Source organism: Andrographis paniculata, unplaced genomic scaffold (genome assembly GCF_009805555.1).
Source record: "Andrographis paniculata isolate CXL003 unplaced genomic scaffold, ASM980555v1 Contig62END, whole genome shotgun sequence".
Classification (NCBI taxonomy): Eukaryota; Viridiplantae; Streptophyta; class Magnoliopsida; order Lamiales; family Acanthaceae; genus Andrographis; species Andrographis paniculata.
Genome location: NW_026137598.1, coordinates 7,491,886 through 7,611,075, shown reverse-complemented (window position 1 = coordinate 7,611,075; position 119,190 = coordinate 7,491,886). Strand labels below are relative to the sequence as shown.

At 33.9% G+C, this 119,190-nt stretch overlaps 19 protein-coding genes and 4 non-coding genes across 31 annotated transcripts; 16 read left to right on the top strand and 7 right to left on the bottom strand.

The window, feature by feature from the left end:
• Positions 1-2,498: 2,498 nt before the first annotated feature.
• LOC127260945 (phragmoplastin DRP1C) lies at positions 2,499-9,684 on the top strand. Its single transcript, XM_051289021.1, has 16 exons — positions 2,499-2,726; positions 2,824-2,887; positions 3,267-3,371; positions 4,376-4,477; positions 5,250-5,300; positions 5,424-5,485; positions 6,119-6,209; positions 6,357-6,421; positions 6,536-6,730; positions 6,840-6,959; positions 7,050-7,120; positions 7,409-7,634; positions 8,126-8,176; positions 8,329-8,575; positions 8,671-8,810; positions 8,944-9,684. The coding sequence occupies exons 1-16, from the start codon at positions 2,598-2,600 to the stop codon at positions 9,070-9,072; spliced, it is 1,848 nt and encodes a 615-aa protein (XP_051144978.1). The 5' UTR covers positions 2,499-2,597; the 3' UTR covers positions 9,073-9,684.
• Positions 9,556-12,246, bottom strand: LOC127260944 (adagio protein 3). The gene is made up of 2 exons (XM_051289020.1): positions 11,912-12,246; positions 9,556-11,399 (listed from the first exon to the last, which is right to left on the bottom strand). The coding sequence occupies exons 1-2, from the start codon at positions 12,175-12,177 to the stop codon at positions 9,794-9,796; spliced, it is 1,872 nt and encodes a 623-aa protein (XP_051144977.1). The 5' UTR covers positions 12,178-12,246; the 3' UTR covers positions 9,556-9,793.
• A 3,028-nt stretch (positions 12,247-15,274) lies between these two features.
• Positions 15,275-17,391, top strand: LOC127260926 (two-component response regulator ORR24-like). 3 transcript variants are annotated; one of them, XR_007840828.1, is made up of 5 exons: positions 15,275-15,580; positions 15,930-16,082; positions 16,154-16,414; positions 16,531-16,606; positions 17,374-17,391. XR_007840828.1 is itself a non-coding variant. In XM_051288989.1 (3 exons), exons 1-3 carry the CDS (start codon positions 15,433-15,435, stop codon positions 16,279-16,281), a joined length of 429 nt encoding a protein of 142 aa, XP_051144946.1. In that variant the 5' UTR covers positions 15,275-15,432; the 3' UTR covers positions 16,282-16,524. The 3 variants fall into 3 exon arrangements, 1 of the variants encoding a protein (XP_051144946.1); XR_007840827.1 differs by lacking the exon at positions 17,374-17,391 and having other exon boundaries at positions 16,531-17,256; XM_051288989.1 differs by lacking the exons at positions 16,531-16,606; positions 17,374-17,391 and having other exon boundaries at positions 16,154-16,524.
• Positions 17,392-20,783: 3,392 nt separating this feature from the next.
• LOC127260925 (CRAL-TRIO domain-containing protein YKL091C-like) lies at positions 20,784-23,498 on the top strand. The gene is made up of 6 exons (XM_051288988.1): positions 20,784-21,061; positions 21,150-21,411; positions 21,874-21,910; positions 22,116-22,233; positions 22,336-22,446; positions 23,098-23,498. Exons 1-6 carry the CDS (start codon positions 20,948-20,950, stop codon positions 23,266-23,268), a joined length of 813 nt encoding a protein of 270 aa, XP_051144945.1. The 5' UTR covers positions 20,784-20,947; the 3' UTR covers positions 23,269-23,498.
• A 606-nt stretch (positions 23,499-24,104) lies between these two features.
• On the top strand, positions 24,105-26,314 carry LOC127261424 (uncharacterized). Its single transcript, XM_051289786.1, has 7 exons — positions 24,105-24,792; positions 25,097-25,183; positions 25,260-25,304; positions 25,403-25,498; positions 25,582-25,683; positions 25,825-25,979; positions 26,068-26,314. Exons 1-7 carry the CDS (start codon positions 24,199-24,201, stop codon positions 26,147-26,149), a joined length of 1,161 nt encoding a protein of 386 aa, XP_051145743.1. The 5' UTR covers positions 24,105-24,198; the 3' UTR covers positions 26,150-26,314.
• Positions 26,315-26,392: 78 nt separating this feature from the next.
• LOC127261423 (MACPF domain-containing protein At1g14780) lies at positions 26,393-30,159 on the bottom strand. Its single transcript, XM_051289784.1, has 6 exons — positions 29,716-30,159; positions 29,367-29,608; positions 28,275-28,560; positions 27,950-28,133; positions 27,606-27,840; positions 26,393-27,129 (listed from the first exon to the last, which is right to left on the bottom strand). Exons 1-6 carry the CDS (start codon positions 29,950-29,952, stop codon positions 26,493-26,495), a joined length of 1,821 nt encoding a protein of 606 aa, XP_051145741.1. The 5' UTR covers positions 29,953-30,159; the 3' UTR covers positions 26,393-26,492.
• A 3,001-nt stretch (positions 30,160-33,160) lies between these two features.
• On the bottom strand, positions 33,161-36,891 carry LOC127261422 (alpha,alpha-trehalose-phosphate synthase [UDP-forming] 6). The gene is made up of 3 exons (XM_051289783.1): positions 34,141-36,891; positions 33,775-34,048; positions 33,161-33,692 (listed from the first exon to the last, which is right to left on the bottom strand). Exons 1-3 carry the CDS (start codon positions 36,144-36,146, stop codon positions 33,405-33,407), a joined length of 2,568 nt encoding a protein of 855 aa, XP_051145740.1. The 5' UTR covers positions 36,147-36,891; the 3' UTR covers positions 33,161-33,404.
• A 5,612-nt stretch (positions 36,892-42,503) lies between these two features.
• LOC127261435 (small nucleolar RNA Z159/U59) lies at positions 42,504-42,593 on the top strand. Its single transcript, XR_007840919.1, has one exon. It is a non-coding gene; the product is annotated as a small nucleolar RNA Z159/U59 (small nucleolar RNA).
• Positions 42,594-42,671: 78 nt separating this feature from the next.
• Positions 42,672-42,758, top strand: LOC127261436 (small nucleolar RNA Z159/U59). The gene has a single exon (XR_007840920.1). It is a non-coding gene; the product is annotated as a small nucleolar RNA Z159/U59 (small nucleolar RNA).
• Positions 42,759-43,001: 243 nt separating this feature from the next.
• On the top strand, positions 43,002-43,091 carry LOC127261440 (small nucleolar RNA SNOR75). The gene has a single exon (XR_007840924.1). It is a non-coding gene; the product is annotated as a small nucleolar RNA SNOR75 (small nucleolar RNA).
• A 339-nt stretch (positions 43,092-43,430) lies between these two features.
• Positions 43,431-43,519, top strand: LOC127261434 (small nucleolar RNA Z159/U59). Its single transcript, XR_007840918.1, has one exon. It is a non-coding gene; the product is annotated as a small nucleolar RNA Z159/U59 (small nucleolar RNA).
• A 3,909-nt stretch (positions 43,520-47,428) lies between these two features.
• Positions 47,429-49,064, top strand: LOC127261109 (vacuolar iron transporter 1-like). The gene is made up of 4 exons (XM_051289308.1): positions 47,429-47,852; positions 48,155-48,240; positions 48,351-48,465; positions 48,571-49,064. The coding sequence occupies exons 1-4, from the start codon at positions 47,632-47,634 to the stop codon at positions 48,866-48,868; spliced, it is 720 nt and encodes a 239-aa protein (XP_051145265.1). The 5' UTR covers positions 47,429-47,631; the 3' UTR covers positions 48,869-49,064.
• A 1,024-nt stretch (positions 49,065-50,088) lies between these two features.
• On the top strand, positions 50,089-53,634 carry LOC127260994 (PHD finger protein At2g01810-like). The gene is made up of 3 exons (XM_051289104.1): positions 50,089-51,173; positions 51,456-51,699; positions 51,846-53,634. Exons 1-3 carry the CDS (start codon positions 50,867-50,869, stop codon positions 53,011-53,013), a joined length of 1,719 nt encoding a protein of 572 aa, XP_051145061.1. The 5' UTR covers positions 50,089-50,866; the 3' UTR covers positions 53,014-53,634.
• Positions 53,635-54,330: 696 nt separating this feature from the next.
• On the top strand, positions 54,331-58,069 carry LOC127260995 (protein RGF1 INDUCIBLE TRANSCRIPTION FACTOR 1-like). Of its 3 annotated transcripts, XM_051289109.1 has the most exons (5): positions 54,331-54,404; positions 54,563-54,693; positions 55,167-55,448; positions 56,164-56,349; positions 56,421-58,069. In XM_051289109.1, the coding sequence occupies exons 3-5, from the start codon at positions 55,191-55,193 to the stop codon at positions 56,622-56,624; spliced, it is 648 nt and encodes a 215-aa protein (XP_051145066.1). In that variant the 5' UTR covers positions 54,331-54,404; positions 54,563-54,693; positions 55,167-55,190; the 3' UTR covers positions 56,625-58,069. The 3 variants fall into 3 exon arrangements, with proteins under 3 accessions (XP_051145066.1, XP_051145065.1, XP_051145062.1); XM_051289108.1 differs by lacking the exons at positions 54,331-54,404; positions 54,563-54,693 and adding an exon at positions 54,777-55,025 and having other exon boundaries at positions 56,191-56,349; XM_051289105.1 differs by lacking the exons at positions 54,331-54,404; positions 54,563-54,693 and adding an exon at positions 54,777-55,025.
• A 165-nt stretch (positions 58,070-58,234) lies between these two features.
• LOC127260993 (protein POLLEN DEFECTIVE IN GUIDANCE 1) lies at positions 58,235-63,320 on the bottom strand. Its single transcript, XM_051289103.1, has 11 exons — positions 62,673-63,320; positions 61,938-62,089; positions 61,683-61,786; positions 61,263-61,351; positions 61,076-61,149; positions 60,171-60,321; positions 59,888-60,055; positions 59,390-59,487; positions 59,160-59,282; positions 58,978-59,046; positions 58,235-58,814 (listed from the first exon to the last, which is right to left on the bottom strand). Exons 1-11 carry the CDS (start codon positions 63,235-63,237, stop codon positions 58,614-58,616), a joined length of 1,794 nt encoding a protein of 597 aa, XP_051145060.1. The 5' UTR covers positions 63,238-63,320; the 3' UTR covers positions 58,235-58,613.
• An 811-nt stretch (positions 63,321-64,131) lies between these two features.
• Positions 64,132-65,487, top strand: LOC127260475 (putative clathrin assembly protein At2g25430). Its single transcript, XM_051288207.1, has one exon. It carries the CDS (start codon positions 64,249-64,251, stop codon positions 65,485-65,487), a length of 1,239 nt encoding a protein of 412 aa, XP_051144164.1. The 5' UTR covers positions 64,132-64,248.
• A 35-nt stretch (positions 65,488-65,522) lies between these two features.
• LOC127260643 (THO complex subunit 2) lies at positions 65,523-83,067 on the bottom strand. Of its 2 annotated transcripts, none has more exons than XM_051288480.1 (34): positions 82,700-83,067; positions 82,327-82,452; positions 81,118-81,159; positions 80,396-80,455; positions 80,239-80,301; positions 80,060-80,140; positions 79,484-79,555; positions 79,363-79,410; positions 79,162-79,230; positions 78,754-78,887; positions 77,924-77,999; positions 77,397-77,590; positions 77,002-77,082; positions 76,649-76,835; positions 76,319-76,561; positions 76,163-76,243; positions 75,964-76,083; positions 75,822-75,881; positions 75,189-75,316; positions 72,665-72,761; positions 72,457-72,585; positions 71,496-71,599; positions 70,995-71,175; positions 70,710-70,894; positions 69,991-70,597; positions 69,761-69,865; positions 68,837-68,992; positions 68,677-68,757; positions 68,133-68,352; positions 67,938-68,023; positions 67,421-67,544; positions 66,405-67,345; positions 66,039-66,325; positions 65,523-65,896 (listed from the first exon to the last, which is right to left on the bottom strand). In XM_051288480.1, the coding sequence occupies exons 1-34, from the start codon at positions 82,832-82,834 to the stop codon at positions 65,827-65,829; spliced, it is 5,373 nt and encodes a 1,790-aa protein (XP_051144437.1). In that variant the 5' UTR covers positions 82,835-83,067; the 3' UTR covers positions 65,523-65,826. The 2 variants fall into 2 exon arrangements, with proteins under 2 accessions (XP_051144437.1, XP_051144438.1); XM_051288481.1 differs by having other exon boundaries at positions 67,445-67,544.
• Positions 83,068-89,145: 6,078 nt separating this feature from the next.
• Positions 89,146-92,722, top strand: LOC127260927 (receptor protein kinase TMK1-like). The gene is made up of 2 exons (XM_051288990.1): positions 89,146-91,764; positions 91,911-92,722. Exons 1-2 carry the CDS (start codon positions 89,496-89,498, stop codon positions 92,426-92,428), a joined length of 2,787 nt encoding a protein of 928 aa, XP_051144947.1. The 5' UTR covers positions 89,146-89,495; the 3' UTR covers positions 92,429-92,722.
• Positions 92,723-95,916: 3,194 nt separating this feature from the next.
• Positions 95,917-98,958, top strand: LOC127260929 (anthranilate synthase beta subunit 2, chloroplastic-like). Its single transcript, XM_051288992.1, has 7 exons — positions 95,917-96,260; positions 96,361-96,431; positions 97,116-97,153; positions 97,237-97,347; positions 97,861-97,960; positions 98,250-98,385; positions 98,570-98,958. The coding sequence occupies exons 1-7, from the start codon at positions 95,976-95,978 to the stop codon at positions 98,687-98,689; spliced, it is 861 nt and encodes a 286-aa protein (XP_051144949.1). The 5' UTR covers positions 95,917-95,975; the 3' UTR covers positions 98,690-98,958.
• Positions 98,959-99,989: 1,031 nt separating this feature from the next.
• Positions 99,990-102,916, bottom strand: LOC127260928 (probable xyloglucan endotransglucosylase/hydrolase protein 28). Its single transcript, XM_051288991.1, has 4 exons — positions 102,487-102,916; positions 102,218-102,318; positions 101,548-101,756; positions 99,990-100,772 (listed from the first exon to the last, which is right to left on the bottom strand). Exons 1-4 carry the CDS (start codon positions 102,674-102,676, stop codon positions 100,286-100,288), a joined length of 987 nt encoding a protein of 328 aa, XP_051144948.1. The 5' UTR covers positions 102,677-102,916; the 3' UTR covers positions 99,990-100,285.
• A 3,684-nt stretch (positions 102,917-106,600) lies between these two features.
• LOC127260941 (mediator of RNA polymerase II transcription subunit 27) lies at positions 106,601-109,888 on the top strand. Of its 3 annotated transcripts, none has more exons than XM_051289014.1 (8): positions 106,601-106,919; positions 107,524-107,689; positions 107,869-108,313; positions 108,452-108,511; positions 108,628-108,696; positions 108,774-108,817; positions 108,909-109,077; positions 109,746-109,888. In XM_051289014.1, the coding sequence occupies exons 1-7, from the start codon at positions 106,664-106,666 to the stop codon at positions 109,075-109,077; spliced, it is 1,209 nt and encodes a 402-aa protein (XP_051144971.1). In that variant the 5' UTR covers positions 106,601-106,663; the 3' UTR covers positions 109,746-109,888. The 3 variants fall into 3 exon arrangements, with proteins under 3 accessions (XP_051144971.1, XP_051144972.1, XP_051144970.1); XM_051289015.1 differs by lacking the exon at positions 109,746-109,888 and adding an exon at positions 109,547-109,694; XM_051289013.1 differs by lacking the exon at positions 109,746-109,888 and having other exon boundaries at positions 108,909-109,246.
• On the top strand, positions 108,930-110,728 carry LOC127260942 (probable transmembrane ascorbate ferrireductase 3). The gene is made up of 4 exons (XM_051289016.1): positions 108,930-109,077; positions 109,746-109,890; positions 109,979-110,027; positions 110,141-110,728. Exons 1-4 carry the CDS (start codon positions 109,034-109,036, stop codon positions 110,599-110,601), a joined length of 699 nt encoding a protein of 232 aa, XP_051144973.1. The 5' UTR covers positions 108,930-109,033; the 3' UTR covers positions 110,602-110,728.
• Positions 110,729-110,770: 42 nt separating this feature from the next.
• Positions 110,771-112,049, bottom strand: LOC127260943 (zinc finger protein 4-like). Of its 2 annotated transcripts, none has more exons than XM_051289017.1 (2): positions 111,926-112,049; positions 110,771-111,576 (listed from the first exon to the last, which is right to left on the bottom strand). In XM_051289017.1, exon 2 carries the CDS (start codon positions 111,573-111,575, stop codon positions 110,889-110,891), a length of 687 nt encoding a protein of 228 aa, XP_051144974.1. In that variant the 5' UTR covers position 111,576; positions 111,926-112,049; the 3' UTR covers positions 110,771-110,888. The 2 variants fall into 2 exon arrangements, with proteins under 2 accessions (XP_051144974.1, XP_051144975.1); XM_051289018.1 differs by having other exon boundaries at positions 111,748-112,042.
• Positions 112,050-119,190: the final 7,141 nt, after the last annotated feature.

Below are 119,190 nucleotides of genomic sequence, written 5' to 3'. Positions count from 1 at the left end.
AAAACGGTGTTAATGTGAATTTTTATTTAATAATATTTTAATATAATATTTTAAAAATAAAAAAATATTTTTATTGAAAATTATAAAATATGTATAGAACTAATTTTTATCTAAAATATTAAAAGAATAAAGCCAATATAACTAAAAGGTGTTAAATTTATTTTTAATTTTATAGTTTTAAATAAAATTATAGATTTTTGTTTTTCTGTTTTTTTAGTCGAACTTTTTATATTATTAGAAAAATATCATATCAAATTTTTGCTTTTTTCTAAAAAAATATATATATTATAAAATTCTTTTTTATATAAATTTAAAATTTTATTATTACCACGTTCAAAATCTAAATTTATATTTTAAAATAATACACTTTTTATTAATTTTAGTGTTTTTAGTGGATTAAGTTAAAAGGTGTTTATGTAAAATGACAAATTTCACCTAAAATATTAACTTTAAAAGATAAATATAATTTATTTATAGATTATAAAATTATATTATAAGATCATGTTAAATAATATCTTTATCTAAAAATTTTAGATTAAAATCCAGTGAACACTTTTTTTCTAAAATCTTTTTTTGAGTTTTGGATTGTTGAAATTTTTCACGAATGGACAGTGAAAATAATGATGCTTGCGTCCGGTCGGGGTTCGAAACTAGCTGCAGGACTAGAAGAGAATGCAAATTTTCTTTTTTGTTTTGATTTTAGACTGACATTAATGGATATTGCTATTTAAGTAAAATTGATGATCCAAAAGGTGCAAATTTGAGTAGGATTTGCAATGAAAACTACCAAAATAAAATAAAATACCATTGAACATATCACTTGTTAAAAAAAATAAAATAATTTATTAATTGTATATTTTTTATATATATATATATATTTAAAAAAAAATTCACGTTTTCTTTTTAGTTTTAAATTTCTATTCACATAGTATATAAATTTTTATCTTAAATGTTTAATTCAATTTCAAATAATTTTTAATTATTATTATTATTATTATTATGGTTGTTGTTTGTTAGAATTTTTTATTTTTTTAAAAAATATATGTATATTGAAAAAAAAGTTAAAATAATTATCATAAATTCCTTTTCTATTTCTTTGTTATTCTGATTTCAGATCTAATAGTTTGTCATTACTTATATAAATTTACAAGAGATTAATCTTATCTTATATTTTGTAAAATTAGAATTTTATACTAATTTAAAAATGTACACTCAAATAATCTATACAAATAATTTACATTGTAAAATTTCTAATCTATACATATATTTTACATTTTAAAAATTTCTATAGAATTTTATACTATTAGAAACTTAGGTATGAAATAATCTCTCTATATATATAATCTACATCCTAGAAGTTTTTAGGATTTTTTTTTTTATACTAACTTAGAAACTTACATATGAAATATTCTATCTATATATATTATACATCCTAAAAAGTTTCTAGAAATATTTTTATACTAATTACATAACTTATTAGAAGATTATTTCTAAAAATATTTAAAAGAATTTTAAAATTGAGGAAGAAACTATGTAAAGACTAATTATTTCTACTACACATAGAAGACTAATTGAGTGATTGCTTCGGCTATTTCAAGGGCTTTGCTAAAGCTTCAATTGATGAGGTAACCTGTAAATTGTGAATGAAATTTTCTCAGCGATAGATAGATGGTATTAATTTAGAAATTTATATTCTAATGGGACAGTCTATTTGTTCATGTTACAAAGGCAACTCTTCGAGAACAACAGACAGGTCAATGGCTACCACTTCCACTTCAAGAAATCGAGTCCAAATGTCGACGACAAGGAGGTATCAACGTCCATATATGCCACGTCGTCATTCTGTCCGTAATGGTAATTAAACTTACTGTCTTTATTTAACACACACTATATAATACTTCTTTGTAATTAATTTGTCCAGTGGATGTAGTTTGTGATAGAGATGTTGATACCAGTGTCACTCGAATTCGTGCAAATAAAGAAGAAGAACAAGGCCACCATCGACCACCACCACCAGCAGCCGGGACAAGATGGTGCAACCACCAGTCTGGGTGGTGCTACAGGTGATGGCGGCGGCGCCTGTGGAGGAGGATAGCTCCACAAAAATCTAATTGTGACAAAATGGTGTTTTATTTTTTATTGGAAATGTTATAGGATGATAATAAGAAAATAAAAATTCAAATTTAGCTCTTTATGTGAATATGTCATACAACAAATCATAGCAAATAATTTTGAATTTCCTTTTATTTCAACATTCTAGTTATTCAAGCATAAGAAACTCACAAATGGTGCAAGAAACAGGCTCCTTTTATTGATTAATTTATATATCTTTTAAAATTATTATAATACTCGTGTATTATTATATTAAATTAAATTAAATTTATCAAAAATATTAACATATGTATAATTGATAAGCTTGAATTGGTTTATAGCTTTCATGCTAAGCGACAAATTGTGGAAGGGAAGTTCGTTTCAATGCGACTGATTGACACGTCGCCACCAATTCCAAATCCCTCGTCGTTCTTCCTCGCATTCGTTTCTCTATTGCTGACCTTCAATCCAATTTTGTTTTATTTTTTATATTTTTTTTGCACGAAATGGCGACAATGCAGAGCTTGATCGGTTTGGTGAATAGAATCCAGAGGGCGTGCACTGTGTTAGGCGACCATGGCGGCCAAGGATCCCTCTGGGAAGCTCTTCCCAGCGTCGCCGTCGTCGGTGGTCAGGTATTCTGCATTTCCGATTATTTTTAATGTATTTTTACTCGTTTGCATACGTCTAATTTGCTTTGGGAAATAATTTGAACGTGCAAAATTTTCGTAGAGTTCCGGCAAATCATCTGTGCTGGAGAGCGTAGTTGGGAGAGATTTTCTGCCTCGTGGATCCGGTAAGGTTGTCTTCATTTATTGTCTTTTTATATTATTTGGCTATTGTTTGATTTTGTTTCCTGTAATCATACTTATGATTAATTTCATTTCTGTAAGCAGCACTTCCTAGACTCGCATGCAGTAATTGCTGTTGTTGAGTTGTATTGTTGAATGATTATTGATAGGCGAAGTGTATTTTGAGTAGAAGATTAAGGAAGCAATTTTGAAATTGCTGTATAGGCTGCATCATCTTTTATGATATGTTCACGAACTAATGAGTCCTTTTTTGAACCTACATTCAGCTGTTAGTATTGAGAAATATATGTTTATCAAGCATGTGCTCATATAGTGTTCACGAAGGACTGCAATGAATTTTTTTTGACATTTTTTGCCTTTTAGGGATTGTGACACGACGGCCATTGGTGTTGCAACTCCATAAAATAGATGGAGGCACAGAGTACGCAGAATTTCTGCATGCACCGAAGAAGAGATTCACAGACTTTGGTACGTTAAGATTGTATTTAGCCACTGAATTACAATGTGTCAGAGGACAACAATTATATTCTCCATCACTTTCCTCATGAAATGTGTAAAGAACTGAGCCAAAGGGAGGGATTTCTCATAAAGCAAATGTTACTTACAAATATCAAAATATTTATATAGCCAAGCAAATTAACTTTAGGAAGCTGCTGAAGGCGCTGTATATTGGCTTATTTTAACTTTAAGTTTTTTGAACGGTGGAAAGTGGGGAAGTGATGAAGCAGTTCATAGCAGAAATGATCAAATCTAAATAAAGTTTTATACTTCACATTGATTTGGTGTTGGATGATATATTGACCACTAAGTTGGATTTCTAAAACTTCCCCATCAAAGTAACATCTAAGGAGCTGAAACATAATTGAGATGGATCATTCAATGTCTATATCATTTTTAATAAAGTGGTAATTTTTCTAACTGATTGAGTTGATATTGTTCATTATAAAAAAATTGAACTTCACATTTCTCATAGAAGACCTTAAATTCCATCAAAATGCTATTTCATTAATTTGGCAGTAAATGGGGTGAGATATCTATAACTTATGTATTAATCAGTCATTTAGTGAAGGTTTTTGAGGCAAGTGGTGCAGGGGTTTGTCTAGTTCTATAATCTCTTTAAACTTTAAAGTTTAAACAGTTTTGTTCTTAAATGTCAGTGAAGGAGGTTCCTTTTGATACTTGTTTAGTTACAGGTCCTAATTGATCATATTTTCTTCTCACTTTACAACTCTCATTGTAGGGCAAACTTTCTTCTATACTTACTTTCTGTTATATTGAAAGAACTCTAAGGTAGAACTAGCTGAACCTGAGAATGTTCTTGTTCTTTATAGTTATTTTCCCCCCAACTGTGTTCAAATTATACTCTGAATATTTTATGATATTTTAGACTGCATGCATATTCAAGTCTTTCTACTTTGCACACACAATTCATAGGCACTTATCATTATTATTATTTTTTTTTAAATTTGCAGCTTCTGTACAACAAGAAATAGCCGATGAGACAGATCGCATAACAGGGAAGACTAAACAAATATCTAATGTTCCGATCCACTTAAGCATTTATTCTCCAAATGGTTTGTGGCTAGTTTTCTTTTCAATCCTACGATAAGTTGTCTCTTTTGTAGTGATAAGCATTATTATTGTTATGTTATATATTTATATGGTGACCAACAAAACATAACTATGAATTTCATAAAACTTATTTTGGAAAGCCAATGGATATGTAGTCATAAGTATTGCAGATGTCATTTTGCTCTTAGCATATTCTTTTAACAGCAAATGGTAATTTCATTGCATTACTTATGCACTTGATTAAAGAAAAATATATTCTGGTGAATGCCACTGTCTGAAGTATTATTAATAGTTGCAAAGAAAATGTGTAATGCATTTAAGTTTGTGAGTTGTAGATCTCAGTTTTGTCTTAGTTTAAGAGAGCCATGAGTTTGACAAATATTGATTCAGTTCCCTGTTGACAAATATTTATTCAGTTACAAAGAAAATGTGTAAAACATTTATGTTGATGAGTTGTAGATCTCATTTTGGCTTAGTTTAAGAGAGCCATTAGTTTGACAAATATTGATTCAGTTCTTTGTTCTAATTGTGTTCGGCCTTCTAGTTGGTACTCAAGTTTTGCAGGATCACTGATTAGTGATTAGAAATAGTTTTACTTCCAATATTTATTTTTTGATGTGGAATTCTTTGTGCACTCTTTCATATCCAACCACGTTCTTGAATCATGATATTGCTCAGTTATTTAGATATATGATTACCTTTTTTGTTGCCTCACGTGGACACCTCCTTGTACCAACCTTTTGATTGACTTTCTAGTTGCTTGATTTATTTCAGTTGTAGACTTAACACTCATTGATCTTCCTGGGTTGACGAAAGTAGCTGTAGGTAAGTGCTAAACTCTTACCCACACAAAGACATGAAAAGTGGACAAAATAATAGTTTCTGTAATTTTTTCTTGTTTGTCTCCTGATTGACTGATCATATGCTTATGTATTTGTAATGCTCCAGAGGGACAACCAGAGAGCATTGTGCATGATATTGAAATGATGGTCCGGTCTTATGTTGAAAAGGTAGAAAGCGTTGCTTTATTTTAACATAAAATATGTTGGAGCTTGTCTTCAGGTTTGCTTGGACATTCTTGATATGACTAAACATTTTTTTTTTCAATGGAAAACTGTGAGAACTGTAATCAAATTCTAGTGCATGTAGTTATTTTCTTTCTTTCCTTTTTTGGTTGCTGGGATAATATGCCAAAGGGCCATATGTTTGTTATAACTTTTAATGAAATGAAGATTTACCGTAGACTGCAGGCTGTTGAAAGTGCCAAATTTTGTTGCACTTTAAACAGTACCATATGTTTATCTGTTTTCTATTAAGAGGGGATATTCTCAAGTGATGAGAGAACACAGAGATTCCTTTAAAGATCAGACAAGAATTCTCAGACTCTGAGATTTTACTTGAGGTCATTCCTACTTGAAAGTTCCTATATATTGTAGTCGGCCTTTGTATAATTGCAGGGGAACATATTTGAAGAAAAAATGTTGTTGTTCTTATCAGTGACATGATTAGAATGTGTAGGACTCGTACAGCAAGTTTTTAAAGAAATTTCTACCATCTGTTCCATCATCTGTGCAATCAGTTAAGAGTCCAAAATGATCTTTTACTTTGCCTCTTCCCCACCTACTCTGAATGTTGCATTGCAGCCAAATTGCATTATTTTGGCTATCTCTCCTGCCAATCAAGATATAGCAACTTCGGATGCAATAAAATTGGCCAGAGAAGTTGATCCCACAGGTACTCTGCTTAGTTGTGACTGGTTTCTTCTCTGAATTTTTAGTTTTATGTGTGTCTGTGTATCTGTTATTATGATCCTTAAGATTCAATCAAGTGGAGAAAACTAAAATTATATTTGATTTTCTCTTGCTCCTTTCTGAAATTTAGGTGAACGAACTTTTGGAGTGTTGACGAAACTAGATCTGATGGATAAAGGAACCAATGCACTTGATGTATGCATTCTTTTCATCACTTTTAGGGATGCAGTTAAACACAAGGTGTTGAAATAACTATGCAATATGCCATCTTGCTAGAACTGATTAACTTCTATGCCATGCTCTGATAAGGTACTCGAAGGTAGATCATACAGGCTTGTATATCCATGGGTAGGAATAGTGAACCGTTCACAAGCTGACATCAACAAGAATGTCGACATGCTTGCTGCTCGCCAGAAGGAGCGGGAATACTTTGAAACAAGCCCCGAGTATGGGCATCTAGCTCATAAAATGGGTGCAGAGTATCTTGCCAAACTTTTGTCTGAGGTATATGAACCCAAGATTATACTCCAGTAAATTTCCTTCAAAGTCATTTCTTTAATCTGATCTATTCTAATCAAGGGGTTTATGACTGTCTTTCTTCGGCATGCACTAGCATTTGGAGAGGGTTATTAGGCAGCGCATTCCCAGCATTATTGCCTTCATAAACAAGGCAATTGATGAATTAAATGCAGAGTTGGACCGTATTGGCCGGCCTATTGGTGAAGATGGAGGGGTAATTACATTAACTGGACACAAGTTATATTAGTCTACAAGAGTTAGTAAATTTGATCATTTGCAAACTGAGTTATTTAACTATATACAGGCACAACTGTTAACGATCTTGGAAATGTGTCGTGCATTTGATCGTATCTTTAAGGAACATCTGGATGGAGGGTAATACCAATTTGTTCTCTCTAGACTATGTTTCTCATATGCTTGTAAGTTCACTGTGTTGAAACTTGATCTTCCAAAAGTTCAGAGAGAAAACTAAGCTGTAAATAGGTTGTGAAAATTGATAGGATGATGATCATTCTGCCTCTTTTACTCCAGCCCAGTCAATGCTTGGATTATCGATTCTGATAGACTAATGTGATGGGCTTTTCACTGGAACCCTTTCTTTGATGTGACATAGCTATAATCCCCTGTAGAGATATGCTATAAACCGATCAGTTAATCTTGCAGGAGGCCAGGTGGAGATAGAATTTACGGTGTCTTTGATCATCAACTACCAGCTGCCCTCAGGAAGCTTCCTTTTGATCGTCATCTCTCTCAGAGTAATGTTAAAAAGGTTATCTCAGAAGCAGATGGGTATCAGCCTCACTTGATTGCTCCTGAACAAGGATACAGAAGACTAATAGATGGATCACTCGGCTATTTCAAGGGCCCTGCCGATGCTTCAGTTGATGCGGTAACCTCATTAGCACCCTTGGTTAAAATTTTTATAATACATCTGAGACTGACCAATATATACTATTAAAAAGAAACTTACTTGATCAAAACAAGCAACTTTTGAAGCATAACTCTCTCTAAAAATTGCAAATGAAATCCTCTTGCCATTTCATGCCCATATTAACCAAATTGTATCAAAACCAGTTTCCTTCCAAGAAATTAACTAGTAAGACCAACTGTTATATTTCTATTACAGTTATTCTGGACAACGGGTTTTTGTGTGCATGATGTGCTGTAAAGATGTGCGTTGAACTTAATTCTGCAATAGTTTTTCGACGCACGGATCTTGTTTTGTAAATTGCAATAGTTACATGGGAACATAACTCAGGTTTGCAGTTGAAATGGATAGAGAGAATCAGAGAATACACATAATGGGCAAAGCTTAAGCTAGTATCTTGATTTCCTTTTTCCATGTTCATATTTCAAGTTTAATTGTCATCTTCTTTGTAGGTACACTTCATTCTCAAAGAACTTGTGAGAAAATCCATTTCAGAAACTGAGGTAACAAAGTCAACAACTGACATTACATCCTGAATTTTATACAAATCATCGTTGCTCACAAGAATTTTGATTTCGTGTCTAATGTCAAAGTCTCAATTTTGAGTAACAAACAAGTTGCTATCTTCTTACATCATATGCATATGGCTTTGTAGGAATTGAAACGCTTCCCTGCACTCCAGTCTGAGATTGCTACAGCAGCAAATGATGCATTGGAGAGATTTCGCGATGAAAGCCGCAGAACAGTCTCCCGCCTGGTGGAAATGGAATCCTCTTACCTAACTGTAGAGTTCTTCAGGAAACTCAATGCAGAGCCAGAGAAAACTCCAAAAGAATCCAGCAAGGAAAGTGCAGACCGCCCAAATGCAGATCGCTACACGGATCTCCACCTAAGGAGAATCGGTTAGCAACACTGACTGGCTTAATCTCAGCAATTTTCTTAAGAAAATTCAATATCAATATACATCGGCTCCAATTCATATAGTGGATGATAACAGGATCAAATGTATCTGCATACGTTCATATGGTCTCCGACACAATGAAGAACACTATCCCAAAGGCTGTAGTTCACTGCCAAGTTCGAGAGGCCAAGCGAGCACTCTTGAATCATTTCTATGCTGAATTGGGAAGGAGGGAGGTAACCATTTTTGTCTCTACCATGTTGTTATATATAAACCAGCAAGAAACACCAATCTTACATTATTCAATTTCTGTTAGCTAAATAATTGTCATGAATTAGTAATACCGGCACATGTAAACTCAATTTGCAGAGGGAACAACTTGGCAAAATGCTGGATGAAGATCCAGGACTAATGGCGAAGAGGGATGCGCTCGCCAAGAGGCTCCAACTATACAAGTCAGCGCGCGACGAGATTGACTCAGTCGGATTGAAGTATTGAACAGCACATTCTTGACAAACTCCTTATTCATGGTACACATCTCTCGTAATTAATTCCTTGAGTGAGCTCTCAGCAGCCTGTAGCAGCTCTATATACATATATACATTCTTTCATTCGCTTAAAAATTTGATTTCCTTTAACCGTAGCATAGGTAGGTTGACCATATTCACTACATATTCATGGGGTGGGTTTGAATCTTATCAGAACACACAAAATACGTTTATATAGCACATTCTATATACAGAATTGTGAATACATAATTTCAACTAATATTGCATAAGCTGTATTAATTGAAATAATATATTTTCTGCTTGTATTTATTTTGTGTTAGACCGGGCAATTCAACATGCTATATAACCTATCCCAATATAATACCATATGTAGATAAGATTCTGTCAAAGCTTATCATTCTTGTTGCTGGCTCTCAAGAAACAGCCATGCACATAAAAAGAATGCATCTGGTATTAATTACACAGCAAGCAATAATTCCAAATCCCCAAGTTAGCATTACAAATCCATACATAACAACATACACAACAAAATGTAATAAATGCGACACGAAAGAAAAGGCTAATAACATGCCTACAAAACTAAGGGTCACAACCCGCCACACGTAAATACATCACATACATATACAGATATCCATCCTACTTACCCGTACCGTACAGAACAACAAAAATAAAAGGCGCTCAAAGACAGACACACCTCCATCCCGGTCCGGTCATGGATCGGAATCCTGCCTACTTGCCAAACACAGTTCATGCAATTCATTCAGAACCCATTCTTCTCCTGTATGTCCTCCCAGAACCAACACACGTGTTCCTCCCACAATGCACGTGCTATGCCCCCAAGCGAACTTCGGCGGCTGCCCCGGGACATTCAGTGTCCTCCACGACGGCTTCTCTTCGCCAGGGTCCAAAAGAAACAGCTGCGAAGGGGAGTGCAGCCCGGCTATCGACCCGCCAAAGACTATGATCCTCCCGCACGGCATTGTCACAGCTACATGGTCGAGTCTCGGTGGCGGAACCACCGCATTCTGACCGCCCATCCCGGTCAAGGCTCCACACTCGAGCTGCCTCCATTGCGGCTGCTCGTTTTCAAGATCAATAGTGTAAGCCTCCCCTGACCGCAGCTGCAGGTGCCCGGTTTTAGCGAGCCCGCCAAACATGAGTATCTTTGTCCGGCCATATACAGAGAGGGAGTGGCCCAGTCGGGACGGAGGAGTCCACGACGTTGGAATCTCTTTCCACATGGGATTCTCCATGTTCAGATCGAGTAAATACATGTCGCTGAGGAGCACCCCTGCGTCGGTGCATCCGCCCGAGACAACCAGCTTCGATCCCTCGAGGGTACAAGAACTGTGCCACGATCGAGGCAGTGGGGGAGCACCACCCGAGACTTCTTTCCACGTCGGCTGCTTGGCATCCAAGTCGAGGACAAAGACATCGTTCAACAACCCTTGCCTGCCGCACCCGCCAAAGACAACTAACCAAGAACCGTTCAAGCACGACAATGTGTGGCCCCACCGGCCGGGGGGTGAAGATCCAACGCTGACTCGACGCCACTCTGGATTCGCTGCATCGAGGTTGAGTACAAATGTGTCGTCCATCGGCTGCATATTGACCCCTTCTCCTCCAAACAGGACCAGACGGTTCCCAGCAGCGCAGGCACTGAAGTTGCACCTCGAAGGCTCCACTGCGCCTCCGACTGTCAGTTTCTTCCAACAGATTGCTTCTAAAGTGGTGAGTTCCCGAGCCAGACGTCCCCATCCCAACTTCTTAGTCATCAACTCCAGGGCGCCAGTTACATCTCGACCCCAAGCATTTTGACACACCATTTTCCTCACATGCTCGTTCTTCGTCAATTGGCGGATCCTTCTGCAGACGGACCCGACGGATGCAACATCCCGTGGAGCTAACCGGGATAGAATGTTTTGAGCAATGACTTCATCAGACAGCTGAAGAAGTCCACATACTTGTTGGAATTGAGTTTGTGTTAAGTGCCTGCTCACCGCATAGAATTCAACCGACTTGTCACTTTGGGGGCGACAAGTTTCTTTGAAAACTGGATAGGACACGTTATTTAGGTCTAGTTTTGCTTCGGAGAATATTTGGATACCTATAACATGTGTGACCATTCCATCATCACCGTGCAGCGGTGTGAGCCTTAGTCGGTTCACTAATGGCGTTCCATCTTTCCTGAAATTGAGAAGCTCCCCTTGAAACTGAATGCCTTCCTCAAGACATCTTCTGATCTCAGAAACAACTACGGGATCTACCAATGGATGCCGTCTCTTCGCTCGTGGATCTCTGAATTGCAGGAACCGACTGATGAATAATTCAATGCACACATGTCATTGTAGATTCTTTGGATTTTTGAAATATAAGAAATTTCTTAGAATTATGTAAAATATCCAAATCCTAATGAAGATTTAAAACCAATTGCGAGTCCTACAACATAGCAGCATGTCATTTCAATTTTTAACAATGATATCAACTAAATGGTGTAACCATTACAGCAAAACAAGACGTTGAACTACTAAACGTTCCAATCGCAAGCAGCTCTACTTGCTTATTCCGTAAGGATAATAAAACGAAAATTAAAACAAAAGCAAAGACGAGGAAGCTACGGTTTCAATTTTTACTGAAGAAGAATAATATCAATAACGGTGTTCAACCACTTTCAAATTTAGCTAACCATTACCACCCACGCCGCCTTTAACTATATGCATAAATCCGCAAAATATCCCCGCGACCAAACGAAGTCCAAAAACGACGACTCCGGAAACATGTTTGCAAAAATCATAAAGCAGCAGTGTAAAAAAGGGAAATCAATTTACCAGTTCCGACCGAGGACTTCGTCCGCGCGAAATCCAGTAGAGTATTCAAACACGGTGTTGACATATATCACCGGAAAATCCGGCTCCATCGCATCGGAAACGACGATCGCCGTCGGCACAGCCGCTGGCGAGTAGAACAACCGGTCAGGCGCCAGCGTAGGCACTTCCGTTTCGCCGTCCTCCTCCATATCGTCCACTTCACCGCCGCACTTCAGCCTCTTCCGAAACAGATATTCCTCCTCTCCTTCGATCTCTTCCATCCCCATCTCTCTCCCCTGTCTTTCCTCTCTCTACAAATCCTTCTCTCACACATATATATCTCTCACACAATACAGTTTGGTGTTTAAAGTGTGACGAAGATATCCTCCATGTGGGTTACCAAATAAGACGGTGCCCAACGCTTAATTACGAAAATACCCTTAGGGCTTGTCACATAGCAATAATACTATTATACATTTTCTTCTAAAATAAAAATATCACGCTTTGCTGTAGCAATTAGTTCATATTATCATATCTGGTCAACCAATTTTGATTCTAATTACAAGATAATATTTTATTTATTAAATAAGCATAATCAAAGTTGTCCATTATTCGTCACTTGAGCCGTCCAATCTTAATTAAATATATAATAATATAACCTATTGTGGGCCCATGCCCAAACTAAAAGATATTTATTGAAGTGGGGAAACATAGGATTGGGTGGGGTGGGTGGTTGGTTGGTTGTCTAATTTATATCCAATATAATCCATTAGCAAAATTAAAAATGAATTAAATCCAAGATTACTTTAATTATATCACGTACAAAATTAAATCTATTAATTACTGTTTTTACCTAAATATTAAGAGTTGCAATAAATCAATCTAGAGTAGTATACTTATGAAATTTTTAGTTTTAATTGCAATTAGGATAATTGAGAAAATAAATATATAAAATACTAATAAGAATAATACACTATGGCGAAAAATGGCGTGGGGGTAATTATAGTGAAGAAAGAGGGGCAATTTAGGAAGAAAAGAGCGATATTTCTGAAAGGAAAATATCTGATGAGAAGAATATGCCACAGTGGATCTGCCACGTCACCCTCTTCTTTTATGGTACTACAGTCTAGCACTTGCTTTAGATATTTTTTTTTCCGGCAAGATATTTCTCCACCTTTTTTAAAAGATTTGTTTTCTATATTTTTATTAATGTTTGTGAGATATTCCTCTATGTATTCAATTATTTTATTTGTATTTTTTTTTATGTTATACGTTGTCAACAAACTATGGCTGTGTTTTATTTATTTCATTTTTCATTTCTCTGTCAAGTAAATTAATATTTTAATTTTTTTTAATAAATTATCATATTAAAATTATTATTAATATAAATTATATAAAATCCAAATAAAAATAAAAAAGAACCCATCTTGTAATATATCTTTTCATTTCCCATGGCCTGCATTATCGGTTCGAAAGATATTTATTGTATTTTTTTTTTCTCACCAAATATTTTATTTTATATTTGAATTTTATCTTAAATATATAAAAAAAATTTTGCAAAAATATCTAAGTAATTATTATTTTAATATTTAATTCAAATAATTGTGAGATAAATATAAATAGTTTTAATAGTAATTTCGAGATATGCAAAAAAATGCATCAACTTGAATGGGAGTTGTTTTTTATTTTTTTTCTTCTTCTTCAATTTTTCATGACAATTTTAATTTCATCTAAAAATATACTATTTCTTTTCTATCTCAAAATGATATAATACAAAACAATAAGTTTGTTCGATTATATATATATATATTTTATGATATAATTCTCCATAAATATTATTAAAAAATATATAATATATACATACTTTAATATGATATATACTTTTTTCATTCGACAAATTTAATCCAACATATTTGTATTTTTATAAAAAAATAAGACTAAATTTATCGGAAGTAGAAAATATATTTTCTTCATTTGTAAAAAATTAATAAAATAACACAAAATATTACTCTATTCCTCAAAAAAATAACTTATGTGGATCCGATACGAAAATTAAATATATATATATATATCTTCACTAAAAAAGTTGAAAAAAAAAAAAAAAAAGAACGAAGGAACGAAAGCATATGAAATAATGTAAAATTTGGCAAGTATTAATAGGTATTGAAATGACAATTTAGTAGTTGTAATTGTCACAACCATCTTAAAAATCCCAACTATCCTTCGTAGCATCACACAAAGTAGTTTAGTTATTCAATCGTTCACCAAATATATGTTTTTTTTTTTCCTATTAAAAAAATATACTTCTTCCGTCTCATAACAAAGTATCTATTTTTTTATTTGTCTCTCCCATAACAAAGTATTTATTTCATTTTTTTAGTAACTGTACTATTTACGTAACATTATAAATACCCTTACAACTTACAATATATTACATAAATGCGATTACCTTTATATTACACATTCTAATAAGGTTATTTTAGTCATTTTTACTTTATTCCTACTATATCTTAATATAATACTAATATTTCTAAAACTACGTGCGAAAAGCAAATGAATACTTAGTTCGAAACGAAGGAAGTACAATTTATATTTATAATAAATATACACATTTTTTTTTATTTATATAGATTTAAAAATTTAATTTTTTATATATATGTCAGTCAATATTTATATATTCAATCTATTCAGAATTTTATTTAATATTATCATTCATAAAATATTTTTACTTTATCTCATAGTTAACCAATATAATACTGTATTCATTAAAAATTGTATCTATAGAAAAAAAAAATTTAAATTAACAAATAGAGATAATATAATAAAATAAGTAGTATTTTCATAAATAAATATTAAATGAAAATTAGTCACTAATATTTACCCACTCAATTTAAAATTTTCTTGAAATATTTCAATATGAAATTAAGTTTCCACCCCCCCACATATTACTAACGTAAAATTTTATATTTAAAAAAAAAATATATATATATATATATGTATTTAAAAACAGTACGGGTGCATTACAAATCCATCGAGTGTAGTGAATCATGGATTAAATAAATAACAAAAATACTCGATTATAAACATTTTACTCATAGTACCAAACAGTAATCCAGAGCGTTCATAGGTGGGGGCTGCAACTTGAACGGTGAGGATTGAGCTGATTTTGGGATCCAGGGCCAGGACCTCAGAAAAAGGATATAGAAAAGCCGAAATATACGCAAACAATCGTGTAAAGTTCGAGCATTTACATGCAGCTTAAATTCAGATTTTACGATTTTGCAAATTAACCCAAAATTTTCGATTCTTAAATTCAGATTTCACGATTTTGCAAATTAACCCAAAATTTTCGATTCTATTCAATTCAATCCCTCGCGCCCTTACTCATTCTACCGCACTCTAATCGGTGCGCCGCTCCTTTCGCTTTATTTACCGCTCGTTGCCCGCTTCGATCTCTCGCTCAAAACCGCCGATTTCGCTCGAACTATTCGATTCCTGCCGGAAGGACCCTTGCTGGTTTTCGGCTGCGGGAAAATAGAGTTATGGGGGCTTCGAAGGAGTGCGCGAGCGGCGGCGGGGAGGCAGCCGTGCTGGAGCAGTTCCCGGTGGAACTGAGGGTTTTGTTGGTCGATGATGACATCACCTGCCTGCGTATTTTGGAGCAGATGCTTCGGAGGTGCAAGTACGAGGGTTAGTTTGTCATTCTGGACTCCTTTGAGTTTGATTTCGCTGTTGAACTGTTTAATTTTAACTTGTGTTGCTGTTGCGTTGTAATAATGCCCTGCTTCATGATTCTTTTTGATTGTTGCAAAGATGATTCTTACTGGTGTCAATTGAGTATCAAAATCCTTGGCACAGTAGGGCAGAAATTGCTGTGAGGGTTTATGTGTAGAAAATAGAACAAAGTATCTTGTATGGTATTTTTGGGATTATTGTTGGTGTTTCTTTGAATTTTTGACATTTCTCAGAAGCATTTTGTTTCCCGTTCATTAATTGGTGACTTCCCTTTGTTAATTTCAAACTTTGGGTGACATTGCAGTCACAAGCTGCTCTGAAGCTACGGTTGCTTTGAACTTATTACGTGAAAAGAAGGGCTACTTTGACATAGTCTTGACTGATGTCCACATGCCTGATATGGATGGCTTCGAACTTCTTGAGCTTGTCAGATCGGAAATGGACCTTCCGGTCATCAGTGAGTGTTGCATCCTTATATCCTTAACATAGCTCTGCGTAAGCTAAAAATATCGCATTCATCGTATGCAGTGATATCAGCTGATGGGAGGTCACACATCGTCAAGCAAGGAATTAACAATGGCGCATGTGACTACCTGATCAAGCCTATAACGGTCGAGCAATTGGAAACCATTTGGCAGCATGTCATTCAAAAATAAGTGGAACAAGATGGAAGACAGTGATCATATAGGTAACATGGTGAACCATGATCATCCGAGACTCCAGTGTTGAAGATGATGTAGATTTAGAAAATGTGACCTTGCCATGGCTAAGAAGCCCCTGTGTGGTTTGGTCAGTCAAGCTTCTGTAAATCAACTTGGGATTAACAGTATAGTTATTCTCACATTACTCATATATTTATAAGACTTTTGAACATGCTTATGGATAATTTAATTCGATCTTTCCAGAGGCTATGCCGAAGGGGATTCTTGAACTGATGAATGTTCCCATTTATCAAGAGAGAATGTTGCCAGTCATATACAGGTGCTGAATTCTTCTCTCGACTTTTCCTATTTCAGCTTTATGCCCGAGTCAATTTCTCAGCGACAAATATTACTGTTTTAGAAGTTCCTACTGTATCTACAACAGTTAAGTGAGGTAGCTCAACAATCAGTTGGCCTTACTATTTTATGCTGCCCAGATGAGCAGTACTTAAAATTAGCATTGCTTAGGAGCTTTGATGTTGAAATCACTGGAAACTTCCTTGCAAAATCCTCTGTGGACTATGGTTTCCTTATGTGCCAAATTTTTGTCCCGACTGGAAACTTAGTAACACCCAAAATGGATAAGAGAACTTGATTACAAGGATCTCTTCAAGGATCTAAGTAATTTTGTTGGCAAAAAGGTTTTTGGTTGAAGTTATTTGTATGGCTGTGAAAAAGGGTATTCATATTGAAGATTAAAAGAGAGGACGATGAGATACTCATAGTATTCTTCTAGAGTGTAAACACATCACAAAGTTTGCAGCCTTGTAATTGTAAGTTGAAGGGAGATTACATATGCATTTGGTGGGGGAATTATTTGCAATTAATTGACTTGGTGTGTCTTAATATGGAGTTTATGTTTATGTATGGGAGTGTATTGATTTATGTAATAATATGCATCTTCATGGATATGCTTGGATTGGAACCCTATTAGTAGATGCTGAACTGGGTGGATAATTTGATTGTCTACTATGTTCGTGATTTTTGTGCCTGCTTCAGTCTGTTATGCATAAGTCGGATCGAATACAAGTCTAAACTGTTGCATAGTTTCTGTTATTTGCTGGTGTGTTCTTCAACATACACAATGGATTTGGGACGAGATTACCTAACAGTACTTGTCTACAACAAGAAAGGTTAAATTGGAACATAGGCAAGGCGAAATTGTATCCCCAGAATGATGTAACAAAACGAAGCAGGTGGTGAATATGGATCTGCCAGAAAATGCAAACACAGGCATCCATTCCATGACTGTTATTTCCAACAAGGTAACTAACTTCCTGTTTATAAGTCAAGCAAGCATTCCCCTTGTTTGAATTCACAATAATTTTGCATATCTATTTTTTCGTATTTAGTCTTGGATTGTTGATGACTTGTTTGACACCTGTGTGGAATGTTTTATGTTGGTAGACGACAATCACTGAGTTTTACTCTAACCTGTGATTGGGCAAAATTCCTTTTAGTTAGGTCATAAGTAAAAGTAAGCCATTGTGTGCCCAGAGGAAACGATTAGTAAATGCCACCTCAGTCACACTGTAGACTTAGAACACAAAACATATTTCTGTTGGATGGCCGGTGGTGTAGGAATTAGATTTGTGATCGTGAAGTTATGGGTTCAAAACCCCCTACGTCTCAGGTCACTTGCCACACATGGTTCGCCTAGTGTAACTTTTTTGTTGGGTCTGATTTGTAGGGTATTAGGTTCGGCCGAGGGTTTAACCAGTGCGCACTTTCAAGTAGTGGCTGCAGATTTCTATGTAAAAAAAATAAAATTAGACTTCTAAGGGTGTTTTTTTATTTATTACTCCCTCCGTCTCACATACCGTGTCTCCGTCCTACATACCGTGTCTGTTGCTGTATTTTAGGAGTAGATAATTAAGAATGTATTAGTGAAAATAATTATCCTATAATATAAATAATTATAAATTAAGATTAAGATAACTAATTAGTTTAATTAAAATTAAAAAGTTTAAAATGAGATTAAAGTGCGTAATCATTTTTCAGAAAGTGACATGGGATGTGGGTCGGACAGACAGAAACGATATAGTATGTGAGAGGGAGGGAGTAGTATTTTTTTGTCATTTTCTAATAATTGATTCCAAATTTTCTAAAAAAAAAAAAGAGAAAAAGTTATTTTTTTTCTCTTTTAGAACATCATATAAAAATTAATTTTAATAAAAAATTCAAATATTTAAACTCAGTCCATACCTACAAAAAAAACACTCCGAGTCATTTATTGTAGGGTGGAGGTCTTGGCCATGAATATGGGTGCTTAACATTGTCCATCAAGAAAATATTGTTTCATATTATTTCAATAAAATTTGGTATCATAAATTACATGATGACAACTGTATTGGAAAAGTAAAGGACTCCTTGTAATTATATATATATATATATATTATTTCAAGGATTTCTGTATTTTGAATGAGACAAAGAAAGCATTGAGCTATAGTTTGTCGGTTTGATATCTAGTCTAGGGGTGTAAACGTGTAAGGATTGTAGTACGTCTTACATCATAAGGGTTGCACCTAAAGAATACTCCTTATTTTTATATAAAATAATAAGATATTTTATTAATATTCTTTGTGTTTAATAAGAAAATATGTCTTAAATAGCAAAATATATTTTTGGAATGTTTAAGATCCACTATGATAATGAGAAAGATTTCTGCCTGCAGAGGAACCCTTAGGTTCTCGGGGCATTGGATTCTAACAAGCCACCCCGGAGAGAAATAAAATGAATATGTTGATTTACATTTTATATATGCAAAAAAACATACATTAATATTACACACAATATATATATACAATATATATTATGTATGATAAAGGTATGTGTTATTTTTTAATAATAATAAGTGAATTGTATACAAGTATATCACGTGCTAAAATCAACTGTTGTGTGTTGTATGAGATTATAACATATATTGTATTTGCATTATATTACCATATATAATTTATTATCTGTAATAATATTGTGTGCTGACTGTAGTTATATTGTGTGATGTTGATACTATAAAATATATTTTTTGTTCATGTGTTGTATTTATACTATAAGTAATAATAATAATAAAAAAAGTCAGTTCTATCTTAATTTTATTTTAGATAATTTTAAAATGCATAGTTTGTATTTTTTGGAAAAAAAAAATATTTTTTTAAAAATTAATATATTATTATTTATACAATTCTCTGTACTTAATTTTAAAAAATATATTTTCATATTATTTAAGCAAACAAAACCCAAAGTATTTTTGTAGATATGACATTTGAAATGTCAAATGCACAAAAGCTTTTATTGCATTGCACCTCTTATTATAAATATGAAAATATATAGTTTGTCCTCTTTATATTTTTTTTTTAAAAAAAAACTAATATATAATACGTATATATTCTCTCTGTTCGTACAAAAATATATCTATTTTTTGTGTGATTAGTAATATAATATATTAATAAAAATATTTTTGTATTTTTTTCTTTTGTACTATGTTTTTGATATAATAATTTATATTATAATATCAATACCTAAAAAGTAAATATAATCTTAGAGCTAGACAAAAATAGTATTATTTTTATATTATATATACAATTTTTTATATTTTATATAAAAAAAATTCAAAATAGTTCACAAAATAAACAATAAGTTGCTTGAATTGAGAATATCAATATATATTATTTTTATTTTAGCTAATTTTTTTTTAGAATATTAAAAATTTGTTTGATTTTGATTGAGATTGAAATAATATATTCTATCCATCCCATGAATATAATCTTAATTAAGTTGAACTCTATATTTAAGAAATATTAATATTATATTGGTAGTGAATAAAAAATATGGATAAAAAACTTTTTTGTTGTAATAAAAATAAAAAAGTGTGAACAGTTTTACGGTGATATGATTATTTATGAAAATAAGACTATTCTTTTGGGATAGATAAAAATGATAAATAAGATTATTATATTGAGACGAAGAGTATAATTTTTAATTTTAACTAAAAAACTTTAGAATATTAAGAATTTGTTTGATTTTGATTGAGATTTTTTTTTTTTTTTTTTATATTTTTAATTTTAATTTTAAATAATATTTTAATACAATATTTAAAAAAGAAATTAATACTTTCTCCGAATCCATAGCCGCGAGCGGTCAATCTAAGTCAGCATTATATCCGCTCAAGGGTTTCAGCAGTGCACAGCCGCCTATTTATTGTAAGAACGTGCCGATGCTATGCTAGTTGTCGTAATTATCCATGAGTACTAATATTAATTACTACTAATAAATAGATAGGGACTGGTCACGGTCGTACCACCCGCCATGGCTCTGCTCGGATCGGAAGAGTAGAGTCCACAGAAAATCGTTGACTCCATCCAATCTCATATCTCGATCCAACGGTGGAGAAGCACTGCCTTTTTCCACTGGAAAATGAGTTCGTCAAGAAGGGCAGCAGGCTGACGGGCAGAGTTGGGTTCCGGTCCAATTCTTCCGCTTTTAAAATAACCTACGCCACATGTTCATGTCCAATTGCTTGCTCTTTGTCGTTACAGTAAAATAGATTCTATGCAATTCTATTGTATACTACAACCACTCTCCTCCATTCCTCTTCTCTCTCTCTCTCTCTCTTGAATCTCCCATGATTTTGGGTTCCAAATCGAACCATTTCCCAGATCAGAAAATGGACAGAAATCAAGAATTGGCAGTAGCCCGGATGAGGGATTCAGTTGAGAAGCTTGGTTTTTCGACAGAGGTAAAATGTTTCTCACTCTGAAAAAGATAATTTGCAGATGGGTTTGAGCCATTTAATGGAATTGGGAATTGGGTCTTTTTTTCTGCAGGGATATGGAGATTTTACTCTGATGAGATTCTTGATCGCAAGATCAATGGATTCGGACAAGGCTGTAAAGATGTTTGTGCAGTGGCGGAAATGGAGGGCTGATTTTGTGCCACTTGGCTACATCCCTGACGCTGAAGTTGCAGATGAACTCAGTGCAGGGAAAATCTTCTTACAGCCCCCTCTAAGAACAGGAATTCCACACCCTTTGCTCATCGTCAAAGCCTCCAAGCATTTCCCTTCCAAGGATCAGCTTCAATTCAAAAGTATGTTCTTGAATTATTAATAAATAATAACATTATTAAATTAATTTATTGTGCAGTTTCTGTGATTGTAACTTGTGGGTCAACTCCTTTTTCATTAAAATATGCAAAGATTGGATTAGATTGATTATTAATTAGATTTCTTGCTATGTCTGGAAATATCAGAACTTGCCGATACAGAGCATGTGGACAACTTTTGTTGTTAGATAGTTATTTTTAGTGAACTCTCCTGTCCTACTTACTTTGGGGGATAAATTTACTTTTGTGTTCTCATATTTGTTTTTTATTTTGATTTTTTTAACAAGAGGGGTTTAATTTTATTGATAAGGAAGTTGGTTTAGATAAAAGTTTTAGAAGTCACATAGTTTCCAAAAATTAGGAAATGATAAAAAAATAAAGGATTTAATTTGATTTTTTAAAAAATCAAAGCTATAGATGAAGTAAGATATATTTGTTGTGGTGCAGAATTCGTCGTGCATTTGCTGGACAAGACCATTGCAAGGTATGTTTTCTTTATTGCCCGAAGTTCCGGCTGTTTCTACATAAACGGGCGAGCTTCCTTTTACTTTATTTTGTTGCATCGTTGATATCAATCATGATAAGATAATTTGTAAGATTTATGGATCTTGGAATCCATTTACTCTTCAAATTTTCGATTATTTGTGTGTGAGATGAGTAAAGATTCTTCCTTCCTTATTTGAGATCAGTGCTGTTAGAGACAAAGAATTGGGAAATGAGAAGTTGATTGGCATTCTTGATCTGGACAAGATTTGCTATAGTAACATTGATGCTCGGGGCTTGATCACCGGCTTCCAGTTCTTGCAAGTAAATCTCTCGATTCTGGGATTTTTGTCATGGATCGATATCCGTGTGTCATGTCCTTCTATTACATTTCTCGGTGTCCTGATCTTGTTCTCCTTTGTGTAGGCATATTACCCGGAACGTTTATATAAATTGTACCTGTTGCACATGCCCGGATTCTTTGTGCGTGTTTGGAGACTCATTTCGCGGTTTCTTGAGAAAGCTACATTGGAGAAGGTAAAAATAATGTCATCTAAATTTCTACTCTTGAGGAGGCCAAATAGATGTAACATGAAAAAGGAAGGTTATGGTGCTAATTGAGCCAATACTGATTTGCTCCAATCTGCATGGGAGAAGTTGGCGGACAACATATTTTTCAAATAATATAGCAAACAATACAAATTGTGTTGTATTATTTGAAAAGTATGGGCTCCGATTAGATAGAGATTTTTTGAAAGATTTGAAATTTTGAAATTTTGAAAAAAGTTGGTACTATTTTAATGTTTTGTGAAAGAAAAAATATATATGATGGAAGGATTTTTCAAAAATAAATAGCACCAAATGATGTTTGTTCATATTTATAAGGCGTGCTGGGTGAACATATATTTTAAGGTAATCAATAGTAACTAAAGTTCAAGGACAATCCCATTTATCACCGATTGATTTTAAGTTTGAGTTACATATTTCTTTTTGACATGGTATCAGAATCACGATACTCGTACAGTTGTATTGGGTATTGATATGCATTTTGATAATACATCTAAGAGTTTTTAGTTTTCGATTAAGACTATGGTGCAATAACCGAATAGAGGTAGAGTTTCATCTTTATTACATCGAAAACCCATAATTTTACGGATCCATTGTTGTTGGACAATGCCATTGTTTTAGGTAATGATTGTGACCAACGAAGAAGAAAGAAAGGAGTTTGTTCGCAGTGTCGGGGAAGAATTTTTGCCGGAAGAATACGGCGGACGAGCTAAGCTAACACTAATGCAAGACGTGGTGCTAACACCACCACCACCACCATCATCATCATCATCATCGGAGGAGGAGGAATGATTGATCTGATGGATGGCTAACTTGGGAAACACAGACACACATATTGGTGTATTTGTATCTCTCTATCTGTACGTAATGTTAGAGGAAAATAAAGGTAAGGAAGGGTGGCAATTCTTCTTGTTTAAGGATATATGTAAAAGGTAGAAGTGATCATACGTAACAATATGGTCACAAACTGTACGTCCAACACACTTTAATCCGAGGATGCAATAAAATTGAAGTCATCGCCATTCTTTTTGTATATTTTAATTCTAATGTAAAAGTTTGGGCTACGATTTCTCTATTTTATTTCTTTAAGCATATTGAAGTCATTTTATCAAAAAAAATTATAAAAAATTAATACTTCATTCGTCCCAAAAGATTTGTTTTGTTTTTTCATTTTCTTTCGTCTCAAAACAATTGTCTTGTTTTCTTATTTAGTAGTTGTAGTTTTCACCTTATAACAAAATTATTCGTACTTTTTCATACTATCCCTAATTATTACTCTAAAGTACTATTTAAATATTTTAAAAAAACAAGGCATTTTAGCCATTTATATTCTACTTTATATCTTGCCAACTCTCAATTAGACACATTTTTTTTAAGAACGGATGGAGTAAAATTTAAGGGTCCGTACACAGATTGGGTTTGAGGTCCACACCTGGCCTAAAATTAATTAATTGAATAATCAAAAATAAAATATAAGTATATATTTTTTTGTCGCTTCGATTATTGAAGGGGTTTAATTGTGAATAGCAGGCTTGAATCTCACTAGGTTTAAATTCCATCTTAATTAATTAAAAGCCAAATCAAATTTTAATTTGAATTGTTTATTAACTACCATGTGTGTGTGAAAAAATCAAACTATATTCTCCTCATTTTACCACTTTATGCTCTGAACCCTACTAAGAAGCCGCCATCGAATACCGGCCGCCGCCGCCGCCGCCAAAAATGAAGCTGCCGACGGTCTCCCTCCACCAACGCCTCCACACTCCCTTCCTCCCGACGGCGAACGCCCTCGCCGTCTCTCTTCCCCGTTCAGCTCGTCTCAATAATGGCCGCCCCTTCGCCGTCCGCATGTCACTCAAGGAAGACGGACCCTCGCTCGCCGTCGTCGGAGTCACCGGCGCCGTTGGCCAGGAATTCCTCTCCGTAATCTCCGATCGCGACTTCCCCTACCGATCTCTGAAGCTTCTCGCCTCAAAACGCTCCGCTGGAAAAACGCTCACTTACGAAGGCCGGGATTACATAATCGAAGAATTGACGGAAAACAGCTTCGACGGTGTCGACATTGCGCTCTTCAGCGCCGGCGGGAGCATAAGCAAGAAGCTCGGCCCTATCGCCGTCGCCAAAGGTACGATTGTGGTGGACAACAGCTCGGCGTTCAGAATGCACGAGGGGATTCCGCTCGTCATTCCGGAAGTGAATCCAGAAGCCATGGAAGGAATCAAGCTCAAGAGCGGTAAAGGAGCCCTAATTGCAAATCCAAATTGCTCCACGATAATCTGCCTCATGGCTGCCACTCCCCTGCATCGCCATGCTAAGGTATCTATCTATCCATTTTTATTGCAAAAATCAAAATTTAAGACGAATTTCTAATTTCGGTAACTATTGCTTATTAGCTTTGAAATCACAGTAGTAAAAAAAAAAAGGATACCTTTTTTCATATCCTTATGTTGCAATTCGCAAAGATATGTTCTTGATAAAGAAGAGAACACAAAGAATGGAGAAATTAAAGAAAATTGGGCAAGTTCAATGACAATATCATGGAGCAAGCCTGCAAGGAAGGGATTGAACTGAGTATAATTAGAACTATCTTCTGTGAATATCTGCTAATCTTGTTCCACAGGTGACACGGATGGTCGTCAGTACATACCAGGCGGCTAGTGGTGCCGGTGCAGCAGCAATGGCGGAGCTTGAACAGCAGACTCGCGAGGTCTTAATTTAACTTTTCATGTATAATAATGAACCCCCCTGTAATGGATGAATTTGAATGATTTGTTATTTAACAGGTGTTGGAAGGTAAAGAGCCGACTTGTGACATTTTTAAGCAGCAGGTCTGTTGAATCTCTCTCATCTTCCTGTTTGTTGTTCATCTCTATCAAATTCCAAACCTTTAGTGTGTTAACGATTTGGGTTTTTTTCACTATTGTAGTATGCCTTTAACTTGTTCTCGCACAATGCACCGGTGCTTTCAAATGGATACAACGAAGAAGAGATGAAGCTAGTTAAAGAGACAAGAAAGATATGGGTAAATCTTCTCTTTGATTCGTAAAAAGATTATCTTACTTTGGCAGCCTACATTATCGAACATCTCCAATGTTAAAAATGCAGAGTAATAACAACGTTAAAGTTACTGCAACTTGCATAAGGGTGCCGGTCATGCGCGCTCATGCTGAGAGTGTAAACCTTCAATTCGAGACACCTTTGGATGAGGTACACTTTTTACTCAAAACAATTTTCTTGTTTTTACATGCAAGATTATTGTAAAAAATGCCATTTTGTACTGGGAAAGAGAGATTGTAGTAAATCGGGGAAATAGAAAATATGCTTTACTTGTATGTTACTTTATGTTAGGACACTGCTAGGGAGATTCTCAGCAAGGCTCCGGGTGTGGTAGTCATTGATGACCGCACGGCCAACCACTTCCCAACTCCGTTGGAAGTTTCTAATAAAGATGACGTTGCAGTTGGGAGAATACGTCAAGATGTTTCCCTGGAAGGGAAATACGGGTAAGAATCATTTAACATTCTAATCGGTTAAATTTTGCCTTTGTACACTTCGTCGTTGTTAAGTGATGTGCAAAACCATATGGAATAGGTTGGATATATTTGTTTGTGGTGATCAAATTCGCAAAGGTGCTGCTCTTAACGCCGTTCAGATTGCCGAGCTGTTGCTATAGGCTCAAACTTCTTTTATGTTCAGGCATTTCGAGTAAAAAAAAAACGACGGTATGATGAGTTCTTTCCAGCAATCGATAGATTTTAGCCATAGAGATTGAAACTCATGGTGTTTTGTAACTTGGTGCAATGCAATTTTGATGGATAATCTATTTGTCTTGGTGTTACTCATTCTGTTTTAGTCGATTTTCCCTTCTGATTATATTTGTAACGGCTTTTTTCTAAAGCAAATACATTTAACTCTGTCTTTTTTAAAAGAATCAAGATATGTGACCTTTTTATATACTTGTTGTACATGATGTGTTTCATTACAAATGATCAACCTTCATATGATATCAAATCAAATCAAGAACACAGATTCAACAAAGAGAACTTAACCCTAACACAAATCTTCCCCTTCTCCAAATCCAGCTTTGCCCCAGTAACTATCCAATGCCCGGGGCTATCCGACGGCCCCCGACACATCTGCGCCGTGTCGACAAACTTCACCATCTTCTGCGCCTGCACCGGCACAGGTGGCCCCGTCGGGTACACCCCCGAGTCTACGATCACCTGTGCCGGCTGCTTCTCCTTCTCTGCATTGATCCCGGTAAACGACGTGCTGATCGACGAGAAGAATCCCGACTTCATCGAGTGATTCTCCGTCGCGCACTGCATCCAGTTCGACTGCACGATGCAGCAGCCGGATGCCCGGGAATAGGACAGCCTGAGATGCAGCACGGTCCGGGAGTCGAGCTTCTTGACGTGGAGCTGGGCCCCCGTGACAATGCAGGCCGTCGTGTCTGTTTGTCCCGGGTCGACCCAGTTGGGGTCGTACTTGACGGGGGATGTGCAGACGTGGGAGAATTTCTTCCATTGTATGGGGAGGAGGTAGCGGTGGCTGTCGGGAATTTGCTCCGATCCCCGCCACGTCGGCGTCGGGTGGAGCCGGTCTTGGAGGAGGACCGGAGGGTTCACAAGGTGCTGGAGATGTATGGCTAGCCTGGTTAAGAAAGAAGACACAAAAAATTATATGTTAGTTGGAACTTTTATGTTTTGTGGAAATTTTAGAGTTAGCTTGTTTTATTAATGATAGAATCGAGTCCTATAAATAATAAAATTTAACCTAAACTATCATCTAAATATATCTAAAATATTTTAACACCATTTCATAGTATCAGCAAGCTTCAAACTCGGGGTTTGTTCTAGAACAATTTCAATTTTCTAAGAAAGAGAGAAAATAGAACACCTCAAAATCGGACAACTTTTGTTAGAAAATATGTATTAAGAAAGGATACGGGTTCCATTCTTAAACAAATTGGTCACAGGAAAGAAATTGCCTTTCAACCTTATATCCAAAAGAATTTCACATTTTTCCAACGTGGGACAAATATTCATTAACATGGCTCTATATTTATAGAAATTTAGAATTGTTTATTAACTAACTAATTAACATAAGGATTAGTTATTAGTATGTACCTGTTGCATTTGATGCCTTCAAGGTAGAGCCTGATTCCGGTGACGGGAGTGTTGGCTGTGGTTACCTGAGTTGGATTGACGTAGAGCTTAGGGCCCATGAGGCTGAACTGAAGGGCTGGCGTATGAAGGGCTTTGGTTCTTGTGGGCCCCAGCGGGAGGTCGTTGTGGATGGGCGCCCAAATCTTGTGGGCTTGGAAGTCCAGAAAGTATTGCAGGTCGCCTATGGGAGGCTTATCTGTTGTCGTTAGTGTTGCAATAATCATTAATCAATTAATTAATCAAATTAATGTATTGTAATGATAATACATGATGGAGTATACAATTATACACATACATATACGTACATCTGAGGTAGAGATTGATGGCGTGGGACAAGAAGCCTCTGCCGGGGACTCCCTTGAGAAGAGATGTAATGGGAATGAAGTTGAAGTGAATGGCGTCGGGCTTCGACGGCACCGTCAGCAGCCATTCGCAGTGGCTGCTCACTGATGAATCCCCACCCCTCTTGGAACATATCACACTTATGCCCTAAAAATAATTACACATATTCAATTTAATAATGTCCAAAAGAGAAGCAACTATGTTAAGAAAGGGACGCAGAACTATTAATACTCAATACGGACACCGTGACTCTGATACCATGTTAATTAATAAAAAATAAAGACGTACGTCTTTGGCAGTGACGGTGGGATAGTTGCTGAGAAGACTTGGGTGTGGATCGAACACATTGAAGGCCTCTGGCACTTTGTTCTTACAATTATGATTATTATGGGGTGATGATGATGCTGGTGAGAATGTGCAGGCCCCATTGAAGAGCTGGTCTCCGAGGTTGTCCAAATGGTTCTTCAGCTCTGAGGCCTCCATCGTCGACGACTTCTCCTGCTTCACCAGGACCACATCCTGCCCGCCTACGCTTAGCCCCACTATTATGTGTGTCCCATACTTTTCGATAAATCTGCACTAATTATTTATTTATTTAATGATGTTATTAATTAATTTATTGCTTTTAAAATACTAGAATGTAAAAAATAAACGTAGTATTCGAAATGATTTTAAATTGTGCAGTAGTAATCAAAGTTGCTACCCGATCAGTTCTATCAAATCAATCATGCATATATGTCTGCATTTTCATAGTTGACTTTATATTCTTCTTTTTAGATTTATTGAGACTAAAACTAGCAGTAGCATGCTCTATATATCGTTGGTGTTATTTTTTTGATTATTTAAGTGCTGTATTAATAATAATAATAATAATAATAATAATAATAATAATAATCGTGCACTCATTATCAATCCTCCCGTGTTTCAAAGTTTGAACATTTCAAATAGTTATGCATAATAATTATTTTTTTTACATATATAATGCCTAGAATATGACACACGAAAAATTCCCCGTAGACTTGGTCACATGCGCTATAGTTGTACTTTGTGGGTCAACAATAATACCCTTACCCTTACACACTAATAACATACATTCATGAATTGAATGACTAACTGACTGACAAAATACCAAAATTACATCCAAAAGTCAGCCAACAACCACTTGAAAATAATACTCACCTCTTCTTCTTCCTAATCAATTACCTCAAGAACCCTAATTTTTTCATCAGTCTTTATTTATTATTATATTTTTATCTAATTTAATTAATCAAAATTTTCAGTAAGAAGTATTTTCATTATTGAATTGAATATTTGTTTCTTTTTTTAAAAAAATCAAAATGACGATTAATTAAGATAATTAGGGTGTGTGTCCGTACGTACCTTGCTAGGGCAGAAGGATCCCAGGTGGAAGGAACGGCGCGGCGGACGTCGTCGGCGAGGACGAGCGGGTAGCGATCGATGCGGAGGTTGAACAGTATGATAAAGTAGCCGTCGAGGCCCAAATGGCGGACGTCCGCCGCGTCGGCGGCCCACGACCCGCTCTGGAACCCGAACATGGAGTTGAAAACTCCCGACGGGATCTTCCCCGGCACCGACGACTTCTGGTTGAAGAATTCCGACATCTGATACCATATATATAATTAATTAATCGAACATGCACCGATCGAAATGCAGATTTGAGATCATATATTAATTAATTAAGTCGAGCACGAATTGAACAGCTGCATACCTGATTGAAGTCGAGGATGTCGGACTGGTACCGCATCCGCTCGCCTTTATCGCACCTGATATCGACGGGGACGCCGGCGAACGTTCCGAAGCCGGGAATTGTGAGGCTCCGGCCGCCGGAATCGTTAAGGAGGATGAGGCGATCGTCGCCTTTGCAGTATTTCAGGCGATAATCGGAGGTTAGGTCAAAGCCTTTGCCCAAACTGGACAGAGCCTTCTGCACAATTGCATCGCTCATCGTCAATGGCTTCTTTCTGCACTTTCCGATCAAGATTGAAAATCTGTCTGCTCTCTCTCTCTCAATATATATATATATATATGTTTTTACGTGGATGGGTTGAAAATGGGATTGCTGTGCGTACAGAGGTGAGTTTGAATTTGGAAGAGGAGAAATTTCATGATCTTTGATTCATTCGTTCCTTCATTCATTCTGGTTCTGGTTTTCTTGTTCAATTTATAGACATTTGTGCTGAGGTGTTGGAGCTTGACGTCAGGTAATCTGAGCCGTTCGTTGATGGCGAGTCAACGGTGTGGATTAATTCTGGTTCTGGAGGCCCTGGAGCTTGTAGTAATAAGCTATTGTAATAAGTTTGACCACTCATCTGTGGGATTTGCGTGTGGGATTTTGGGTAAACCTTCTCATCTTCACACTCGGACAAGTTATAGAATATTGTTGGGAGTTTCGCTGTTGCAGAGTCCGGGAGCACTGCTCCACAGTGCCATTGCCAGATTTGGTTCGAGAAATGTTTTGGGCATAAGGGTATTTTGGGTAATTCAGGTCATATAAATAAGTCCATGTTCAAAGTATGGAAATAATATTGCTAATTTCATTTTGTAGAAAATAAATAATCATTGTAATTAAGGGGCTATAAATTAGGTAAGAATTGCTATATGTTGGTAACTTAATTATATGGTCAAATATTGTAATTTGGTCAATGTTCTTGTGATTTGGTATGAAGTATAATTGGTGCGGTAACTTCCCTAACGAGGAGTAAATGATTAATTAATTAATTGATTGATTGATTCCCTATATTTTGGCTAATATTCAATTTATAGATAGGATAGTTATTTAAAATTATAATATATACATATGAAGAATTAAAACGATTGATAAGATAAATATATATTATTTATTAATGTTAACAAAAAAGAAATTATATTTCCTAAGGTGGGATTAATTGTGTGTACCTATGTGTGTGTGTTTTCTTTTTTAACGTTTTTTTTTATTTATTGTATTATTATTTTTAGGTAAAACATAAATTACAAACAAAATTTGAAGAAAAAAGATAGTATCGTATACAGTAAATTATTATAGAATAACTAAAATCAAGCTCGAAATTCAAACCCTCAAAATTTTCTAAATATTTTCAAAATTTTTGAACATGCATATACTGATAATCTCAATATTTAATTCATTCATAAATAAAAAATATACATTCAACTTCTTTTCTATTTTTATAAGATTAATTTATATTAACTATATATAAATGCATATATTTGTATTTATTATAATTTTTTGTCTGAATAATGATAATAATACTGAATATAAATTCACATATAAGTTTGTATTATAATCAACGGAATCAACTTTTACATTTTGGGGGGCAAAGTTGTCTTTTCAATTATACAATTTTATTTTTATGGTTCGATTGTAGTTTTAATATATTTTGAATTGTAAGTCATCAGTCTTTTTTTTTTTTTTTTAATTAATAATTCTTTTTTTTTTTTTTGAATTAATAATTCTTTTTTTTCATGTGTATGCATGTAAAAAAAAAAAATTGTAAGAATCTACTTCTGGATTCACTTCCACCCTTTCAATTCTACTTTTAACTTCTTCAATACCCTTTTGAGGCAATAATAGGATGATGAAAAAAAAAAAAAAAATTGTTACATGATATTTAAGATGAAAATTTATATTTTTTATACAATATCATTATAATGAAAATTATTATTATTATAACTATAAATTAAATTAATAAAATGGGGATCTACAGCGTCGGTCACTAATTATAATATAAATATATAAAAATATATTTATATTATTCATAAAAAATATTAAATTAATATTTATTTTTATTATTTAAAGATTAATTATTTATTCAAATTATTATATTAAGATTTATTTATATTATATTAAATAATTAATTTAAATTCAAAGTTTTTTATTGTTTAGAATCCAAAACCCGAAACAAACAGGATTATATGCACATGGATATATAACTATTTAAATTGGGTTGCCTATATGAATCAAATATGTATAATATATGATCAATTTAGTTTATTCTATTTATTTATTTTTTAAATTTTTTTTTTGATAACGTGGAACATGTAGCCATTATTCAACGAGGGCACGCGTCAGAAGTTTGAATACATGACCTCATGATCACGAATTCATTTTCATACCACAAACCTATTCATTACGAGACTATATTATTTGTACTTTTTGTAATATGTGTGTTTTTCTTTAGGTATTATAATATAATTATATAATTGTATAATAATAATAATAGTAATAATAATAGTAGGTATGTATATACGTGTGTGTGTGTGTGTGAATTGCATGAAGGATTTGTTGAAATATTAAAAGAATTCTTGAGTCATGTTCAACAAGTCATTCATTTCATTTATTTATAATTGGAATTATTAGGCCATATTCTGAAATTGACAGCAACAAATATATTATAAATATTTATTCAAAGTAATATTATTTTCATCAATCGAATGTACTCTTATGGATTTAATGCAAGACCGGAATATATCCATCGCATTAGGCGAATCATGTGTGACGGTTGGACTTGAAAACGTCGGATTTTATAAGTTAGTTTTAGGTTTAATCTTGAAAATTGATTGAATTTGACTAAATTAATTTGGCTCAATTTCAAGCTAAGTAGCAACGTAATTCATAGATATCATATTAAGGGGTTACGCACAAAATATGAACGCTCTAACCATATCAGAGTTATAGATATTTGATTAATTGATGACATGAGATAATTGATAATTCCGTTTATTATAGATTCGAGAATTTGAAAAAGATTATAATTATAATATAATATAAATAATTATAAATTAATATAATATAATTATAATTTATAAATTATAAAAATTAAAAATATGATTAAAATGAATAATATTTACAATGGATTGCAAGGCTGAAGAAATAATTTTTAACGATTTGAGTTGACTGGATCGGGCAAGACACGACCTGACCAGACCACACAACTCGGATCTGTTGGGTCAACGTGAATGATTATTCATTATTATGAATTCCTCCACTCCAATAAACCATAATAAAAATAATATAGAAAATACAATAAAAACAAATTCTTAATAATAATATATAATTTTAGATATATTTATCGTAGAAAAAAATAAAATATTTTTAAACTAGTTACTTCATAATTTAATTAGACCGTTAATATTCAAAATAAAAATATGCAATAGTCTTTAGACTCCGAAGTCTAGAAGGGTGTCTATATATGCAGAGACACATACACTAAACCGATAATGAAAACACTATATATACAAAGGACAGACAAAACAAACATGCAATACCATCCCACAATACTCCAACAACAAAAACCAGAAAAACAGACAATCCACAGCATTCCTCGATCGGTCTATCATTTACAATTTTCTACGGTCTCATCATATGATCATCAAAGACGAGAAATGATTCTTTCGTTTTCTCTATCGAGGCGCCATTTGCTCGGCGACAGAGGCCAGTCCCTGCATCAGCCGAACAATTTCGACAGTGTCGTCAAGATAGTATTTAGCCTTACTGGGTTTCCGTCCGACGGTGCAAGCAAATACTTCGGCATGTGGCGGGATGGATGGACCCGCCATCGAGCTGGAGATGACCTCGAACATATCTTCGTCGGATCTGTCGTCTCCGATGCAGAGGATGAAATCCGGAGACATTCCTTTCTCTTGCATTGATGACAGCAGGTGTTTGGCTACAAGACCCTTACTTACACCCTACATAGCAAAGAATGAGTTTCATTACCCGAAAACGATAAAAACATTACAACATGGAATGCAACACAATCCCTTCGCATACCTGCGGCTTAACTTCGACACAATTCTGGCCACTTTTCACGGTGACAGGTTCATTTGCGAGTACACTCTCCAAGTGATCGAGAAGCTCCTTAGCTTGACAAGATCCGAAGTCGGGATCAGCATCCTCATAGCACCAACCCATTGCGGTTTCCTTAAATTCGATCACTGATCCGTCGGTTGTTTCTGTGTACAGCTGCATTACCGGCTCGGCAATTTGCTTCCAGTTGCATTCGGCTACTGGTACGCGTGTTTCCCACTCCTCGTCTCCCTTCATCCTTAAATGCCCAATTAACGAAGTAAGCTAAACGATTACTACAGAGTATAAAATCAGTAACAATGGAAATGGAAACAACAGTCGATAGATTACCTCACAAAGCAACCGTGCTCGGCCGCAATTCCAAGATTCTCGCAAGATGAAAACCAGTCGTCTAGCTTGTCGCGTCCTCTAGCGCTCACGATGAAAACCATGTTATTCTTGTCTTGACATAGATTGTTAAGGATATCGATGGTTTTCATGCTCGGTTTCTTGTCCAGGGAATTCTGAGGCATTAAAGTCCCGTCATAGTCGAGAAGAATAGCCCGGGTCGTAGTCCTTTTGTACGCCGAAACTATATGCTCCATTGCCAGTTTTCTGAAATTAGGATCAAGTGCGACGACTCGAAAGCTTAAGCCAAACCCGATACCCCAACATCTCCGTCGGGAGTGGTCCTTACAAGTTCTCTCCAGATCATGTAAGAAACTCCGAGCCCAATATCCAACGTCGTGTGTGCTTACATATTTGTAGTGTTTTTCATGCCTCAATTGCTTCTCTGCCTCCGGCATTACAAGAGCCAAGTCCATAGCCTCCGCTACTACGTCGATATTCCACGGATTAACTCGTATGGCGCCACTTAGAGATGGCGAGCACCCGATAAACTCCGATACAACCAACATACTCTTCTTTGGGGACGACAGTTCCAACCCCAACACTTTATCCAACGTCTCGTTGCCCTGCCGACTAATAATGTACTCATACGGTATAAGATTCATCCCATCCCTAACAGCAGTGACCAAACAACACTCAGCAACAACGTAATAAGCAACTCGCTCGTAAAATTTCAGCGGCTGATCAATCAAGATGACGGGATCGTAGCCCGGCTCTCCAAATGCCTCGTTTATCCGCTTCACTGTCGCGTACGTCTCCTCCCTAACTTCTTGCACATCTTTCCCCTTCCCCCTCGCCGGATTCGCTATCTGCACTAAAACAACCTTCCCTTTCTTCTCCGGGTGCTGCATTAAAAGTTGCTCCATTGCTAATAACTTCAAACTAATGCCCTTAAATATATCCATGTCGTCTACCCCGAGCAACATTGTCTTCCCCTGCGCCGAAAACTGCTTGATGAGCTCTGATACCTTCGCCTCTGTCTCGGGCAGGCGCAAAACCGATTGAAGCTGACCCATATGAATACCGACCGGGAGGATTTTGATGCTGACCGTGCGCCCGTAATATTCGAGGCCTATGTAACCCCTCTTCGACTCATACGACACGCCCAGCATTCGACTGCAACAGGAGAGGAAATGTCGCGCATAATCGAAGGTATGGAATCCAATCAAATCGGCGTTAAGCAGAGCCCGCAGAAGCTCTTCTCTAATAGGCAATGTCTTGTAAATCTCAGACGACGGAAATGGGCTGTGCAGAAAGAACCCGAGCTTTACTCTGTTAAACCTCTTCCTCAAGAAGGTGGGCAGCACCATTAAATGGTAATCATGGATCCACACGAAATCGTCCTCGGGGTTAATCACTTCCATGATCCTGTCGGCGAAAATCTTGTTCACTGATACGTAGGCCTGCCACAGCGACCGATTGAACCTCCCGCCGAGATCCGGCGACAACGGCAGCATGTAGTGGAACAATGGCCATAGCTGCTGCTTGCAGAAGCCATGGTAGTACCTCGTGAACAAATCCGGAGGCAGAAATGTCGGGACGCACTTGAATGTCTCCAGGAGTATCTGGGAAACCTCGTCCTGGTCGTTCGGGTGAATGTCGTCCTTCAGACAGCCGACATAGATGAACTCGAGATCCTCGTCTCCCAGCCCGTCTTTCAGCTGGATTGGGAGCGAATTCTCCTCCCAGGTGAAAGTCCAGCCTCTGCTGCCGTCTGTTCTCCGGTGAACCCTTATCGGAAGCTGGTTTGTCACGATGATTATCCTGTCCTTCTGAGACGACGAGGATGGATCAGAAGCCACGCTCTCCGAGGTATCGTCGTCTATGTCGGACATTATGCCGGCGACCGTCATAATCCTCGGGATCCGCCGGCTCATCCGGCTAAACGACGGCGACGGAGCTTCGCCGGAAGCTAGCTCCAGCAGATTTGAATACGATCTAGACACCATTTCGAAATCCCCAAATTCAACAACCTCAAACCCTAATCTCTTCCACCGCTACAAAACTCCCCCCAAAAGAACCCTAGAAAAACGAATCGAACAATCGCCGGAACCCACGCGATTTACGAACTTCCTCCTCTTCACAAATATTTTCCCCAAAAAACCACAAAAAGCAGGAAAGCTTAACCTACCTAGAACCCTCGCGATTTGACTTGAAAATCGAAGCAGAAGGAGATAGAGCTGATTTCAGATCACAAAACCGAAGCACCGCCAATCCTAACCCGTCCGTCCGTTCGTCTGGTCTCGAGAACAAGGAAACCGACAGGTACAGGATAAAATACCTCAATCGGATGAAGATAACGCCGCGAGCCCACACTGAGACGTTGACAGCAAAAAGGAAATAATAGCGCAGGGGACAAATAATTGATGGTGGGATTTCAACACACGGTTGAGTCAAATTCACCACTACAATTCGACGCTTCCAATTCCCAAATTTGGGGGCAAATAGAAAACCCTAATTTCTGTAGGTAAGGAAGAAACACACACACCGACCGCTGCTAAATAATACCCCTCTCTCTGCTTCTCTTCTGCTGCTGCTGCTGCTGCTTCTTCTTCTTCTTATCTTTTATTGCAAGTGGGGATAGATACAAAAAGCTTACTACACACATTGATGAGTACAGAATACTGTCCCTGATGTGAGCTAAATCTATATAATATTTACACACACACAGAAACTAGAGAAAGCTATATCTGTATAATAGGGTTTATTATTAATTTTAATGGGCGTGGAGAGTTGGCCATGGCCACCTATACTGTGGAGTTTCTTATGGATAACTGTACAGATAACATAAAATAATTACAAGGAATAGCTGGCAATTGTGGTCCCTTTCCACTCCATGGCAGCTCTCAGGCTCGGTTCGGCTCCTCCATTGTTGCATTTACTAACATTACAGCTAAGATTCTCTTTCAGGGGTCAAAGGGAAAAAGGCAGACCAAATTTTGGGAAATTTGCTAATCTTATTTTATTATTATGGTCTACAAACACTTTCAAATTTGCAATTTTGAACTTGACCGGAATATATAGCTATTTTATGTGTTTCTTCAGATGAATTCGTTGTTTAATGGAGTGTACAGTACCTTTTTTTTTTTTTTTTTTTTTTTTTTTTTTTTGAAGAAAATGGATTTATGAGTGACATTTTAATGTAATATTGAAATTTGATTTTACAGGTAATATTTTTAATGTAGAAAATACATAGGTGATTTTAATTAATGTAATCTTCTTACGTATATATTTTTTAATATTAAATAGTGAAAAATAATTAGTGTGTTCACTCTATGATTTTATTTTATTTTTTATTTCAGATACATAAGCCAAATATTGATAATGTAAAAATATTATTTTATAATATTGAAATATTTATTTTATTTTTATAGATATAGTATACACTATACATTTTCTGTCCCAAAAATAATAATTTATAATATTAAAATATTAATTTAATTTTAAAAATATTGATATTATATTATTGATTGGTAAAAAATATAAGTGTAAAAAAATTATTTTTGTGAATGTATCGGCATAAAAAATAGTGCAAATTGTGTAATAATAATAAAAAATATATAAATATTTTAATGGTGATATATTTATTAGTAAAAATAAGACTAATATATTTGAAACTGATAATTGTAAATAAAGCTATTCTATTAAAATGGAAGGAATATATAGTGCATTTTGTTATATAACAAAAATTTTGTAAATATAGATACATTCGACATTAGAATACAAATAAATATACCTCCTTTAAACTGTAACATCCCCAATATATATTGCAAATAAAGTTCAAAAACTGATTATTAATAATACTCCCTCCGGCCAAAATATTTTGGGCTTATTACCGTAAATGAAGAAAGAAATTTAAGTAAAGTATAATTACTATATAATTAAGAAGTGTATTAGTAAAAATAATTATAAATTAAAATTAAAATAAATAAATAGTTTAATTAAAATTAAGAAAATTATAAAATTTAAAATATGATTAAAATGCATAATAATATTTTCAAAAATAGAAATAACAAGTTATGTGAGACGAATAAATTATATGAGACGAAAGAAGTAGTATACTAGTTGTACTACATATAATATATAATAGTGTAATAAATAAACATTATACTCTTGAAAGTATTTATAGGGTTTGTTTCTACAACAAAAAAATTTAAAATATAATTTTTTAAACTCTTGAAAGTATTTATAGGGTTGTCTCTACAACAAAAAAAAATTTAAAATATAATTTAAAAAAAATTAAAATATTACACGTATTAATTATTTTTATGTTATCTAAACAATTTTTTTATATTTCGTATAAAAAATATTAAATCAAAATACAAAACAAAGCACAGTATATATACTATGGGTGTGTCTCTCTGGGGGTTTTGATTTTGAATTGAGATTTAAATAGTAAAAATTTTGAATTTTAATAATTATATGATGTCTATAAATATGTGTTGATGTAATGTTTTAAATATAAAATTAATTTTAAATATAATTTAAAAAATTAAAAATAAGTATTTAATTTAATATTTTTTAAAAAAATTAATGAACAATAAAAATTGACAAAAATCCCCGAGACAAACACACTTAGTGTTTGTTTGGGGATTTGGATTTTTTTAATTGGGATTTGAATAGTAAAAATTTTGAATTTGAATAGTTGTATGATGTAATATAAACAAGTGTTGATATGATGTTTTGAATGTAAAATTGATTTTTAGTATAATATAAAAAATGAAAAAAAGTATTTGATTTGATATTTTTGGAAAAAAAAATAGAATTAATAGTATAAATCTAATCCAATTCCCCATACAAACACACCGTAATATAAAAAAAGTATCTAAACTCAACTCAAGTAAATTAAGTATGTTTCTTTGATAAGTTTGAAAAAATTTTAATTTGAATTTTATATTAAAATAATGTATTATAAGATTTTCTATAAGAAAGAAAATATATATATATTTTTAAAAACACAAAGTAAAAATAGTAAAAACTTGGGTTTAGCGACTAACGAAACAAACCCTAAACCTTTATGCGGTGTGTTTTAGCCTTTAGGAGATTTTGACTATTTAACTAAATCTTCTTACAATAAAAGAAATTAATTAATTATTATTTATTATTGAATTATATTAAAATTTAAATTAATATTTAGATTATTATAAAAATATATATTTTTATCACATTAAGTAAATATTAAAATTCAAAAATTCACCATTTATAATTCATAACCCAAATAAACAATTCCTTTGTGTGTGTTCATTTCAAATTTAAATTTGGTTTTGAGGATTGATTGAAATATTCCTTTCATCCATTAAAAATTTAAAATTAAAATATTTGAATCCGACACGATAATTAAGAAAAATGAATATTTTATTGAAAATGTGATAGATAGTTAGGGGGATTTTTAGAAATTTAGTTAAAAAGTAAAGTAAATGAAGATAAAAAATGTAATAAAGTTAGTAGTTATTATTGTAAATAAGTATTGAATGAAATGTAATAATTAAATGTTGATCGGTTGATTTTGCCAAAATAAATAATTAAATAAATTTAATGAACAGACTAAAAAAATTGAGAATAAATTTGGCGGATAGTAAATAATTTAAGCTCTAATAAATTTTTATGTAACATTTATTTGATTTGACCTTATTTTTTTTTTTAAAAAATAATAATAATAATATTTAAATCGTAGGAAATCTGAAATCAAATTCTGGCCTACATGTAACATATTAGATTTTTAGATATGTTTCTTGGAACATGAACACAAGTTGAGAGTGTGAGCACCTTTCTTTATCACTTAGTCAACATATGTATCTATATGTATTAGTCTGTTTGACATCAAGAACTTTGAAATAGTTCCCTATACAGAAATAAATAAATAAATAAATAAGAATCATGTTGGGTTCATTACTTATAACTTATGAGAGCTTCGGGGATTTTTCTTAAAACATAAAATATTAATACTTTGTTCATCAAAATTTATGTATATTTGATCGAATATAAATTTTAAAAATAATAAAAATATAATATTTTCTTTCATAATAAAAAAGAAAATTTAAAAAAAAAAAGTGATATATCTTTACTATAAAAACATAGTTAAATATTTGTATCACAAAAAAAATAAAATACATAAATTTGAGAAAAAAAGTAAATACTTACTTTGATATAATTTTTTTCAAAATTTATATAGATTAATAGGATCTACGTATTAATAATATCATAATTAATAAAATATAGAGTAAATAAGAAAGAGGAGAAAATAATTGGGGCAAATGATACTAATAAATAAATAAATATATATGCTAAAAATATGAGAGTGGATAGTGTTGGTCAACGCAACGGTATAGGTAAAAAGAAAAAAAGAAAAAAAAGTAGAGGATAGGGGTTAGGGAACAACAATGGGGTTTTTATCCAATGCGCCTCGGTGTAGTCGCCACCCTCCCTAACGGTGGGTCCCGCCCCGCTGCCCCAGCTTCAAGTGATTGTACTGTTGCTCACGTGGCAACATCACGTGACGTAGAGATGTAGGATTAGGTACAATGTATGTATGTATGCGCTCCATCTTCCTCGCTTCGTGACTTGTGACTAGTGAGGGATAGCCGTCCGATATTTTCACAAAATTTCCCACCTATTATATATATATAAAAAAAATTATATATATTTTTCCGCTAGCGGATAATGATGGGCATATTTTATAATATCTTCAATTTTTAAAATATAGTTTCTTTTTAATGTGTGTTTGAATCAATTAGTGGGACCTTTTAGATATTTATTTTGCATTGGACAGTCTGACTCACCTATACCTATATATGCTTATTAATCCCCTCTAAATTGATGTTTAGGGTGAAATTATACATCAATTTCTTATAGGTTGCTTTTATTTTTCTGTTATACAGTTACAATTATTTTTTATTTTTTAAAAAACTGTATTTAAAATGTCATATTCAATTTGCCATTTTCTAAAATTAAATTAATTTTAAATTCCAAAAAGCAAATCAAATGAGGTTTGAATATAATACACTCTAAAATCTAAATCAGAATAATATAAACCTAAAAAATTCCAAGGCCAGCTATTCAGGGGTGTGGGTTAGAGTAATTGCAATGGGTACAGATGGCAATGGACCCGCGGGTCCAAAATGGACTCAAGTTATATCCAATGGATCTGAAATATTTTTGTATTTTTTTTATAAATTTAACTCAGTGCTGGATTCAAACTCGGACTCAGTTTTATATATTTTATTATAAAAAAATTAAATCCTATATTAATTAAACTAAAAAAAATATTATTTAATACAATTAATTATCTTTTAAAAATAATATTAATATATCATTAATATATATTGATCGGGTTGAATTTTTTTATTTATTTTTTTTAAAAACTAAAAAATATTTTAATACTCTTTTTTGTCCAACTACAACGTATACATATTTCTATTTTGTGACGTCTAATTACAAAGTAACCATTTCATTGAATACTCTGTGTTTTTTTTTTTTTTTTTCACAAATACCCTTATTTTACATTACATCAATACTTTTATACCAAAAAGTAAAGGCAAAAATATTATTACACTACTTTTACCTACCAACTATAATTAAAATATTATTATTTCTTAAACTCCGCGCTAAAAGTAAATGTATACTTCTTTCTTGGAGGGAGTATGTCATTGTATGATAGAAAAAAAAACATTTGAAATCAAAATCAAGCCACAAGAAGTATGAAAAGATATTTAATTTGATAAATATATTTTTACGAAAAAAAATATTATTAATAAATACTCCCTCAGTCCACTTATAATGTTTATATTTACTTTTGACGCATTTAAGAAATAAAAGACGTTTAAGAAATAATAGTATTTTAATTATAGTGAGAAGTTAAAAGTAGTATAATGACATTTTTGCCTTTACCTTTTTGTGTAAAGTAATGATATGATGTAAAGTAAAAATATTTGTAAAAGAATAAAGTATTTTATGAAATGTTAATTTTGTATATATTAAAATTTCCAAAAATGTATATATAGAAAATTTTCTATAATTGTAATTGAGTTTTGCCGATGTACGTAGGCCCAATTCATACGATCCACACGCATGGGCCCAATAAGTACCAACCGACCTAGGGTTTCTAGTCTCTCCTCACTATAAATAAAGACCACAGCGCCATTCATCGCCAGACCGCCTGTGGTATTCGTTCTTGGTACAGTTTCTTTTTTAGTTTGATTGCTTAACTTTTGCTGCTGCGTTCTGTTCTTTTCTTTTTTTGATTTGGAAGGTCTTGTTTGATTTCGATTTTGAATGGTGCGTTTGGTTATTGGTTTTTGTAAGTTCGTTTCTCTGATGATGAGTTATTTGAATGACCTTTTATCTCCTGAGAAGAATTTCTGTGCTGAATCTTTATTGGAGACCTGAACTGAAGAGAGAATTATTGTGAATTTTGGTTTGTGAATTGTTGTTTGTGCTTTTTGAATCTGGTTTGACATTTGATTCACTGTTATTTGGCCACTGAGGATGATCGTCAATTTAAAATAACTTTCGTTCTTCTGATAAATATTCCATGCGGAAGATCTACGGAGAACTGAAGTGGCCAAAAATTGGATGTTGTTTTATTTTTATGTGTTCTCTGTTTGTATTATGTGGTGATTTTTTAATGTTGGTAATTGCAAATCGAACTAACAATACGTTCGTTCTGCTGATGTGCTTCTTTCTGAAATCATATGTTTTGGATGCCGACCTTGGCAGTATTCAACAATGATAGCTTTGAATATACTTGATTCATTTTCGTTCAACATTAGTTATAAAATTGGGCAGCTAGGGGTTAATGTTTCTATTCTCTGTGATGATGAATCAAAGATGACGAGTCTGATCATTATCCATTCTATTAAATATTGATGACAATTCGAGGCATTTGTCTGAGAGGAGCAAATACATAACCCCTTTCTATACCATTGGTGTTGCTGCATTTTCTTGCACTTTTGCTTTTCATTATTGAGAGAATCGTACGATCTGAGTAGTAGAATTGAATGTTTCAAAATTCCTGTTTAAGTGGTTTCAGAATACATAACACCAGTTTTATAAATGTCGATCGTTACTTAGAACTCTCTTCAATGAAAGTTGTGCTTTATATAATGTCTTATGATGGATGACAATTTATTTCACCAAAAATTTATTGGCTTTCCAAATTTGCTAAATCGAATAAATTTAGATCTATTTATGTTTTGTTTCGTCTCTTTAATTTGGTTCTTAAGAAATGTTTTATGGACTCTGATGATGAAAGGATTTTGCACTTTCGCCTTTACTGAGTTTTGGTGTGCTGAAAAAACAAGTTGGAGACCTGAGCTGAGGAGTTCTAGTCACTCTTTTATTTGTAATTTTTATATGCTGCTTTTTTTTTGTTGCAAATGTTTGCTTGTTTTCTGCCTTGTTGAATGCTGTTTTCATTGTATTCATTTGTAGAGATGTAGAGGAGGAAAATTGCAGAATAACAGGATAAGAAATGGTTGGGTTAAATTTGTGTAAATTTGTAAATGCATTGAACAATAAGGCCATGATTTTGCTTCCTTTTTTTTTTTTTTTTTTTTTTTTAAAAAAAAAATTTTGAAAAAATTATTTTTAATTATAAAAATAAAAAGCCCTTTAAAATAATAATAAAAATTAAATATTTAATAAATAATAGTGAAAAAAAGAGTTTGTTTTATTTTTTTATTAGATTTTGAAATAGTGAATCTAATAGTCAATCTGGCGAGAAAATTGGATAGTTTTTATCTTATTAGTTGATTAAATGTTAATTTATTTAATTAACGGTATAGCAACATCTAAATTATGGAAATTGTTAACGTAATGGGTTAATACAAAAGGGTTTGTGTACATATTATTTTAAATAGAATATTTAACTTTTTGTAATAATTATTAAAAATTTTTTTAAAACTTTTTGAATTTTTATAAAAAAGTATTTTTAAAATTAAAAATGAAAATTTGTGAAGAAGCTAGTGGCTATTTTGATATATAGTTTGGTGCATTTTGGTTTATATTCATATTTTATATTTAGACACCCACTAAATGTAAATATTTTAATGAAAAAATCAAATGTGTTTATAAAAAGAAAGAGTTACATATTAATTTTAATTTAAAGAGATAATTTGGTTTTGTTACCATAATATTCCCACTGTTATTTTTCTTAATAATTTATTTATTTTTTATTTTAGTAATTGTTTTATCTAAATAATATTACAAATATTGTTTTAATTTAGAAATATAATTAGTTTAGTTTTTTTTTTAAAAGATTTTATTGAATTTTGTAATAAGTTAAAAAATAATATTATTATTTATTGGTTAATGAAACTATTAAAAGTATATTTGTAATTTAAATAAAATATATGATAAATTGGTATTAATAATATATAATGATTTTATATGATAAAAAATACTTTGAATTAAAATAAATATATATATTTTATCTTTTCAATGAAAGGAAAAAATTCCTAAACCCTGAAAGAACAATTTTTTTGTCTTTTATGTTTGTTAATTAATAAATAATTAAAACCCTAAAATGAAAAAAAACATTATATACCATTGGGGCTCTTTTCTTATAATCGTTTATATCATTTAAATTTATATTCATTTTTTTTTTTTTTTATAGTATTTTGGTTTCACTTAATTTATCTCATCGTTCTATTTTCGTTTATTTCATTTAATTTGTCATTTTTTTTGAAATATAATTATATATTTTAATAATATTTTAAACTTCATAATTTATATATTTTTATTATTACTTGTTAGTAATTACACAATACTTAAAATTTTGTGTCTAAGTTAAATATGACAATTTAGTCGAGAGGAGTATAACATTATAATGTGTTTTACTCCTATATTTGGTCCGACAGGAGATTAAAAAAATTGAATATTTTATTGGTATTTTTGGAAAATAAGTTAAAGAGGAGAGAGAATGAATAAAGACAATAATATTTGTTGTAAATAAGTGTTGAATATAGAATAATAGTTAAAAGTTGGTTTTTGTTGAGTTTGCCAAAATTAGTAATGTATTAAATTTAACGCACAGATTAAAAAAAAATGAGAATAAATTTGGACGGACGAAAAAATTATATTTTAACTATAAAAATAATAATTAATTAGTTTTATTAAAATTTGTATTTACATATTTGAAATGCATTTCAAAGAGGAATGCAAGTAATAATTATTACGGACAATCTTGATAAATAGTGCTTGTTAATTATACATTAAAATTATATTAATATTATATATATATAATATTTGTAAAATATTTAAAATATTCCTAGTTAGAGCATGACATATTTTTAATTTTATTTTAAATTTTATAGCAACTTCGATCATCTTCCAATTTTTAAGCCAAAGAAATATAAAAATAAAGAACGTATAATAGGGTTAATAACCATTATTCATTTTACTATAATTTGAAATTTAAAATAAACATTATTAAAGGTAGTTTTAAAATAATTAAAATTTCACCATTATAACTATATATAAATGGGAAAGCATAATACTCCTTTCCACCGTTCCGGTTATAGTGTTTTAATTTGTAAATACAAGAATTATGAGAAGTATAGATAAAGAATAATAAAAAAATATGTTGATAAAAATAATTATTTTATAATATAAATAATTAATTAATTAAATTAAATTTTAAAAATTATAAATTAAAAATTTTAAAGTAAAACATTTAAGAATGTAATGTTTTTATTTAGTAAAAAATCTTCTGCGCTTTTTTTTTCGTTAAATTTATTTTTATTTATCTAACTATTAATTTTGTGAAAGACAATAAATCACTATTTAATTATTACTTTTATTTAATAAAGGCTTCTTTTCATTGACATTAATTTTTAATTAATTTTTCAAAAATATCTCAATTATTTTTTTAATTTTATCATTTTTCAATAAAAATATTCTCTTTCATAATATTCGGGTAGGATCCAAGAGGATTAATTTTAAGTTGTGTTTGGTATAAAGAAATGGGGCCAGCTAAATGGAAAATGCTTCATTTATGTTGTTTGTTTGAGAAAAATAAATCATTTTCATTTTTCTGTTTACGTTTCTCTTCCATATCGAGAAAAATTGATAGAAATGATGTCGTAGTATATATATATTTTTATCCTTTTTGTACTATTTAATTTTTATTATTTTTTTAAAATTATATTATTTTAATTTAAAAAAATCAAATTTGATTTATTGTTAAAGTATTTATTTTTACGATCTTTTAAGAAATTGTATTAAATATAATCTTAAAAAACATCGTATATAATTTATAATTTTTTTTGAAGAAAAAACCACCAAAAATATTTTTCATGAATTTTCATTCGTTAATTTTATTTTATTTTTTAATTATGTTAATCATTTATTTTTGTTTGATTTATTCATATAGGTGCCTTTTATTTTTATATTTCTCAATTGAATTATCTGTTTGACCAAACACGAGAATTGATCGCATTCCCTATTCAATTTTATTATATACTCTCATTTATCTGCAGTTCAATTCTCTACTCGCAATTTTATTTTTTTCTATGTAGCAAATGCCCTCTTAATAGATTGAGAAAATAATATATTACACACATTCAATTTTTTTTTTTATTTATATTATTTACAAAATTTTCTATAACTTATATAAAAAATAATACTCCAAAGCATTTTACAAAATAGACACGCCCTAATCTTAGAAAAATGATTTTTGATGTAAGACGAATAAAAATAATAATATGTACACAATAAGTACCGATAAAGTAATAAGTTAATGTAATCTTCTTTTAAGAAAGGAAAATGACTTTTGGTGTAAGACCAATGAACATAATAATATGTGCACAATAAGTACTGATAAAGTAGTAAGTTAGCGTGTCTTTGGAGGTTTGGATTTTGAGTTGAGATTTGAATAAAAAAAATTTTAAATTTGAATAATTATATGATGTGAAATAAATAAGTGTTGATGTAATATTTTGAATGTAAAATTAATTTTTAGTATAATATAAAAAATAAAAAATAGATATTTGATTTGATGTTTTGAAGGGTGGAATGAGATGAATAATGGATTGAAAATCCAATTCCCCGAACAAACACACCCTTAATAAATACTAGTTGGTTTATGTTAAGTTTTAAGTTTATAAAAAATCTTCAATTTTAATTTTGTGATTTTATTTAAAATTTTTAAAATTGGGCACATTATATATATAAAAATATATTTACGTGAGTGCGTACGTGCGGGCGAATGGAAGTTATAAGAAGAAACTCCTCCGCAGTCTAACCACCGCCAAACTCCACCGTCTCTGTCTTCCTGATAATTCCAATCTTCAATTTTGTCTTCATCATCTCTGTGATTCAATATATAGATTCGATTGTTGTTCACAGAGTCAAAGAAGAAGGAGAAAAGTGAATTTGAAGGCGTTAGGTATATATATATAGATAATAGATCTCACACACATAGGGCGGTTACCGGAAATGCCAGGAGAATCGAACACAGTTCTACTGGAGAAGCACGACGAGGAACACTTTACCGCCAGAGAAGTGGTGCGTGACATCATCATTGGCGTTTCCGATGGCCTCACGGTGCCGTTCGCTCTGGCGGCGGGCCTTTCCGGTGCCAACGCGCCTTCCTCTGTAGTTCTCACCGCCGGTCTCGCTGAGGTTGCTGCCGGCGCCATATCCATGGGCCTCGGAGGGTATTTTCTTCACTTTCTCAGTTTTCTAGTTGAAATCTGTATACAAATTAGAACATACACACACAGGTATATATGCTGTAGATTACTTCGCATCAGGCGCGAAATCCTGTCGTCAATCTCGTGATCTTATCTGTGGTGTGCTGTGCTCTTTGTTGATTTAACTTTGAATTTGTATGTAACGCAACACACACACACAATCCCCAACAATTGTACGTTCGTGTGCCTATGCATAAAATAGTGCTTTCTGTATGTTCAATTCTATATATATCTGTCGGACATTACCAAATCTGTGCGTTGTGCAGTTATCTGGCGGCAAAAAGTGAGGCAGATCATTACGCGAGAGAGCTAAAAAGGGAGCAGGATGAGATCATCGCCGTGCCTGACACAGGTTCCACCGAAAATTTCCCCTAATTTCCAAGTTTAGCAAAACTTCACATCATTGATCATACTATCTAGAGAGAGATAATTTAATCGATTTTGTAAATAAATCGGCTGTAGAAGCGGCAGAAATAGCGGAAATACTCTCCGAATACGGGATTCAGCCACATGAATACACTCCCGTGGTGAATGCTCTGCGGAAGAATCCTCAGGCATGGCTTGATTTCATGATGAAGTAAGTTCATCGTTGAATCTCAAATTGAGTTAATTGAGAGAACGAATTAGAAGACATAAAACAAATCTGCTGCTGTGTTCATCCATTGTAATCTGTAACTGGCAGGTTTGAATTGGGATTGGAGAAGCCAGATCCGAAAAGAGCACTTCAGAGTGCGTTCACCATTGCCCTTGCGTACATCATGGGTGGACTGGTCCCCCTCCTCCCCTACATGTTCATCCCCAAGGCTGAAACAGCTGCAATGGCCTCTGTCGTCATAACTCTCCTTGCACTGCTCATCTTCGGCTATGGCAAGGGCCACTACACCGGCAACAAGCCCTTCAGCAGCGCTCTCCAGACTGCTTTCATCGGAGCCATTGCTTCTGCCGCTGCTTTCGGCATAGCCAAGCTTGTCAAGCCATAATCAACCATCTGCAGCACACAGAAGGTAGGTTATAACTAATAATGTCTTTTCCATTCCATGGGATTATTAGTCTCAAAAATAAACTCTATCCCTACATACATAGTGTGTAATATATACACAATATATGTATGGGATAGTGGAATAGGATTCTGTTTGGATCCTATTCGCTTTTCTATGCACTTTTTTTTTTTTTTTTTTTTTTTCATGAGACAAATTTTTACTTCTTTATTTTTCGAATTTTTTGAATTATTGTTATTATTACTATTATTATTATGCCAATTACTGAATTAGTGTTATTATTATTATTATTATTTTTTAATTTAACACAATAGTACAATATTGCATTGCACTACACTAAATGATATATAAGTGATTTTAAGTTTTTGAAAACATTTGTCGTATGTCTCTGTTACATGGAATCCGATCAAAATATGTGATTTTAAGTCTTTGAAAGTATTTGTTGTATGTTTGTTTTATATATATTGATGGAATCCGATCACGATATGTGATTTTAAGTTTTTGGAAGTATTTGTTGTTTGTCTATTTTACATATATTGATAGAATCCGATCAGAATATGTGATTTAAAATTTTGAAAATATTTATTGCTTATCTGTTTTACATATTGATGGAATCCGATCAGGATACGTGATTTTAAGTCTTCGGAAGCATTTGTTGTCGCTTTGTTTTAGATATATTGATCGGATCCAATCAAGATAGTAACTGTCACATGAATTATATGTTGAAATTAATTTTGAGAACATACTTTTTGTATTATATTATTGATTAAACAATTTAATTGTGCAAATTAAGGTATAAAAAAAAATTCAACACATGAATTTAAACTTGAAATCAAGAGAGTCAACCAATAATAATAAATCAATTACAATCATTAATCCAGCCAACATGTATGGAAACTGCATTTGTATGATGTCGAGTCCAACGCTACTATTCACTTACTGCACCAATATAATAATGTCTACTTACGTATTTATTCAGTAATTACTTTACATTTATCACGTTATTAATTGATACTTACCTAAAAAATTTTGGTAGAAAATAAATGTTTGGAAATACTCAATTTTTTATTATTATTTATTTATCTCATTCAAAATAATATATACACAAATTATAAATATATTATTACATATACAGTTAATTTATATATATTTAAACAACTTTTAAAAAAAAAAAACCTAAATTTTGTTTTTAAAATAACATTTACTTCAATTTTGATTGGTGTCTCCCCACGAGCAAGAAAATAATTCAACTTTCTTACGTTCACTTTTCCACGTGGATTATGAGCAGTTAAAAAGGGTGTTTATTAAAATTATTCATATTATGAATTATTAATTTTATAAACAAAAATAGACACTTTGATAATATTATTACGCATTCTTTTATAAAAATATATGATTCTTATTATAAATTAGCTGTGAAACATTTTATTAATCATAATTAAATTCTCTTATTTATTTCTATTTAATGCAAAATGAATATCTTTATAATAATTCTATTTCCAGCCCAGTTCTTTCCTTTTTCAAAATAATTTAAGAAGGCAGCCTAGTCAATCCATGCAACAGATCAATTTTTCCAGAAGTCGTCATTGTCACTTTAAAATCGTAATTTGGAGTTGAGCGAGCACGCCATGCATTCGAACTGCATGAACTAATTCATACAGTAACTGTAGAGAGTTCTCGGTTGGTTCCCTCGCGTTAAAACCTTATGCATATGTCCTATGTGTGTATATATACATACATATAAATAAATATTTATGTATATAGATATAGATATAGTTTCGGCTGTGAATTTACAAAACAAATCGAAACCAGCGTTGCATCTTTCCCTCCGACGCAAGGGCATTTTGGTAACTTCGCATAAACTCCTCTCCACAAGAACTCAAAGCGCCACTGGCTTCTTGATTGGGAATCAAACTTAGAAACTAACATCAATCAAGAAGCCGTGGAGGATTCGTGATTCCCTTGCAGGTTTATCCAACAATGGCTTCCATAGTATTTAACAAGAACAACAAGAGGAAAAACAGGATCAATTCAGAAAATCTCTTCGAGTTCAAGAACTTCGCTGCTCCAGGCTCCGTCGACAATCCCCTGCCCGGGGCGTTCAGGGATAACATCCGTGTTTTCCTTCAGAATTCGTCGGAAATTGAGGATTACACCGTGAACGGTATGCTGGTTTGGTGTACTCCCTGCGTCGCTGGAGATAATGGCGTTTTCCCGCTCTATACTATTGAGGAAACGGTTCAGAATTCCGCCGGACAACCTTTCTGCAGCCATTGTGAATCTGCAGGTGATCTAATCTGTTTAATTGCATTCGCGATACTCTTTACTCTCTGGAAACATTTTTTCTTTGGATTCAATTTGCTATTCATTTAATCCTTTGTTTTCTTTTTTCTGTAAAGTCACAATTGGCTAATGTTTTGCCCTCATTTAATCATCGGTTTGGATGTGTTCATTTTCTTCAATTCCTTACACGTTTTTTTGATGAAATTGTGCCTGTTCTCTTGTTACTGAAGTGGTATATAGTTTCTTTCGTTCCTGCTTTCATTGGATCGTTTTGTAATGTTTGTAGGTTGGGGTCACCATTTTGTTTGCAAGAGGAAGTACCATTTTATAATTCCTGCGAAAGAACATTGGGAGGAGCAATTAGATTGGGATCTTGAAGAAATTCGGTATCATAATCTGTATGGTTTGATTCATTGCAATGGATATGGACATCTCATCTGTGTCAATGGCTTAAAGAACAACTCAAGATTCTTTTCAGCAGACGACAGTATGCGCTGTTGGGACTATCTTTGCACTGTTCTTAAAGCCAGGTTCATATGATTATACTTGGAAAGTTTCATTGTTGATAAAAAGATGTTCTCTATGTATTCATTCGTGTTCATACTATCCTTGGAAGGTAACTTTGCCAGTAATGTAAGGTTTTGTATGTTCATATTGTGGTTTTTAACATTTGCAGGAGTATTTCAGCGTGTCATGCTACGAAAAGAGAAGCCATAGAACTGAGTTTGTTCCATGGTATAGCGCAGGGGACGCCGTGGTTTGGAAAATGGGGTTATAAGTGTGTTGGTGGTAAATGCTCTGAAGTTAAAGAAGGGAAGTACGATGCAGCACTCGAATTTCTGAGCTCGTTGAGTCTTGAAAAATTAGTTAGGGATTTCAAGAACACAAGAAATATGAAGAGGATCATAGATTTAATAGAGACTTGTAGGAAGTTCAGTGGAAAACCACTGGTCACTCTTAGTGATTTATTAAAATATATGCTTGCTACTGAATCAAGAACGCCGAGTAGGGATGCTTCTATTTTTACAAAGACTAACTCGGAAACTAAGGAAATTCCTATGAGATTCGAGACATTTCTAGGTGTAATGATGAGGGATTGTAGGTGGTCTGCTAAGCGGCTGGAGGATGTGCTCTTTGTGATTGTTGATCTGTTGAAGCAGCAGAAGGAAGATTACGGTGAAATGGGGCGTGGCATGTCTAGGCAAGAACTGAGAGACGAGGCAAGAAAATCAATTGGAGATACTGGTTTGATTGATTTTGTGCTCAAGTCAATCAGATGTTTTGCAGTGGGGAATCAAGTCATTACCCGCGCTGTAAATCCCTCATCTAGACTAACCGAGTTCAACATTTATGAATACTCGCCAGAGACCGGCGCGCATTTAGGCTTAAGCTTGTCTGAGGATCTAATGTTCCTTTATGAGAATGTGCTCGAATTGTATCCTGACACACATGTTGTCACGAATAGCACATTCGTGAAAGATTGGCCTATTCAAAGAGGGATCATTAACTACTCCATGGAGTTGCTTTGCAAAGTTCTGCCTACATTCGATGAGTTGGAGACAGAGCTGAACCGGCGCCTGCCCCCCGGTGAGATAGTGGTCGCCAATCCACAAATGACTATTAGCCATCTTAAAATGGCGGCGCAATGGGCTCTGAGGGATACTTACTGCATCATGCATGACTTTATGGCCACCCAAATTGGAGGGCTAAGGAAAATCGAAGATGAAGAGGTGTTGAACACTATATTCGAGCCTGGCTCTCTGGTTTGGGTTAGAGGGACAGGATTGGATTTGAATACACATTTGAGGTATGAAGACAGGGGCAAGAAAACAAGCCCCTGGTGACATACTTCACTGATAGGATCATCTGCTACAAAATTTTCTTCGAAATCTTGGAAATGTTTAGGAGGATTTTGTAGCCTGTATATGCAAATCTGCTGGATTTCATAGCTCATTGCAGGATAAGTGAAGGAAGAAGGAGAAGAAAGCAATCGGCGCAACGGGGATTGTGGTATAACAGTTCTTCAATTCTCACTGGTTCTTGATCCATAAGTTCAGGCATGACTTTCATTTGAGTATTTGTGTTGATTAATTTTTTTCTTTTGCATTTGTGATGAATAACTGATTGGGGAAACTAACCATTCTTTTACCATAAATTGCTCTCCTTATCTAATAAAGTGCCTGCCATCATCAGTTTGCTCAAGTTCTTGCTTCAAGATTGTGTATGTAGTTCTTGATTTCTTGTTTTTCCCTGCTCTTATTTTAGATATTAAACCAAGGACGGTTAGATATATGCAGGGAAAGTCAATAATGATTTCTGCCTTATGGATTTAACTGTTATCTCTTAGATAATAAAGAAAGGATTTGAGTTTTCATCTTTAATTTGATAAAGAGGAATTGTTCAAACACATTCAATAATTACTCTTACTCTCGAGATGAATACGAGCATTGTGATCCGAGGCTTTATGTTAAAATCATATACTCCCTCCCTCCAATTGAAAGGGTCGCATTTGTATTTAAATAATATATTGTAAATTAAAAAAATATTCTATTGAGATAAACAGTATATAATTCATACATAGAAAATCTTATTTAATATTCGATTGCAAGGCCCAAGGCCCATATCTGATTGATATATATATATATATTATTAAGTATAGGCCAAGCACAAACTAAAGCAATTGAGTTAAAACCCAATCCAATTTTGTTGATTGATTATGTTCTCTTGACTACAACTCACTCCTTTCTATATACAATATTTTTTCTATTTTGTCAATGCCACACAATTTCTTATTTATTTTTTAAAATACAATTATATATTTTAATAACATCTTAAAATTGATTATTTATATATTTTTTAATTAGTTAAACTATATAGTTATTTTTATTTTAATATATAATTATTTTATTAATTTATTTTATTAATTATTTATTAATTACATTTTACTTAAATATTATCGTGGACACTTTTAATGGAGAGAGTATTTAATATCAACTTCATATTGTATGATTATTATATATTGATATAAATATAAATATATGGGCTAATGTTCTATTAAATATGATAAATTATGTTTATTGCAGATGTTCTTTCCTCATTTTTCTTCATTTTTTTATGTCGTCCTCATTCTTATTATACTTTTACATGTTGTTTATTTTGTTAGATTTATTTTGATTTTTTTTAATGACGTGGAAATCCACAATTTGGCTAAACTCCGGCTAAGCCTGTAAATCAGGTTAGATTTTGTTAGATTTTTTTTCTTTATATATATAAAATATAACATTATTCCTTGTAATTAAATCTTAAATATTCATAAAATTTAAAATATGTATATACCACTAATTATTATTATTATAATTATTAATTTAATTTTGTACCCAATGTTTGAAAAAGAGCATGGCGGCGCCTCCGAAAGCAACGGCCGAGATTAGCGGAACACGCATAAATCTGACGGCGAATAACGCCATGATTGGGTGGGACTCTGGTAATCGAACGGCTACAGTGGCTTGCTGTTCCCGCCAACAGTAAGTCCGTAATCATTGTGTGAACATATAAGTACCTTTTTATTTATTTTGTGCAGTAATAATATTTTCAAAGATGATTTTGTTTCTTAATATAAATTCTTTCTGTTAAATTATTTTTGGCATTTCCTTTTTGTTCTTCTGATACATTAAATATCTCCTTGGCAATCGCTCAGTCCATTGAACTTCCTCTATCAATTTTCGAATCCATGCGTTTTATTTTTTTCTCTTTGATTCGTTACTTTTTCTGAAAATTTTGGTGTTCTTTTCCTTCAATCTAATCGGTGATTTCAACTTTGATCGGAGGAGCCTGTACTGTAGAATTGCAGAAGATGGTGAGTGTTCACAGTTGTGTGATTTTTGTGGCAGTTTTGCTTCAAAATTTGATTAGATAGGAATCAGTGATTGTGTTTGATTTTGTATGCTTTAATGAAGTTGGAAGCAACTAATTATGTGCATACTTGTTCTGTGAATAGGTTGGATGCAAAATTCGGTTGAGGATGAAGGAAAATTCGCTGGAGTGGGTGAGCGGTTTACTGGAGAGCAAATTCTTCGATTCTTGTGTGGATCATGAAGAGTTGAGGAAGAACGAGAAGAATTTGTTTTGTATGGATTGCAATCTGTGTTTCTGTAAGCATTGCATCAATTCTTCGTCTCACAACTGCGTTCACCGCCTCCTTCAGATCTGTAAATACGTATACCATGATGTCGTTCGTCTCCACGATATTCAAAAGCATCTCGATTGCTCCTTCATTCAGGTCAATAATTATAAATTGGCTTTTCATTTTTTTCGTAATTTTATTTATCTATAGAAAACGCATAGTTGTGAAGCAAATTATGTGAAGTGCCAACGAATTTGGATATGCATTGTTGGATTCCTTTTAGATTATATTACTGTATCTTGTTGTTTTGCTACTAGAAACAGCAATCTAAATTTTTAGTCCTTTTGGGTGAGTTTTTTCAGACTAGAATTCTATTCTACTTTGAAATGGAATTTCCTTTTTTCAACTATCTTCTCATCTTTTTAATTTTTATGATATTGTAAGTATGATTTGAATTGTTCTCCTGAATCTTTGATTGAAGTATCGAACAAAATCTTTTAGGGGTCCTTGAAAATATGCTTGTCAAGTAATTGTGTTCATTTAATGGAATGGACAAATTCAATTTGGCATCTTTCCATTAATTGAACTTTAAAGCTGAATCATATCAGGCCATTATTGTTCATCATCATCACTTTGTCTAAAGCAATCCACAATTTCAAAGGAAGAGCTTTTCAGGACAAATTAGTCTGACTTTAACTTTGACAATTACATTATAACGATTATATTGAAGTCTTTGTTGAGTGAAAGATTTGATTGAACAGTATGATTCTGTTAGAGCATCGAATAAAATCTTTAGAATATACCACATTTTAGAAATAACCTTACATATAATTATAGAATAATCTAGACTAATTATATCTGAATTTTCCAGCCTAAGTGGATCAATGAATGTTTGCAGACCTACAAAATAAATGGGGAAAAGGCTGTCCATTTGAATCCAAGGCCTCAGCTAAAAGAAGTTAAAAATTCAAAGGCAAGGTGTGTTGGCACTTGCTGTGAAGCTTGTGGAAGACACATTCAAGATTTGCCGAATCGCTTTTGTTCCATCGCCTGCAAGGTCCGAAGCCAATTCATAATATTCCTTAAATACAAAGTTATTCATATGTCTCCAAACCCTTTGATTTGCAGGTTTCATCAGATACGATCCCGGAATCATCTATGTTCATTAAATCTGAAGAAAACTCCTGCGAAAACAGGTACGGTTCCTCGTCCCTCTCCCTATCGGAATCTGCCTCATCTGAAGTAATTCAGGCATGGGTGAATTCTGCATTAAGGCCTAAGAAGATATTGCACAAGAGAAAGAGTTTACCTAAAAGATCACCCATGTCTTAAAAAGAACAAATGATTTCATTTATTTATTAATCTCATTGTCTATTGATATATATCACACATATTTACATTTTGTTATAAAGAAGCTTTGGATTAATGAAAGTAGGTATATATATAGATATATTTAGTTATATATATGATCATCACAATAAGGGCCATCCATAGTATATATATCATATATATATATATATATATATATATGCTACTCATGAGTCCCTCATCCATGTAATTATTCTTCAAGATTGTGTTCTATATTTTGAATCTACTTTTGTTCTATAATATATATAATATTATACAAATCATAAATCATGAGTTATGATTCCATCCATGCATTATTATGTGCGTCCTAAAGGTAGCATTGCCCTGTAGTATGAACGTGACCCTCTTGGGCCATTCTCATACATTAGGAATAGGAATATATGTATATATATATATATATAGTTTATTATTATTATTTAAAAAAAAAAAAAAAGAGAAGTGGCTCCCATATCTTTTTTCTTTTATGGCTGGGCTGATACACAAGTGTTGGATGAATAAACTAGTAAGTGGGGGGATATCCACTCCATTTGCAGTTTTCTTAGTGATTGGTTAGAATGTCAGAGATAAAGATCTTTGTCGGTGGTTGATTTGTGGCATCCGGTTTTGTCCATTTCCACCTTAATGGAATTGTCTAATCACCCATTTCATATATATATATATACATATATCTATAAACCACACACATACACTCATGTGTGTGTGTATATATATATATATATATTGTGAATGCATGTGTTACTGGGTAAAGGGTGTTTGAATTTATGGTTTCACATCACATGGGGATTGATTGGTATGAATACAAAGCCTTTGTTTATACGCAATGGTGAAATAGAATGGTCAGAGTTGAGCAAATTATGGAGGAGAATGCAAATCTTTTTTAAAGATTTTTTGTTTTTCTCTACTCTGTCGACTCATTCTTTTTGCCTTTTAAGAAAGGTTTGCTTTTTATTATTATTATTATTATTGTCTAAGATCCTTATACACATACATATATATGTGTTTGTTTGTGTATTTCACCCGTCATGGTATGAATTTGTGGACAAAATATGAGTGAATTTGGGTTGAAAGTAACATTTAGATGATTATAATTTATAATGGATATTAGGCGGCGGATGATAATGGTCCAATAGTTTTCACTATTCGTTAGTTTATTATGTGAACAATGTTCATCCACCAACGAAGTATATATACAAATATTTTTAGAAATAAGAATAAACTATAAATAATAATTTACTCATATTTATTAAGTACACTGCAAGTTATAGTATCTCTCTTATGATCCTGTGTAATATATTATATTGATTCAAATTCGAAATTTCAATCAAACAGAATTACTGGTGCTGTAAGATCCCTAATTCAAGCATTGCTGATGCATATATATTTGTTGGGCCTATCAAGGCGGGTTCCAATGTTAATAAAAAATAAAGAAGTAATTAAATAAAATAAAACATTACCGATGGGCATGAAATAGTACCTGCATAATGGCACGTGCATCTTTAATAAAAAGAAAATGAAATATAAGAATAAAAGATAACCCAATTAAAACTCGCAGTATATAAAGCACTTCTACCACCTCAAAACAATGTTCATTCACTATATATATGCAGACAAAATTCGAAATAAGTGTCGCAATGATCATAGGGAGAAGACATAGCATTTACATAAACATATGAAAGCAACAAATCTACAAATTTACCTGACCTTACCTTAACCTCTCAGCAGCCCCCTTTTGAGTAAACCTTTCACGTTCCTTAAAATTTCACCTTCCCCAATCATATATGCCAAACCATCCAATCCAAGTTCACCTGAGGAAAGATTATATAGTATATTTTCCAGAAATAGGAGAGCAAACCCGCCTCACCGACCGACCAACCAACGGCAATCACTTTGATGGCATCTCGTATGAGATTCGATGGTTGCATCCCCGGAAAAGCGAGAGTCGATGGAACCCAGTCAGTCGGAATGGAGTTTCCTTGTTTGACACCTTTTGACGTACCAGTTGGCATGTTTCTTAAGGCCCATTCCCATCATCATCTTTAGACTAGCCAGCATCACAATCGTCATTGCAAGCAGCACCATGATCCAAAAGATCCTCCATGGAAGGGGGTGAGTTGGGAGATGTGCTGCATAAACTGGTTGCAGAACTCGGATCACCTGAGTCGAATAAGGGGGCAAAGAGGGGAAAGATCATAAGTCTAATATATTTAGTTTTTTAGAATTCTTGGAATTTCTATTTAAAGGGATTAACATGTCTGGTAAATTTGTAGAGTTTGATAGAATAAGTTCGGGTGGAGAAAAGAAGATGACCGGTGTTTACCACACAAGCTGGGGCCAGAGGGATGAACGTCAGCTTCCGTTTCCCATTCTCTGTTTGGGTGTTTAATGTCTGGAAAAGATCATCATTAGTGAAAGGAAAACTAATGTTTCTAAGATGGTATAATGAGATCCATAAAAGTAAAAAGTAACAGTGAGGAGGGAAAATGGTTGCTATGAGGATACCTGATTGCAAAGATCTTCTAGGAACTCGGAGAATGCTGTGGGCTTTATGTCATTGAATTTGGCGATGAATGAGTGTTTTATGATATCGATCATCATTTCGCATATGAAAACAGTCAGTGCATGCTGCAAGATTAACCACAAAAGTGCAAATGAAAATGATCAATATAATAAATCTCAACTATATTGATTTGAATTTAGATAGCACTGTAAATTTGTATCTCATCACTTACACTGAAAAAGCTTACAAACCAAGGACCCTCAGCTTCCAGTATATTTTGAGCTAAAACGAACACGAGAAATGCCGAAATATGAAACCGCTCGATTGAATCTGGTCACATGTCAGACAAAAAAGGAAAAAAGATCATATATATATATGACATATTTTCACAAAAGATATATTTTTCCAAGCCAAAACTCAAAAGTAATGAGAAACATTGTACATTTCTAACTTCCAAGGATTATATATTCATTTTAAAGACACCTTCTAACAGTTGGCACAGTGCACAAGCTCACCGGGAAGGGTGTTACTGATGAACCTAAGTATATAAAAATCAAGTATAAGGAGAAGATAGCAACATATCAACAGCTAGAAGTTTTCATCTATTCGGAATTATTCTATTGATCTAATTGACATAAACATAACAACTAACATGTGGTAAAAAGACCCAATTAAATCAAATAATTAAGAAATATAAGCAAATCTGACAGAATTGAAGATTATTGCTTACCCATGTGTACCAGATTATGAACGTTGTCCTTGCTATATCGTTTGAACACATTGCTTTTAATCTCAGCAAAGTTATTAGAAACAAGCATAGCAAAGAGGGCATTGTTATGAGCAACTATACATGTCGACAAAGTAATTGCCTGCGCTAATAAGATAAACGAATGAAGAAGTAGAAGTTGTTAAGGATCAACACAGATGCATGACTTGTTAGCATTAATTAACTTCTAAATATATAAATAGATTGCTTATTGAGTATAAAGAAAATAGTGTATGAAGAAGGATATTAGAAGAACCAATTGCTAGAGCTTCATCTGCAATGAATCTCCACAACCAATATTGTGTGTTTTCAGGTGAACAGTTCGCAAGCCCATCAGCAGAATGGAATAGAGCTTGCATAACATCACTGCCGAGACTTTGACACAATTTATCAAATACCTGGCATCAAATTTGAAAATGACTTTAATCTTCAATCCTCCCAGCAGTACATAGAATCACAGTGTTCCCAACAAATTTGGCAGCAAAATGATAATCAATCCATCTCATATAATAAGTCACCCTTCTAATTGCAAATACAGAAGTGAAAAGAAATGATAGTGGAGAGGTCTATAATTAGAGAGCAAGTTGCAATAAGAAAATTGAAAATATGAATACCTGTGCAAAACAATCTAATTCACTGATTGATTTATTCATGTTTTTCAACCAAATTAGACAAACTATATTTTTTCCCCTGCTTAAAAATTATCGTCGAATAAGATAAGATATACTAACTTTTCCAGGACAAGAAGGGAATGGTTGGTATCAATATTCAAATGAAACAAGCCAAAACACCTGACAAAGGCCTGAGTGCCTTTATTTTCAAATGGTTAATTCATTTAATTGGCGTCAGCTGGAATATTTTTTGATGTCTCTTTCCCTTATCAATGAATAGTGTCATCTAATCTTCATTGGTTAACACAAAAGCATGATGCAATAGGGATGTTGACAATGTGAATACCATATAAAATGGACATCCCTTATAAATAGTGCTGTCTAATAATCGAAAGTAGGACAAAAGTGCACAGAATATCGAAGCAAAAAACTAATCTGAACATATGTTCTAGTTAAGGTCTCCATAAGGACCAGACCAGAAAACATCATTTATATACCTTGAGTGAGTAGCAGAAATGTAATTAATTGAACAACTCCATACCTCCAAGACATTGTAGACCACATAAAGTTTCAAAATTCCTTGCCCACGAATCATGTGATAAATTAAACTGATATCTGAAGCAAAAAAAAAGATAATGATAAAATAAACTGACTGGCGCAAATAACTCCAACTCTAAGTGAGGAAGAAGAAATTTAATTATCAAATTGGGCCAAATATTTTACCAAACCTGCTTGCTGTAATAGAGTGACTCCACTAACCAGGATGATAAAGCAACCAAAATCAGACAGCTCTGCTGAGGAAGGGCTCTGCAGCTGCCTGCCACGAACATGGTTGAATTACTAGATCCATATATAGGATTTCAATCATAGATTAGAACACAATGATGATAATTCAATTATGGTTGATGAACACATGGAAAATCAAATACAAAGATTTGATCCACAAGTATCTTTAGTCCTACAGACAATACTCCTTGAAGCTTCATTTTACAGATTGCGACAAAAATGTGAGAGCTCATCTCCCAGTTCATACACATGCAATGAGATAATAATGCCTCCTTTTGCAAGGAGGTTCACAAAATGTTTTGCAAACTATTAAATACAGAACTCTGTTGAAAAGCATTTGGTTAGAGAGTGGTAGGACCGACCTTGTTTTGAGAAGCCTCCATAAGGCCATAATCATCCTTGACGGCATGATGGTTAAGAGTGAAAGAAATGAATCAAAGCACACAAAGGATCCAATATCAATAAGCTGCAAAAGATAGAGGAGAGCCATTTATTTCAAACAAAATAATCAAAGCAAACAAGTAATCATATATTAACAAACTTCAAAAGATCAAGCTTAAAGGATGAGCTTAATCAGCTTTGCAAGCATATGATATAGGACAAGTTGATGTATTTACCAATTCACATCGCCATGGCAAGCGGAATATAGTGTCATAAATCCGTTCTCGCTCCTTATCATTTCCAAGGATGGTAGTGCTTCTCAAGGAATTTCCAGCACTCAATTCATCAAAGAAATATTTCACTGGAGACTTCTCGACAGGTAACATGTCTAAAATTAAACCACAACAACATGAAATAAATATTGAGATGCTAGTTAACCAAATCATGACAGAAAGCAAAGAGTGTGAAATTCTCAGATAACCATCTCTAGACTATGATTTACACATCCCTTGTGATACTTATGTCTATATCCAGCAACAAAAATTCCCATCACAAATTTCACCAAAAAGATCCATGAAAACATAAAAAGACAGGAGCTGGCATAGGCAGCAAATTCCTATCGTGGTTCGACTTCCACAAAACTGATAGTACATTAAAACTGTTCCAGAAAATATCAGGTTTTCTTCTTAACACTTCCTAGCAGCTACCTTAGAACATTCTCAAAGTGATCTTAGCATCTGAAGTTGCTCTAGTTTACCGATATCAATGTTTGTCTGCTCAAATGCATAACTATACTCAAAACTATCATCTACCACAAACAACTTAACTCAATGTATCAAAAATTTCTCCATAGACTGAAAGTTAGTTCTAAAATTCACACTCAAAGCTCTCCAATAGTAGCATCAAGCACAATTCAAAAACGAATCAAAGAAACAATGAATCAAGAAGCTTAAATCACAAATTCAACTTACAGTTGGGATCTTCAGCCATCAGTTTCTTCCAATCCAAGGTTCCCTCCTTCTCCAATTTCCTTCCGTTTAACTCCAAGCCGATTTCCTTACCAGAACTCCGATTCTCCGCCATTTCTTCCTTGACCTTTTCCTCCTTTCTACTACTTCCACTCTCCTCTCTCACCGCATCCACGCTGCTACCTGCACTCATCGCATTCCCCACATTCCTCTGCCTCAACTCCCCGAACTGCGGCGGGAGAATCACCGAGCACACTGCGCCGGTGTCCACATCCGGCGCCAAGGCAGTCTCCGTAACTGTACTCGTCGTGCAACTGTAACTGACATCTCCGTTGGTCGTAACATCGCTTTTACGGATTTCAGTAACAGAAACCACAGACGAATTCCGTAGGGTTTTTGCTTTCCTGTTTCTCCTCTTCCTCTTCTTCCGAGCTGGGGATACAGCGGCGTCTTCTCCTGGGGAAGGAGGATCGGAGTTTGATCGCGACAGTAAAGCCAATACGTCGTCGCATTCGGAGCCCCCTAGGACGTCGAACGACAACTTCCCGCCGCCGGATCTCGACGCCATCGGCGGTGGTGGTGGTGGTGGTGGTGGTGGTGGCGGTGGGGTTTGGATTCCAGGGAATTACGCTACTGCCTAGACGATGTAGAAATGAGAATTACTGCATGTGACGCTGCTTGATTACCACAGCTAATTATCCACCGCCACGTGGAATGCTGACTCATCATCCCCTGCCTTCTCTCTCCATTCCCAACAATAAATGAATGATTAATTACCATATTTGAGCCCAATTTAAACCACCTAATGCGGGCCTAAATTGGACTTCTAAAGCCCAAAATTGCTATATAAAGGCCCATAAAATAGCAGATTCCTTTTATCATATTCTTCTTTTCTCCAAATTTGTTTGATTTTTCCTTAGCATTTAAATATACTATTACTAATTATTTTGATAAATACAAATTTTGTTTGTTTATTCAATCAATTTTTTTTTTTACACAATTCTCATTATATCTAATACTTATATTATATTCTCTCACAAAAATAAATCATTAAAAAAAATACTTCAAATAAAAATACTAAACAATCACCTACATTTAACTATATTTCTACTAGGGTACTGATTGGGACTAATTAGTTTATTAGCCACAATCGCCACAAAATATAACAAACATCATATGGAAATAAAACAACCAGAAAGTGTTGTATAAAATTTATTTTATGTGTTACACTAGTAAATCTTATATTATCTGTTGTATTTGTATTATTTAAAAATATTATTTGTACTAAATTTATACGCAAAATGTTATCGACATATTTTTCTAGTGATATCATATGTTATTATTGGTGGTGTTATAATCAGCATGTAACAACCTATATTCAATCATTAACTTTAATTCAATATTTATTTATTATAATGATCATTGCAACTCACGCCCATGGCCAACAACATACGCACAACTCACAACGTTATTACCAATGTTCATTCACCCAAAACAACAAAACAAATTCTTCCAACCTTAAATCCCCAAACAAACCAAAAAACATTGTGTTCATCACAATCATCCCCAAAAAAAGACGATGCAAAAAAGAATCCACCAAATCATCACATCCCTCAAAGAACACACTTCCATTTCCATTTCCATTACCTATGCCAAGATTGCCATTCTTGGAGGCCATTCCCACATCAAAATCCTACTCCTTAAAGCAACTTCCCCAGATGACATCCCATTCCATGAAAACTATCTTCATCAACTCTTGAAGATCTTCTCCATCTCCCCTTCCTCATGCCGGGCTTTCACTGTAGCCTTCGGGGCCCGTTTTAACAAGACAAGGGCATGGAGAGTGGCCCTCAAGTGTCTCCTCCTCCTCCACCGCCTCCTCAGAGCCTTACCTAATCACGGGGACATTTTCCGGGCCGAGCTTTTATGGGCCCGGGCTAACGGAGAGTTGTGTCTCTACCCATGCAACTTTAGGGACAGCTCATCTTCGGCTTCTAAGGACTACACAGCCTTCGTAAGATCCTACGCAAGGCTTCTCGACGAGGCCCTTGATTGCAGCAGCTCAGTAACTCTTTCTTTAATCAGAAACGATCATAGTTCTGTGGTTGATGAAGATAAGGTGGAACTCAAAGTGCAAGAATTGGGAAGGATGATAGAAGTCTTGCCTCAGGTACAAAGCTTGATTGACCGCGTCATCGACTGCAGGCCCGCCGGCGCAGCTGCGAGGAGCTTTCTCGTGCATTCGGCAATGAAACATGTAATCCGCGACAGTTTTTTGTGTTACACGACTTTTAGGAAGGAGATGGTTGTGCTGCTGGAGAATCTGATCCAGTTGCCTTACCGGAGCTGCGCGGCTGCCTTCGGTATATACAAGAAAGCGGCCTACCAAGCGGATCACCTCTCGGAGTTTCTCGACTGGTCGAAGACGATGGGCTACTGTGGATCATACGAATACCCTTTTGTAGACAGGATCCCCAAGATTCAGATCAGGGCTTTGGAGGCTTTCCTAAATGGGATGTGGCAGTTAACTGATGAATCGTCGAATGCTTCGCCGGAGATGCAGTCTCCGGTGAGCCTGACATGGACCCCGACGGAGAGCTTGCAGTCTCCGGCGAGCCTGACATTGACGCCAATAGACGGCGGAGAAGTCGGGAAGAAAGGCATGGAAATGGAGGCATTGATAGAGTGGGAAGGTTATGGTTGGGAAGATCTTTTGGAAGCTTCAGTAAGTGTTGAATTTGGGAATGAATCAGATCAAGTGTTTAGTGAAGGGCAAAGTTTGAATAATCCCTTTAGGACAACAAATCCATTTTATTAGCAACAATGTAGGATGATTTTGTGACAATTCATCCATCCAAGAATGTGTTGATTTTGATTAAATATTGAATTTGTGGCAATCTACAGTGTATGCAACACTCAAAAAATTTATTTTTCCAGTACACAATTTCACAACACGAAATCTAATTAAGGTAATTGCACCAGGAATAGCATAGCCTTCTTCCCCAACAATCAACACGCCACAAAAAATTTTGGAACAGCTCAGAGATGGAAACAAACTAATATGTGTTGAGGAAGTAATGGAGTCGACAATACCAGGAATTTTGCGCGCCAGCCAGTTAGTTTTTACACCTGGAGCTCGGCTGGAAGTTGTGTTCATCTATTTACGGTGCCTCCGCTTTGGTTCAGCTCTTTGTCTCTTCTCATCGTCCCATTCTCTGTCATACATTCTGAAAATGACAGTCAAGGAATCCATAGCGGAAAATTCATTTCAAAGTAATCGAGCATTATTCTTAAAATATATACGGAAGGCGAAGCAAATAATCATGTGTAGGACTGCAAAAGAAGTGAAACACAATAATTTAAGGATACGGATCTATATCACGACGAGTTGCCTTGCTGAGTGTCTCTTTGTTGTGGATTCTGGGACCGGGTTCTTCTATATAACCAGGACGTTGGACTACACCACCCTTTCGATCGCCTCTGTCTCTTACATCGTGCTGTGACATATTCATCGGAATGGGAGGTGGAGGTGCTGCTGGTAAATACTCTCCAGGCTCAGATACAATATGCTCCCGTTTGAGCTTCCTCCTCTTCGAAGCATTTAAATCGAGATCCTCCTTGGTTGCATTTCCTTTATCCCTGTCTCTCTCATCCATCTACTTGTAAATATCAAATCATCAGAAAGAAAGCAACAAAATATAAATCTGTGGAATGATCAAAAGTAACTCCGGCTACCTTGACTGACGCTGCTACATCACGTTCTTCACGCTTTCTGTCTTGTAAATCCTCTCCTCTTCTTCGCTTTGCATCATCTTGTATAACAGAAGCATTCTCTTCAGATCTCCGCCTTTCTCTATCTTCGTGTCTTGGAGAAAGCTTTTGCCCATGTCTGGCATTTCCGAATCGCCTGTCAACATCCTCGTCCCTCCTGCTTGCGTTCAGTGACTGGGGAACAAGATGAGGCGGCAGAGGCGGAGGGGGAGGCAAACCTTGCCCATGAAATCTGTCATCTACGGATGCTTCACTATACCGGGCTTTGTTTCTGTCATCCTTAGCTATCCTATCGAAATTGCTCTCTGCACCTCTATCTTGGATTCTCTCAACAGATCGTTCTCTTCCATGTCTCTCAAGGGACCTATCTCTCATCTTCTCAGATAAAAAATCATCACCTCGTGACTTCTCAGTACGCTCTGATCTTTCCCTATAATCTCTATCGTACCTTTCGCCACCCTTTTCTTTTGATCTGTCCACTGGCTTATCTTTAAGCCTGCTACTGCTCTGGTCATCAGGGCTTACCTTTTCTGATGTAGCAGAATGTGGTTTCTCCAGTGATCGGGCATCGCCTGACCTTTCTTTCTCAGACAAACGAACCTCACTGGAATCTATCTCTCTTGAATCAGTATCTCCTTTCCTTCGCTTATTTAACCGGTCATGGTCATCAGTTGGACTGGCTCTCTTTTGAGGCTTCTCACCAGCTTTAGAAGCTGTCGGAACATTGTCCTGCCTTGGAGAATGAATTGACCTTGATGTTGATTGTTTATGCATATCTGAATACTCACTGCCATCATCTTTCCCGCCATGAACACGTGAATCGGAAGATTTTGCATTCATGGTCTCTGTCTTAGTTTCTGAAGTATTTGCCAATTTAGTAGAAGTAGTAGGGATAGTAGCATTTCCTGAAGTTGCGAAACAAGAATTAGCAATTCGATATCTCCTATCATATGATGATAAGTAAATAGATCTGTATCAACCAGATGAAGAGCCTGAAGTTCTACCAACTGCTTTCCCAGGTTTACCCTCCTCTTTTGCAATATCCTGTTTTGTCTGCTTAGCAACTGAACCAACAGCTGCAGGCCGTTTCACTGTGGGCTTCACCTACATTAGCGACTTCTTATTATAGAAAGTGAAAATAATTTAAATAAGATGTATGTACAAAATAATAATCTAACAAATCTTTAACTACCACCACGTGATACACTTTTAACAAATATAAAGGTTTAGTTGCTATATTAGCCTTGAATAGTTCTCAAAAAGTAACATGAAATGAGTGCAAGTATAATGAAAGTCCCTCACGAATGCTGTCACTGCCATCTTATCAAAGGATATCTACTTACTAGCAGCAGCAACAGCAATTAAAGTCCTAGTGAAAAACTTATCATGTGAATTCTGCTAAAAATAATATGAAATCCTAAAACCTGAACTGAAAATACATTGGAGTAGCTTAGCCGAAGCAAACAAAAAATTAAGAAATCATAACCCAATTCTTACCTCGGGTTCCACAGATGTCTTGGCAGTAACTTTAGGGTTGTCTTCCTGTTGTTTGTTAGCCAATTCATCAACCTGCTTTCCATTATCTATAGGGGACAGGTTAACAGCAACAATGAGTATTAGACCTAATGATTGTCCAAGTTCCACTTTCAAATGAGATGGGTTGGGAAGTTATTACAGTTCATACAATCTTACCATCAGATCTCCTAGGATCTTTACCCAAATTCCCAGAATCTGAATGCAAGCTCCCCACAGAAGCAGATCTACTCCCATGTTGCTCGGATTGAGAAGCACTGTGATCAGCCCCATTCTGCAAAGCAGTATTATTTGTCGATAAAGACTTGGAAGCAGGCACAGGGGCCGGCCTTATATCAAGAAAACCCATGCCAAATTCCTCATCTGTTACCCATGATGGCTGCCAATATTTAAAAACAAGGTAAAATTCAGAACAGGACAGGGCATTCATATTTAACAAAGCTACCAGTTTGTATAAAAACATACATATTGCACAAGAATGTGGCCGCATATGGTAATTATATAAAGTACACCCAATAATAAATCAAGTGAATATCCGTTCTATCTAATAATTCTCACCATCTGCATGAGCCAAACTATCAAAAAAGAAGGATAGAACCAGTCTAAGATTATCTCAGGACTCAAATACCCAAGGGAGAATAAATAGAGGCATCCCAGTGTTGTAGTACAATCAATTATTAAACGAACTACAAGGATAACTTACCTTTCGTGCAGCCAAAGCCGCAGCAACACCAGTTGCCAAAACTTTGAGATCCTCCCTTTCATCGCTTTTGATTTTAGCTACCTGAGAAATATGAAAATAAACAATTGATGTCATGGAGCTACTCTGAAAGCAATCAGTAAAGAATAAATAAACATCTTACCCGTTTTTCAAGATTAATTCCGCTCTTCCGAGTGACAGGAAAAACACTCGAGATTTTTGTTAGCATAATAAGTGCATTCCGAATCTCCATGTACTCAGTTGATTCCAAGCACTGTATCAGCAGCCTCGTGATTCTTTGGCTCCATTTCCAGTGCACCTTCAAAGAAGCAAAATTGCCACTTAATAGGTTAAGTGCATGAAGTGCAACAAATCAAAACCAGTCGCACTATCCGATTTAGTTTATTCAAGTCAACACATTCTGAGAACATGATAGAACATTATTGTGAACAATACACAATGGTTAAGGTAGATGTATCATGAAAGTGAGGGCATAGAAGAGACCAACATGCAAAATCTACGCGGAGAAACCTTACGTGCAAGTTCAATCATAAAAAGATATGTTTGCATCCACACACAACAAATAGATAAAGCATACCTGACACTGTCGTCACTTTTTTAGGCAGAAAAAGCCAAATGCTTTTGTAAGGTATTGATTAGCAGTGGAAAACATGACCAAGTAAAACATTTTGGGTGTGTTTGGATGTATTTTCACATCCAATCTAGCACTGTTCAATAATATTTTACACTCAAAATCATTACATTACACCTATTTATATCATGTCAAAAACCTATTTGAAATCAATCTTTTACCATTACTCCAGCACATCCAAACAAAAAGATTAAAATCTTCCTATACGGGCAGGAAACAGGATATTTGAATTTAAGGAGTTTGAAATAGATGTAGCAATGCAATGTACATATATTAGATGGGACTTTCAGGAGATAAAAATAACTCAATACCTTTCTCTACAATTAAAATATGGCTGCCAACAATTAAGTGAATGACAATCCGAATAAGAGTGTTAAAAAAGATAAGTATCGAACGGCAAAACTAATAGCAATTATAATTAATCCATTAACTTACCTTGATAAATTGTCCATAATTGACACGCTGGCTGTTTGGATATCTGTAATAGACAGCAAATCCAGGCATGTTTCCGCATTCCCTCTCATATATTGATTCATGACTCTAAACACCAGAATTGTTGGTTAGAACAGAACAAGAGCAACAGAATCAAATATAAAATATTCCCTATTAATGATGCATGTATGAAGTGAACCAGATTCAAATTATATGACATCGTCATCACCGACCTTCCAATGATAAGCAGTCTTCAGTGTCTCAAACAGGAACCTCCCCAAGCGGCCCACTTCATACTCAGTGCAGCAGCATATCATGGGTTGCAGGGTTTTACATATCAGAACATCAATGTGGTTCACGGTGTTGAAAAATGGTGTTCCCAAGGAATGGAGTGTATTTACAAAAATGGCACAATAAACAGCATCTGGCATACTGAACGTACAGCGAGGGAATATACAACGCTGCAAGAATTCCATGTTGATTTTCAAAGTATCCGGGCAAGAACTCAACCATGTATCTTTTTCATGAGCAAGTCGACTATGCACAGACTTAACATGTTCTTCATGCTTCTGGAGCTCCATTGCTAATCGATCCAGAGACTCTTGAATCCTTTCTTTCTCTTTTTTACGTTTAGTAATTGCAGAACTAGAATTATCAGCAAGCTCTTCAAGAGCTTTAAGAGAAGCATGTAGCTTTCCAATCTCAGATTCATAGCGACTTCTTGGTACATACAGATCATATAAAGTAAGACCCCAGAAGGTTGCATACAAATCAGGAGACAAGCTATTCCAGGCTTTTGGAGGTAACATAGTCTTGACAGTCTCAAGAAGATTGGACCACCTACAAAATAAGTCATCAAATAAGGGGTTCTGGTGAGAATCAATTATAGAGCGGAATACTGTAAACAAACTGAATTTTAAACTAAAAGATAAAGAAAGCTGGGAGCTATTACAAAACAGGCTTTCGAGAAGATCCAAGATCCAACACCAATTTGTCAGCTGAATCTATAGGTTCAAGCTCCTTTTCGGCAGCAGCTGTTGAGTTCATTGCTTCGTTACAATTTAGAGGCCAGAAGGAACTGGAATTATTTTGACACTTGTAGAGTCTCATCACAGGCCGATAAATTAGAAAGGCAACCTAATGGATAGAGACGAACAACAAAACTTTAACAGAATTAATTATCTACTATAGAAATTTATATGTTGTTGGGAACTACACAAAAATAGTTTAAGAATACCTCTGGATCAAGATGATATTGATGTACAAGTTCATCAAGAGTGGGTATCAGTAATGCATAAGCAGATGTAGGAGTCACAGCACTACAAAGAAATTCCACATATTGAAGAAGTGTTCCATGACATCTATCAAACTGTTCACTGACCACTTTGATATGAGAAACATCTGCTTTAATGACAACCCTACATGGGAAACACAGAAAAAAATCATTACATATATGTTTGTTAAGAGCATTTAAGCAACAGCCTAAATTAAATATGCAAGAAAAAATAAAAATAAAAAAACCAAAAAATCCAAATCCAAATCTGCGAGCATCCAGATGGAAAAGAGAAATTAAGGAAATGCTATGCTCTTCAATCCTCATTGACATGAAAGATGAATCATTATTGAACATGTATAACAGAAAAGACCTCCACACCCATAAAAACACATTTGCCAGAACAAAAACAACTTTTCCAACTCAGCATTAAGACTTCTATTCAATTATTAATTAAAAGCTTACACAGAACGATGTTGTGCAATCAGAAGCAGAAGAGGAATAGCCAATTTAGGTTCCTCTTTAGGGAGCAAAGAATCTCTAAGCCGATTAGTGGACTTAATCACTGCCTGCAAAAAGGATTGGGAAACCTCAGAAACATAAAAGAACATCAAAATCTGCTGACGTGCATTGTCAAAAATTACATAAAGCTCAATTTACTTTTAAAAAGGTTCACATTTGCATGCTAAAAGTAAGTATATGGACAATGATGCAATTATCATCAGAGTCAAACAAATTTTCTCAAATATCTTACTCTTAGTTGCTCACGAGAGTTTGATAGAATAGGTACCCATTCGAAATCAACTAGCTTATGGATATGCTTATATGCTCCAAGAGTTTTTCCAGTCAATGTACTTCGAAAGCTTGTGAAGCATAATAAATAAGACAGGAATATTTTTTTTCAAATAAATCAGGCATGGAAACACATAACAGTTAATAGTACAAGGCCAACAAACTGTAAAAATGTTTGATACTCTTAAATTACAAAAAGCAGACAAAGTATGGTAGCAGCAACTCTAAAAATGAAATAGATATATCACATGCTTAATAGAGGTGCTTCAGAATGAACTGTCACACACCAACCAGAAATTTTCATTTTGTTAGCAGTTCTAATCTTGTTTGCATGCCCAAATATAAACTCAATAAATAAACATTAGTGAAGTAGTTTGGCAGCAAAAGACCTTGCTAACTGTAAAAAACAGGGAAAAGAAGGATGTAATGATGGATTAACCATAATTTCAATAAAGATGGTACATGGAATATTTCAATCCAGTAATCATCAGTTTTGCAATTAGATAGTGTAGTTTTCACATTTTGTTTCAACAATATTGCCCCATTAATAAACAGAACTAAATAATTGAAAATCAGTTGCCTGCCGTTCTCTTTTTCCCTGTTATTATATATCCATAATTATTTCAACGTGTACCTTGTTATTCCTTGTAATGCCAAATGAAGTAGCCTGATAACGCAGGGTATCACTTCCTGCCATGGCATCTAGTTGATCCTCAGTCATGTTTTCAGTATATTGTACGTTAGCCATTTGCTGGATTAATTCCTATACCATGAAAAATTTCAAACAGATATGCTCAGTAACAAATACTGAGTACCAAAATAGGTTATCAAACTAAAACTACCTGCAGTAGAACTAGCTCGATCCCATTGCCTTTCTTCAATTGGTTTACTAAATACTGGAAGAGGCCCCTTAGTTCCATTGATGGATACTTTTTACACCTAGAAACAAATAAAATGGCTCAACCAAACATCATGTCTTCTAAATCAAATTAAAACAGTGACACAAAATAAACTAGACCATCACTTCATAAATGGCATTGCAATCCAGACATCATTGACAAAACTCAACTAAAATGACCCATGAAAAGGTAGAATGCTATGACAATATAATTTAACAAAAAAGAAAAGAAAAAGAAACTATAAATTGAAAAGAAATTCCCTGAAAATACTTCCTCAGAACACCAGACACGAATAAGGGAAGTTGTATCAAATTGTCCAAATGATATGGATCAGAGCAGGCCATGTCACCAATAATGATTAAGTTGACAGTCTCATAATCCAATTATAATTTAAATCCAGAGATAAATAGAATTAAGATCAAAACATTCGACTGCAAAAGGCCCACAAAATTGCTTCACAAGCCAACAAGCACCCCCCCCTCCCCTAGCCCCACAGGAGCCCTTCTAACTAAAGCTAAGGCTAAGGTGGTTGTGATAAAATTTGTAACATGAGATGATGATGTCTAAAAAGAATGCACATAACCCAAATCTAAACCAATAACCATCTGAATATAAATTGAGATGCTAGTGTTTGATGTGTCAGAAAATTCAACGAGGTATTCCAAGACTAATGATAATACGAGCGCTATTAAAAACCACAAGTAGCACAAAGATCACAATGACAACAAGTAGAAACCATCTACACTCATTGGTTACTGTCTATTAGCATTTTGTACATCCAACATCTGCATGAAGAAAATTTTTATTCTTTTTGAGCTATGACTCGGAAGTTCATGCTGCTGTTAAATGTCTCTCAGCTATCTTACATTCATTTGGTAACTGAAACTGGAGAGCTTTGGAGGATGAGGCACAGGAGAAACAAAATCTTTGAATCTTCAAAGCAGCAGTGGCAGATATAATTTGAAGCAAGATGAACCTCCCATTAAAACAAGGAAGCAATAAAAAAGATCCCTTTCCAATAAACCTCCCATCTATTCACAGAATTGTTGATAAACCATTCTTGATGCTTAACCCCATTAATGCAACCCTGACAAAAATCTGAATGTGAAAGTCTTCTTGGCAAATTTTGTTCATGAAACAGTTCTTCAAAAAGATATCCGATGATGCAAAGACTACATCATCACAAGCCAACTTAGCAGCATGCAATTTGTATCCCAAATCAGCAGATAGGAGCAACCAAAATATTCTGAGGGCTAGAAATCATTCAGAACTATGATGTCATCCAACACATGGCTCGTCCAATCTTCACTACATGATTGGCAGGTAGATGTACATCCCAAAGAATTTCAAACAGCAGATGATCATCATCAGTGCCAACAATGTATCTTTTCTTCTGTGCTCATAACATATACTCCAAATACTTTATCATTCTTCTCATTGTACTAATGCATTGATCTTATATCCTAAATATAATTTCAGCAAACAATACCCCCCAATCCTCTATGACCTGTCCCAATTAACGAGTTAGTTTGTCTAAGATGTCAGCAGATATTTTGTTCCACCCATCAAGCCATGAAATAAAAGCTAGTGTCTCCCGACGCTAAAGATGCATATTTGCCAATAAGGCGAAACAAACCCAATAGCATCATGTTATTGCACATTAAAAGAAGTCAACATCTTTCACTACCCAATGCTAAAACCTCAAAGTGCCTCATGACAGAACTTGGGCATTGAGCATGAGAAGGGGAAACTAAATAGGCAGGCAGGATTTATTGCACTGTCCTCTCCTCTCAGAATGACCTCTTCATCCCCAAATCACTTGAGTATGAGAAGGGGAAACTAAGTAGGCAAGAAGGATTCACTGAACTGTTCTGTCCTCCTCAGGATGGCATCTTTATCCCCCAAACGAATTAAGCCTTTACCCATCATCTCTAAGGTATCCGGTTTGTTCTTGCCCACAATTAAAATTCATTAGAGAAAGCACACTGATTTCAAACATCCAAGTCTGCCAGAAGCACTAAATTTCCAGCTCCAGTAACCAGCATCGCCAGAAATAATCAGCAACTCGCAACTGAGTACAGCATCCCATGAAATCTAAGTTCTTTAGAGAAATGATTGTTACAATAAGACTAAATACTTTAGACTCAAAAGATAAGAATTCCCTTAATACAGAATAATATAAAAACAAGTCTAAAAGCACACTTATCACCCAGAAAATATGCATCAACGAGGAACCAAAAAACAGAAATAGAGAACAGATGAACATGATGCATTAACCCGCTTGGTAGACATCTAAGAGACACTATTCTACAATTATAACAAGCCACGAGTTGCATCTGAAGTGTACATTCTAATACTTCACTTCCACTGACTAGATTGGGTAAAAACTGGACAACTGAGCAGCATGTAAGAGTATATATTGGAATAAACAATTATATCAAAGAGATGAAGTGGAAAAGAGCCATACAGGTGTCCCCAAAATGACGCCAGAGACTGGAGCCAGTCTGACAAATTGAGACCATCATCTTTAAGCTTTTCTCGTCCACTTTGAGCCAACCGTTCAATCACAACATACTCCAAGATGTCATACTCAAGCTGTTAAGAAATCAATGCATAGGCAAGGATCAAAATCTATCAGCTGAAATGACAAAAGTGAAACTGGAAGTAAAAGCAAAAATTGACCAAGAGAACATGCCCGGGTAATCTTTTATATTAAAATCTGTAAGTATGATACCAAAAAATAAAAAGTAAAGCGACATTGCCAGAGAAGCAGGTATCCACATGTAATGAATATGATTTGATCATTTCATTCAAACTATTTGTGTAAGCACTTTTGCTAATATATTTAAAATCTTAGAAAGGGCACAGTGAATATTTGATAAGCAGAGGAAACAAGAAAAATTTGAGAATTCGACGAAGGGAGTAAATTCAGGCTTGAACAAATACTTCTTTCAAACATTGAGGAAATACAGGCATACTCTATAAACATAATCCAAAGGTCATATTTCACTGTTCTCCCTCATTAGACCAATTGCCGTAAATCCTAGTTGCGAAAAAAACAGAGACAAACACAAAATCGAAGCAGCATGCATATATGCACCTGTGTTAAATACTTGAATGCATCAACAACAGGAGCTATCATATCCCTGTAAGCCTCTATCTGCACAGTGAAGTCAACAACAGATACTTAAGAGAATGTTGAGTCTCAACTGGAGCAATCTCCACTACAAATGAACAAGTACCTGATGAACAATAGTTCGAAGAACTGTCATTGGATTTGCATGCGCTAATTTAGCAACCATTCTTCCAAGCTGCTTTAGATTTTCCTTGGCAAGACGTTTTAATATACGTCGAGTATCCAACTGCGAGGACCAGTTTATTATATTGTGAAGAACAAGAAAATTGATACGATCCAAAAAAACCACAATAAAATACTTGTACCCTTGCAGTTTGTCTAGCTGCCAAAAGCATCGGAAAGCGCTCATCATCTTTCTCCCATTCACCGTATAACCGATAACGAACCTATCAAACAAATTTTAGCACCATGAATCTTATATGGTTTATTTGAACCACAAAAGGTTTATTGGCAGTAGTAACCTCATAGGGAAGAAGACTCATGAGTTCCCATATCTCCTGCCCTACAGCAGGATTTGCAGGTATCAACTGCAAAGAAGGAAGAAGACATGTTCCAAGCGCTTCCTCAATTCTTAATCTAGCATCCTTCATGTGAAAGCGAGGATTCTGAATTTCCTCTATACCAGATTCTGCATTGAATGGCTGATCGCCGTTACCAGCAAGCTCCAGGGCACAAAGGTAATAAGCTTTCAATACTCTGGCAGTCTGCATAACAGATACAGTGTCCAGGAAAGAGTAGTCAAATCATGAACCCAAATTGACAATAATTTTCATTTAACTACAAGACCAGACCTTCTGCAGTAGTAAAGTGTCGTGATAAAGATAGGGTCCAACAGAAGAAAGCATTTCAAACAGCTCTTTGGGCAGATTAATAAAGCATTGTTTGATTGATGAACTTCCTGTCTCTGACTCGCCAGCAGATGAATTTGGCATTCTACATATCAATTTGTAGGCCGAACAAATTGATTTTTCAATGAGCCTGTGAAAAAATTGAGTCTAGCAGTATTAAAAAAATGAACTCCATCTGTCCATCGTAAAAGACGAAAATAAGGAAAGTAGGAAAGACAGAGAGAATACTAAGAGAGGGTGTATTATAAGAATTCACTTAATTTGAACCAACATCCCAAAATTTATTTGCATATTACCTAAACAGACCATTACAAATTTGAATGTGCTCCACTGGATTAAGTGGTGACAAGCGCTCAAGCAGTTGATGAGCATGTAACCTGACATAGAATGCAACCGAGAAGGAAAAAAAAAAAAAAAAGGACATTAGAACAAGCTCCGAGAATATAAGACAAAGTCATAATCCTTTTGTTGCATATTTTGATCCTGAATTCTCAACCAAGTCTACAATAACTAACAATGGTAATAACCCCATGACATTAAACAGAATGAAGATGAAGTATAATCAAATTTGAAATATATTTCGTCCCTTCATAAAAAAGAAAGGAATCAAAAGATAAAGAGGGAGAAAGCAGAAGTCAACAATTATCAGAAAATATATTCAAAACTATTTGCATCTAAAGAATTCAATTACCAGTCATCCACAGCCAGAAAGCCCATGAGTAACCCTAGAGGTTGATTATTGGTAAGCTCTGAGGACCTTTCAACGACAGCCATTGTTTCCATGTCCAAAGCAGTAAAAAGATCTACTGTCACATCCCCTTGTTTTTCATCATCCATGAGATCCTTACCAGTTGCAGCAAGATTAATCTTTCCAATTTTATTTGCCTGTTCAGTACAGTGGTGGTGTAGCAATTTCTTAAATTCAATATTCAATGGTTCATAAAAATCAAAAACAAAATTAGACAAATTAATAGATCAAAATTTAACTAAAGTACACACAAAGTGTCAACTTTTGGAATGGTATAGTGATCCAGATAAACACACAAAGAAGTGCGTGCTGAGATTACAAACAAATTAAAGAAATAAAATGAGGAACTAAAAAATCTAGTAGATATATATATAAGATAAATGTAAATATCAAGAAACACAACCTGAGGCAAAATTAGAGATGTAATGTCAATGGAACAGCAAGAAATCTAATAATTCAAATTGAATCACCTCATCAAGCCTTCTAGCTGAAAAGGTATTATAATGTTCAATTGCGTCCTCATCCTTGGGGAGCAAATGCGAATATCTGAAAGAATGACATAGCAAATGAGAATACTGGATCGACATTGAATAAGAACATAACTAGCTGTGTTGAAATGCTCGAGAATGATAAAAACAGAAACTATCAATAGATATGCAGTCATCCAACAGAGTAGGAGAAAAAGGAAGATTGACAGAACCAAAAGTTGCCAAAGAATATATATAATGTTCTACACTTCACCAACATTATATATTATTTACTTTCCATTCTAGGTATATCCCTCAAAACTGTATTGGGAAAAAAATAGAAAATAACAGTTACAGTGAAACTAATCTTTTGCTATCACTTTCACTATAAAAGTTGTATTAACAAAGGGACAAACTTCTACAATCATAAATCTAAATTAAGTAAACTCATAGTAAGATTCATTGCTTCAATGAAGAACCTTCAACAGGAATCATTAAGCAATAAAAGTTGGAACAATATCAAATGCTTAAGACTCCAGCAGATTAAGGACATCCACAGATCTTCATACATGGATAGCACTCCTGGCTACAATCAACAGAATTGACATAATTTGCCAGCACATCCCACCGATTTAAGTGACATGAGAACATAGGAATGAGGCAATGGTCCCTTGAGATTGCATTACTATGACAAAAATGAAAAAAAAATTGAAACACTTGAAGAAGGGATTTTCTGTGGTAGAAATTTCAATACATACAAGTAAAGCAGAAGGAAGACAGTGACAATGAAACCAGCTTGAACAACAAAGATAACCCATATGTGGCTTACTCACATGCTATCAACATCAATGAATTCTTGTTTCACCAACAAAGCCGTGAGTTGATAGAGCCCAGCTGGCACAGGAGTGTTGATTTCGATGTGCTGGTAATATTGAAACTTGAATCCAAGGATTTGCGATGCATGGGACTGCAGAAATGAGAAGGAACTATAATATTAATTATAACTGGTGCATAAAACGGTCCTGCCTTAACCAAGTTGAACATTATATATTATGTATATAAGTAAACATGATACTACTAGTTACTCTCAGGGAAAAAAAATTAAACCAAAGCATCAAACCACAATCCACTGTAACAGCCTTGACAATTAGCCAGAAAGCAAAATCAAGCACATTCTCAAGCACAGAAAAAAAGGTAAAGAGAAGAGCAATGACAAACTAGTGCCAGAGTCGGCACTATACCTTGGGAAATATTGGGATCAAATCCAAGAAAACGTTGTTATCAAGCTGAAGTTCAAAGCACTCCAATACCTGAAATTACATTCTCTTGTATGAATTTATTTGCATTAAGTTAAAACCAAGGATGAAGCAAGAACCAACAATATAATACCCAAAATAAATAAATAACTGAAGAAAAAGCAATAGCAAGCTGATCCAACTTACAATATCAAAAACTCGATTTGGATCCAGATCAAAGTGGCCAATTAATGACTGCAAGTATAACAGAAATTAGAAACTACGAGAGAAGAAAGTTCAGCAGAGTATATAAAAGATCAGTATAAACCTTAATAATGCCAACTGTTGCAACTGATACAGTTTCACTTGATGATTCAGGAACCTGACATAACAGGGTAACCTACAAAATTTTTGAAAAATGTTAGCTTAAGAACTTGAGAAAAGAAACAATCGTAAGCTAGTAGAAGAAAATAATTTGTGGAACATAACACACAATCAGAGTAATGTTCAAAACTTTAAATGAGATCCAAGGACTTATATTTTGATTATTAGTAACGTTCAACCAAAGATCCACTTAGGGTACACATTTATTCCTCAAAGAGTAACTCTTAATAATGTTCATCAATAATAAATAAACTCACCTATTTATCAATTCCTTCTCACGTCATTATCAAATCCATCGGGTTTCCGTGCAAATAACTATATTGTGTTGAGCTAAAATACTATTGTGAACAAAATCAAGGAAAAGACGACCCCAAAAGAAAAGGCTATCAGATAAAGATAGCAACAGAATTTAAATAATCTTAATAAATTATCATATTCTTAACCAAAAGTCAACCAGCACAAAAATAATTAAATTCCTTACAATTTTAGTATAGTACGGCAAACAGCTTATATAGCATACCAGTTTGGCATAGCCCTCACTTTCTTCCCGGAGTAAGTTAAACTTGGTTTGTTGATAAAGAAGACGTGTATTTACTCGGACCTGTCACCACACCATATTAAAGTTCAAATAGAATAAAAATGCTTCTATCATAAACAATATGTGCAGACATACAGAAAATGAAAGTAAATTCAAGATACCTCTTTAGACTTCAGATCAGCAGCTTTTATCTTTATCATCTCAGCCTCGTACAGAAACTCTTCCTATAACACAAGAAACAATTGGAAACATTAGTTCCTCCCATTAACATTCCTCAAAGATAGCTGAAAAGAAAAACTCCAAGTAATATTGCCCAACCTCACAGCGCTCCTGAAAATATCTTAAAGGCACCAGTGCAGATTCCACCAGCCATTTCGCCTGGAAGAATTGTAAACAAAAAGAGAAAAGGAAGCATGAGATTATAAGGAAAAAAGTGAAACTGATTGCATGAGAAAAGACAGCCATTTTTAGAATGAAAAGATCATATGAGTTTCTTTTTGAAAAGCTAACTAGCAATCCTAATTCTCGGTGTCACAAAACAGGTTGATGCTGACTTCACTATTTGAATTGGCTACTTCGGATCCATCAATATATTAATTTTTATAACCTAAGCCATTTAGCAATTGATAAAATAAAATTTGTAATGTACTAGAGTTGCAAGTAGCCAAGTTACAGGTCCATTAAGGTCCAATTGTGTCCTTAACCATGATGTGTACAGCAGATTTCCTGTATATTTCTAACCACCCATCCTCGCAAGTTTTGAGCAGAACATGTGCATAAGATAATGAACATCAGTGTAGCAACCTCTGTGGGTCAACAAGACATCAATTTACTAGCAAAGATCTCACCGAAGTTAAATACTATGAGCCTTCAGAAGCCTTTCCCATAAAGTATATTTTGTTTCTAACACCCTACCAGAGCAGGTTATAATGTTCCAACAACTAGATTAACGTTAGGTTTTTCCATTAACGGCAATATGGCATTCGAACATCGGAAACAAGAAATGGAGCAGGAAAAAGATGCAAAATTTAGACACTAACCAGTTTAATAAGGCGAGCACGATATTCACTAGGCATGGTAAGCTGCATGAATTGACATAGGAAATCAGAGTGACACGAAAGTGTCGAACTGAAGTGAACAAGGCAAAACAATATTCACATGCAGTCAATAAATCAAACTTCAGAGAACACACAACAAATCCACGATATTATAAATTAATAATCAGTAAACAACATAATTTTTACGGATCAAATCCACTTCTGAAACACCAAACAAGATATAATTTTAAAATTTTCAGCATAAAGGTATTACTCATTCTTATGTACAGTGGAGTTCCACACCAGGTTTCTTTGATAAGGTTTTCAAAGTGGGGTATGATTCAGTCATCGTCATCATGTGTGAGCCAGACATATAAATCACATATCCCCAGTGCATTGAATCAGTCTCTTATCTAACTTGCAATGTAAAATGTGGTTTCTTACAGTTCATGCATGATTTCTTTTAGGCTTTCCACTACCCTTTTAATATAAGCTCATGAATCTGTACTTCTACCTGCTATACTAAAGCATTTAGAATTTTTCAGACAAGTGACTGAATCTTCATAAGCATATTTCTCATCTTCTCATGCATAGATGTTGCCCAACTTTCTCTCTTCTGCGCTTATTATTAATTTTACCAAATTCAGTGTGCTGGCACATCCATCACAAGAGTATAAGTTCAACTACTCCCATTTTTCCACTCTCATCAGCAATAAACCCAGCATTTGGCTCCATAGTGCATTATTGGTGTTATGGATATCTTAAAAATTGATGCCAATCTAGAGCGGTGTGACAATCACAGTGTCTACAGGCAAATTTCACCATCATTCCATGCTTTATCCATATGTGTCCTTTAGTTCTCTCATTTATCAATCTAAATAATCAAACCATTATTCTGGCTCAACAAATTTCACATTTATCTATGATCACTTTTACAATTTTGTTCTGCATCTACTTACAGTATCTGGTGGAGCCCCTCAGAATATATGAACTATAAACATAAACGTTGAAGTTCTCTGGGCAGACATGACATAGGAAAGACAAAGGTTTCTTTGTCACAACAGGCTCAAAGCTTACCAGAACAACATAAAAGCAGTACTTACACATCACAGTGTTCAAAAGGTTCAAATGCAGCTCAACGTAAATGTCTAAATCACAAAATTATAAACCATTTGAAGTTATCCTGTTGTGGAATAGCATGAAGTAACTCACATCTTGGGCCATTTGAGAAACAATATCAGCAAAATATGATCCAACGTCTGCATCCGGACCACAATCTGAAAATTCTACAGCCTCCAATGCTGCTTTTGATTTCTGATACGGCAAATCTCCTTTGACCTAATAAAATTAAAATCTTCATATTAACCAAATATCCATACACATGGAAACTCAAATCCCAACGTGAATGGATGAAAAAAGAAACCCAAACATCACAAGATACAAAGCTGAAGTCAGCGCGCCAGGTAAAACCGCGACTCAAAACTACAACAATACTCGCCAAGAAAATTAAAGCAAACAGAAAGAACGATAGTAGTAGCAGTAACCTCCCAACACTAAATAACTTCAAATATCGGCTAATTCTTACCATCGTGAAGCATAGCTCATAAAGAAATCGAAGCACGGGAGCGGGTGAAGAAAATCGGAAATTTGAATTCGAGTTCTTCAATTCTTTAACGGAGTCCTCCGTGATGTGTATGCACACTAGAGGAGGCAGCGACATTGTATATTTTGTGCAAACGCGCCAAAACGGAGCGGCTGCAAGTTAGAACAAAAAAATTAGGTGTAGTGACAAATCCGAAGCAGAGGAGCACGAGAGCCTGGCGGAAATTCAGATTCCAAGGTTTTCATGGGTCAGTTCGCATTGGATATAGCTTCCTCCGCTCTGTAGGGTTTCAGACGAGTTTCAATTGTCTTTGCGAAAGGGTTTGGGAATGGAGAAGAAGGAATCATCCGTCTTTCTGTCCTGGATTTTCATGGCTTTTCATTACTTCGCGCAATATAAGTTGGGCGGGCCTCAAATTTGGGCTTTTGTTCGATTAATAGGCGCAAAATAATTGTAACTAAAGCCCATATACGTTTTCTCCACTCCTAGTTATTCGAACACATAACGCATTGCCCCAACCGAAATATTTTTTTTATGATAATTAAAAAATATAAAAATTTAAATAAATTTAAAGGAATATGTTTAGATATGTTTTTTTACAAATTAAATTTAAATATTTTTACCATATGAAACCTTAGGGTGTGTTTGTTTGCGGGGGATTTGATTGGATTTACACTGTTTATCCAATTTTTTTCCTCCAAAAACATCAAATCAAACAACTATTTTTCATTTTTTATATTATACTAAAAATCAATTTTACATTCAAAACTTTACATCAATACATATTTATTTCACATCATACAACTATTCAAATTCAAAATTTTTACTATTCAAATCCCAAGTCAAAATCCAAACCCCCAAACAAACACACCATGATTTTATATAAGAAAAATATATAAAATATTCAATTTAATAAAATAATATATACTCCATAAATCATTATTTAAATAGAAATTCAAGATAAAAACTAGTAAACTAAAACATTGATATATTTTACATATGAGGTGTACGAAAGTATCTAAGTAATATATAAATAAAAAAATATGTATAATATGGCTTTGTTTTAAATAATACATTTTTATTCATTTGTTATTATTTATTTTTCAAAAAATATCATATCAAATATATTTTCTTTTGACGCAAAATATCAAATCAAATACTAACTTTTTACTATTTTTTTTTTTAACTTCCAAATTTCCAAAAACTTCCAAAATATCATATCTAAACAAACTCATACTTATTCCAAAGAGATATCTTATTATGAGTTGACATAAATAATAATATTAAATTGAAATGAAATACCCCTCCCATAAAAAGAATACAAATTTTTTATTTTTTTCGTCTCAAAATAATAAATAACGGTACAATTATTTAATTTAGTAATTGTACTACTTACCTAACGTATTAAATTATAGTGTCTATAATACTATGTCTCTTACATCTTCCCCGGACGTATAGAGCAAAATTAAAAAGTACTTTATGTTAGGGATGATCTGGGATATGAGGTGATCTCGTAATCGTGAAATCATAGGTTCAAACCTCCAATGTCTTAATGTCATACATGATTGGCCTAGTGTGACTTGCCTTATCAAATCTGATTTGCAAGATATTATGTTCGACTGGTGTTTACTTAGTACACATTTTCGTGCAGCGACTGCAGTTCTCAATTCATATAAAAATAAAATTAAAAAAAATAAAAAAAAAACTTAAAAATACGTGTAAACACATATCCTTTAATTTCAAAATTTTCCCTTTAATTTCAATTTTTTCCTAAGTCGCGTGGAAGTGCAAAATGCAATTTGCAAGGAATGTCTTTAAATATGAAATAATAGCGAAAATGATGGGTATGGAATTTTGTATGTATCTAACTGGTGAAATATTATTCCGTTTTTGTTGCGCTGTTCGTTAAACCATATTTATACAGACTATTTAATCAGATATATATTCCGTGTTAATTCGTCTTCCTTCTTAAATATGGACATTATTGTCACCTTAAATTAATTTGATTTTATATTGTTAGCTCTCAGCCTCTCACAACATTTAAGGACTGCTTAGATAAAGGTTATTTTAGGGTGTGTTTGTTTGAAGGATTTTGGAGGATTTTCACTGTTCATTCAATTTTTTCCCCCAAAAACATCAAATCAAACACCTATTTTTCATTTTTTTATATTATACTAAAAATCAATTTTACATTCAAAACATCACATCAAACCCTATTTATATCACATCATACAACTATTCAAATTCAAAATTTTTACTATTCAAATCCCAATCCAAAATTCAAACCCCCAAACAAACACAAGTTTAAATCATTTTGAAAATAGTAGTATTTGTTTATTTAGTGGTTTAATTTGAATTTTTTTTTTTTTTTAATGGGGTATATATAGAATTAGTAATATAGAAAATAATATGCATTATGTTTTAACTAAAAGTCTCATTTTTATCATCTTAAATTGTCATATTTAAAAATATAATTTTTTATTATAGTAAATATAATAATATACTAATACATATTTTCTTTTTATTTTTATATATTTTATAAATATATAAGGTGTGTTCACCAGTACTATTTTTAAATTTTAGTTCCAAAAACAATAATAAATAATACAAAATAATTTTAACAAAAGTCAAAAGGTAAAAAAAATTAATTAATTAAATACTTATTAAAAAAATGTTATTTTATTGAAAAAAAATTTATTGAAAATTATTTAAGAAATTACACAGACAAAATACACCTTGATGTGTTACTAATAGGATATGATGGGATAGTTGATTGACTGTAATTTATAAATTATTTATAGTATATTATAAAGTACTTTATATAATTGTTTACTAATCGAATTTCATTCTCATTCAAATAATTATTGAAGACAAACCATATATAAATAAAATTGTGTCGTAAACGGTTATGTATTTTGTGTTACGTAACATATTTGTTGCAAATGTATTATAGTAATTATGGGGTGTTATTTCTATTATTCAATATTTATAATTTTGTAACACTGATCCAAATATTTGATCAAAATAAATAAAAAAAACCGAAATATAGAAAAATTATCAATAAAAAAATATCCTCGGATTCCTTATTAATTTATAATGTTCCTATAATTTATTTGAAGGGGAAAAAGTAAAATGGAGAATGTTGTCCATTCTAAGAGTTACAATTCAGTGTATATGCATTATTATTATTATTATTATTATTATTATTATTATTATTATATTTAAAGTTTATGTATGCAATATAATATTACTATATTGACGTTGATTGTAATCTTATAATTGATAAATAGAAATCGCTTGAGTTTTATGTTCATATCATATGCGATATTTGATTGATTTTGATTAGATTCTCCCTAAATTCGGTGCGTATTGTTTATTTCCGACAAGCATGAAATAAAAGACAATTTTGGTGAATTTGGAGAAAAATAAAAGAAAAAAATCAGCATTGGACAATCAAGTTAGTCATGCCACGACTAACTATACCCTCGTGACATAGGAATTTAATTAAATGCCCAAAAGCACACAGCTACAATTAATTAAGAAAAAAAATAAATAAAAATGGAGGATCACACGTAGAAGATGAGAGAACGGCCAGAGCAGATACGCACACGAGGAGAATAACGGTCAAAGCAGATACGCACATGAAGAGGGGACGGCCAGAGCAAATACGCACAAGAGTAGAAGACTCGTAGACTCATAGATCGCGCATGAGCAAATCGACGGAAAAGATTTCCCCTCCCACTATGAATTTATCTTTCTCGTTTGTTCTTTGTTCTTTGATTATGGAGTAGATATTTTTCTGATTTTAGGGTTGATAATGTTTTGGAGATTCTTAATTTTCTTTATAAAAGTTCATTTTAATTATCAATATTTGTCTAATTCTGATAATAACGTTTGTGATTGTTAGATTGATTGAATATTTTGGTACCGATATTTGAATTAGTCTGATAATCTAAAGTCAATTCAGGTAGGATATCTGTAATTGTATTCGCACTTTAATATGTGACAACCGGGTTGAATAGTTCCTTTCCGGGGGTTAGGCAATCAAATCTAATTGTTCTTCTTAGGTAGTAATTGTTTTGAATTGAGTTTTTCTAAATTAGAATGAGATTAGACAATATTTCTTATGAGCGCACCTAGGTTTATTTGCTTAATTAAGGGTAGTTAATGGTCATACCTTAATTACCTACACTGTAAAGAAAAAATTGGTTATCATAGCTTATTTATAACTATAATTAATTTATTGATACTTTAATAAGAACAAACTTTATTGAATCAATAAAAAAACACAAGTGTCATAATTGCATCATCCCTTGAGCCAGACATCCCCGTAATAGCTAGTTCACCCTTAATTTAGTTGCTTTCTTGTTTTACTTTCATTAGATAATAAAAGAAAGTTTTCTCCAATTATTTACTGCATTAGAACACGAAAGAGTGAATTACATAATCCATGTGGAGACGATCCATTCCCCTTATTACATTAAATTGTGATCAAAGAATATGTGAAATATTTGATTGACCGCGCGACAGGTCAAATTTTTGCACCGTTGCCGGGGATTGACGCTTTGTTTTACTCTTTTGTGTTATTTTTATTTATCCTCATGTTTATGCCATGTTCTTCTCGTATATATGAACTGATATTTAATTTTGAGATCGAGAAGATTGAGCGAAAGGAAGCCAGACAACAAAAAGCTGCTCAAGTTGCAAAGTTGGCAGAATCTTTAATCATTATTGTCGATTTAAGGAGAAGGATTGAGTGCTTATAGTAAAAACATCAGCACTAATGCTGATAGTGTAAAAAAATAATTATGTTAACTAATTTTATTTATAATATAATTAATCTAATTATGTATGCTAATATTAGCACTAATCAACATGGCACTGATTTAAAATAATCAGGACCCAATCCTGTCACTCGATTTAAATATTAAAATCAAATAATGTCAATTATTGTTATGAAAATCATTGCATGTGTATTTAATAGATATTGTTAGTTGAGTTGCTTCATTTTTGTATAACAGTACATAAGTTAGATATTAATTATTTTTAATAAATGCTACTAATATTTATAATAAAATATTAGACATATTAGTAAATTTAATTCTAAAACTAGGTCAAATTCAATGAATATGTTAATTAGTAGTGAGTAATATGTTTGTTTTAATCTCTTATATGCAATTTTTAATTTAGGTCAAGTTCAATTAATTGAATATTGTTGTGCTAATAATAATTAGGGTTTGTTACTTATGATTTTTCTTTATCAAATTATTATTATTTTTAAATATTATATTAAAGAAATATTTTTATTTAAAAAGTAAATAAATAAAAAGGCAGGGGATAAAAGTAATGACATTTATGTAATATATTGTAAGTTGAAATGATATTTATTATGTTAGGTATGTATTGCAATTATTAAATTAAAAAATAATAACTTTGTTTTGGAACGAATGAAAAAAAATAATAACCTTTAATGAGACGGAGAAAATATTATAATTTAATCATATCATAAAGAATAAGAGTTAGATTGTGTTGGATGTATGGAAGTGTTTTAACTTTTATGATTTGATTTGATAATTTATAAAATAAAAATAATATATTTGGTTGGGAATAGTAAAATACTCATTTTTTTTTTTTATTTTAATGGTTTTTTTTTTCGTCATTTTCATTTCAATTGATTCGTTTTATTTATTCATTCAAAACTTTTTTATTAAAACTATGTGCAGGAGCTTTGTGCAATTTGTTTTATCGAGCCTAATATACAGATTATTAAATTAGATAGAAGAAAGTTTATGTATAGCACATTTCAAGAGCAGCGACTAAAAATTTTAATATTATAGAAAATAATTTCAAACCTCCAAAATGTAAGGCGATTTTTATAATAATCATCTTTTAAGGGTGGCAAATTGTAATTAGCTACCACCAATCCTGCTTTGCATGTGCTGTAATTTCTATATTTATCCATCAAAATTTTATTTTCAAATATTCCGGTAATAAATAACCTAAAATAATCAATGCTATTCAATTACTGCAAGTTTACTCAACCAAAAATTATGCAACATATTTAAAAATATTTAATTCCATTATTTAATTTTTTACCTGATTAATCAAGCAAATCCTCCCCATCCATTTCTTCTCAACAGTAAAAAAATAATCAAGATTTCCTAATTTAATTTCTTTATTTCCATATAAAATATCTGAAATAATATTTCAAGTGGACCCCACACGGACCTGCCAACTGTATTTTGCGAAGAGTCTAGAACTCCGGCACCGGATTCATCCTGACGGCTGCGCTCCAGATATCAATGGCTTAGATTAATCTGGCTCTGTGATCCTGGGACTGCGGGATTAATTTTTATTCTGTCCGTTCCCTCCTCTCCTAATAGCGCCCATGAAGATGAAAACTCTTCAATTGCTTTGTTTGCCCATTTTTATGGTGGAAAGGGAAAATCACGCAGTACGCACACTGCTGCAAAACCCTCGTTTCATCTTCCCGAAAACCATTACTGATTTTCTGAAGAAAATTGATCTCATCTCGTCGCCGATTAGCCGGGAAGACGAAGAATCGGGAGCAGTCAAGGGAAAACGGCCAATGCGATTTTTACATTTTGGTAGTGTGAGTGTTTTTCCTTTTTCGTCGGTGGATTTTGCGTAGTTCTTCTATTTACGGCGTGAGATTTTCGTCGACTGTCTCGATTTTGGCTACTCACCGTCGCCGTTGTGTCAGAATTTGGCTTCAATCGGACGACAGTGAACTTGTTTCCATTCAGATTGTTTCTGAATGGATTTAATGTTGATTTTGTTCGCCTTCTGTTCGTTGTGGTTGGTGAGCGTTGGGAATTCGCAATCAAACGATGCGGCGGTGATGCAGGCGTTGAAAAGGAGTTTGAACTCGCCGATTCAACTCGGTTGGACGGACTCGGACCCTTGCAAATGGAAGAACGTCCAGTGCGCCGCCGGCGGACGCGTTACTCGGATTCAAATCGGAAATCAGAACCTGCAAGGCTCCCTCCCGCCGAACCTGAACAATCTCACGTCTCTGGTGGTTTTCGAAGCACAAAACAATTCAATCGGCGGTCCACTCCCAAGCTTCTCTGGATTGAACTCGTTGCAGAGCGTTCTTCTCAACGGCAATGGTTTTACCTCGATTCCGGAAGATTTCTTCAATGGCGTCTCCTCGCTTCAAGTGGTTTACTTAGATGGCAATAAATTTAGCTCATGGTCGATTCCGGATGGTCTCACGAGTGCCTCTGGTCTGCAAACGTTTTCCGCTACCGGAGCGAATATATCTGGGCCTCTGCCGAATTTCTTTGATAAGTTTTCGAGCTTGACTACTCTGCATATGTCGTTTAATTTTCTGGAAGGTCCATTGCCGTCGTCGTTTTCAGGATCTTCCATACAGTCGCTGTGGCTCAATGGGCAGACGAGCGGTTCGAAATTGAATGGTTCCATTGCCGTTCTACAGAACATGACTCAGTTGTCTGAGGTTTGGTTGCACGACAACTCCTTCTCTGGACCCTTACCGGATTTCTCTGGCTTAATTCAGTTGCAGAATTTGAGTTTAAGAGGCAATTCTTTGACAGGTCCGGTACCAGACTCCTTAGTGGGGTTGCCATCTCTGAAAGTGGTGAATTTGACTCATAATTTATTTCAGGGGAAGACTCCCAAGTTCAGTAGCTCTGTGATAGTGGATACATCGCCAAATAGTGATAGCTTTTGTTCATCCAACCCTGGTGAAGATTGTGATCCACGCGTGAATAGTCTACTTGCTGTGGTGCAGGCATTTGGTTATCCGGGGACCTTTGCCCAGAGCTGGAAAGGGAATGATCCCTGCCGTGGATCATGGAAAGGGATCACCTGCAACAACAATGGCAGCATCACTGTTGTGAACTTCAAGGGGATGGGTCTTACCGGGACTATCTCTTCAAGTTTTTCGGGGATACCATCACTACAGACATTGATCCTGTCGGATAATAACTTGAGTGGAACTATTCCAAAGGAGCTGACATCCTTGCCCAACCTTAGCTTACTAGATGTTTCGAATAATCAGATTTATGGACAAATTCCTGCTTTTAAGATTACAGTGGTTGTGAAAACTGATGGAAATGTGAATATAGGAAAGGATGTCCCGCCTCCCGGGGCACCTGGAGCTCCTGGCGGAACTGGTGGTGGAAGTGGCGGGAGTAACAGCGGCAATGGAAAGAATTCCGTTGGAGTGATTGTAGGCTTGGTAGTGGGTGGAGTTTTAGCAGTTGTCGTTGTTGTGTTTTTCTTGGTTTATAGAAAGAAACACAAGCAGAGGGGTAAGGCTTATTCTCCCTTCGACATGGTTATACATCCTCGTCGCTCTGGTGGGTCTGAGGACCCTGTTAAGATCGCCATTGCTGATTCTGCACCATATGGAGATTCAAAGGGGACGACTAGTGGAGGAAGCAGCGGACCAAGTAACCTTAATCTGGCCGATACTGGTAACATGGTGATATCCATTCAGATTCTGAGGAGCGTGACGAACAATTTCAGTGAACGCAATATACTTGGTAGGGGTGGGTTTGGAACTGTTTATGAAGGAGAGCTGCATGACGGCACTAAGATTGCTGTCAAGCGGATGGAATCCAATACGATGAGTGACAAAGGTTTAGAGGAGTTCAAATCTGAAATCTCTGTACTCACAAAGGTTCGACATCGGCATTTGGTCGCACTTTTGGGGTATTGCTTGGAAGGAAATGAGAGGCTTCTTGTCTATGAACACATGCCTCAGGGGACACTTAGCAGGTTTCTGTTTGGCTGGAAAACCGAAGGGTTAAAGCCCCTGGAATGGTCGAAAAGACTGATCATTGCACTGGATGTCGCTAGAGGAGTTGAATACCTTCACAGTTTGGCTCGGCAAAGTTTTATTCACCGCGACCTTAAGCCATCGAACATACTTCTTGGAGATGATATGAGGGCTAAAGTTGCAGATTTTGGGCTTGTTCGACTCGCACCTGATGGAGCAGCTTCTGTTGCTACTAAATTGGCCGGAACCTTCGGCTATTTAGCACCCGAATATGCAGGTATCTCTATTCGATGTTACATTAAAACATGTTTTTAATTCGTATAGATTGTAAATATCTTTTCTTGTTTCATCTTTATGAATTATGCATATCGATTTCTTCACTATGCCTAAATTGAGGAGTTGTTTATGTGTGTAATGGGACAGTGACTGGAAAAGTGACTACCAAGATCGATGTCTACAGCTTCGGAGTTATCCTAATGGAGATGGTAACAGGGAGAAAAGCGTTAGACGAAACTCTGGAAGATGATATGCAGCACCTGGTGCCATGGTTCCGGCGCTTGCTCATCAAGAAAGACACTTTTGCTAAAGCCATCGATCCAGCCATGGATCCCGATGAAGAAACGCTTCCCAGCATCATGACAGTTGCCGAGCTTGCAGGACATTGCACAGCTAGGGAACCTTCTCAAAGACCCGACATGGGTCATGCCGTCAATGTTCTTTCCTCTCTGGCCGAGCTCTGGAGGCCAGCGGAGCCAGCCGATCCCGACGACTTGTACGGGATCGATTACGACATGACGCTGCCTCAGGCAATCCAGAGATGGCAAGCCATGGAAGGGATGAGTGGCATGGAAGGGCCTTCTTACAGGTACAGCAGTAGCAGCACAATGCCGACCCGAACCTCCGGAATCCCGACTCGATTTACGCCAACAGAAGGAAGGTGAGAACAGTTTGATGGAGGAAGATTGATCTGATGATGTACATTCGATTGGATTGAGGTTTGGTTCTTGACTTGAATTGGCCCTTTATTAATTTTCATAGCTTCTTCTTCTTCTTCTTTTGATGGGAATGGTTGTTCTTGATTTGAAGTGAATGTTTTTTTGTAGCTTATAAAACCTGCATCTTGTTTTTGTTAATTTTCAAAACCTAGTTAATAGTTGGGGTTGGCTATATTATAGTTACTTTCAATTTTCCATTATTATTATTATTATTGAAGATGTAATTCTTGTATTGCAATGAAGGACTATATTATATATGCTTGTTTTTTTTTTTTTTTTTAGTTTTTATGTTTGTTATTATTATTATTATTATTATTATTATTTTGGATAGTTGATAGTTGATGGTTGATGGTTGTCTACTAAATAATAAATTTTGTTGGGATGGGGCTTTGAAGAATATGGAGTATGATAATGATAGTTAATAGATGAAGTAAATGCTGACAGGTAGGTCCATTTGATACTATTTTCTATTAAATTGTTTGGTTGGTTGGTAAGGGTTTGTTTGGATATGGGTTTCAAAATATATTTAAATTAATATATATATATATGTGTATATATTTAAATGAATAATTTTAAGAGAATAAAACAAAAAATGAATAGTATAGAAATCGACTTACAAACATATGTAGGGCTCTCCTATAGTCCATTCAGACATTAATGTTATACATGGTTTGTTTGTGGTCTTTAAATCCTCGTAAGTTAAAAAAGGAACAAAAAATTCTTTTGAATAAATCTGATATAAATAAGTTATTATGTGATTTTTATTTTTATTAATATAAAATTTTATAAGTACAATAAGTAAAAATTAGATAATAAATAACACAAGTTATTTAATAATACTAATTTTATATTAAAGAAATACGAGGTGTTTACCTCCACCCCTAGCATGCGATGAAATGGATCGTTATTTATTTGAGCCGTGTGCTATCAATATTTCACTGTCTATTTGATTTATAGTATTATTCTTTTATCGTACACCTATACGGGCCTCCTCGGTGTTTTTTAAGATTTTGGAATTTTAATTTTTTTAAAAAAATATACTTCTACCATTTAGAACTATAGTTTGAGTTGTGTTCGACAGATTTAAGGAATATTGATATTATATTGACAGTGGATAAAAAATACTGTAAAAAATAGTGACAATTGTGTAATAATAATGAAAGAGTAAAGGTAGTTTTATAGTGATATGATTATTTATAAAAATAAGACTTACAAAAATGGTAAACAATACCGTTGTATTGAGACGGAGGAAATAAAAATTAATATTTAATGTGCTAATTAAAAAAAACTGTCAAGGGCGTGTTTGTTTGGGGGTTTGGATTTTGAGTTGAGATTTGAATAGTAAAAATTTTGAATTTGAATAGTTGTATGATGTGATATAAATAGGTGTTGATGTGATGTTTTGAATGTAAAATTAATTTTTAGTAGAATATAAAAAAATGAAAAATAGATGTTTGATTTGATTTTTTTGGAGAAAAAAATTGGATGAATAGTGTAAATCCAATCCAATCCCCAAGCAAACACACCTTTAATAGATAATATTAAAACATTAAAATTTTGTATGTATATACATAGCTTAAAATAAGCTGTAAGGTTAACAAGACACCGTGATATATTATTAATTAAATAGGGATGAATAGTCTAGAATAATCTCCCTGTAGTAAACAAAATAAAATAAACTCATTTTTCTATGAAGAATAAAATATTGTATTTAAATCTCTGTTCAAATAAAAATACAAATCCTTCGAAAGAACATAATTGAATTGAATTTTGTTTGTTTAAAATAGCTTTTAAACCTATTGTTATTATTTATTTTATTATACTTAATATTTATGCAATATATAAAAAAACTATTATAAAATTTATGATATAAACTTAATGTGAATTATACCATAAAAAATTCAAAAAAAAAAGTATAAATATAAAGCACTATAATAATATAATTAATTTTAATTTTATAATTATATTTAGACAATGTTAAATGTGAATGACCCGACAACCGACGTCCACCAAAGAAAAGTCTCTGCTTGCAACTTTCTATCAAAGAGAAACTTTTTTTTTTAACACTGTTTTAATTTTTACTAATTTTTTATTTTTAATTATATTGAATTTACCTAATACTCTCGTCCAGTTACAAAATATACATATTTTTATTTTGGGACCTTCAATTACAAAGTAACCATTTCATTAAATATCTTATTTTTATGTGTCGTTATACTATTTTTACCTGCTCACTGTAATTAAAATGCTATTATTTCTTAAACCGCGTCAAAACTAAATGTATACTTTATCCGCGGAGAGTGGATTCAAACATATGCAACAAACTTAGAAATAAATCATAATTAAGGTACTAAATATATTTGTGAAAAATATTTTTAAATGGATTTTAATATCATGTCATATCTCGATTATTACTTACCATATTAACTTTAATACAGTCATCTTAATTATACTAAAAAAATACTTTTCTGTAACCAATTTTTATGCTATTTTTCAGATTAATAATCAATCAATATATATTTGTAAAATGCATTTTTATAAATATTTAATTATTTTTAAATATTTTATCAATCAAAGTTTTTATTTAATTATTTTTATTTTAAAATATTTAATCGGATCATTAATATCAATATGTATAAAAATATAAAAAACACACCCTTCTTAATTTATACTTAATCCTTTTCTATTATTTTATACGTGAATGACATTTTGTACTTTATATAAAAATTAAAATGTATTTTCATTATTTTTATTATAATATAAAATAAATATTTTTAAATAAAAAAAATAAAAATAATAAAAAAAAAATCGATGAGAACGGACTGAGCTCTATTTTTTTTTTTAATATATATTTATAAATTAACATTCAATACAAAATAAACTTTTTTTCTCCGGTTTCATTTCAAAAGGTTATTTACTAGCAAAAGTGTGTGATGATTTAATATTTTGTCTTTATAAAGTACAAATAGAGTAAAATATGTATTTGATATTTATATAAAAAATATTGTTACTATATTAAAAAAAATAATTATTACCAACATAATTATTTATATTTAATATAAAAAATATAAACTAAGTATTAAACAAATATATTTTTTATTTATCCCAAATCAATGTATATATATTTTTTCTATTTATATTAATTCCAGATTAATATACTACTATTGATTACCTTTTTAATAATTATACTCATAATTTAAAAATAAAATAAAAATCAAATTACGTATTATTACAGAAATATTATAATTATTTAACCATATTACAAAAAATAAATAAGAACAAAAATAAAATTTTATTCTAAATACAAATATAATACTATTAATGCTAAAAATCTACAGTAAATCAGGTTACATTTATTTAGTACGGATGAAGTATATTTGTTTTCCTTTTAAATATATAGTACATTTATTAATTGAACGCAACCGTCAATTCGAAGCTGCACTCTCTCTCTCTACAGCTTCCCATCGCCGCCGCCGCCGCCGCTGCTGTTGCCATGGCCGGAATCGACATCTCCGCCGCGACTTTCGCTTTAGTCAAGCTACCATCATCTCTCATTTCATCACCGCAGCAAAAGCTCGCGTCTCCCCTGGCACAAGGCCTCAGCTCCCCATGCATGCGCCACCGCCGCGCGCTCTCCTGCTCTTCTCGGACCAAACCGCTCCTCGCGGTTTCTGGAGGAACATCCGTCGCCGCTGTCAATTCGCCGTCCGAGAAAAGGACCGGAAGCCGAATTGCAGTTATTGACAATTACGACAGCTTTACTTACAATCTCTGCCAGGTAAGTTCGAATTTCGTGATTTCAAGATCTAATTGCACTCGATTGTGTGGATTGTTCACCGATAAAATCGCATTAATTTTTGTGGCTTGGATTTTGATAGTATATGGGAGAGCTTGGCTGCGAGTTCGAGGTTTACCGGAACGACGAAATCAACGTGGACGAGCTGAGGAGGTACACAAGTATTTTCACTTAACTGTCTATATAAATGAACATATATTATCGAAACTTGTATATCGACACAACCACGTCGGAGCAAACGAACGGTTTAGATCTGGCGAGACTTAACTTCGATTGAGATTTATCTTATTCGATACACAATTTTCGATTGATGTTATAGGACTTGTTTTGAACGATTTCCTTTTGTGAAATCTTGAATTTGGTGTCTTTCAAACTTCGTTATGTTGAGATAAATTCTGCTACAAGATGTGAAGTTTTGATATACTTAAGGGCAGCATTTTTGTATGTTACGAAGAAATAAACATTGCAGTCTTTCTTTTGTGTATTTGTTTCTTCACAAATTCACAATTGCCTTTGAGAAATTTGAATTTAATATTTAAATACAGTATACGAAATCCATAAAATTTTGATTATGCTTTAATCCAAAAGAAATAGCTATTTATAATATTTTCTTTGACCTCTATGGGGTAATTCTGCATTCTTTGAACCTCTTATGCCCTCTGCTATGACATTAGAGCCATGGTATGAAGTCTTTCTCATGTTTTTCTTTACTCTGTGAAACCTTACATGCTTGTTTATGAATCTGAAAGTATCTGAAAAAAAAAAAAGGGTTCAAATTAGTAATATGAGATACGCAATTAAGATGGTTATAACACTTTGTGTGATTGATATATGCAGGAAAAACCCCAGAGGTATACTGATATCGCCTGGCCCTGGTAAGGATTTTACCACACATGCTTTCTTGTCTTTTGACTCTCCATTTGTTCTACTTTTCATTATATTTCCATTGAAAAACTAGGTGCTCCTCAAGATTCAGGAATCTCCCTGCAGACAGTGCTGGAGTTTGGACCTAGTGTGCCTCTGTTTGGAGTTTGCATGGGACTGCAGTGCATTGGTGAAGCTTTTGGAGGTAATCTTTTATCGAATATGGTTGTTATCTGATGCTGCGAATGTTACTTAGATTGTGATACCTTTCCATATTTGATGATAACTTTTCATCTCAAATCGTATTGAAGAGAAACCCTGGCTATTTAATTGCTTAGCTCGAAACAAATCCACGTGTCAATATTTGTAAGAGTGTTGCGCCCTGAATTTCGACATAGTTGTTGGATTTGTCGTTTCGCTGCCTGAAATCAGTTTGATTTCTTAAATGCCTTATCCAATCATTGAGAGTTCATTTAACGGCAGAACTAGATTCTTTACTACAGAATTAGGCCAATGAATTTGAGACTGCGATTTGAATGCTAGATTGGTGAGAGAATGTTAGAGATATGACACCATTTATATGTTTTCCTTAATATGTCCTGAAAATGGATCTAATGAAATGAGTTTAATATATTTTGCACGTGGTGCATGCCGGTAATGAGACTACAATGCATTCTTTTGATTGTTTTGGCCATAAACAAAGTTCTTTTGTGTGCAGGGAAAATCGTGAGATCCCCTAATGGGGTTATGCATGGAAAAACTTCCCCTGTGTACTACAGCAAGGGTGGAGAACATAATCTGTTTGAAGGTTTACCAAAGTAAGTTCTATTTTAAAAAATAAATAAATAAAAAATAAAATTATTGACAATGATCCGGTGCAACTCTCCCTAGTTTTACTACTACTATACACTAAACAGTAAAGCATCAGCAAAAATGTCTTTATGTTTGGTGGTCTGAAAATAAATAAGGTGTGAGAAGAGCCATATATATATTTCTGATAGATGCTGGAACTAAGATTTGTTCTAACATCACGGCCGCCACCCCTTAACAAGTTACATTATTAATGTCTTATGATTTGATAGTAAATCATTGGCTTGTGTTGTGCAGCCCATTTGTTGCTTGTAGATACCATAGCCTTGTAATAGAGAAGGAAAGCTTTCCAGGCGATGCCCTGGAGGCGACTGCATGGACAGAAGACGGACTAATAATGGGCGTTCGTCACAGAGAACACAAGCATCTGCAGGTAACGTCGTAGTTGTTGTCGTCAGTTTCTAGTAAAGTTGTTGTCCAAGTTCTCATCTCCTTAACTTCCATGGCTATATATATACATATATATATGGTATTAGTAATTTAGTCTGTGTGAGCTTGTGCTGTTAAGCATCACACACACAAGCTGAAATAGTTTTGTTGATTGGGTGGGTGGGCAGGGAGTCCAATTCCACCCAGAAAGCATCATCACCGATCAGGGCAAAACTATCGTCCAAAATTTTGTCAAAATGATCGAGAGCATGGAAGCTGAAGCTGCTGCTGCTGCACAAGTCGAGTAGGTTCTGACAGAGACAATCTCCTCAATGTAGTTACTATATAGTAGTACATTATTATTTATTACTACTATTATTGCGTGGGTATGGTTCAAAACAAAATAAAAAAGTAGCCCAACTGAATCCCTGAATCGTCGTTGTCCATTGATTTGGGCTAACTCTCCCTTTCCCCTACAAGGTTTGCTGTTTTTTATTCTCTCTTCCTTGCTGCTGCTAATCCATCTCTCTCCCTCTCTCTCTCTCTCTCTATATATATATATCATATTCACATTTGGAATGGCTCTTTGGAGTGTTTGTTTATTTTTATATCCAAGAATTTGGCTTTTTTTTTTTTTTTTTTTTTAAGAAAATATATTTTAAATTCTTATTTATTGTTTTCATTCAAAACAAGAAAAGAAAATTGTTATTTTTTTTTTCATCCTATGCTTTTAGTTGTTGGATTCTTTATCGAAAGGTCGGTCAGTCGTGGAATGAAATGGGAAATAAGCTGGCTTCTTTTATCATCTTTTACCCAAAGAGAAACATTAATAGCACCGAAAAAGGAACACAAGGATTATATAAATGTAAAACCTCCAACTATTCTTATTTGTCTTCATTCACATCCAAGTTTTGTCAGCTGAAACTTTTCTGCTGTCGCATTCTCTTCTCCACACCGGATTCCGGACAACCATTTATTTTTTAATAAAAGAAAATTAAAAACCAAAAAGGTCATCAGAACAAGACAAAGCAACTGCACAGACCAATTGCCATAATTTTTGTCCATTATGGAAAACAGACACGCTTATAAAAACAACACACACTTGACATAACACACAATTTTCAAGGATTGAAGGGAATGTAACGAAGCTTTTCAAATATTTTAAATATTTAGTTTTAAATTTAATAATTTAAATAATTTAATATATAGATAAAATTAAATCTAAATATAAATTTGCAAAATATAAAATTGAATATCTAAAATATCTCATAAAATTTACTATTTGTTTGCCTGTAATTGGTACATTGTCTTAATGACTTGACGCTATAGTGGCTTATCTAACTGATGTGGTTAGCATACTCCGGTGCAAGACTCGAGTATTTGCCTAATACAACGGCATATTTTCACATTAAAAAAAAATAAATGATAATAAAACGAGGGAATGGGATGGAATCCTATACCCACCACCAGCCGCCCCACCCCATCCCAAATAAATTTTAATAACACGACCATCATATATGCACTCTCTAGAGGTATATACTATATTTAATCTATTGCCTCAACAAGCTTTTGTCAAGGTACTCAAAAATTCTGACCAAATTAAATTACTGAAAGCTAAAGGCATAACATAATGATAACATATATGGGCGAGGGGACATTATTTTAAAGGGTGCCTAATGGTGTAGCAGGTATGATAAATACATGCACACACATGCCCCATCATGATCCTCAATGGCATACACAGATACGTACATATATATATATATATCAATATCATCATCAAAGTTTATGCTCATGCTCTTTAATTCTATACACAGCCAAACAAAACATCACCAAGTAATCAAAATGAAGAGAACTAACAATAATAATGAGCACTTGTGAACCAAATAGGAAACATACCTTCCCTAGAAGGAAGATGCTTTGCCTCGACGGTGCCTCTTACCACGGTGGCGATGGGCTGCTCCGCCAAATGTGACTGGATCAAATCCTCGGAGCCTTTCGGCTTCCTTGGGATCGATAACACATTCGGAAGGTGGAGTTTCGTAGCGAGAATGATCATAGCAATATGAATACTGGAGATAGTTCTTCCTGAACCTCACCATTTTTGTTCTATGTGTGTTTGTTATGCCACTGTCCATAGAGGAGAATTTTGGGCTGTCTTCGCATTTGGCATGGTAAATAGGGTCAATAGCACATCCATGGAGGACGAAATTGGAGAATTCTGCTATGTAAGGGGCATATTTGTAACTGACTTTGTATTTTCCTCCATTTGTGGCCCAAGTGGAACCATCCCAGATTGTGGCGTAGAGAGACATTGGCTTGGAGGGGAAGTCCCCACCCATTGTATCTGTCCTTTTGATCTCTCTAATGGGAACATTGTCGACGTAAAAGCTGCAGAACAATTCGAAGACACACCAAATATGAACAAAACATTAGCAAGGCGTGGATTGAAGGATTCCGAAAATGCACATATCATGTGGGCTAAAAGGTTAGAATACATATCCGTCCATATTGGAAGAGGAAAAGGAAAAGGTGTAAAGCAAATTAAAAGCATGGAAAATAAGTACAGTTTCAGTAACAAACACTATATGTGAATGAAGGATCCATAAAAAAATAATCTTTTTTTTAAGAAAGAAACTGGGACATGGTGAGGATCTTGTGACTGTAGTCACCAACCTGAGCATAGCTCGCATGAAGCAGAGAAACAAAAGGATGAATGAGTCATTGATCTTTAAACTAGTTCGAGAAAGCAGAACAAATATTGCTAGGTTCAATCTATGTGATCATTTTCGCAAGTTAGCTTAAGAATATTAGCAGAACACTCCGATTGAATCACTGTTTGTACTGCAATTGAAATTTACAATACCATTGTTATTCTATGCCAAAGAATAAAGCACGAGTTTTGGTTTTGGAAGGTTATGAAAAGTGGCATCGGATGCCCTAAACGATAGATTATATACAGTTTCAGAGAACAATATCATGCTTCTTTGCTACCTATTGAAAGGGACACTACGTCTGAGGATCCAGAAATAGCGTTTGAGAAAACTCAAGACAGAATCAAACAAAATAAAAGCTGCTTGCAGGGCTGAGCAGTGAGCAGTCAATTGCGGAAATGGAAATGAAATTGAAAGGGGGCTGTATTCAGAAGACTTTTAAATTTACTCACACAATAAGATTCTCAGTCCAGACGATGCTGTATTGGTGGAAATCCTCAGAGGGATCAAACCAGAGGCCGTATCGTTCTTCTCTGCCAACGCTTGTGCTTCCATTTCCATAAATGTTCGTCTGGATTCTCCAGTCTTTACCCCTTATGTTCCCCAGAAACTCAAAATCTATTTCATCATGGTTCTTCTCATACAGGTCACCGTTCGACATCTGCCGCCATTAGTGGCAAGAAACGAACATGACATAAATTTTACCTCACAGTGAAATTCAGTTTTCCCGAAATTATACAGATGACCATCCGTACTAACTTCATTTTTGGGAGCTTGAATACCAGTCAATATAGAGTTGTATAAAGGTGCAGACAAAAAGATAATGCAGATATATCATTTAAATGACTTGTGAAAGTTGTTTTGGAATTCAATTGAGTTTCTTCTGGAGAGCATCTTAACTATGTCCTTCGAGAAAACAGCATTTAACAAACGAAAGAAGCTTTTGCATCATTTTTATGGACCTGAATTGCAAACATTAACAGTTTTAAATCCACATGAAAACTCAAATATGTTGATATTAAAAGCATAGACAGCCTGTGGCGAACTTCTGAGAAATTAACAGCAATGAATTAATTTGCTTAACAGAAGAATGAAGAATTAGTTAGTGAATTTATCACTCACATAAAACGCAACAACAACACCGGCAGTGTAATCTGCAGGAAGCTTGATGGAAGCACTAAAATGTCCGTGGAGATACAGGTCCTGCGACACAAAACCAGCACCTGCGCTAATAAACCGTCAACACAGATTTCCAATCCTTTACAGCAGAAGTATTTACATAGAATCATACCATCAGAACACCACACCACCACAAAAGAAACTCGAATTATTCACGCAAACACGTATATGATAAATCACAATTCTCTACTTGAAAATTAACAAAAAAATACCTGTCCTCTCATCCAGAGAGAGGTGAACGGAATTTCCATCTCTGAGAACCATAAGATTATCATCTCCAAAAAGCTGCGAATAGCCTTCCTCGAACGAAACTATCGGAAGATTTCTGGAAAATCCACCAACAGATAACACTAGAAAGGTAAAACAAAGGGAGACAGTTACAACTTCCATACTGAGATTCATATTTCCTTTGCGATAAAAATGATGCTCTTTCTCGTGGTGATTATTGGTTGAAGAACAAACTCTTCTTCTGAACGATGCTCGTGACGCTAATTCCAACTCAGACGTATTATCGAAGCTACAAATGAATGGCCTTAATCTGTACACCAATATATATATACACACACCAGAGAGAGAGAGAGAGGAGAGAGAATATGTGAAAAGCCGACGGGAAGGAAGACCAAGCAGTGTGTGTGATGACTGTGGCCGAATGAGCTAATCCTCACTTGTACAATACATATATATACACACACACATACGTATACATATGTGTACGTGTACATTCACATACATCAAATAATAATAATAATTATTATTAAATTGGATTAATTAACATACTGAATAAATATATATAGTTTTACCAATAAAATGCAATAATATATGCAAAATTAGTAACGCTTCTAATTTAATTTTTTGCCTTAGAAATACTCTGGATAAGTGTAATGAAATTTATCACAGGAATTTAATTTATTATTTGAAAATATTTATTAAAGGTAAATAAACAAATATTAGAAGATCATTATGACTGTTTATTTACTTTCACCTTAATCTATGACTTAACTTTTGATTAATTTTTTCCCCGATTTGATAAAGCTTCCAAAATTGTCGCAAACGCAAAACTGCAAAGCCACTTTTTTGATAGATTTTAAATACTTTTTGTGTATACTAAAGATAGAAATGAATTTAGTAAATACTTATTTTATTTTAAATATATATGTTAATTGAATATTAATATTTTATTTATTTGGAAAAAAGTTAGGAAACAATACAAAAAAAGGACGGTTTGACTGGCCACCGCCCATGACTGCCGGCAGCTAATCTTAGCCATTTTATTTCCAAAAGTACCCTCGAGTATTTACGGATTTGAATTTCAACGGTAAAGGGCATTTTTGGAATAAAAATTAAAAGTTGGGTGGCGCCGTTGTCACCGAGTGGCGCGTGGAGTTTAAAACTGGGAGCGGTTTGTCATCGCGCGTGAAGCGGCGGAAACTGTTGGGGTTGGTGATGTGGCAAACGGGACGGCCACGTAAGAAAGATAGCCGTTGCACGTGGGACCGGCGAGGCAGTCAGATTATTAGTCAGACCGTCAGAGACACAAAGCGAAATCTAAAGGGGCCTTTTGAATTGACGGCGAACTTAACGGCGTTAACTTTGGGGTCTATTCGGTGAACAAAAGGGTTGGGTCACGCGTGTGTGCTGTAACCCATTAGTATATTTTTTTATTCTTGCAAAGAACTAGGATAAATTTCTAAAATTATTATAATTATCTAATAGTATAAATTTTGTGTGATACCAGGAATATTATAATTAAATATAATAATAATAATAATAATACTGAAATTTGATGAGGTAGGATATATCTGCGAAGAATTCGTGCGGGGCGAAGAACTCAAAAACAGCCAGTTTGGCGCATTTTATCCTGTAGAAACAATTAAGTTCTAACTTGTGCCGGGGCGCAAAGATCAACGGTCGAAACAGATCCCCATAATCTCCAGATTCTACCAAACGCCTGCCATTAGTAATTAATTACTAGTAGTAGATTTTTTCCTTAAAGTACTTATAGAAATGCAAATATATAAAAATATACTGTAGTATGTTTGTTTGTGTTCTTGAACGTATTAAGTATTAATATAAAAAAAAGTAATGAATATAATATATATATAAAAAAAAAAAATTATTATATTGTAAGAATCACGAATATTTGTATTTTTAAATTATTTAATACAATGATATTATGAAAGTACAAGAAGCACGCACAATAATAAAATGATTCATAATGAACGTAACAATTTCAAATTTATGAGTTTGTTTTTGTGTGTATGTGTTTATTATTTAATTTATTAGTTTTTTTTATTATATCTAATCTAAAATACATATTGTTAAGACAATCTATGGTCAATTTTGTTTATATTCTTTATTAATAAAGATAAACAATATGTACTTCTATGTAACACAATATATTGTGTAATAAATATGTGTAAATATTTTATTTAAATTATTATTTATATCAAAAACTAAAACAAAATTAGAACTAACTTCAAAATAGATCATGTCTTTGTTTATTTTTTTGCTATGTTTTGGTTCCGAATACTTAAAATAATCGTTAAATAAAATATTATGTAATAAAATTGTATATTTTATAGAGAGCTATACTTACAAATATAAATTGGCAGCACATCATAGTCAAATTAAAATTATTATACTTTTGTCACTAATATAATATAATGTAATTTATTTACTTAATCTCTAATCTACCTAATTCCAATGCAAATCCATGGAGATGCAAGAAAGTATATACATATATATATATGTCATATTATTTATATCCCATCAAGAAGAAAAATATTTTACTATACAATTTCATCATTATTAATTATAATATATTTGTTTTTTTTATATACAAAATATAAAACCAATTATTTATATTTTTTAAAAACTATAGTATCATAATTGAGACTACAAAATGCGCAATATGCTAAATAAAGTGTAATTTTAAATTATATATAAATTAACCAAAAAAAAAAACGCGGGGTTGGTTGGGCCGTTATAGCGTACGGGAGGGTCCACGGAATCATTGTCAAGTACACGTGTCGCATGAGGTATGGCTGAGGCACTTGAGGTAGGTGATTGGATATCAACGGCCACGTCAGCGGGGATATGGAGCGCCGAATATAGGTCTATCCACACCACACCCCACCACTCAATGGCCTTTTTCTTTTCCAACTCATCTGACTGTGACAACGATTTATTTATTTTTATTTATTTAGATAAATCATTTTATTTTATTTTTGTAATAATAGCAACACTGTAAAAATAGAAAAATAAATTGGATATGTATATTGTTTGATTCAATAATTAATAATTGTTGCAATGAATGAGGTCGAATGATGTTTTTGTAATGGGGGAGGGGACGACCAAAATAATTTAGTGCGTAACAATAATGTCATGATAACTAATTAATAAGAAGCCCATTTTATGAAGTTTAATGATTAGTCATGTCTTACTTCATAAACGAAACCTCAATTTACTTATTTATTTTCAATTGTGTAGTATTGTATCTAAATTAAATGTTCTAATGGTCACTTTGCTTTGTGATTTAATGTGAATAAATATGGTTGAGATTATTTAATAACAAATTATTAATTTGATTTGCTGTAAATTTGACTAATAAGAGTTACATATACTTAATTTACGAGTAACTTGTGCTACATTGTATGTATCTATACATATAAAATTATTACTATTATTATTATTTAAATAAATAAATAAATAAATAAAAGTATGTATATATATGGGGGGAGAGAGAGAGCGCTGAATGCGATAATAGCTGGCAATGGCGCTTTCAGATAAATTGTGACAAAGCGGATAATGATTGCATGTGTACGCTGAAATGCGTTTGTAATGGTCTGGTTTTTTTGTTATTTTTTGTATTTTAATTTTCAATGTTTTTGAAATTAAATAATTGCTAGATTATTGCTTTACACAGAAAATAACGTACTGGATATAATATTTTAAAATATTATAAAACCGCATTGAGAAAAAAAATTGAAAAAAAAAAAAAAAAACATAGCCAAACAAACCTCTAGTTGGTGCAAGTACAAATTTATGAGCTTGAGCGCTATTTGCCATATAATTCCTAGCCATCTGCAGGCCCCCTTCCCCCACAACCAAATCCCGGGCCGGGCCCAGCCCTGGCCCGCGTAGTTCCAAGTTCAATACAGGCAAAATTGTACGTCAAATAATCATTAGGCCAAGGAAACAGTACTTGGGCTGGATATATAGTAATGGGCTCATGTGGGCATATAAGACCCATTGAATTTTTTGGGCTTTTAATTTTATTATTGGGCCTTTGTTGGGTTCAAACCTAATTTGTATCCGCTGTGTGAGGGAGGAGAAGTTCTCGATCTCTGCGGCAAACCCCGAACCGCTTAGTCGAAAATATTCGGAGAAATGCAGCAGGCCGCTGGACCACCGCCGGCTCGGGAGCCGGGAGATGCGCCGCCGAAGCAGGTGGCGCAAGCGCTGGAACAGTTGGGCCAGGCGGGGCGGCTAATAGCGGATGTGCGGCTCGGCGCGGATCGGATGCTGGAAGCGTTGTTCTTCGTGGCGGAGGAGCCTCATCACCAGCACTCTGCTAAGTGCTTGAATTTGGTCCTCAAGGAAGAATCGTTGATGCGGCAGCACCTCCAGAACCTCCGGGTTATTGGTGAGTGATATAAACTTGTTGATGTGCGGGAGTTCGTTTAATTAGAGGTTCCGTGAATTGTTTGTGGAATTTTAATTAATCCACGGTACAGTCGGTGAAAGTTCTGTGATGCACGCTTCTCGGCTCAGTTGACTAATTGTGGTTTCAGATTGATGAATTAGAAAGTTAAAAAACTTTCAACAGACCCTGGATTGTTTTTCATGTGATGTGAACGCTATGCACCTTTATTTACCAGATGTAAGTGTAATTGTTCTTGGTTCCAAGAATCAGTTCTTTTACAATTATGTCAGAATCTATGTTTCCATAATATTGGTTCGCGGATGATTATTATATGTCCACATTTTCTTGTTAACGTGGAAAATTTTGAGAATATGCAATTTGGTGATCCTATGTGTTGATTTGCCACTCTTTTCTAGTAATAAGGTGGAGTTGTTATGATGCATCTACTTGTAGTAGTGGCCTATATTTGCGGTAGCCTGCTGAAATGTTTAGCGATTTGCTTTGTTCTTAATGAGAAGAATTTCCCATGGTTATAGAGATCAAAGGTTTATATCGTAAGCAAAGATATTGTTTCATCATGTGGATATTCTTTTGAATCGGTTAGGAAAGCAGCTGGAGGAATCTGGAGTTTTGAATGATTCTCTTCGTTCAAGAAGCAATTCTTGGGGCCTCCACATGCCTCTGGTTTGTCCTGATGGTGCTGTGGTGGCATATGCATGGAAGCGCCAGCTTGCAGGTCAGGCTGGTGCGTCTGCTGTCGACAGGACTAGGTAGGTAAATCTGTATGTTTCTAATTTATAACATAGATGAAGATTCTCAGAAGCGTGTTAAAATTTAAACTCCATTATTATTTGAAGTTATACTTCATATGTATGCATGTGCACGTGTATTTGTTTTATCTTATGTAATTTGTGGATGATCAACACGTGGTAAATCTGTTTTTTCATAGATTGGCTCTTAAAGCATTTAGAGATCAAAAACGGCGATTTTTCCCCCACCTCACAGATGATTCTGCTGTCGAATCAGCAAACAAGAAACACCGCAGCCCTTGGCCAATATCTCAAGAGCTTGGTGATCTGAAAACTTTGGCTGATATCTTGTCAAACCTAGAGAAAGAAGTTCCCAATCTGCAAGCATTCACTTATCCCAGATTGGAGTGGTTGAAACGAGCATCATCATTGCCGTCTACTGCTAATGACAACTCCTCTGACTTATCTAAAGACCACAGCTTCTCTAGTGCAAGCAAATGGAAACAAGACTCAATATCGATGCAAACTACGGATAAAGCTGCTGTGATTGAGTTACTTTCCCCTTCTGTATTCAGAGCAGTAGTATCGTTACATACAGCAGGATCAATGGATCCTGATGCAGTAGCATTCTTTTCTCCGGATGAGGTGATTTACTTCTTTCTTGCCCTCTTCGTTTTTGTTCTATGTTCCTTGAACACGATTTTAATGTTGAATTACTCAACTTTTCCATCCCACAATTCCTAAACCACATCTGATGTGTTATGTGTTTAATTCCTTATGAAGGGTGGCAGCCACTTACATGCATGGGGCTTTTCATCACACCATGTTTTTAAGCATGTATCGGTAAGTGCTTGATGACTTCACTTACCACATCCACACAGAAAGAATATCACTCCCACAAACTGCACTTCAATATTTTAGATCCTAAATCTATCTACTTCATAAATGAACTGCTGCAGGAACATGCTTCTATGGCTTTGCAATACTTTACTTGGGCAAAGCCCGAAACAGCCCTTCACTTGTTGATGGTATTCTACAACTTGTACGATAATGCAAATATATAAAACTTATCTGGTTCCAAACTGTCTCTGTTGTTTTACTGCAGCACTGGATTTGCAGCTACCAAACATTATTCATCAAAGTGTGCAGGTGATGTTTTGTTCTCTTAGCTTATTTTTTCTATTTCGTGTTTAAACCCCAGATCATCTCCCCCACACTCAAGATTATTGTAACTGTGCAGCAAGTGTGGGAAGCTTCTGTCAATGGACAAACAATCAGGCTTGATACTACCTCCTGTTAAACGCCAATTTCGCCATTTCAGTGTTGGCAAAACTTCAACAAGAAGCGAAAACAGCATCAGTGATCATGTTCAAGCTTTTCACATCGGATGCTTTTCAGATGAAGCATAGGTCTGCCCTGTTTAGATTTAATATGTTCTGAATCTGTTTGTAGATTATAGAATTATATGTCTGTGTAGCTGTATTTCATCTTTCCTATTTCAAATGTAGAATTCCCCTTGAATTTTATCTCCATTTCTTATAATCTTCTACATATATTATCAGAAACTTTATTTTCCTCCATGAAATATTCTGTTTTCCGCATGCTTAATGTAGCTTGAATGAGAGACCAACCACCTTAGTAGCTTGAAGTTGTTGGACTTATTCCTTCCATATTTTGTTTTTTTGACAGTAAACAACCTTTATTGTCATTTAACCTTGCCTAGCCAAAGAGAAAAGGTAGTTTTCGATGTACTAAACAAAGTGCAATCCAAATGTTGAACATCGTCATATTTAAATTTCAAAGTATTCATCCTCGCTTTACTATATCCCTTGCTAAACCATAAAGTCACCTCTCAGAAATATTCCAAACCAAATGCAGAAGCAATCTGTCACAAAGTTTGGCCAAGGAATTTCATTCCTGCTGATCTTTAAAAAGTCCTTTGTAGCTACCACAAGTTTATGTTACTGCCATTGGTTGTTAGCTTGTCTGATCAGAAACCAGTCAGAAAAACGTAAGGCTGTTTAATTATAGCAAATATTCATTTAGCTTAGACAATGGATACCTTGGAGGGTCACAGGTACAGGTATGCCAGGCCAGCCTCGGGTGTGACAGTGCTTGCACACTTGTTTGGTATCATTGCCATCATTCTGCTGCTCGTGTGGCTCCTGCATTACCGCGAGGGCATTGATCTTGACTCGGACAATGCCTATCGTGTTTTCAATGTAAGCCCTTTTATGTAATAATTTGCATTATCTTCTGCTTCTGCTTGTGTTCGTTTGATTTTAGTAATTTGCCAATGTTGTTCTGCAGGTTCATCCCTTCCTCATGTTCTTCGGGTTCATATTCATGGCAGGCCAAGGTACGGTAACTACACAAATATATTAAACTTGTGCTATTTTATAAACGATGTGATATATGGTTTGAGTACTCGAGGATTGACCAAATGCATTTATCCCTTTTGAACTGTGCAAGCCATGATGGCATACAAGACAGTAGGCGCCGAGAGACAAGTGAAGAAACTCGTCCACATGTTCTTTCACTTGGTCGCCATGGTGCTAGGGATAGTTGGACTGCACGCCGCCTTCAAATTCCACGATCAAGCTGGGGTCACCAACCTCTACAGCCTGCATTCTTGGATCGGCATCGGCACCTTCTCCCTCTTCTGCTTGCAGTGGCTTTTCGGGCTCGTCGTGTTTCTGTTCCCAGGTGCGCCCTCGGAGACGAAGGCTAGGGTTCATCCATGGCACATCAGCGCCGGCAGAGCCCTCCTGTTTATGGCCATCTGTGCCGCCCTCACCGGGCTGATGGAGAAGGTCACTTACTTGAGGCTGCAGCATCACCACGAGGCCCGCGTCATCAACTTCCTCGGCTTGGCGATTCTTCTCTTTGGTATTTTCGTCGATCTCTCGATTTCCCTCGCACGCTATGTTTGAACATTTGCTTCTTAAATTCAGTTCTTTCTTGCTTGGTGTGGTGTTTTGGTCCCTTTTTTTTAAAGTTCTGTAAGAGAAATGATTCTTGACATTATTTGTGTAAGAAAAGGGTGTTTGTGTTTGTGTAGTCTTTTGCCTAAATGTGACATGAAATAAAAATTGCAGTATATGTTCAAATTAAGGTCTCTCTGTACATTATCCAATCCATAAAAAATGTCACAGAAATATCCATCCAACGGTTACAACCAAAATGGCGCTACAAAATTACAAAAATACCCATTTGTTGATCAAAGCTTCAAATTCAGATCAGGGAGAGCTGATATATCCGTCCTAGCCGGAGGCGGCGCCGCCGCCGCCGCCGCCGCCGGCAAAATCATCGATCCGGCGGCGAAATTAATATCGGAACATTCGATCCCCTGCCGGAAGCTCCCGGGCCAAGAAAGCTCGGCTTCATCGTACTCCACGTACACCGGCGACGGCAAGCCGTAATAGCCATGATCTACGAACCTGGCGCCGCCCCTGACGGCGGCGGAGCTCTGCACGTAGTGGTGGTGGACGGAGGCGGCGTGCGCCTCAATGCCGAGCGACCGGAAAGTCGAACCGTGGAGCGGCAGCGTGGCGAGGCTGGCGTAACGGTCGGAGAACATTCCGATCCGCATGGCGCGCTTGGCGAGAGTTCGTTCACGTTTGTGGGCGTTTTGGTGGCCTCCCAGGGCTTGGGAGCTGTAGAACTTCCGGCGGCAGTAGTTGCAGGAGAAGACTCGGGACGCGGCCGCCGGAGGAGGAGGATTGGCGGCGTCGGCGCGGTGGTCGTCGGCGGCGTTGATGGCGAGGGTGAGGTCGAGCAGACGGTGGTGGTTAGTGGTGGATGGGTCTGGTGCATCGACTGTTGTGGTGACGTTGGAGGCTACTTGGCTTGTGACCTCTGATTCGTCCTCTGAATCGACAATGGCGGTTGTGAATTTTGGAGGCATTCTGTAATTGGGGTACAGAAGACGTCAAGAACACAGAAAGCATGGAGTGGATGATATACATGAACACATGATGATTGTGAGTATTATTATTATTATTATTAGATAGGGATTGAAATACTACTTTTTATGGGGAAAAAAGAAAAGAAAGGAGAATCAATCATGAATAATTTACCTTCTTCCCTCTATTATTGAGTGAGTGAGTCATAAGAACAAACAGTAGGTATGCATGAATGAATCAATCAAATGAAATCTAACAGAAAGGGGCAAACAAAGCAAGAAAGGAAAGGGCTTTAAGCAAATAGGACAGAGCAAACAGTAGTTTTGATTTGGATTTGGATATGGATTTGTACCTTGAAGCTGCACCAAAATAATACACCTTGGTTGAAAAAGACAGACAGGATTGATGTTGGGTTGGGTTGTGTTGTGTTTCTTGATAGTTTTTGCCAAATTTGTTTGTGTTTTAGAGTGAGAGGGAGGCTACCAAGTTGGAGATAAGAAGCAGAGGAAGAAGATCATTAGAGAGAGAGAAGAAAAGGGATCAAGAATGGTGGGATGTCAGACAGATAAGTCAGTCAGTCAGTCAGTCACAGAAAAATTAAGGAACAGTACACCACACCACTCAGGGGGGTGGGGTGGGGTGGGGTGGGGTGGTTTGTTGCATATAGAGACACAACTTTGTGTTGTGCTGTGTTCTTGGTGGGCTATCTATCTATTCTGTTTAACTACCACTACTACTTGGATCTAATCAAAAATTATCTATTGATCCATGTCTATTGTTTTTCATTGTAAAGATTCCAATCCTTAATTTCACTGTCAAACCAAACCCTAATTTTGTTTTTTTTCTTTGTTTGTTTGTGCAGGAGGAGAATTCAAAGTGTCTTTCTTGTTGTATTATTTGGTTTATACATAACAAATTTGTTCATCTTCATTGCATAACCAATTTGGTCAAATATTATTAGCCAATTAGGCATATATGTTTGGAAAATGAATGAATTCATTTAGTAATGTGTAAGAAAAATAGATGGGCAGCCATAATGTCCAATAATAATGATATACTCCATACATCATTCATTCCCACTGCTCACATCCCAATATGTGTATTTATTTATTTAAATCATTCATTACAAAGCACACCACATGATATGACACATAAGTAGCACATATATAAATGTATGTTAGTGTTTTTGTATTACAACATACAATATTCCACCCACACTCCCAACACGTGGACCACTACTACTACTACTAAATAAATTAATTTTGAAATATAGATTTAGGTCATGGATGAATTATTTTAAATTTTTGAGATAATTAAAGTAGTGTGACAATGATGATACATCATGTTAATAATATTTGTGTATGTTTTGGGGAAATCCAATGTGCAGATTGATGCGATCTCAGCCGCACGATCGGTTAAATATAAAGTATTAGTCCACTAATTGCACCATTAAAATAGATTATCCCAACCAAATCAAGATTTGGAGAATATCACCTCAATAATTAATATTCATATATATATATATATATATCAGATTATGAATTTTCGACATACTTTTATTACTCCCTCCGTCTCAGATACCGTATCTGCTACATTGTAGACACGGTATTTTAGGAGATGTGTAATTAATAGATAATTAAAAATGTATTAGTGAAAATAATTATCCTATAAAATAAATAATTATAAATTAAAATTAATGTAACTAATTAGTTTAATTAAAATTTAAAAAAATAAAAATTTTTAAATGAGATTAAAGTGTCTAATATTTTCAAAAAACAGAAAAATAACATGGTACATGGGACGAACAAAAACAACAACGTGGACATGTTATCTGGGAGAACATGAGAAAGTAATTAATAACAAATATATCTCGTAATTATAAAGTAGTATTTGTTAGTGGAAGGAGTGTTGATTCTTCTCGAGCCCCCAACTAAATTATTTTTTTACAACTTTTTGTACTGTTTATTGTTATTTATTTTTTTTCTATTTATTTATTTATTTTTCAATATAATGTTAAATTGTTTTGGTACTAAGTTTGCTAGATTTTCTGTCAAATAGAACTTTTGAATGGTTTTTTGTTGATAAAGTTTATATATTAAAGTTGCCTGAATGCCTTTATTTTTTATTTCTTTTAATATTAAATATATTTGTTCACATCGTAAAGTTATTTATTTATTTTCTATATATATACTTTTTTGTTGGGCAGGGTTAGTGGGATTTTTTTAATGAATTCTTATGGTTAGTGGCTTTTTATGGGCCGAGGCCCAATAAGATGATGGCCCAAATGTATTTTTACTATGAACTTTTCTTACAAGTGCTTATTAATTTCATAACTTAGTGATATATTTCATTTGCAAATATTTATTTATACAATTTAAAATAATACTCCATAAATGTATATATATATTTGTAAAAAGTATTACTTCATAATTAACTTATAGTATCATTTAATTTTATTTAAATATAAGGTTAAATATCTATTTTATTTAAAATATCAAAATATAATTTCGAAACCCAACTAAAATTTATTGCATTTTTAAAATAAAGATTGTAATTTTTCGGTAACAAAATATATAAATACTAGATTATGCAACTAATCATACATTTTTAGAAGTACTTTAGGTTAAATTATCTATTGAGTCTTAACACAATATTTACAATTTTCTTATAAAAAATAGATATTTTTTAATAAATATTACATCAAATAATTATTTAAATTTAGTTTAAAAAATAAACACAGACCAAACACACCCTTATTGTTTAATTCAATGCATTGAAAGAAAATCATTGTCGAAGAATCTTCAAAATGGAAAGTCCAAACACAACCCTAACTTTTTTGGGCTATGTTTGGACGGCCGACTTCATATGGGCTCCATCAGGCTCTGCAAGTGGCCCATTTCGCCATCAAATCAAACACGACTTTGACAATCTGCAAACGCAACCGGACCGCATTCACCTAATGATTACGCCCTGTTTGGCTGTTCCCAACTATTCCAAGTAATAATTCAACCCTCTCTATATATGGTCAAATAAATTACTAAATCGCAATTGCGCAGCTACTTCGCCATAATTTATGAACAAATTGAGATTATTTCAAAGAGGGCATTAAACTGGGGTGGTAGGGTAGGGTAGGGTAGGGTAGGGTAGGGTAGGGTAGGGTAGACATATATACATACATATGCATTTATATTTATATTTATATGTATGTGGTGAAAAATAAAAAATAAAAAAAATAAAAAAATGTCAATATACGAAGAAATTGGGTGGTTGACCAAAAATAGTGTGATAAGATTCCACATGTGAATGTGACACTGTTTAAGATTTTGGTCCCATAAATATTCTGATTTTGTTTGGATAATTATTGACTTTCTTTGTCCGAAACGAAGACTATTTTGCACACACAACCTTCAAATTATCCTCTCTCTCACTGTGGCCCATCCACTTTTTATTATTGCACATTATCATTAATCAAAGTTATTGTTGTATTTTTATTTTTTTCTCCCTCTTTTTTTTTTTAAAATATAATTGCTAAAGTAATTAATAATAATTTGGTTATTGGAGTTTTCTAGCAAAAGCTTTACATAATGCTTTATGTAACTAAGGGTGTGTTTGGCCGTTTGTTTTTCATATTATGCTTTTTCCTTCTTTTTTTTTTTTTTTGTTGTAAACAAAAATAATATATCAAGTCTAATACAATTTTCAATAAAAATAATTTTTTATATAAAATATTATATTAAAAATATTATTTAGATTAAAATTCAAATATAAATTTTACTTTTAAATAAAAAAACTAAAGAATCATAATTATTGCAAATTCTATGCATAAAGAGTAAGTAAATGCATTTATTTCGAAGGGAGGCAGTAAAGTTTTCAATAAATGATTTTATGTGGCAGTATGTAAAGATTTTAACAAAAAATCAACATTCTATCTAATAATATCCAACGACAACTTTATTGAACTGACGGTTATTACTATACGTGTTGAATTTTAGATTTTGTCACGGCACTAACAATACATCACATGATATTAGTTAAATATAACGTATTATTTATATCAATATAATATAAATATTATACTTTCTCCCTTATGCCAAATATGAACATTTTTATTAGAGCAACAGTATTTTAGGCGGTAGTAAGTTATTAAGTTATTAATAATAAGTTATGAAAATATTTTACTTCCTCCGTCCAATTGGAATGGTGGCATTTGTTTTTTTGCACGTAAATTTTTTAATATTACCATTATATTGAATTTGTGGTGAAAAAACAACAATATCCCTATTAGTACGATGTAATATAAAAGTAATGATATTTGTGTAATATATTATAAGTTGAAAGGGTATTTATTATGTTATGTAGATAGTACAGTTACTGAATTAGGAAATGATAACCTTATTTTGGGACTGACAAAAATATAAAATAATAACCTGTCGATGGGACGGATGGAGTATTATTTTTTATATGTGTACTTTGTTGGTATTTTAAATATCTTTAGAACTATATTTCAATAAAATATATACAATATGAATATCATTTCATAGACAATATAATTTTATATAATACAAATGAATAAAAAAAATATTTATTTATTTATTATTACCATAAATTAATTTTATAAAAACTGAAGAGTTTTAAAAGTAGATAAAAAATATTTGTTAATTCAGAACAGATAGAAATAAAGGAGTTTTGAACGGGTCCTACGTGTAAGATGTTAGAAGTTTAATTAAATTGATTTATATTTGTTAAGTATGTTTAAAATTGATAAACTTACAAAAATTGAAAGAGGTCATCTTTTGTGGGACGTACCAAAAAGGAAATGAGGTCATCTGTGGCGGGACGGAGGAAGTATAAATTAACAACACATAGGTAAGTTTGTTTGGGGGTTTGGATTTTGAGTTGGGATTTGAATAGTAAAAATTTTGAATTTCAATAGTTGTACGATGTGAAATAAATAGGTGTTGATGTGATATTTTTAATGTAAAATTAATTTTTTGTATAATATAAAAAATAAAAAATAAGTGTTTGATTTGATATTTTTAAAAAATAAAATAAAATAAAATAAAATAATAAATTTAAAATCCAATCCTCCAAACAAACACACCCTAATGGTCCAACACTATGATTTTTTTGTATAGTATAGTGAATTAAGTAAATAATATAAAAAATAATATTGTATATTAAATATTAATTTTTTATAAAATAATAAATGTAATATATTATGTATATTGAAATTCATGTCGATAATATTGTTAAATTTATAAAAAATAAAAAGAAATTGTCTTATGTGAGATGAGCTAAAAATAAAAAGAAGTGATTTTATGTTAAACAGGCTAAAAATGAAGCAAAAGCATGCGGGACTGTGAATATATATTTTAATGTTGTCAAAAGTTTAAAATACTGTGTTTATGTAAAATTTTGAATTATTTTAATTGATGTGATGTAAATGATTTATACACATATATATATATATATATATTTAAAATATATATTTAACATAATATATAGACTTCGTTCAAACAGAAAATTTTGGCATTTTAATTTTTTTTAAATATTATTCCCTCCGTCCATTTTCTAATGTCCTATTTGATATTACACGTATTTTTAAGCAATTAAGATTTTTGTTATAAAATGACAAATTTGTCCTTAATCTTGTGTATAGAAAATGAAATAGTAAATAAAGTAAATATAAAAGAGTAAATTTTGTGTATAAAAATAGAAATAAGACAATAATTGTTGGACATTTCAAATAAAAAAGTAGGACGTTAGTTTGTGAACGGGTATTTAATGTGTTTTTTTTTTTTTTTTTTTTTTTTGCAATAAAAGCATATATTTGATATAATATTTAAAATAAAAAAAAATCATTGGAATGTTTGGAATTAATTGAGTTATCCTGTAATTAATTAAGTAGGTATAATTACCACAAGCATGCCATGCAAATTGCAAAATATCTCACCAAAGTTAGCCAAATTGACTATTTCAATGTTGGGTTAGGTTTAATTGCAAATTCCTCAATTTAATTATTATTTTTCCTTGTTCTTCACTTATAGATTGGGACCATTTTATTTGTAAATAAATAAATAATAATATTTATATATATATATAAATATATTTTTCAAAATAGTGTGACATACCATGGATCATATGTGTGTCTTTTTATGGCTTTATTATTTTTTTGTGGTCCCTGTTATCTCAAAATTTCTTATTTTTTTACTCGATCTCTGTAAATTTAGGGTGTGTTTGTTTGAAGGATTTTGGAGGATTTCTACTATTCATCCAATTTTTTTCCCCTAAAAACATCACATCAAACACCTATTTTTTATTTTTTATATTATACTAAAAATTAATTTTACATTCAAAACATCACATCAAACCTTATTTATATCACATCATATAACTATTCAAATTCAAAATTTTTATTATTCAAATCCCAATCCAAAATCCAAACCCCCAAACAACACACCCTTAGTATTCTTTTAATAATGATTTTATCCACCATGTAAAGATACTTGTGCTACAATATTTCACCTGGTAGATAATTTATAATAATACCACGTCACATTTAATTAATCACTCATCAGTTCACACTTGTGATATTTCGAGTGCATTTATTTAAATATTTATAGTTTAACATGTTTTATTAATATATATATATTGTTTTATTATTATTATTATTATTATTATTAATTATTTTTTAGTGTTTTTATTGATTTTATAATTAAATGTATATATACTGCGTACCATTTTGATTTCCCTTTTGGGAGAAACAAGTTTAATGCGCAAGGCATGATTACGGTTCCCAGTTGGTAGTCAAAGGGTAATATGGTTATTTCACTTTTACCTCAATTCACTGCCTTTTATTAAAATAATTTGCCTATAAATATTACTAAACAAATATCATTAATCATTTCCTTTTTTCTAAAAAAAAAATATAATATATATTTGAGATAGTGCATTTGTAACTGTGACCATTTTGAATGAAAAAGAAAGCAATCATATATATTAATTCAAAACAATTATATCCAGCTGCAAAGATATTATATGCTTCTTTTGAAGAAAAAAAATAAAAATTCATATAAAATTTATTTAATGGCATATATTCCTCAAATTAATATACATTTTCGATAGAAATACTTGTAATCATTATTAAAATAATAATAATAATCTCATCCTGGCTGGGTCATTCATACTCATGGCATTCATTCAGCTGGATGTGGGGTCCACATGAGATAGCAGGAGTTGGGGTCCCAGGACCCGCCAAAAAGCATAGTGAAAAAGGTGGAAGATGCAAGGGCGTTCCAGCATGAGATCTGGTTCTTGTCGCCAAGTCATTATCGCCAAGATTTGCGACAGCGACTCCGAATATTTTATTTTATTTAATTTTTAAAATATACCTACGAAATATATAATAATAAAATAAAATAAAGAATCGATCGTATTCTTCTACATCCTCTATAATTCCTTAATCAATAATAATAATAATAATAATAATTTATAATTCTTTCAATGAAAATAAAAATAAAAAACTTATAAAAGTAAATAATAGTAATTAGAGAATTGGGGTTGGGGAGTGAGGACAAGAGCGTATCTTGAGAAAATCCTCAAATTCGACTTAGTTTG

Excerpts from the sequence above, each read along its gene's own strand:
- LOC127260945 (XM_051289021.1), top strand. The coding sequence starts at position 2,598 with ATGGCGACAATGCAGAGCTTGATCGGTTTGGTGAATAGAATCCAGAGG. Across the intron at positions 6,210-6,356 it reads CAGAGAAGTTGATCCCACAG|GTGAACGAACTTTTGGAGTG; the intron begins GTACTCTGCTTA and ends TCTGAAATTTAG. Across the intron at positions 8,177-8,328 it reads AATCCATTTCAGAAACTGAG|GAATTGAAACGCTTCCCTGC; the intron begins GTAACAAAGTCA and ends ATGGCTTTGTAG.
- LOC127260944 (XM_051289020.1), bottom strand. The coding sequence starts at position 12,177 with ATGGGGATGGAAGAGATCGAAGGAGAGGAGGAATATCTGTTTCGGAAG. Across the intron at positions 11,400-11,911 it reads GAAGTCCTCGGTCGGAACTG|TCGGTTCCTGCAATTCAGAG; the intron begins GTAAATTGATTT and ends ATTATTCATCAG.
- LOC127260926 (XM_051288989.1), top strand. The coding sequence starts at position 15,433 with ATGGGGGCTTCGAAGGAGTGCGCGAGCGGCGGCGGGGAGGCAGCCGTG. Across the intron at positions 15,581-15,929 it reads TCGGAGGTGCAAGTACGAGG|TCACAAGCTGCTCTGAAGCT; the intron begins GTTAGTTTGTCA and ends GTGACATTGCAG. Across the intron at positions 16,083-16,153 it reads AATGGACCTTCCGGTCATCA|TGATATCAGCTGATGGGAGG; the intron begins GTGAGTGTTGCA and ends CATCGTATGCAG.
- LOC127260925 (XM_051288988.1), top strand. The coding sequence starts at position 20,948 with ATGATTTTGGGTTCCAAATCGAACCATTTCCCAGATCAGAAAATGGAC. Across the intron at positions 21,062-21,149 it reads AGCTTGGTTTTTCGACAGAG|GGATATGGAGATTTTACTCT; the intron begins GTAAAATGTTTC and ends TTTTTTCTGCAG. Across the intron at positions 22,234-22,335 it reads CCGGCTTCCAGTTCTTGCAA|GCATATTACCCGGAACGTTT; the intron begins GTAAATCTCTCG and ends TCCTTTGTGTAG.
- LOC127261424 (XM_051289786.1), top strand. The coding sequence starts at position 24,199 with ATGAAGCTGCCGACGGTCTCCCTCCACCAACGCCTCCACACTCCCTTC. Across the intron at positions 25,305-25,402 it reads GTGACATTTTTAAGCAGCAG|TATGCCTTTAACTTGTTCTC; the intron begins GTCTGTTGAATC and ends TCACTATTGTAG. Across the intron at positions 25,499-25,581 it reads AAGAGACAAGAAAGATATGG|AGTAATAACAACGTTAAAGT; the intron begins GTAAATCTTCTC and ends TTAAAAATGCAG.
- LOC127261423 (XM_051289784.1), bottom strand. The coding sequence starts at position 29,952 with ATGAGCGATGCAATTGTGCAGAAGGCTCTGTCCAGTTTGGGCAAAGGC. Across the intron at positions 28,134-28,274 it reads CCACCGTCACTGCCAAAGAC|GGCATAAGTGTGATATGTTC; the intron begins GTACGTCTTTAT and ends AATTATTTTTAG. Across the intron at positions 27,130-27,605 it reads GAAGGCATCAAATGCAACAG|GCTAGCCATACATCTCCAGC; the intron begins GTACATACTAAT and ends TTTCTTAACCAG.
- LOC127261422 (XM_051289783.1), bottom strand. The coding sequence starts at position 36,146 with ATGGTGTCTAGATCGTATTCAAATCTGCTGGAGCTAGCTTCCGGCGAA. Across the intron at positions 34,049-34,140 it reads GAGCACGGTTGCTTTGTGAG|GATGAAGGGAGACGAGGAGT; the intron begins GTAATCTATCGA and ends TGGGCATTTAAG. Across the intron at positions 33,693-33,774 it reads GTGTCGAAGTTAAGCCGCAG|GGTGTAAGTAAGGGTCTTGT; the intron begins GTATGCGAAGGG and ends TTTGCTATGTAG.
- LOC127261109 (XM_051289308.1), top strand. The coding sequence starts at position 47,632 with ATGCCAGGAGAATCGAACACAGTTCTACTGGAGAAGCACGACGAGGAA. Across the intron at positions 47,853-48,154 it reads ATATCCATGGGCCTCGGAGG|TTATCTGGCGGCAAAAAGTG; the intron begins GTATTTTCTTCA and ends TGCGTTGTGCAG. Across the intron at positions 48,466-48,570 it reads TGGCTTGATTTCATGATGAA|GTTTGAATTGGGATTGGAGA; the intron begins GTAAGTTCATCG and ends TGTAACTGGCAG.
- LOC127260994 (XM_051289104.1), top strand. The coding sequence starts at position 50,867 with ATGGCTTCCATAGTATTTAACAAGAACAACAAGAGGAAAAACAGGATC. Across the intron at positions 51,174-51,455 it reads CAGCCATTGTGAATCTGCAG|GTTGGGGTCACCATTTTGTT; the intron begins GTGATCTAATCT and ends TAATGTTTGTAG. Across the intron at positions 51,700-51,845 it reads TGCACTGTTCTTAAAGCCAG|GAGTATTTCAGCGTGTCATG; the intron begins GTTCATATGATT and ends TAACATTTGCAG.
- LOC127260995 (XM_051289105.1), top strand. Across the intron at positions 55,449-56,163 it reads TCGATTGCTCCTTCATTCAG|CCTAAGTGGATCAATGAATG; the intron begins GTCAATAATTAT and ends TGAATTTTCCAG. Across the intron at positions 56,350-56,420 it reads TTTGTTCCATCGCCTGCAAG|GTTTCATCAGATACGATCCC; the intron begins GTCCGAAGCCAA and ends TTTGATTTGCAG.
- LOC127260993 (XM_051289103.1), bottom strand. The coding sequence starts at position 63,237 with ATGGCGTCGAGATCCGGCGGCGGGAAGTTGTCGTTCGACGTCCTAGGG. Across the intron at positions 60,322-61,075 it reads TGGTCTACAATGTCTTGGAG|GTATTTGATAAATTGTGTCA; the intron begins GTATGGAGTTGT and ends ATTTGATGCCAG. Across the intron at positions 59,283-59,389 it reads GGTTTGTAAGCTTTTTCAGT|CATGCACTGACTGTTTTCAT; the intron begins GTAAGTGATGAG and ends TTAATCTTGCAG.
- LOC127260475 (XM_051288207.1), top strand. The coding sequence starts at position 64,249 with ATGCAAAAAAGAATCCACCAAATCATCACATCCCTCAAAGAACACACT.
- LOC127260643 (XM_051288480.1), bottom strand. The coding sequence starts at position 82,834 with ATGTCGCTGCCTCCTCTAGTGTGCATACACATCACGGAGGACTCCGTT. Across the intron at positions 80,302-80,395 it reads ATTTTCAGGAGCGCTGTGAG|GAAGAGTTTCTGTACGAGGC; the intron begins GTTGGGCAATAT and ends CTTGTGTTATAG. Across the intron at positions 67,346-67,420 it reads AACTTCAGGCTCTTCATCTG|GAAATGCTACTATCCCTACT; the intron begins GTTGATACAGAT and ends TCGCAACTTCAG.
- LOC127260927 (XM_051288990.1), top strand. The coding sequence starts at position 89,496 with ATGGATTTAATGTTGATTTTGTTCGCCTTCTGTTCGTTGTGGTTGGTG. Across the intron at positions 91,765-91,910 it reads TTTAGCACCCGAATATGCAG|TGACTGGAAAAGTGACTACC; the intron begins GTATCTCTATTC and ends GTAATGGGACAG.
- LOC127260929 (XM_051288992.1), top strand. The coding sequence starts at position 95,976 with ATGGCCGGAATCGACATCTCCGCCGCGACTTTCGCTTTAGTCAAGCTA. Across the intron at positions 97,154-97,236 it reads ACTGATATCGCCTGGCCCTG|GTGCTCCTCAAGATTCAGGA; the intron begins GTAAGGATTTTA and ends TTGAAAAACTAG. Across the intron at positions 97,348-97,860 it reads CATTGGTGAAGCTTTTGGAG|GGAAAATCGTGAGATCCCCT; the intron begins GTAATCTTTTAT and ends TTTTGTGTGCAG.
- LOC127260928 (XM_051288991.1), bottom strand. The coding sequence starts at position 102,676 with ATGAATCTCAGTATGGAAGTTGTAACTGTCTCCCTTTGTTTTACCTTT. Across the intron at positions 102,319-102,486 it reads CTCTCTGGATGAGAGGACAG|GTGCTGGTTTTGTGTCGCAG; the intron begins GTATTTTTTTGT and ends TTATTAGCGCAG. Across the intron at positions 101,757-102,217 it reads GTGTTGTTGTTGCGTTTTAT|ATGTCGAACGGTGACCTGTA; the intron begins GTGAGTGATAAA and ends TAATGGCGGCAG.
- LOC127260941 (XM_051289014.1), top strand. The coding sequence starts at position 106,664 with ATGCAGCAGGCCGCTGGACCACCGCCGGCTCGGGAGCCGGGAGATGCG. Across the intron at positions 107,690-107,868 it reads TCTGCTGTCGACAGGACTAG|ATTGGCTCTTAAAGCATTTA; the intron begins GTAGGTAAATCT and ends GTTTTTTCATAG. Across the intron at positions 108,512-108,627 it reads ATGTTTTTAAGCATGTATCG|GAACATGCTTCTATGGCTTT; the intron begins GTAAGTGCTTGA and ends GAACTGCTGCAG.
- LOC127260942 (XM_051289016.1), top strand. The coding sequence starts at position 109,034 with ATGTTCAAGCTTTTCACATCGGATGCTTTTCAGATGAAGCATAG. Across the intron at positions 109,078-109,745 it reads GCTTTTCAGATGAAGCATAG|GTACAGGTATGCCAGGCCAG; the intron begins GTCTGCCCTGTT and ends GGAGGGTCACAG. Across the intron at positions 110,028-110,140 it reads CATATTCATGGCAGGCCAAG|CCATGATGGCATACAAGACA; the intron begins GTACGGTAACTA and ends GAACTGTGCAAG.
- LOC127260943 (XM_051289017.1), bottom strand. The coding sequence starts at position 111,575 with ATGCCTCCAAAATTCACAACCGCCATTGTCGATTCAGAGGACGAATCA.